This window comes from Chenopodium album, chromosome 1, assembly GCF_948465745.1.
Source record: "Chenopodium album chromosome 1, dcCheAlbu1.1, whole genome shotgun sequence".
NCBI lineage: Eukaryota > Viridiplantae > Streptophyta > Magnoliopsida > Caryophyllales > Amaranthaceae > Chenopodium > Chenopodium album.
Genome location: NC_137834.1, coordinates 86,021,511 through 86,161,890, shown reverse-complemented (window position 1 = coordinate 86,161,890; position 140,380 = coordinate 86,021,511). Strand labels below are relative to the sequence as shown.

The 140,380-nt window shown below is 34.9% G+C and overlaps 13 protein-coding genes, 2 long non-coding RNA genes and 2 pseudogenes across 21 annotated transcripts; 10 read left to right on the top strand and 7 right to left on the bottom strand.

Annotated features, from left to right (window-relative positions):
* Positions 1 to 1,985: 1,985 nt before the first annotated feature.
* Positions 1,986 to 15,872, top strand: LOC145560155 (E3 ubiquitin-protein ligase RKP-like). 2 transcript variants are annotated; one of them, XM_081621425.1, is made up of 11 exons: positions 1,986 to 2,172; positions 2,410 to 4,055; positions 4,281 to 5,108; positions 6,646 to 6,806; positions 7,992 to 8,130; positions 9,959 to 10,042; positions 12,890 to 13,171; positions 13,290 to 13,421; positions 13,726 to 13,925; positions 14,450 to 14,654; positions 15,115 to 15,872. In XM_081621425.1, exons 2-11 carry the CDS (start codon positions 2,559 to 2,561, stop codon positions 15,415 to 15,417), a joined length of 3,831 nt encoding a protein of 1,276 aa, XP_081477551.1. In that variant the 5' UTR covers positions 1,986 to 2,172; positions 2,410 to 2,558; the 3' UTR covers positions 15,418 to 15,872. The 2 variants fall into 2 exon arrangements, with proteins under 2 accessions (XP_081477551.1, XP_081477547.1); XM_081621421.1 differs by having other exon boundaries at positions 2,403 to 4,055.
* A 646-nt stretch (positions 15,873 to 16,518) lies between these two features.
* Positions 16,519 to 20,068, top strand: LOC145560135 (uncharacterized). Of its 2 annotated transcripts, none has more exons than XM_081621399.1 (5): positions 16,519 to 16,945; positions 17,492 to 17,542; positions 18,954 to 19,087; positions 19,636 to 19,727; positions 19,826 to 20,068. In XM_081621399.1, the coding sequence occupies exons 1-5, from the start codon at positions 16,670 to 16,672 to the stop codon at positions 20,017 to 20,019; spliced, it is 747 nt and encodes a 248-aa protein (XP_081477525.1). In that variant the 5' UTR covers positions 16,519 to 16,669; the 3' UTR covers positions 20,020 to 20,068. The 2 variants fall into 2 exon arrangements, with proteins under 2 accessions (XP_081477525.1, XP_081477531.1); XM_081621405.1 differs by having other exon boundaries at positions 16,522 to 16,945; positions 19,837 to 20,068.
* Positions 20,069 to 21,069: 1,001 nt separating this feature from the next.
* Positions 21,070 to 21,691, bottom strand: LOC145560149 (uncharacterized). The gene is made up of 2 exons (XR_014093099.1): positions 21,470 to 21,691; positions 21,070 to 21,366 (listed from the first exon to the last, which is right to left on the bottom strand). It is a non-coding gene; the product is annotated as an uncharacterized LOC145560149 (long non-coding RNA).
* A 7,288-nt stretch (positions 21,692 to 28,979) lies between these two features.
* Positions 28,980 to 31,248, bottom strand: LOC145624477 (uncharacterized). The gene is made up of 3 exons (XM_081677524.1): positions 31,120 to 31,248; positions 30,858 to 31,013; positions 28,980 to 30,738 (listed from the first exon to the last, which is right to left on the bottom strand). The coding sequence occupies exons 1-3, from the start codon at positions 31,120 to 31,122 to the stop codon at positions 30,403 to 30,405; spliced, it is 495 nt and encodes a 164-aa protein (XP_081533650.1). The 5' UTR covers positions 31,123 to 31,248; the 3' UTR covers positions 28,980 to 30,402.
* An 8,365-nt stretch (positions 31,249 to 39,613) lies between these two features.
* Positions 39,614 to 40,372, top strand: LOC145637857 (protein MIZU-KUSSEI 1-like). Its single transcript, XM_081688873.1, has one exon. It carries the CDS (start codon positions 39,614 to 39,616, stop codon positions 40,370 to 40,372), a length of 759 nt encoding a protein of 252 aa, XP_081544999.1.
* A 2,934-nt stretch (positions 40,373 to 43,306) lies between these two features.
* Positions 43,307 to 46,652, top strand: LOC145624466 (stress enhanced protein 2, chloroplastic-like). Its single transcript, XM_081677511.1, has 2 exons — positions 43,307 to 43,795; positions 46,022 to 46,652. Exons 1-2 carry the CDS (start codon positions 43,457 to 43,459, stop codon positions 46,292 to 46,294), a joined length of 612 nt encoding a protein of 203 aa, XP_081533637.1. The 5' UTR covers positions 43,307 to 43,456; the 3' UTR covers positions 46,295 to 46,652.
* Positions 46,653 to 47,431: 779 nt separating this feature from the next.
* Positions 47,432 to 55,165, top strand: LOC145560113 (4-alpha-glucanotransferase, chloroplastic/amyloplastic-like). Its single transcript, XM_081621378.1, has 16 exons — positions 47,432 to 47,952; positions 48,049 to 48,111; positions 49,305 to 49,393; positions 49,500 to 49,560; positions 50,827 to 50,905; positions 51,142 to 51,278; positions 51,366 to 51,524; positions 51,616 to 51,692; positions 53,101 to 53,240; positions 53,334 to 53,365; positions 53,457 to 53,531; positions 53,759 to 53,831; positions 53,996 to 54,084; positions 54,274 to 54,318; positions 54,452 to 54,604; positions 54,862 to 55,165. Exons 1-16 carry the CDS (start codon positions 47,590 to 47,592, stop codon positions 54,964 to 54,966), a joined length of 1,740 nt encoding a protein of 579 aa, XP_081477504.1. The 5' UTR covers positions 47,432 to 47,589; the 3' UTR covers positions 54,967 to 55,165.
* Positions 55,166 to 55,456: 291 nt separating this feature from the next.
* LOC145560125 (uncharacterized) lies at positions 55,457 to 59,831 on the bottom strand. Its single transcript, XM_081621389.1, has 10 exons — positions 59,521 to 59,831; positions 58,443 to 58,538; positions 58,262 to 58,336; positions 57,890 to 57,958; positions 57,204 to 57,280; positions 56,963 to 57,051; positions 56,447 to 56,576; positions 55,987 to 56,077; positions 55,838 to 55,903; positions 55,457 to 55,760 (listed from the first exon to the last, which is right to left on the bottom strand). Exons 1-10 carry the CDS (start codon positions 59,719 to 59,721, stop codon positions 55,641 to 55,643), a joined length of 1,014 nt encoding a protein of 337 aa, XP_081477515.1. The 5' UTR covers positions 59,722 to 59,831; the 3' UTR covers positions 55,457 to 55,640.
* Positions 59,832 to 60,382: 551 nt separating this feature from the next.
* Positions 60,383 to 65,370, top strand: LOC145560100 (F-box/kelch-repeat protein SKIP6 pseudogene; annotated as a pseudogene). 3 transcript variants are annotated; one of them, XR_014093084.1, is made up of 3 exons: positions 60,383 to 61,744; positions 64,644 to 64,764; positions 65,031 to 65,370. The product of XR_014093084.1 is annotated as an F-box/kelch-repeat protein SKIP6 pseudogene, transcript variant X2 (transcript). The 3 variants fall into 3 exon arrangements; XR_014093085.1 differs by having other exon boundaries at positions 65,028 to 65,370; XR_014093082.1 differs by having other exon boundaries at positions 64,644 to 65,370.
* Positions 65,371 to 66,703: 1,333 nt separating this feature from the next.
* Positions 66,704 to 70,598, bottom strand: LOC145624460 (shikimate kinase, chloroplastic-like). The gene is made up of 11 exons (XM_081677502.1): positions 70,443 to 70,598; positions 69,989 to 70,250; positions 69,305 to 69,363; positions 69,092 to 69,146; positions 68,939 to 69,011; positions 68,555 to 68,642; positions 67,710 to 67,792; positions 67,481 to 67,610; positions 67,315 to 67,393; positions 67,034 to 67,098; positions 66,704 to 66,878 (listed from the first exon to the last, which is right to left on the bottom strand). Exons 2-11 carry the CDS (start codon positions 70,203 to 70,205, stop codon positions 66,843 to 66,845), a joined length of 885 nt encoding a protein of 294 aa, XP_081533628.1. The 5' UTR covers positions 70,206 to 70,250; positions 70,443 to 70,598; the 3' UTR covers positions 66,704 to 66,842.
* A 1,543-nt stretch (positions 70,599 to 72,141) lies between these two features.
* On the top strand, positions 72,142 to 77,898 carry LOC145624455 (uncharacterized). Its single transcript, XM_081677489.1, has 3 exons — positions 72,142 to 74,529; positions 75,916 to 76,149; positions 77,492 to 77,898. The coding sequence occupies exon 1, from the start codon at positions 72,395 to 72,397 to the stop codon at positions 74,120 to 74,122; it is 1,728 nt and encodes a 575-aa protein (XP_081533615.1). The 5' UTR covers positions 72,142 to 72,394; the 3' UTR covers positions 74,123 to 74,529; positions 75,916 to 76,149; positions 77,492 to 77,898.
* A 1,544-nt stretch (positions 77,899 to 79,442) lies between these two features.
* LOC145624445 (mitochondrial import inner membrane translocase subunit PAM16 like 2-like) lies at positions 79,443 to 84,898 on the top strand. The gene is made up of 4 exons (XM_081677478.1): positions 79,443 to 79,630; positions 79,728 to 79,815; positions 84,135 to 84,268; positions 84,355 to 84,898. Exons 1-4 carry the CDS (start codon positions 79,628 to 79,630, stop codon positions 84,481 to 84,483), a joined length of 354 nt encoding a protein of 117 aa, XP_081533604.1. The 5' UTR covers positions 79,443 to 79,627; the 3' UTR covers positions 84,484 to 84,898.
* A 1,576-nt stretch (positions 84,899 to 86,474) lies between these two features.
* Positions 86,475 to 90,817, bottom strand: LOC145560090 (uncharacterized). Its single transcript, XM_081621350.1, has 3 exons — positions 90,650 to 90,817; positions 88,469 to 88,702; positions 86,475 to 87,080 (listed from the first exon to the last, which is right to left on the bottom strand). The coding sequence occupies exons 1-3, from the start codon at positions 90,671 to 90,673 to the stop codon at positions 87,033 to 87,035; spliced, it is 306 nt and encodes a 101-aa protein (XP_081477476.1). The 5' UTR covers positions 90,674 to 90,817; the 3' UTR covers positions 86,475 to 87,032.
* Positions 90,818 to 100,386: 9,569 nt separating this feature from the next.
* On the top strand, positions 100,387 to 102,984 carry LOC145624438 (uncharacterized). Its single transcript, XR_014110427.1, has 2 exons — positions 100,387 to 100,725; positions 102,786 to 102,984. It is a non-coding gene; the product is annotated as an uncharacterized LOC145624438 (long non-coding RNA).
* A 5,626-nt stretch (positions 102,985 to 108,610) lies between these two features.
* Positions 108,611 to 117,693, top strand: LOC145560074 (putative uS5 assembly chaperone tsr401). 2 transcript variants are annotated; one of them, XM_081621335.1, is made up of 9 exons: positions 108,611 to 109,429; positions 109,520 to 109,599; positions 109,816 to 109,916; positions 110,022 to 110,105; positions 110,187 to 110,272; positions 110,362 to 110,633; positions 112,341 to 112,581; positions 113,044 to 113,248; positions 117,270 to 117,693. In XM_081621335.1, the coding sequence occupies exons 3-9, from the start codon at positions 109,824 to 109,826 to the stop codon at positions 117,393 to 117,395; spliced, it is 1,107 nt and encodes a 368-aa protein (XP_081477461.1). In that variant the 5' UTR covers positions 108,611 to 109,429; positions 109,520 to 109,599; positions 109,816 to 109,823; the 3' UTR covers positions 117,396 to 117,693. The 2 variants fall into 2 exon arrangements, with proteins under 2 accessions (XP_081477461.1, XP_081477466.1); XM_081621340.1 differs by having other exon boundaries at positions 109,332 to 109,429; positions 109,523 to 109,599.
* A 2,827-nt stretch (positions 117,694 to 120,520) lies between these two features.
* LOC145560065 (alkane hydroxylase MAH1 pseudogene) lies at positions 120,521 to 122,180 on the bottom strand (annotated as a pseudogene).
* An 11,936-nt stretch (positions 122,181 to 134,116) lies between these two features.
* LOC145560054 (prolycopene isomerase, chloroplastic-like) lies at positions 134,117 to 140,332 on the bottom strand. The gene is made up of 9 exons (XM_081621314.1): positions 140,104 to 140,332; positions 138,922 to 139,145; positions 138,514 to 138,624; positions 137,638 to 137,691; positions 136,562 to 136,849; positions 135,681 to 135,872; positions 135,443 to 135,601; positions 134,982 to 135,218; positions 134,117 to 134,606 (listed from the first exon to the last, which is right to left on the bottom strand). Exons 1-9 carry the CDS (start codon positions 140,270 to 140,272, stop codon positions 134,292 to 134,294), a joined length of 1,749 nt encoding a protein of 582 aa, XP_081477440.1. The 5' UTR covers positions 140,273 to 140,332; the 3' UTR covers positions 134,117 to 134,291.
* Positions 140,333 to 140,380: the final 48 nt, after the last annotated feature.

Below are 140,380 nucleotides of genomic sequence, written 5' to 3'. Positions count from 1 at the left end.
GCTTTGTGCACCTCACTTCTTAGTCCTATTCTAGTGATGAAATACTTGAAGAAGTAGTAGCAATAAAAACTAAAGGATGAAGTACGGGCTATTAAAGTGTTAATACCATATTTATAATAAGAATGTCAAAATCTAATATTATCATATCTAAATTTAATATGATATGAAAAAAAAAAAACTAAAAAAATTATATAAAAAAAAAACACACACACACACACACACTCAAAACCTTTTGTATCAAAATATCATTGATATAATTGATAATTTTTACCAATTCTTTTTTCTTTTTTTTTCCCCTCTCTCTCTCTATCCCCTTGATATACAAGGAACTAAGGAAGAACAAGTAAAAGTTACCAGCAAATAAAACTATATTGTCGGCATATAATATTTTTAAACGGATGTTAAATAAAGAATTAATCTTCTTAATTAGTAAAATATATTTTTAATCTTAAGAGTAATCCCCACAAACTTAATTAATAACCTCTGATAGTTGCTGCTAGCTAGCACCATAGTCGCTAGCAACAACTCACAATATTACCTAACATAGTTTGCCATCAAATAACAAATTCCACAAACAATAAAAAGAAAAAAACTATACATCAAATTATGACAGTGTTCGTGAATTATTTCGTAATTGATTGTGCAGTGATCGATAATAAGACGATAAAGGGTTTAACCTAAATTAACAAGAATTCGCTTATCCTTTGATGAATACCTTAACCAAACGACCGTAAAAGCCTTAGGTAGTGTTTGGATTCAATCATTTCATTTCAAATATGGAATTTGGAATCTATAATTTTAATTACAAATTATCTGTTTGGGAGAATACGAATTTCAAATTTATCACTTCAAAATTATCTGACATACACCATCACCACTTACCAATACTAGCCATTCTCTCTCCTCTTACATTGCTTCTTCCTCTCAGCTTTCTCTCCACCTCAAATGTTCATCCAAAATTCCCAAATTGGTGAAAGTATGACTCAAATAGTCAAATTAACTTAGTTCTGCGTATCTTTTTACTTATCCTTTTCTAAAACTGATATTAGGTTTATGAATTTCAAGACGATGTTGTCGTTGAAGGACTGAATAACATATTCTTGCAATGGAGGTGAATGTAGTGAGATTGCAACGATAAAGGAGGTGGTTCACGAAGGTGAAGGCAACGATTATGCTGGTTGTCGACGTGAAGACAAATGAGGTCGTTTAGAGTGGGTACGAGATAATGTTAGCCACAATTAAAGTGATAAAGATCGCGTAACTGGAAAATGTTTTGCAATTGGGGAAAATAAAAAAGGAAAGAGAACAAATGGTTCGAAGGATTTGAATAACTATTAATTAATACTAGATTTTAAGAGTATGTTCTCATAGACTGAACTGAGCTGAGCTGAACTGAACTGAAAAATAAACGTATGAAAACAGGCCCTAAATTCTACAAACTGAACCTTAATAATGAAAGACTAGAATTTGAATCAAATCCAAATGCAAAATCTATTAATTTTCAAATTGGCTCTTTGAGGCAATTCCATCATTTGAAATGAAATGACAGTTTCCAAATAAAATATAAGGGAATTTTACATGGACTATACATTTCAATTTTTTTTTTTGACGAGTAAATCAAAGAATAAAAAATAACAAAGCATCCTACTAAGAATTATTCACATATGCTACAAGTTCCGTACCCAAATTTTATTCTTAGAATTATTTCAATTATTAATTAAACAAATATTTCGAAACTTCCCTTAAAAAAAAAAAAAAAAAATCCCAAAAGTTACTGTACCCTTAAAATCGACCTCGTTAACAGCATGACCGGCAAAAACCGGTACCCTTCCCAAACTCACCGGCAGCTGATTCTCACATGTAAGAGTTTTTTAGTCAACGTCACTCACTTGCTTGTAACGGCCACGTGTCGGTTGATCAACCCCCAATTTGTAGGGTTCTTCCTAGTCAGCATTTCTTCGTATTCCCCCAAACTTTTGGCAAACTATTGGAAATTTCTGTTCTACGACCTTTTCCTTTTTCCCCCAATTGTATTTTCTCTCTCTTCTTTTTTCTTCAGACTTCATTAATGGCGTCGTCTTCTTAGCCCTAATTTCTCCAATCAGCCGACTTTTCTGTCTAATTGATCGTTGTTTTCAAGCTTATTTCTTGGAGATTTTGATTGTATAACTTGTAAGTTGTTGAATTTTTTACTTAATTTTCCGTTTGATTGAAGAAGAACAAATTGTTTTTGATGCATTTTTGTGCTGGTGTTTATTCGTTAGTTTAATGAAATGGAAGTCTGAGGAACTATGAATTTCTGGAAATAATATTACTTTTGTTTGAATTGTTGAAATTTGATGATTATTGCTTGATTTTTTTGGCGGCAGTTATGTGTAGATGCTTATGTTAGTGATTTTTAGCTTGTAGGGGAAGCTGCTGTTTGTGCTCTTTGTATATACAATTAATTGGAGGATTTCGAGACGATTTTTGGGTGAATTTTTAGTTGATTCGAGGTTTTCTGTGGGTTGTAATCATATGTAGGGTAAATTGGGGAGGTGGAAAATCCCTCCTCTTTAATGGCAGAAGATGGTGTATGGGGTAGTGGATTATCGTCAGGGTTAGCGCTAATACTTAATGGTGAGGATAAGAAAGCGAATTGTCAAAAGAATCGTCTAGTTTCATATCATGATGATTTCGGGCACCAGTCATTGGAACGAACACTGGAATATATTTTCGATCTTCCTTCTCGATCAATAGGACCAGTGAGCGGTTCATTGGATGTTACTATAGTCCATTCTATTGTCAAACGTTTTCTTCTAAAGTTTCCGTCATCTCTGAGCTCTCAACTTCAGGATAGGGATGGTATCTCTATATTTGACCGTGGACATGGGCATGTTGTTTCTATTGATGAATCCAGTACATGTGGGGATTTGCGGAAAGTTAGTCCTCCTTTGCTCTTGGAAAGTCTAGCTATTTTTAGCAGTGCCAGAGCAAATGCATGTGTGTGGGAAGGCAAATGGATGTATGAAGTGATGCTAGAAACTGCTGGGATACAGCAGCTTGGTTGGGCAACAATCTATTGCCCTTTCACTGATCGTATGGGTGTGGGTGATGCTGAGGATTCTTATGCATTTGATGGTAAAAGGGTTAAAAAATGGAACGAGGAGGATGAGGGATATGGTCAGCCATGGGTCGTCGGTGATGTTATAGGATGTTGCATAGACTTGGATGAGGATAGGATACTTTTTTACAGGAATGGTATTTCACTCGGGGTTGCATTTGCCGGCATTCGGAAGATGAATCCTGGTCTAGGTTACTTTCCTGCAGTCTCCTTATCGCAGGGTGAAAGGTGTGATCTGAATTTTGGCGCGCGGCCCTTTAAGTACCCAATTGAAGGTTTCCTTCCCCTACAAAATCCTCCACCTGCAACTTCACGTGCCTCCCAGCTGTTGCAATGCTTATCAAGGTTGTTGGAAATAGAACGCATGGAAAGGGCCAAGTTCACTTCCGTTGATAAATTGAGAAGGTTGCAGAGGTTTGTTCCACTGGATGACATCTTTCACCCTGTTGCTGATGCAATATGTGATGAATTCTTCTCTATACTGGACGGAGATGATAGGAGCTTGGAGTATATAGCATGGGGTCCATTATTGTCATTTCTATTGGATATATACGGTCTTCATTTACCACATGATCATCGGAGCTTAGACAAAGTCGTTGACGTGTTTCTAAAATTTAGAAGCTCAAGCTTGCTGTTTCAGCATGTAATTGGTGCCCTTTCTTACAGTTGCAAAACAGCTTCATTAGTTTTAACTGAGTGCCCATATTCAGGACCATATCCATATCTTGCCCTGGCTTGCCATTTGTTGAGAAGAGAGGAGTTGATGGTGCTCTGGTGGAAGTCATCTGAGTTCGAGTTTCTCCTTGAAGGTTTTTTGTCATGGAAAAGTCCTAACAAGCATGATCTTCAATTGATGATGCCTTCTGTTTGGTGGCCTAATTCATGCGAGGATGTTTCTCATGAAAGCAGTATGATGCTAACCACTACAGCTCTGTCAGATGCAATATGCAAGGTATTGTAATTATATTAGATGCCCCCCACAATGCGTTCACTCCTTATTGCTACTTTTCTCTACCCCTTTATATTTGTCATGTGTTGGATTTTCCTGCAAAGCTGTAATTTGAGATTTTTCCACATGAAGAGTAGCTGTGAACTTTCAAGAAGTAATGGATGTATTATTGCTCATTAATTGTCGGGGATGGCTAATTTATATATGTTGTGTTTATGCTGCTTGCAGATTGAGGAGAAGCACCGAGATCTCTGTTGCCTGGTTATCCAGTTCATTCCACCTGTGACACCTCCTCAGTTTCCTGGTTCAGTTTTTAGGAAGTTCCTGCAGAACCTTTTATTGAAAATTGGAGGAGCAGACCGTAACATGACCCCTCCTGGGGTTCTTGGAAACACCGTCCTTGTTTCCTTGTATGCTGTTATCCTTCATTATCTTTCAGAAGGTTTTCCTATGGCAGAAATTTGTGGATGGTCTAAGGGCCACAGAGATGATGCTAAAGAGGTAGTTGGTTTTCTACATAGGGGTGGTCAGCTCAGTTTTCCAATTGAGTTGTTTGTGAAAAATGATCCTATGAGGATTGACATTCCCAGAATTGGAGGATCTTTTAACAATTTGTTAGAACTGCATTCCGTTCTTGACCGGGAGTCTGAAGTAATTTCTTGGGAAGAAGGTTGCATGGATGATAAAGACACTAGAGTAACACATTTTACAAGGCAGAAGCCATGTTGCTGTTCTAGCTATGATGTTGATTTCACAAGAATCTACCGTGATCCAATTAGATTTAGAGCCAAAGGTTCTCGTGGCCATAGCTCTTCAATTCCTGAGCGATCTGCTCATGTTGCTGCTGAATGCAGTACTGGAAGTTTAAATGAGGAAATTGAAGACAAGTCTAGTTCAAGTGAGCATCCTCACTCTCAGTTTGGGTATCGATCAGTGCAACCATCAAGAACAGTACCTGAAGGAAGTAACATCTCTTCAGCCACATTGAGAGAGGAGGAACTTCTTGATGTTATGCTATTTTTGTACCATGTAGGGGTCTCTCCAAATTTGAGGCAGGTGAGTCCAGTGGTTGTTTTTTTAATTGGTAGTGTATTTTGGTTTTCAAATTACTCCTCGAATTTTTTTTTTTTTTTTTAGCAATAGATCTACAGAAGTGTAGCATTTTAGATCATGGGATCCTTTTATTTATTTATTTTTTTATATTGATCTTTATTTTTCTTAAAAGAAAGCTATATGTGTGAGGAAAAAACTAATAGTTGCTTTTGGAAACTGCCAAAAGCCTTTAGCCTATATGCTGGCTTCTGAACCTCAAGTACAGTATGTTGCCAATGCCAATCCATTTTTTTTTTCTTTCTTTCTGGAGGCTAGCAACATAGCATCCGTTTTTCCCATATGTGCATAGTGTGTTAATTTGGAAAGTCATTGTTGCTTGTGGTGCTTGAGATGTGGGATTTTGGATCATCCAAAATTCATCTTAGTTAAGGAAGGTATAAAATATGGAGTAATTGATATTGTGATTTCAGGATACAGAAAAAAAAAAATTTTAGACATGGATATGTTGATTGTAGACTCTCAACTTTGGCTCAAAGGAATGATATGCATACTATTATTTTTTCCTTAGATGTGGGTGGAGTGATGTGCACCTGTGATGATGTGTACTGAATTCTTCCCTTTTTCTTTCCTTTAAATTATATATATATATATATATATATATATTTTTTTTTTTTTTTCCTCTGTTCTCTTATTCCTTCCTGCCTCTTATCACACATTTTCATATATCTGATGAACACTATTACATCGATTATTTATTTGAGTGTCTTGATCTGATGGGCATGGGTTCTTGGCTATTATCCTAAACGTATGTTTTGAAAATATGTTTGATGCATCCATGTTGAACTCTTGAAATGAGCTACACAAGTAACATAGGTGGCTTAAGCATGACGGATATATGCGACTTATTCATTTGGAAGTATCTAAGATGTTTGTATATTAGAAAAGGTGGGTCTTTTGTTGGCTATAATCTGCAGTAGACACTTCTGTGTTAACCTGCATAGTTTAGTACAGGGATATTTTGTAGTACGTACACATTTGGCCGTTGGTGGAAGTCAAAGAGTACAATTTGGAAGACAAATGAGGCTAGAAATTATCTAGACATATACTTTGATTCATTTTTTTTTTTTCCTAGAAGAATGTGGGTATGAGATGTACAACTGTTCTTATGCCCCTTCGCTTGATATGCATGTGAATTTGACATGCCTTATATGGTTAAGCTTACACTCTGAGTCTTCCTGAAGTAGATTGATGTGTTTCTTCTGGTATACACCCTATACCGCTATACGTCTATAGACTATTGTTAAGTTTGATTTTTGACTTTGGGCTGGATTACTGTTGGCCTGATGATTGTTTTTATTCTTGAGTACAGGAGTTGAAAATCATGTATCCATGAATATATTTCAAGTTTGAGCTTTATATTCGAATTTTTCCAACCATGCACTGGCTGTGCTTTCAGATGTTATTTTACTTAGTTGCATTTGTGGCACATTTGTCTATCCATCTTTCATTACTTAGGATGACAATTCTTTCTTTTGTGTAGGCATCATACTACATGTCACATCAATCACAGTCGATATCACTGTTGGAAGAAACAGATAGGCAAATAAAAGAAAGACCATGCCATGAGCAACAAAAACGGCTAAAAGAGGCGCGGAATATTTACAGGGAGGAAGTTATTGACTGCGTAAGGCACTCTACATGGTAAGAATTTTTTGATGTGACTTCTACTATTGCTTGTCTTGACAAATCAATCTTATTTTAGCAAGATGTGATGATGTCATAATACGTGGTATAACCTTACTGAACAGTTTAAACTAAAACTCTGTAATCTATTTATAAGTTTTCCAGGTCTTGTATTATTACTGCCAGGAGAGTTGTTGATCAAACTAGTAGAAAACATTGCTAAGAACAAAAACAGTAACTGCAGTGCTTTGCTAGGATGGTTAATCCAATAATGACAATGAAAATGGTTAGCTGAAGTAAACCATAATATGTGGGTAAGATTGAAGAACTGTGAAGACTTTGTAAAGTTAATAGTAACATTAAAAATCTTGAATTGAAGGCATGATTAAACATTCACGAGGCAGGGTTGGAATTAACTAGAACATCAAAAGCTCTAGGGCATATATGTAATATGCTAAAATTTTAAGTTGATAACTACGTAGTGGTAATTCTAACGATGATTACTTCCTCAACCTTTCATTTGTTTTTTTTGCAATTTGTTGAGGTGATCCCTTACAAGTTACATCTGATTATTCCCATTACAGGATGGTTGCTTCCTATTATTATGTGAGATTTGCATCTTATCTTCAATAGATGTTATTAGGGCGCCTTTCTATCTTTCACCTAGTTACTATATTCTTGATTACTTCTGATGAACTCATGTACTTGTATGAGTTGTATTGTATCCGCTTAATGGCCAAAAGCTGACCATTGAAGTACAATTAGTCAGGGATTCATGTCTGAATATCTTCCAGATGTTCTAGACTTATTATTGGTGTCTGACGTGATCTCATTGAACTTATTAAAACTGTTGTTACTTCATACCTATCCGACATAGGTAATACAGGGTAAATTGGCCTGGTAATTTGGATTGATGGTTGAATTGAACTGGTTTTATCTTCTTTGGACTTGCAATTTATTTTATATATGGGGGTTTTATTGTTAAAATAAATATCAATTTCATGATTAATTATTTGAATCCTGTTTACTTTTTCTTGAAAGTATTATCATAGGTGTGAAAAGTAGATTAGCTTTTCTTTTGTTGAATATGCTTGGAAGCTTATCCTAGTGATTTTTCTTTTGTTGGTAGATTTGTCAGTTAAAGTGAGAGCTTTTTTGTGGCCCTTTTGCTTGATGCACTGTATTATGTGATTATGCCAACAGGTATCGTATCTCTCTATTATCTCGATGGAAACAAAGAGGAATGTATGCTGCTTGTATGTGGATTGTGCAATTGCTTCTTGTGGTCAGCAAAGATGACACCTTGTTCAGTTTTGTTCCTGAATTCTATCTAGAAGCTCTGGTAAATTGCCTCCTTTATCTTTTCTTGCATTATTATTGGGCAAATGGTTTGCCACATTTAATAGTTGTACATGTTTCTCTCTCTCTCTTCCTTTTTTTTTTGGCTTTTTAAGATACAGAAATTGGGCCAATGATACTGTGTTCTGAGGTATAAAGTCCCTGAAAGTTCAATAATTTTTTAGTGTAAAACCTACTTGGTATATCTTTTAGCAGAAGCCCTGGAAAGTTTAAATTTAATTACCAAGTAAGGATATATTTTAGGTTCCTTTCCAGATTTCAGATCTTGTGAAAAGGATAAGCATATGTGCGAGTTATGTTAAGCTCATCTCAAACATTTATTGGATTTCAACAAACTATTGGAGGAGTGTGGTTGAAACTTGAGAGATGGTGGTCCTTGTCCCACATTTCTTTTCAGTTTGGTTGTGGATGTCTTGAGTTTTGATTTTGAGAATGAGTAATTAAATGGTTGTGTAAAGGTCTATGTGGGAGTTGATTGTTGTTTGTCATTTTAAATTTCCAGGCTCTATTTGATTCTTTCTGATGTTACGAGGAAGTTTAGGAGTGTATTGCCTTAATTGTAAATCTCTTAGTGTATATACTTTGATATGATTGGGCTAATGTAGATTCTGGTAGTAGAAGTGTTTTTGCCTTGGTCAGTTGTAGATGAAGAGAGTTCATTGGATGGATTGGGTTCTGTGATCTTAAGATTGAATGGGCTTAGATTTTGGCAATGGTAGCTGTTCCAATTACAGCCCAATTCTATCTTGCGTCTGTTGATTGAAAGCTGCTATTGACTGGAACAGAATGGATGGGTTTTATACCTACAATACTGGAGACACTATATTTGGATTATCTTGGAGATGGTTAACTTCAAATTTTGAAGCTTTATCTGTTGGTGTGTTTATACTGTGTTTTGGGAGTGGAGAGTTGGAGACTGGGGAGACTGTGTGCTATTACTTCCAAATTTTTGTCCAGGCTCAATTTTATGGCGTTAGCTTGTTGGGTTGTGCTGATGGAGTGGATATATAGTTCATTTGGAGGTTTCATATGTTCTATTTTGTAATAAAGAAGGAAGAAAATTCTCTGACATTCTCTCGTATGGTGCTTCATGAGTGTTGTGGTTGCAACTTAATAATATTCTTGGCATCTTCCTTTTTTGTCTTGTGCTTCAAGAGCTCTGGTGGATTGCCCTTGTCAGATCTTTGCTTGATTGGTGCACTTATAGATGGATGACTACTCGTCATCTTTGTTGATATTCTTTTTTCTTGTATAGTAATGACATAATCTCTTCAAAGAGGAGGATAAGAAGAGGTTTGTGTAATGGTGCAAAACCAACTAGAGAAAAGCAAGTTATGGGTCAACTATATAGTTGGCTGAGCCAATACAAGTGACTTTCATGCATAGATCACTCATATTCGATCTGAATGTTAAGGGACCAGAGTGAGGAAGTAGATTTTTGATAGGGCAACATTCTTTTAGGATTGTGAATGGTAATTGGAGAGCATCAATATTGTCATGGTCTGCCAGTCCCTCCACCCTCTTCGATGAAATAATCTTTCTTAAACTCTGGTTTTGTTTCATATATCTTATCGTATTAGTTATCTCATTAATTCAGATGTGGTCTACCTTTAAACTTTCTACAGAAATTATCCATACTCCCTTATTTGCAAGCTTGCATATGTTATGACCTGCAGATTGCAAGGCTTGCTAATGTTGCACATAGGGAGTATTGCATTTGGTTTGTTATCTGTAGTTTAAGTTTAATCTGGCAGGTATGTAGTAATCAGTTATCGATTTTTAACTACTCTTTTTTTTATGTTTCCTTGCAGGTTGATTGCTTTAACGTGTTACGAAAAAGTGATCCACCATTTGTCCCTTCTTCTATTTTTATCAAGCAAGGATTAACTTCATTTGTACGTCTCACCTTTTCCTCTTAAAATTTGGTTAAATTGGTGGTCCACGTTTTCTTTTGCAAGATTTTGAAATTATTGTCCCATCTCCTGTAATTGCCACTGTATACATAATTGACTGCATATTAATATTTTAGAGTCGTGTGGTATTTCAACTTAGCTACCTTCATCCCATAATAAATTTTACACTTGACATTTTGGAATGCCCTAACAATTTTTTTTTTTTTCTTTTCAACCGCCGTCCCATTAATAGGTTTTTTTTTTTTTTTTTTTTTTTTTTTTTTTTTTTTTTTTTTTTTCTCTCTAAGCTATGCTCTTGTGGCTGTTGAGCTTCTAAGGTGTGCACATGCTTTTTCAAAATTACAAGATGTGCCCTGCAACTTAAGGTGTTTATTCAATCGAACCCTCACGTTAATCCGACCTTAGTAGTTGTGTTAACCATTAAATACCCCACTTTGGAGAGAAATTTCACACCTAAATTGGGTAAGAATTATATAAGGGGATTAACATTAGCATTTTTTCCACATTATCTCATCCACCTTTTCTTCTTTCTTCTAAATGCAACCATTGATATTTCAAGCGCTTGTTGTACTTTTTTCTCATCTTTTTTTTTTTACTTCCTATTTTTTAAAAAAAATTACTTACGTCAGAGGGTACGGTTGATTAAACAACTTAAGTTGGAGGGCACAACTTTAAATTTTGAAAAAGCAAGGGTACACCTTAGTGACTTAACAAACTCAAGGGCATAGCTTAGAAAATACCTTTTTTAAAAAAAAATTCTCACTTGCATCCCAGCATCAGTTCTTCTTACCATCCAGTACTCAATATATATTTTACTTGTGGCAACTATTCTACGTCTCTTTGCTCAACCAAAGTGTAAAGAGACTGTGAGGGAGAATTGTTTTTGAAGTTGTATCTCCTCTGTCTATTTGTCATTGAATGAAGAGGGTGCAAATGCAACGAGTTGTTGAATGGAGGGAAATTTGGTGGACTATATTAACCAAAGCTTTCTTGGTTGGAAGGAGTTAGGAAGGATATGAAGCATATGGATTTGCATGAGAATGAGGTGTTTGATCATAAGAGATGGAGGAGGAAGATTTTTGTGGATGACTATACGGAATAATCATTTTTGGTTCATGTACCCGACCCCACTTATGGGATTAAGGCTTTGATTGATATTAACCGAAACTTTGATAAGGCTTGCTAATACCATGGTTCTATGTTAATTTACCAGACTTGGGAATAGGGCTTACATACCTGTGGTGACATGACACAACACTGAAACGGGTGCGAAATCTGGGCCTGATCCTCCATTGCCACTTGGACATGGCTGGCTGTGCAAGCCATAAGTAAGGTCAGAGATAGAGGCGGGGGAGGAAAAGAGTGTGGGGTGGGGGAGAAAGAGAGATCTCCCTGAGAAGGAGCTATCAGGCTTCATGAGAAGGAAATGATTGCTAATTTGGCTGCTTGTCCTTTTTGAATTTCTTTTTTTTTTCTTTGCTGCTTTTATTTCTCTTTCCTCTCCTTTTCATGCTGCTGCGCTGCTAAAAGTTTGTATGCTTTAGGTTTTGACCTCATCAAGACTAATAAATAATAGTTAGGCATTGGGTTGAGATCCATTGTAGTATTTCTGTCTGATTCCTTGTATTCTTTTCCGTTTTTTTGTTAATGTTGATCTAGCTGGTTGAAAGATTGGGGATGAGGCAACAGCATAGTTGGAAGGATCCCAGAACATCTAGACAAGAAAAGAATTAGAAGGGGCATGTTTGTTTAAGAATCTGTTAAAGGCTGTTCGTAAAACGTACTGTACAATAAGGTCATGTGGTATAACTTTAAATGAATTTTTGCATAGTTTCTCCTTTTATCTTAGAGAAGGGAGAAGAGAGCAAATTAGTTGTTAATGGATAAACTAGTGTTGGGGCTACTGGTCTAGTTAGGGGGATTCTTTGACTATGATTTGCCCGTCTTGCAGTGTGAAAGTGTCAGGTTTGTTGACTTTAGAACCACTGTTGATTTGGCAAATGCTTTAATAGAGTCTGAATTGGGATATGGTGCTGAGAAATGGGTGGTTTATTTATGGTTAAATGAAATCCTGAGAGTCCAATGTTTGAAGCTGCATTTTGCACCCTGATAGCATCCATTCTTTGTTTGCTTGAGAGGATTTTTTTTTTTTATATGTTGCAGATTATGGCCTTGTTTGGTAGTAAGCTTATTGGGGGTATATTAGCTTATTTGACTAACTTTAGCTGATTGACTAGTCAAACAAGCTAATACAAGTGTTTGGTAGTAAGCTTATTGAAAGAGCTTATTCCACTAAATAAGCTCTTTTTGAAAAAGCTCATTTTAGGAGCTTTTTCAATTAGCTTATTTATTAATTATTGTGAAATGACACTTATAACCTCATTTAATTTTAAATCCTATCTAAACTACCTACCCCACAATTAGCTTATTAGTCATTTCACATACTCAATCACCTTTAGGCTACCAGCTATTTACCAAACACTTTTATATAATCAGTTAATACAATAAGTTAGTCAAATCACTTAATAAAATCAGCTAGTCAAAATCAGTTAACTCAATCAGTTTCAGCTTTCAGCTTTCTCCCAAACAGGGCCTATATGTTGCTAATGATAAGTTTAATCATTGAAGAAAAGTGTGCTATTTGTGGGGCCACTTATCTCATAATTCTTGTAGCTTATGCCACCCTATATGTCTATCATTCCCTTTCTACCAAGTATAATGGAGATATAGAATTTGGTGCACATGTTGAATTGTCTCTCAATGCAGTTGCAATACATGTGCAGTATTTGAACATGTATCTGAAGTATGTGCTATTTGATCTTTGATCAGGTTACATTTGTCGTCACCCATTTTAATGATCCCCGTATATCGAGTGCTGATATAAAAGACGTGCTTCTCCAATCTATATCGGCATTAGTACAGTACAAAGAATATTTGGTTTCTTTTGAAACCAATCATGCAGCCACCCACAAGATGCCAAAAGCCTTGTTATCAGCTTTTGATAACAGGTCCTGGATTCCAGTGACTAACATTCTTTTAAGGTTGTGCAAGGGTTTTGGTTTTGGTTCTTCAAAACATGGGGAGACATCATCTTCTTCAGTAGTTTTCCAGGTAAAAAAAGTTAAACCCTTATTCAGTCTTGCTTATTTTACATCCCAAGCCCTCTTTGTTGTGCACAGTTCTTTTGACTGACCCATATATTCTCTATGGATACTTGAAACTTGTGAAGAGATTGTTGCGTGATGTGTGTGCTGAAGATGAAGAACTATTTGCTGCTTTCTTGAATCGCTTATTCAATACCTTGAGTTGGACAATGACTGAGTTTTCTATTTCTATTCGAGAAATGCAAGAAAAGAACCATGTAAGCCTTTTATTTTAAATTCTCAGTTTAAGTTTATACGGAGTAGTAAGCTGTTTCTTTTTGTGTTTTTTGATTATGCATACATTGCTAATTTGACAACCTATATATTTGAACTTTTTAACTTTTTATTTTAATTTTATTATTATACTAAAACAACAACAAATCCTTAGTCCCAAATGATTGGGGTCGGCTAACATGAATTGTTACAAGGAACCGCCGAACCGTCCGATATTGATTATTTATACTCTAATATTAATTTATTTTTTGATTTTCCGATTGGTTATTTTCTAAAAAATCTTTTTAGGTTTTGGAGTTCCGGGAGAGAAAATGCGGTGCAGTTTTTGATTTGTCTTGCAAACTTGCTCGTATCCTGGAGTTCTGTACGCATGAGATCCCTCAAGCATTTCTTTTAGGAAATGATATGCATCTCCAAAGGTTGACCGAGTTAGTCATCTTTACACTTAATCAGATGACATCAGCAACTGATTCTGAGTTTTTTGATTGGTAAGCTTCCAAATTCTTTTGCTGATGTGTGTCTGAAGACTTTCAACTGCTAGTATTAATGGCATTATTTTTAATTAATTTAACTGCTCATCAATCATCATTAGATATCTAGATGCACTCCTTTAATCTCTATCCTGTGTGATTGGCTGATTTGGCTCTGATAACGTGCATTAATTTTGTGATCACCTATTTTAACCTTGCTGTTGTATACTACGTATTAGGCTTATATACTAGTATGCTGTGATTGCTACCACTTTACAACGTAAAGGCCAATTAGAAAACAGCACAATCAATTTGTAACTTAGGAATCCTTGTACTAAGATGATCGAGGTCAATTTTTGGGCAGACTCTTGAGAATTTTTTAACCCAAGGGCTTCACTTAGGATCAATCTGTGAGCTTTGTCATTGAAACATCATTGTTGTTCAATTTAATGTGGTTTGTAATGGCCTATTTAAATGAGCATAATGATTTGCTTCTGTTAATTTATCAGCTTCTTATTATTTTTGGCATCTTTGTTCTCCAGGTCAGTTAAACGACATGGTCAGTCTCCGGAGAAAATAAATCGGGGTATGATATTGGCTCCCCTTGTTGGCATCATAGTGAATTTGGTTGAAGCCAGTACAGAAGTTGAATCTAGTGAGCAGAATGATATCATCGAAGTTTTGGCTAAGATGGACTGCCCAGCAACTGTTCTTTTTGGCCTTCAGTATATGTTGGGGTTCAACTGGGTTAGTTTTTGTCCTTCACTCTATCTAGCCTAGAAATCTTGTTGCATGTCATTAATCTTCACTTGGCCATTTTATCTCCTGATTGATCCAGCTTTGTTTAACTGTTAATACATAATGTTGTCTCTATATACGTGCATAATGTGCTAGAATCTTTTTGGATACAGTGCCCTCTTATGAGCAGCTCCAATTAGGTGCATGTGTGCTGATGGTATCATAAGCTCATAATACCGTTGAGACCTGTGAATGTTGACTTGCCAATTTCCATGCTTGTAATAATCTCGATTATTGAATTAAGGCTTTAAGAAAAGGTGTTGTCAGAAAGCCTGAATTACTGCTTAGGAATTAGGATCATTGTTTTGAGGTTGCAACATGATCTCATGTGTATCTCTTGGCTATCTTTTTATTGAAATCTCCTGATTTGTTGTGTTGTGATTTTCACTCTGCCCTTGTATATTGGCAGGCTGGTTTTTCAAAGGGGAATGTTCACTTTGCTAAGTTGAGGCAGCTTGAGGAGTTCTTAACCTGTCTTATTAGCCGTATGGGGTCCCGAGATTTGGAGACTTCTGCTTTCTTGCAAGAATCAGAATTCGATGACAGTATGTGCTGTATCTGCTATACTTATGTGGCTGATGCCCAGTTTGTTCCTTGTTTACACCAATCGTGCTATGGGTGCATTACTCGACATCTCTTGAATTGTCAAAGATGCTTCTTTTGTAATGCCATAGTCGTTGAAGTCATCAAGGATGAAACAAGAACTATTTAAATATCAAGTTTACAGTTCTAGTTTATTAATTTTTTTGTTCTTCGAGATTTGCACTGGTTCTATTATTGTCAGTTGATCTCAGCCTGGTGCCAGCCGCTTTTTTGCAACCTAAGTAGCCTCAACAACATTGAAGCTATTTTAAGCGCGCAAAAGCTGAAGACCTAAAATGTCCTAGGAAGGGGCAACACCAGAGAAGGAAGTATTAAAAGGGAGCAGGGAGGAAAATAATATATTCTTCGTAAGTAGTATAGAAATTTTAGTTCGGTTCTCAGTATGTAAATATGCATTTAGGGTCAAGGATGGCCATGGACAGTGAAGAAAACCATGGATATGGGAAATTTTTGTAGAGACTGTTGAGGGCATTATTATGTAAATACGAAATGGAATGGGAATAAAAATTCGGAGCTGTTTGTGACTCTGTCAATCTAATGGAAACAGTCCAACAGTGTAGTGCTTCGCCTATTGTTTCTTATTTTTTTGTTCACCTCATGGTTCAAAAATCAGAATGCGAGAGCTCCAAATGAGCAGAATATATAGCCTGGGTGTATCGAGAGCTGGATACGCCATGGTGTATAATGAAAACCAAGCAAGGGGACCTAAACAATTGTTTTGTTTTTGCAAAAAGATTTACTTGTATACTGTATACTTGATACAAGGGTAAGGGATATAAAACTGTAACGTAGTTGCATAGACATCCATTTTGTTTGCTCCTTTATTCACCTTTTGTATGTTCCATTTTTCTTTGGAAGTTCTACATAAAAAATGATCTTGAGGACTAAACAACTAAACTTCTACACCTACTCAATACTAGTTAAATTTCCCTAAAATTTTTAAAGCCTTATTCTATAGTGTTGTTGAGATTTGAGAATACCTTAAACAAGATATTAAAATTTGAAAGTAAATTCTTCAAACATTAATATTCGTGGTATTTTGGAAGTTTATACTTTACATAGATTGGAAAATCCTTGACACGAACCTGACCTGAAATCATTTCCAGAAATATGAACACATTAACAACATGAACATAAATCAACCATAACCCAATTTAATAAATTTGTTACTCAATACGATTTCACACTCTTACTATCAAATAATTATACTTCGTATTTAATTTGATACGTACTTCATCCATAATCGACACGAAACTAAACACAAACAATACAATACCCATACTCATTTTCCTAACTTATGTATAAACATAAACCCAAGTGCCGTGAGCAGTTGAGCTGATTGTTGAGTGAGTGAAGAAGTGATGTTCTCAGCATTAAATTTGCGGGCATCAACCCCTGCAATCCACCGTTTCAAAGTCGCCGGAAACCTAACTTTATCGCAACCTCCGCCGTCTTCTCTCCGTCTCCCGACTCGCCGCTTCACCGTACTTTCCGTTCAATCGCCGGAAAATGTGGCTTCCTCTGAACCGTCGATTTCTTCCGAATTCATCTCCTCCGTTGGATCCCCTTCTCTTCAACTCCCTCATTCTACTCTCACGCATCGTCACATTACCGTCTTGAACATCCTCGCTTGTGCGGTATCACTTTTTTCTTACTAACATTTTTTTTTTTTTAATTTTATTTATAAATTGAATGTTGATTTTTGCATAATCTTAATTGCTTGAGAAATATGAGTTCAATTGAATTTAGTTTAATGTTATTGAGTTCAACATCTTGAATTTTTTTATTTTAGCAAATTGCTGTGATAGAAAAAGAAAAGATAAAGTTCCTACTTTGTAATTTGTACTTGTATATATTAGCAATTAGGTCAATTGTTTTGGGTGTGTTTGACATCGTTGTGAGTTTTCAAGTAGACGGGATTCGATTCCAGGACTTGGGTATCGACTTTAACCAATTAAACTAGTTGACATTTACACGTAATTCAAGATTATGAAACTAGCAGTTGGTTGTTTAGTTGTTATTTTTTGGAAAATTGATAGGATTAGTATGAGTATGACTAATTTTATGTTCATTTTACAGCCTATATCATACTTAGGTACTGTAATGTTTAATGTCTAGAAACCAAGAGCTGAAACATTGAAACTTCTTAAGGTAATTTTAGATTTTTGTTTTTCTGTTTACAGGTTGCTATATCAACGACTTGGCTATTCTGCTCGGCAATTCCCACACTTTTGGTTTGTGCATTCTATCTACATTGGATTCTATTAGTTTCTGTTGGATTAATTGTCTTTGGTTTAATTCCCCGGCCCCCGGAATTGACTGATTTTACTGAAAAAAAGGAATTTTGAGGCGGTTTTGAATTGTGAATTACGTTCTTTTGTATCCATTAATTTTGATTGGGAGCGGATTTAGGAATTTGGATGGGATCATAATTTAGTGATTTGACATAAACACTCTGATTCTATATATCTATAGAAGGATAACATTGTGAAGAATGGGGATGATGCATTATGGGGATTTTGGGGGTATGGAACTGGGGGGATTAAGGAGATACGTGCTAATAGATATTGGCAGCAATGTTTCATGCTTAGAGACATTTCGTCTATGCCCTTGCACAAGAGGGTGTGTGGATAATGGTTATTAATTGAAGGATTGTTAGTTCATTGTCCAAATACAGGCACTAAAACCCTATGAGCTGTAAATTTTTAGTAATATCACATAGGGTATGGGGAACTTGAAGGGCTAAATTGATGCTTTCTTTGTTGTCGCCCTTTATTACATGTTTAAGGGTTTCAAGCAAATTGATTCTTATACAAATCAACTATGTATTTGGATGTCTAATTAGAGGAAAGGGGAGGAGAGGGAGAGTGATGGATCTAATTTCCTTTATTTGGATATGGAACAGAGGAAACAAAGGTAAATAGAAACTAAATAGTTATTATATTGTGAACACCAAATCCCTCAAAAGTTGAAAAAAATTATAATGTTTTTGGTTAGAAGAAAGAAGGTAATAGTTAGGGGGAAGGGAGTTGTAATCTTCTTTTAATTTTTTACCTAAATTGGAAAGAAAATGAATGCCTTTTATTCCTTTTCCTTCTCTTCCCCATTTCCATGACAAACAAGGGAATTTGAATATTCCTCATTTCCACTCATCCCTTACATATATTGTTAAGAGGAGAAGGCAGGAAAACTTTGCCTTTTCCTCACCCAAGCCTTTTCTTCCCTCCACCATTGCTATCCAAATGCATAATTCCTCCATAAAAATGTCATTTTGCAAGCACACTTATACGCCTTTTCCTTCGCACGTGATATAAATTGGAATTCAGAAGAGATGTGAATAGCAATATATTACTACAATGCGGAAACAAAAACTAAAACTTATAACTGGCACTATTTTTGAAAAATATTTTCTAGGATTGAACAATGTCCGGACAAGTGTAAGATTTTTCTTAAGTAAGTATGTGGGGCATTATCTTGTGCCCTTAAAATGGAGCTGAGGCCATAGTATAAGGAGATTTGTACCATTACTATTTTTATTCTATTATTAGATGCTTTAAGGCTTAGTTATGACATTTTGAGTTGGCATATTTCTCAAGGTTTTCACATATTTTCAAAAATGCTTGGTTTTGCTTTGTCATGTTCAAGGCCTTCAAGAGAGCAGCTGAATCGTTGGAGAAGCTATTAGATGTCACGAGAGAAGAGCTTCCAGACACAATGGCAGCAGTTCGCTTGTCTGGAATGGAGATCAGTGACTTAACTATGGAGCTAAGTGATTTGGGGTAAGATGTTTTTTAGCATGTGCTCTTTAAGTCTTTTTGAATAGTCTTTCAAAGTGTTTGAAGAACATTAGACCTTCCTTAATAGTAATTAGTGAGCTTAAATTTATTTATGATGCTTACTAATAGCTCTTCATGTCTAACTGTTTAAAATTTAGAAGAAAATTCAATTTCCATCAGAATTTAAGATTCTATTATTCTGTAGTTATAGGAGCTATCTTAATTGTTATAGTTGAATCTCTGAACTGGTGTTTGTTATAGTTTATCTGATAATTCAAATTAGAGAGTCAATATATCATTAAAGGAATTGTATTTAGCTAATTCCATGTTAAGATGTTAGCAAGTAGTTCCTAATAACATTGACCTAGTTAAGAACAAATAAAAGATTGATACCAACTCGAACTTATAGTTTGAGGCCGAAGATATATTGTGAAGCTGATATATAAAGCTTCATCATGATAATACATCTGAGACTTGATTGATTAGTTGGTTCTTTTCTTTTGGGAACTTTCTGTACATGCTGAAGGGTCATATGATATGATGTATTGCAGGCAGGAAATAACACAAGGTGTTAAACGGTCTACTCGTGCTGTACATGTCGCAGAGGAAAAAATGCGTCAATTTGCAAACATGACATCAACAGGTTAGCTATTATAATCTCAGGAATCATGCTGAACTAAAACACTGTGCCTTCCATATTATCCTGAACTTGGAATTTTCACTTCATCTTCACTTCATTAGCACCAATGCAGATAGTCAGCACCAGAGCAACATCAATAGTTGAGCCCGCGTTAGCTAAATCTGCAAGAGGCATGCGAGAGGGCATTGTAAAGGGTCGTTCAATGATCCAAATGTTATTTGCTCTCACTGGATTTTCTAGGTCGGTCGTCAAATTTCTTTCAAATAGATCTAGGCTTAGATCCTTGAATAAATAATTTTGATGATAAGAGCAGTAAGAATGTAAGATTCATTTTCACTTTTGTACATATGAATAGATTTCATTGATGCTAGGTAGCAAAGCATCACTTGCCAAAGATTCAGTGTTGTATCTTTTATGTTTATGGCAATCGCTCTTAACAAATGAAAAAAAAAAAAAAAAAAAAAAAATCTATTGGTAGCTAGTTGGGCAACTACTAGCGGGCCGAATGTCCTAAATACCCTTCACCTTGCTAACGACAACAAAACACCGTGTTAAATGCACCGTCCATATTTTTCTCATAATTAATCGAATCTTTACGAGAGTATACATTGTTAGATAGACAAATTTTCATAGTTAGGTCTATATAGTAAATGTACCTACTTTAGATGATTGTGGTCCTTGTGGACTGTGTGGTTGCTCACATTAGCAATAAAAGATACACGCTCAATGAAAGATGTACAATTATACATCGTGAGTTTTTTTTTTTTTTTTTCCTTAGAAAATTTACTATACATCGAGGGTCATTTTTTTTTAATCAAATTTAGGGTTATTTTTACAATTTTTTACAAAATTTTTATCAATAAAGTATACTTTGTAAGTAACTTTTATTTATATTAGGGTAACTTTTGCTCATTTTAAGAATAACTTTATAACGGATGTTCAATATTTATTGTACATCCGATTTATTTAGAAGTTTGTTTTCTTTCTTTCTTTTGGGCTTACAGATTTGTCGGTGTACATAAAAAAGGGAAAAATTATTTTGATTCAATCATGCTACTAAAATCTGTATTACACTAGTACGTTACTGATCAAAAACTATGCTCAAAGTTCAGGAAATTAAATGAAAGCTCCCTTTAATTTTTTCATACATAAATACATTCTTTGCTTTTTTTTTTTTTTTAATTTTTTTTTTTAAAAACATGTACTGTGTACCTCAGCCCCAAGGTGATACAGGATTACAGGGTGGGATTACATTTTTCAGAAGATTTTCTAAAAATTTATATTCAAAACTATAGGATTTTATGAGCCACATCTAAAAGATATAAATAGAAAATTTACAATAATGTCTAAAAACGAAAGTTTCTTATTAACTAGCTATCAAAAACTGCAAACAAAGTCCATCATTCCAACTTGAGATGGGAGAAAACTACTACCTCCGTCTTGATTTGATCGTCACCTTATTGGCTTAATGCTAGTTTAAATTACACCATCAACGTGACATCTAATTCCGAACATATGTACAATATGATTAAGCAGCAGCTGCGTGAACTTGTCCACCTCTTCCTGGATCAGGTCGTGGCTTTGGTGGCGTTCTAAAGCCACGTTTAAACTTTATTGCTCTGCTTCTAACCTCAATCTTTTCCTGTAAAACATCATTTAATTTAACAAAAAATTGTGAGTAAAAAAGCAACCTATAATCCAAAGACAAAGATGTTGAAATCATTTACGGATACAAAAACACTAACCGTAGTTTTTTTTGAAGTTGTAGTCGGAGATGAAAAACAACCAAAGTCAAGAAACCTAAGTAAAGGTTTCATGTTTGGTTTCATGTAGATTTTCATTCTTTTTAAGAAAGAAGGTTTTTTTTTTTTTTTTTTTTTTTTTTTTTTTTTTTTTTTGTGAACTAGAAGTTTGGTGCTATAACTTCAATTCTCTGTTGAGCTATATATATATATATATATATATATATATATATATATATATATATATATATATATAATATGCTCACATTTATGGTCCCTCAATTCATTGCCAACACACATAATTATGTCGAGGGCTAAAGCTAAAGTAATTGTAGTACTCATCAGTAGTTAATAGTGCATTACTTTATTTATTTGTAGGGTATGTAAGCTGGCTGGAGTTGACTGCCATTTTACAACATTAGGAATTTGTGTACATAAACTAAAAAGACATACTTGGAAATCCTAAAATAACTCGAATTTTTGGTGCGATTGCTCGGGTGCTTTTTCTAACTCACTTGTTTTTGTTTTTTTAAACAAACACGATCAAGATCCATTGTCAAATAAAAAAACTTTGAGGGAAAGATCCAATACATACATATTCATCACAACCCCTAGTATCCCACCTTGCAACTAGGTGACCTAAATCCCGCCCATTTAACGTGAGAACAAAGAAAAGACTCAAAACACAAATCAACATCTCTAATATAATTTAGTATTTATATTTGTTTGGACATGATGATCCACTACTATTAGACAACCACCTTGACATTATGAAGGTATATAGTTTTCCTACATAGTTCACACGTACTTTACAACATTGCATGAAGACATCTGCTTCTATAATCTTGATCGTTTCACTTTACTTTACTCCATTAATTAATTAGCTTTTCATCTTTTTGATTAAGATTATTAAATATAACTGTGTTTCAGCAGTAGCTGATGTCCATGCAAAAGATTGTAATCGTGTCTATCTTTCACATAAAGCAATGTACAAAAACCTTATCTACTCTTTGTAATAAAGTTGTTCATATCTTTAATTTGTGATGCACATGCTACTACATATGGCCGCCTTGGCCGTTAATTTCCATTGGCTACTCCTAAATCCTAATTGCTATAATCTCGTGATAAAGAATGTGAGAGGGTGTAAAATTAGTCCAAGATGAAAATATTCCTTTTTTTTTAGAGAGCCACAAGGATAGGGGAGCCGAGATAATAGACTTTACTAAAGAATGTGAGAGGGTGTAAAATTTTATATTACGTAATTAATATTAGACTTATACTACGTAATTAATATATGCTAAAGCATGTGAGGGGGTGTAAAATTAGTCCTAGTAAAGATGAAACTATGATAATTAATAGACTTTAATATTTTAATACTACATAATTAATATGAGATGATGTATAATAAGTTCCAGTAAAGATGAAACTATGATAATTAATAGACTTAAATATTTTATACTACGTAATTAATACTCCGTATTTGATAAAGAATGTGAGAGGGTGTAAAATAAGTCCCACTAAAGATGAAACTACAACAATTAATAGACTTTAACATTATTTACTACTACGTAATTAATATTTGATAAAGAAAATGAAGCAGTGTAAAGCAAGTCTCACACTCCCAGTAAATTAAGATGAAACTATGATAATTACTCTATCTGTTTTTAAATACTTGTTTGTTTTTTCTCTTTCGGCTGTTTTTAAATACTCGCTCCATTTTCTTATTTGGAAAACTTTTATAATATTATATATATTCATTTCTTTCAACTAGTGAGAACCAGTTTTATTACCTTTAGATTCTCTCTTCTCCAATTTACCTACCAGTCTACCACTAACCTCACTACATCTATATTTTATTATTTTCTCCAATTTCTCCTAAAACTGTGCACATGGAGAAATGGATTAAATATTTAAAAACGAAGGGAGTAATAGACTTTAATATTTTATACTACATAATAAATAATTATTTATTTTAGCAACGTATTAATTTTAGCAACGTAATTATTTATTGAGTTCAACCTAAAATATGTATTGTTTGTTTTCTATTCTAAAAAGGACATTAACTCAATTTTAAATTCATAAGATCTTATGAAACTAAAATTAGAGATAAGTACTCTAATTACCGTATGTAATCTATAATAATTTGATAACATAAATAGATACTTCTCAAACTTATAGTAATTTATATAAAAACAATTTGTTTTCTTGTGAATATCCGAGCATTGCTCGGGCAAAGAACTAGTATATTACTATATTGATGTGGTCTAATCTGTGCAGTGTACTAATGAAATAAATGGGAGAAAAACTTTAACCTATTAAAGTGGATTTTCACTTTCATCTTACTTTTGTGATGAATTTAAGGTGATTATTAACTCGCATAATCACATAATTATTACGAGTAAATTTTAACTGTAATTTTCTGTAGATAATAAGGTACTCGTAGTTGGATTTGATGGTACTTTGTGTCCCATCTTTTTGAACAATCTATATAGTGCCCCTTTATTTCCCAATCATGTATGTCATGCCACTGTTGTTTTTCTTTTCTCTTTATGTTTTTGTCTTTTTTTTTAGCTGATTGTGATCCACAAATATAATTATCCATTCTAGATTTTTCTTAATTTTTTTCATTGAAAAGTAATTTTCAATCATTAGTCTAGAATATTAAAGATACAAGAAATATGACAAAATGTAAGAGTAATTTTGCAAATTTGAAGAATTGAAAATGAGAACGTCTCCAAAGTATAAATTGTTCATTAATTCAACTAATAGACTAATAGATTAAAAATCAATCCTATGAATAAACCTAACTCGTAGAAAGTCAGACATTCTTATTCAAGACTTGAGAAATTCTCTGCTTTTAATTGAGTCATTGATGATTTAAATTTTGGTATATAGTTAGTTAGTTACATGTTGATGATATCATTAATACCAACAAAAAAAATCTATTAATACCAACAAAACTTAAAATTTTGGATTTGTTGATACCAGTGAATTAGTATTTTGGTATTAGGGTGATACTACGCACAATTTAATATTAAGCATAAATTCTCATCAAGAGTCAAGACCTATCTACCATAGAATTAGGAGAGAAAAAAAGAATTGGACTAAGCCTAACTCATGATGAAGTTGGACCCTTTATTGGCCTCTCAAGTCCATAATGATTGTTGCATGATTTTAAAAGACTTGTAGCACGCAAATTTTAACATGCACCATGGTGCATGTTAAACTGTGTGCACCACCAGTAATAAGATGCCACGTATTTAACAATTTGTCATCTCTACCAACATTATTATCTCTCAGTATTTTCTCTCTCCTCTCTTCTCCTCCCTCACACTTTCTTAATTTCTGATTTCTCCTCCTCCATCTTCTCTCTCCTCTATTTTTCTCTCTCTTAAATTCTTTCATTATTTTGTTTTTGATTTAATTTCTTCATCACTATTTTTCATCACCATAGATCGAGATCCTTTATATTTTCCTCTTACAATTCATAATTTCTAGCTAATTTCTCTCACCTCTAATTTTCTTTTTCTTAAATTCATTCATTATTGTTGATTTAATTCTTTCATCACCATTGTTGATGATTACCATATATTAATTTTAAAATTCGTTTTCTTCAACCTTCAATTTGAAGCTTTGTTAATGGAGTTTTTGCAAAGAAGTGATGTTTAAAATGGCGGATTTGACGAGGAGAAGGTGTATAAGACGACGAAGATGATTATTTTCCAATGAGATTCCATTGTCTAAATCACTATGGCTAGGTTTGAATTTCGAAATATGTAGATTTCATACTATTTTGATTTTTTTTTATTAGTGATATATGTGTATTCTATTATTAACAGATCTGTTTTTTGTTATATTTTGGTTTTTTTGAACATTTTAAGTTAAAATCTGAACGTAGGATACGTTTCCTATAAATATATATTTTTACTGACATATATTTTTGGATTTATGAACATCTTAACTATAATTTTGAACATGTGATACATTTCTTATGAACTTTTTTTAGATCTATGTATTTTGTAATCATTTAAAAAAAATAATTAAATTTTAAAAAAAATTGGTTTTCTATACTTTATAATATAATCTATATATCTGAACATTTGATTCTTTGCATATGATAATGTATTTTGTTTTCGATTTATGATTTAAAACCTTCTTATGTTTTGTAATTATGAACCTATTATGTTAGATATTTGGACATGTATATGTTTTTTGTATGAACAATTGAGTTAGATTGATTATTTCAAAGATATTCATATATTTAATGTTATGTAAGCTGTTGAAAGTGTGTTGAATTTAATTTTTGATTTTTTTTTTGATGATTTTCAATATCATTTATAATTTACTTGTTGAATTGATACTTTATTTTGTATTTTATGAATATAATTTGTTTATATCATGTTTTTGAACATTTTCTTAATTTGAGTAACACACTTTCCATTGTATTTATTATCAAAATTGTTTTTAGCGGTATCATATTATGAACACTGTTTCTATTTTTATGAACATTTTAGGTTATTTTAATGAATCTTTTCGTTTTACATTATTCTCTGAGATGTGTATATGCTGTTAAGAAAATAATTGTAAACGTAATTATGAACATTTTTTTCCAATATTTGAACTTTGTTGTTTTATTTTTGAACTCCAGTAATGATTATTATGAGCTGTGTTTGTTTATTCCAGTTAGAACGTATGAAGTTGTTTATAAGGAAAGTCTGAAGGCTGAGCAACATTCTGAGCAGTGTCTTCAAATCAAGAAATTTTTGAAGGGTGTTTAGTGGTTGGGATTCAGAAGTTTATGTAAGGTATTTAGTGGTTTGTGGTTAGGGTTCAAAAAATTTTGTAGGGGTTTCAGAGGTTTTATAGGGTGTTTAGTGGTTTGTGGTTAGGGTTCAAAAAATTTTGTAGGGGTTTCAGAGGTTTTGTAGGGTGTTCAGTGGTTTGTGGTTGGGGTTCTAAGTTTTTGTAAGGTGTTCATAAGTTTTGGTAGGGTGTTCAGTGGTTCGTGGTTGGGTTTCAAAACTTTTTGTTGGGTGTTTAGTGGTTTGTGGTTGGGGTTCAGAAGTTTTTTGTAGGGGGTTCAGAACTTTTTGTAGGGTGTTCATTGGTTTGTGGTTGGGGTTCAAAAGTTTTTGTAGGGTGTTTAGTGATTTGTGGTTGGGGTTTTTTAAAGTTTTTGTAGGGTGTTCAGAGGTTTTTGTAAGGTGTTCAGTGGTTTGTAGTTAGGGTTCAGAAGTTTTTGTAGAGGATTCAGAGGTTTTTGTAGGGTGTTTAGTGGTTTGTGGTTGGAGTTTAGAAGTTGTTTTAGGTTGTTCAAAGGTTTTTGCAGGTTGTTTAGTGGTTCGTGGTTGGGGTTAAGAAGTTTTTGTAGTGGGTTCAAAGGTTTTTGTAGGGTATTCAATGGTTTGTAATTGGGGTTCAAAAGTTTTTGTAGGGGTTCAGAAGTTTTTGTAAGAGGTTCATTCCTGAACCGTTGTTGATTCCTGAACTTCTAGTGCTTCTTCAAGCTAACATACTTTTTGGGAGCTTTTACTTTTTGTTACTCTGCTTGTTGTAGGAATTTTTTCCTTCAGCTTTTTTAAAAGGGCATTCAGCAGTGGTCTTTGAAGGGGGGTTCAGAGGTTTCTAGGTGCTTTTCACTTGTTTCTTGGGGCTTTTCATCGGTTTTTACTAGGTTATTTGGGTTTTGTGGTGGCTTTTCAATGGTTTTTGATGGCTTTCTAGTGGTTTCTGGAGGCTTTACAAAAGCTAATTGGGGCTGTTCAATATTTTGTGGGTGTAGTCCTGATGTTTATGGGGGCTGATCAGTGTTTTGTGGGGGGTAGTTCAAATGTCTGTAGGGGTTGTTCAATGTTTTGTGTGGCTGATTAGTGTTTTTGGGGCTGATCAGTATTTTATGGGGTAGATCAGATGTTTCAGGGAGCTAATTAGTGGTTTGTGGGGGCAAATAAGTGGTTTGTGAAGGCTGATTAGTGGCTATTGTGTGTTGTTCATAAGTTTCTGGTGGCTGTTCAGTACTTGGTTCATCAATCTGATAATTAAAAATCAAACAACAAAGTGAGCAAACAAATAATATCTAAACAAATTATTACATCATATGAACGTATTTAATTGAATTTCTAAACAAATTATTACTTCATAAAGCACATAATATATATATATATATATATATATGGACATAAAACACAACGTATATGAACATCAAACAAAAAATATATGAACATAAATATACCTGATAATTGGACTTCCTAATATTTCTTTGTCTAATTTTTCCAATAATTTTTGATGAACAATTGGACTTCCTTCAGGTATATCATCTAACTTCTTCTTTTTTGGTGTTCTGATATTGAACATTCGACTAATTGGATTATTAAAAAAATTTAGGGTTTAATTTAGTATTTAATTCCAAAAATCAACAATTTAAGATAAAATTGGGATTTTGAGCAATATATCAATTACACTTCTTCATCTTCATTAATAGGAGAACACAGTTGTGATTTTCTACAAAAATTAAATTGAAAGATAAAAATTAAAATGACAATTATATTTATGAATTTTGAAATTTTTTGAATAATATTAGCAAATTTAAAGAAATTTAAGTAATGTTCACCTTTTAGAAAGAGTAATCTTTTGTTATTTGTTTTTATCTATGGCGATAAAGCAGCTTTTTTGGGAGATTAAAATGGAGAGAGGAAAGAGAAAATTAAAGAGAGTAAATGAGGAAAGATTATGAAATTATGAGATGAAACATAATTTTTCAAACAAATTAAAAAATTGATCTGACGGTTGAGAGAGGAGGAAACAATTTTTTCTTAATAAAAATCTGAATAAATATTGGGCTAGTATGTAATGGGCATGTTTTTTGGGTAGGTATAGCTACTGGGCTGTTATTTGGGCCTGGTGCACCTATTTCTAGGTGCACCATGGTGTATGTAATACCAATTGCTTGTAGCAAACAAACAAGCCCATAAATATAAAATGTGGGTACCAATATTTATTTTTTAAGCATAGAAAAAGCGTGACGTGGGAGCAACGACTTCTAGCCGTAATATTAAGGCTACTTGAATGAGTTGGACTATCATTGAATTTGAACGAGCACTCAAACAACCTCATCATTAATCATATTTTCATTTTTTTAAACTAGTTTTTGGGCCGGGCGATGCCCCGGATTATTATATGAAATTAACTTATTACTAATATACATTATAATTTATGATTTAATTTTCTTGTAATTAAATTTGTTATTCATATTGTCATTTGCTACATATTAATATTTTGTATTCAAAAAATTACATAAAGAATCACATAGTTGGGTGATAAGATATTTAGTTCTTGAATTAAAAGTTGCGAGTTCAAATCTTGGGGAGGACTTTTTTTTTTTTTTAATTATATGTGCATGACGTGTAATGAAAATCAATGTAAGGGGGGAGAGCCACGTGGCGTTATGGGTACTTGAATGGATGACGTGGCGTAACGAGGGGAGCTTACGTGACACGTGTACGTTATTAGAAACGCCTTTTAATATATTAGTATAGATGATTTTATATCCGACTTTACAATCACATGAACATTTTCTGGTACACATTAATATTATATTATTATTGTTCTAATATACAAGTAGTATTGTAGATTTGGTGATTTTTTTTTTTAAACTACTATTAGAGTTACTTTAATGAATTAGACTTATTTTAATGGGATAAAATGAGGTTACTCTTATGAATAAATAGGGTTACTCATATCTATAAATAAGAATTATTCTTATAAATCAATATGGCCACATGTAAAACATAGTCACTCCTACTCACTATTTGGTACATGTGAGTTGACTCTTTTGCATTTTACATACTACGTATTAAACATTTAAACTTGATAATGTGACAAACTCAAAGAGACAAAGCATAAAGAAATGATATGGCACATAAAACTTGATAATGTGACAAACTCAAAGAGACAAAGCATAAAGAAATGATATGGCACATAATCAAAGAACTTGTTCTTAGGTCGTAATTTGCTCCTTGTTGATTGAACTTCTTGTCTAAAAATAAAAATAAAAAATAAAAAAAATAAAAATAAAAAATTAAAAAAATTAAAAAATAAAGAGAGAGAGAGAGAGAGAACCAGAATTGGAGATATGAAGCCGACTCTAGCAAATCCAGTTACACCATTGGTCTGACAAGTAGCATACAAGCCCATTGTTACTTATCAGCCCACTCCAATTACAATTCAACATTTGATGTTTTTTTTTTTTTTTTTTTTTTTTTAACAAGATTTTTTGGGTCTTCATCTTATGAAGCTACAATTTTCTATTTTAATCCCTAAATCTGTGCTCTTTTATCTTACATACTACCTTCGTTACATTTTATTTGCAACGATTAGACATTTTTTCTCTCTACTTTATGTCAAATCGTTGCAAATAATATGAAATGGAGGTAGTGTTTTAACGCAATCTATGGACTGTCGAGAGCTATATAACACACTTCTGATCCCTAAATCCAGAGCATAAAAATTTATCTTTTGAAAATATTTTCATGGGGGTTTAGAGGATACTTTGCACACGTATGAGACCTGAGATAGTGTCTTCAACTCCTTCACAAAGGTAGATGAGAAAAGTTCCCTTCAAAAACCATCTTGATTCTTATAGTTTATACCCATATGCCATATCATGCAAATGATGCTTCTAGGAACTGTCAATGAATCAGAACAAGATCAGAACGCTAATTTGACGAACATAAGAAATTTTTAATTGATGATTGATATCATCTAATTATATACATATGCCAACATTACAATAAATCGTGTATTCCTCTTCCTACTAAAAAAAAAAAAAAAATCCACTTTACAAGTTCAATTGGTTCGCCAAGGAAAAAAAAAAAGTATTGATCCAGTAAAACTATTGCTTCAGAGCACTGCGTACCTAACATAGTTGTGGTTTTTTCCTAACTGTTTGTAATGTTGTTGATGGATTCTTTCTCCCTCCAAACTGCATGTACTTCATCAGTTCGAAATCTTTGTGTAAATATTGATTCCTCGAGGGGGGTAGATAATCCATGAGCATAAGCAAGAAGACCAGTGTATGCAATCATGGCTCCATTGTCAATGCAATATCTATCGTCAGTAGAATATAACCGCCCACCTCTCTCAGAACACATTATCCTCATCATCTCTTGCAACCGCTCATTACAACCAACACCCCCAACAATGAGAACATCTTTTGCGTCACAATGAGCCATGGCTCTTTCTGTTATTTCAACAAGCATAGCGAAGAGAGTTTCCTAGGACACCAGCCACCAGATACAAAGAAATTAATTCACAGATTTCAAACTTTGCAGATATAACAAATTATAAATAAAAAATAATGACACATCACAGCAGACACTAAACAAGTACATACTTGCAGAGAGTAGCACAAGTCAGCAGGTGTGCATTCATTGCTTTGTAGTTTCTCCTCAGCTGTAGTTTCGATGTAGCTCAATATGCCACTAAATGAAACATCCATTCCCTTAACAGCATATGGTAAATATATGAATTTTTCACCTTTCTTAGCAAGCTGGGCATAAACAGAAAAAGGCCAATTAACAATTTACAGATACAAATTAAGATCGCGATGTAAAAGAGGAGCATGACAAGTTGATTACAGTATCTGAGTATCATACCATTATATCTAGATCACAACACCAAAGATGAGAATGCACGTCTTTTGTATATGCATGTAAAATTTTTCTTTGCTTCCAGCCTAAACTCCCCTATTTGATTTGGGGACACAAGTCCTTACACTTCATTGCTGCACACTGTAAGAATATCAACGATCGGTTTTGAAGCAAATGATAATAAACGTAATTGATCAACTTTTTGTTGTTCCCATGCCTATGATAATGATTGCGCTAATTTCTTGATAGGACGTCTCAACCTTTGTGGTGCCACATAAGGGTAGGCGGAGAAGGGTCGTTGTAGGTTGTGTCAAGAGGCGACAGGAGGCTTGTTCAGGTGCGTCGTCAACTTTGCATTCTCGGGACGGTTGACCAAAGGAGTGAGGAGTATGCCCTTTCTTTCATTGTACCCTTTTACGTTTTAATTATACATTGCATACTTGTACGTTTTTACTGGTTTGTAATTTGAGGGAAGCATGTTTGCATTGATAGGGAAGCCCATTAACAATAATATGGGCCCCGTTTGGTTTAATGTAAAACATTTTCAATGGAAAATTAGTTTTCATGAAAAACATATTTTCAAGGAAAAACACAATTGCAAATTAGTTTTCCTCTGTTTGGTTGCATACAAGAAAAGTCCAAGAAAAATAAAAAATAAGAGTGGAAATGTAAGGATGAATGAGAGGGAAGTAAAAAAAGAGGTAAGGAGGAGAGAGAAAAATGTGGCTTCCCTTGTTTTTGGAAGGAAAATGTTTTCCATCATTAAGGATGGAATTTTCCACCCTTGAAAAATTGTTTCCCACTCCTTAACAAACCAAACAAAGGAAAATGGAAAATTCATTTTCCATGAAAACCTTTTACATCAAACCAAACAGGGCCTTGATTTTAATTGTTTTTTCATTGGACACTTAATTGTACTGTTAATTATAGATGAACATGTGTAAACTAATCAACTGTGATTGTATCAGTAGTAATTTTATTTTTTTTTTTTTTTTTTTTTAACAATTTCTCTGTTGAGCTATATAAATATATATATACTCAGATTTGTTTTGGATTTTTGGGATTTTGTTAAAGTAAAATGTGATGCTTCTTATAACCTTGTTTCCAAAGAAGTTGGTGTGGGTGTTGTTTGTAGAAACCACCTAGGAGATTGGATTGAGGGGCTTTCGTGGAAAGGGTACTCCCCCTCTAGTCATGAAGCTGAACTTAAAGCATTAGAGTTAAGCATTCCTAACTTGATTCTAAAATGAATTGCAGGGACCTGTTAAGGGAGCTGCCTATCTGGAATTGCGCTTTGAGGATCGTGGAGGCAATGTTGTAGCAGACTTTATCGCCAAAGATGCTAGATGCCTAGATGTAACTTGGAGGCTATGCATCAAATTAGTCTTTTGTACCATCCCCCACCATGCTGTAATGTAGCTTTTGAAAGTGAGCGATGCTCAAACTTTATCAACTGTAGTCTTGATTATGCTGGTGATGTCCCAGCTTTTACTGATGGTCATGTACTTAACCTTGGTACTACTAATTAATCTATGCATCTTTCACTCCAAAAAAAAAAAAAAAAAAAAAAAAAACAAAACATTGCCAACACTGAAAATTTTACAGTATATGACTACCACAATGTTTTCATGGTTATAAAGTTTATAATTGATATATTTTTTTTCCAGATAATTAATTATTTTACTTAATTTTAGGTATAAAATAGTATTATCAACATTTTTTTGATTTATCAAATTTTTAGTAACATTTATGTAATTTTTATTCTTATTTTATAGTTTCTAAAAAAAAAAAATTATATATTGGATCAAAATTTTCAATAAATATGTATGCATAGTAGATATAATAAGACTAATTGTGACCATTTTATAAGGTAAAAAAAATAAACCAATCATATTTTATACTATTAAAATAATATAGTAGTCATTTTTCAAACGACTACTATAAAATCATCCTTGCCGACACACATAGTTATGTGGAGGGCTAAAGTAATTGTAATGCTTCGTAGTATAGATAAAGTGTATATCACTTTTTTCTTACTTTTGTTATGCTTTTAAGGTGATTATTAACTCACATAATCACATAATTATTTCAATTCATGTCAAGGTAAAGTAACAGTAATTTTCGGTAGATGATAATAAGGTACTCGTAGTTGGATTTGATGGTACTTTGTGTCCATCTTTTTGAACAATCTATATAGTGCCCCTTTATTTCCCAATCATGTATGACAATCCACTGTTGTGTTTTTTTTTTTTCTTTTTTCTTATGTCTTTTTTAAGCTGATTGTGAATTGTGATCCACAATTATGATTATCCATTCTAGATTTTTCTTAATATTTTTTTATCGAAAATTAATGTTCCATCATTAGTCTAGAATACTATAGATAACAAGAAGAAAATCAAAAATTATGATATATTTTTTTTGAAACAACAAATTATGATATTATATATACTGAAATGCTTTGAAATTTTGCATATTTGAAGAGTAGAAAATGAGAACGTCTCCGGAGTACAAGGATTTGTTCATTAATTTCAACTAATAGCTTGACATATTCACACAACTTTGATGTCTAAAGAGCGAGATAATATAAATTGTTAAATGCACTTGGTTGTATATAGAGGTAAGTACATTGAGTAATTTTTTTGGCTCATTAATAGATTCTAAAATGAGCCAAAATATCTAATAGGCTAAAAAGAGTAGTGAGATCTACATTAGCCAAATAGATTAAAAATCAAACCTATAGATAAACCTAACTCTTAGGAAGCACTTGTAATTTGTAATATTTTTTGTATAATTTTGACATTCTTGTTCAAGATCTAAGAATTTTTCGGCCTCTAGTAATTTGGGTCATTGGTGGATATAATTTTGGTATATAGTTGCATGTTGATGGTATCATCTTAATATACCAACAAAAATTTTATTACGACTTTACGAGTAATAATAACAAAACTTAAATATTCACATTTGTAAATACCAATGAATAAGTATTTTGGTATAGGATATGATAATACAACACATAACTTCTTTAGTCACATTTTCCAATGCATAAATTCAACCATTAATATCTTAATTGGGATAAGCAAAAATTATAAACTGTTGATAGTTAGAAAATATATATTGTGATGAATCTAACAAGATCCCACATAATTATATTTTTTTTATTATATATAAAGCACAAAACAAGGTCAAAGGGGAGTACGTAAATAGCGCTAAAGTTAAATTGTGTCAACTAATAACAGACGGAGGTAGCATTAAGCAGAATTTCTCCTCAAGATCTACCCAAAGAGAAAAAATAAGAACTGCATAACACTATTAACACATAATGAAGTTGGACCCTTATTGGCCTCACAAGCCCATAATAATTGTTGTATGATTAAATAAAACTAGTAGCAAACAAACAAAGCCCATAATTACAAATATAAAATGCACCAAATTTTAAGCATAAAAAAAGCGTGACGTGGGAGCAACGACTATGTAGGGAATTCTAGCCGTAATATTAAGGCTACTTGAATGAGTTGGACTATCATTGAATTTGAACAAGCACACTCAAACAACCCCATCATTATCATCCAGATTGCTACCCTAATTATTTTTTTGATTTTTAAAATATTATTTCGATATCCGACTATACGATCACATGAACAGTCATTTTAACTAATTGTTAAATACTTTCATCCTCTAATTATTTTAATTTTCAGTTTCATAACGATTATAAACATTTTGCTTATAACCCTATAACACATTTTTCAAAACTACTCATAACCTACCGAGTTCGAGACTCCTAGAACAATTAGGAGTTCTAGCGGTAATTTCAATTACAAGTACGTGATCAAGTAGGAGTGTTGCTACAATTGAACCATCTACAAGCTGTCAACATCATCACCACTTATCCTCTTTATCAACTCAATCAAATTGATTAACAACACCAATAATTTCTGGGTTTTGACTTGATAATCACATGAACTTTCTCCTTAAACAAAACAAAATTCCTCTAAAAAAACCCCACTAATTTACATTTTCTCTCTCCTCACCCACCACCCCACCAAGCACCAGCTAGTTAGTTGCCCACCCTTTTCCCACCTTTTGCTCTCTTATTTTTAATCTTCAATTCCCACCAAATTTTCCCCAATTTTTTCTGGGATTTGAAGTAAAAAATATGTTTGATTTTGGGGATGATTTTGTACTAGAAAACTTCAAAATCCCATGGCTTATTTGGATTCAAATATTGGTTATGTTTCTTCTAACCCTCACAATTTTGCTCTCTTACTTTGATATTTTTGTTCTTGATTCTTCATCTACAAGCAGTTCTTCGGATTTGAAGGTTTCTTCCAGCTGTTCTCCAAGTACCCAGGTGCGAATTTCATCTGCATTCTCTCTATTTTTTGTGTGATTATATTATGTATGGTTTAGTTCTTGAGATTAAAAAAAAAAAAGTTTGTGATCAATTTACATTTTTTTTTTGAGTTGAATTTGAGATGTTTATGTGCTGAAATAATCTAATTTACTGGGTATTTTGTTTTGGGTTGATTATAAGTTGTTGAGATGAGATTAGCTAATTTAATTAGGTGAGAATAATCAGGGTGTTAGGAATGTAGTGGAATGATTTGTGATTGAAAATAATCCAATGCTGATTGCTGACCCTTAATTTTTGAACTGAGTTTTTGTGGAAATGTTGGATTTTGTTGGGGGTATATTGGAGAAAGATGAAGATGTGGACTTGTAGAATTTGCAAATATACAATAACAATAATTTACTGCTGTATTGATATGGGCTTCATTTTCGTGATCTCGAAACAAAGATTAATATAAATTATTAAATTGGTAGAGAAGGCAGTTTAGAAAAGTTGTACTATTATGATTTGTTCTTGAGGATATGAATGGGATGAGACAGGAGCTTTCTTAATTGTTTAATGGTGTAGGTTAGAGGAAATCATATGGAAGACATAATCTCAGGTTGCACATTTGATACAGCTAAACCTAGAGTCTATAAGATTCAGTATGATTTCGTGATGATCCCGACATGCCAAATATGGATTATAGTCATCCGAATCCTTCGTTTGCCCCCCTGGGATATTAATAGTAGAAGGGGGAAAAAAGGAGATGATCAACCTGATAGCCATGGAAGTAATCCTCTTGGTTGCCTGTTCTTTCATCAAATTACTAGGATGGCTAATTGTCTATTTAATAATGTTCAAGTTTGTTAATGCAACTTCCCATGTATGCAAGAGTTCTGGACTGTGATTGCTAGGTTTATCTAGAATATTATGGTACGTGCAGTCGTGCACTTCTAGTCATCGAACTCCTCTGAATCAAAGCTAATGAGCGAAATTTTCCCTTTACATTTTATTTTGAATCATAGCTAGTAACTGAACCTTCCCTCTATGTTTCTAACTATATATTTTGAACCCAAGCTAGAGACCAAACTTCCCCCCTATGTTTTTAACTCCTTTTGGAAGAGGGGGGGGGGGGGGGGGTGGGTTAGTGGAGAAACTTGTAATTCAACTTTTGCTTTGCCGCCTACACCTATACTTTTTATGAAGGAATTTCGTATATAACCAGGGATGAACATATATGCAATTAGATATAGGTCCTCAAAAGAGCTTATCTATATGGATTTTGTTTTTGCTTGGTTGATATTGGTCATAATAGATTTTGTCACCAGGGTTGATTAAGTGTTTCGGTAGTATATGCATTTATCACCATCTGGATTTTAATCCTAAATGTCACATGCCCTCTAAAAAATGTGACTTATGAAATAGGCTGAATTGTTAGTTGTGATTGTGATAATTTTGATAAAGCACATTATTGTTTCCATTGTGCTCTTCCATGTGAATTCATGGACAGGCTTGCTGTGTGCTGCATGGAGACAAATTCTCCCACTTCGTCCTTGCTAGAATATACTAGTTGAAATTTCTTGGAAGTATCCTGAATGTAAACCTAGAAAGTTCAAAGTGAGCTGCTTTATGAATATCATGATTCACGCTCTGAATTCTCCTTTAATGTACTCCATATTTCTGTGGAAGTACTAAAGTACTAAGTCATTCAGTCACCTTCATACTGAGAGTCCTAGGAAATTCTTTTCACGAGTGTTAGATAGAGCCTCTTTGCTATCGAAGTGGTAAGACCATGTGCAATAAGACAACTATTCCTTTGGTTGGGAATTTCTCTCGTAGTAATTTCAATTTGACATTTGAAGATAATCAGGTAAGCTGTGACAAGTTTGAATAAAGGGTTACCAGTTTCTTTGACGGCAAAGATAAGTTCAGATTAGGTCTTATAAATTCAGATATGATGCAATTGTTCCTAAAAGAGGTTTTGAGGTGAAAGAACTTAGCCTACATCTCTTGTAAGATTTTATTATTATGAACAATGAAGTTGATACACGCTTCACCAAACAGATTTCTCCTGAGATGATAAATAAGACCTTTGGATGAAATTCACTGCAAAAGATTAATTTTGGGAAAAGTCTTATTGGTAAAGAGAGCTTAGTTCTAGTGCTTATCTTTGGTAAAGAGTAATTGGTCGACATGTTCTGGAAGTTGGTTGGGTGAATGATAATATATCCATGTGTGTTAGTTGTTCTGTTTACATTGATTCTATTTTCTTTTCTCCAATCTCTCCTTCAAGAGATGACATGAAGGAGAGCGTTGTTGGGGGGGGGGGGGGGGGGATTGACGGAGTGTGGTTTATCTCATAATTTTGGGGAGAAAAAGCTACGAACAGTCATACAGATATATTTAGTCTCTCTATATAAGGTTTCATAGAATTCCCAATTTCCTTGTTTGCTTTAGAATTCTGAATCTATGTAATAAATATTAAAAAAATTAGTTATATCAGCAGGTAGCTGGAAATCATGATTCCAGGAGGGAAATTACTACCATGCCTAGCAACAGAGTGAGGTGTGTCGGGGAAAGGGATTCTTCTGTGAAGGATTTACCTTCTGCCACAGTTTCAAAACGTTTCTTCCACCCATGCCGTTATTTTGATTTTGCAAAAGAAGCTTTCCTGAAATGTCTAGGTTTGGGTTCAGGATCTCACAAGTCTCTTGACGAAGAAGATGAACATGACGACTGATGCATGTAGATCTGTCACGATCACTTTTGATGTTCATGTAGTTGTAGTCTCTCATGAATGCTATAGATGTTCAAGATGAAAATCAGGAAAGTATCTTTTCACAACCGCAATTATTCTGGTGGGAATTGCTCCTTTGCATAGCAACTTAGCTGTACAGACCGGAGGGAGAGGACGAGTGCATAATCTGCATATGCTATTGACAAAATGTATAAAATTGGAGTCTTAACATCTATTTATAGAATTATAGTTGGAGTTTTGACAGGGTCACAGACTGACAGGATGTGTTAGAGAATTTATCGTCTGACCAAATTTCAGATGATTGATTTTGTAATTTCACAAAGAATTACTTCAGGCTTAGTTTTTTTTTTCTTTTTTTCCTGTGATAATAGGAGTGTAAAAATGTTGGAAACTGTGAATATCTAATTTCTTATAATGTTGTTTGCTGCAAATCTGAATTGTTCCCTGCTGGTTTCCCTTGTACAATATTTTGATTGAGGTTAATGTTGATTTGCATTCATCACCCTTTTTTTTTTTCTTTTTCTAGAAATGAATTCATCACTTTTGAACTTGATCTATACTGTTGTAGTAGTATTTTCCCTTGCCCTTGGATGGTAATAGAACTACTATAGACCTGTAGTCGTATCAACGTATCGTTCCCACCTTAAATCCGTTCATAATGGTCGTTATGTTCAAATTATTTCAGATATTTTTGACTAATATGTTCTAATACATACCCATATAGAAGTACTTTATCTATAATAGCACCCAAAAAAAAAATACACATCTATATTAGCAGAGCTATACCTTTGATGTTTAACATCATCTTCTATTATTAACCCATATCAACATATCATGATTATCAGCATCAAACGGTCAAACCCCTAATCCCCTAAATAGTCATTATTTTACATGAATAGCTGTAAATTGTGTATCAAACATCATATATAGACTTGTAATTTATCTCATTCGTACATAAGTCTAATACTTATCACTATATTGAAACAAAAAACAGATAAGAAAATCGACAAAAACTTCAAACAATTAGCTTTAACACTTTATACAAAACAATTTTTTTTCAAAAAAAAAAATAATAATAATATTGTAAATCAAAATTTTAATCTGAAGTTTATATAGCTAATGAAGCTAACAGTCAAAATTTGAATTCAAATCCTTATATTTCTGAAAAAAAAAAAAAATCGTTAGCTGTACATAATCCATTAATTCTTCAAATAATACAGCTTAGCGAAATCTCTTAATAATCTAAAATTAGCATACTTATCAAATCAACTAATACTTTCTTCCTACTACGAGAGCCTCTCCATTGCATTGTAATGCATGCAATCAATTTAATTTCTTCACCACACAAAAATAAGGAAGAAGAAAAACCCATTACAATTTAATAAAAATAACAAATAAAAATATACATATAAATGGGAAAACATAATAAACATCATATAGAAATAAAAACTTCTCAAGAAAATTTATTAGAAGAAGAATCAACAACAAAGACACCTCCTTTACAAGATTTGCAACCCTCCTTTTCCCTAGTAGAACCATCTCCTAGTAAGCACAAACAACGTAAAGAAGCGAAAACGGTTCGAGCTCTCCGGTCCATGATCCGATCATTCCCCATCATATCTCCCAAACATTGTAGATTACCTGATATAAACTTCCTTAGCAATGGTGGTACGAGTAATCGTGTCACGGGCACGTTGTTCGGGTATAAGAAAGGGAAGATGAGCTTTTCCTTACAACAATCTACCAAGTGTTTGCCAACGTTGGTGTTGGATCTACCTATACAAACGCACGTCCTTCAAAAGGATATGAGCATAGGGATGGTTAGGATCGCCCTTGAATGCGAAAAAAAGGATGAAAAGGGGAGGAAGGGTTTGTTAGAAGAGCCTATTTGGGACATGTTTTGCAATGGTAAGAAGTTTGGTTACGCGGTTAAGAGGGATGCTAATGAGATGGATTTGAGCATAATGGAGCTTCTTAAGGTGACTACAATGGGCGTGGGTGTGTTGCCCTTGTCGGAGTTTTGTGATGGTGATGATCCAGACGACGAATTGGCCTATATTCGCGCTAACTTTGATTATGTTGTAGGCTCCAAGGACTCGGAGACCTTGTATATGTTGTGTCCGGAAGGGAACATTGTTCTTGATCTTAGTATATTCTTTGTAAGGATTTGAGGTTGCATTGTATTTACATATGGTGTTGGTTATTAAGGAGGATCATGTTACAAATTCGAGGTCATTGAATTGGGGAGATATTAGATACAATTTCGAGCATTGATTGCAATGTGGGCTTGTGAATGAGGTCCTTAAGATCGTAACGTGCACTGACTAGGAACATTAACCATTTTTGTGCTCTCGAGTGCATATAGTAAGTAATGTTTCCCATTTAACCATTTAATTTGAGTGTAATTTAAGATGTATATGTACCTATATTACGTACAAGAAACCAACCAGATGTGGCAAATAAGTTGTTCCATCATCTAGTTTGGGTTTGGTTAGGTCAATTCAAGTAGGATTGTATATGAGTAAGGTTACTACGTTAAGGTTCATGTGTGGCAAAGCAATTCGAGTTGGGTACTCTATTGTCAATTAAATAAATCAAGTCATATTTCGAGGTGAGTTGAGTTGAGTTGGCTTGAGTTCGGGTCAATTTTAAGCTATCAAGTTTCAAAGACAAATTGGTTGCCAAAGGTTGTATTTGAGAGTGTGAGATGCCATCTAGCAAGTAAGAATTATGATTGAATAGCTTTGAAGTCTTGGCCTGACAAAATCTCTTGTAATATCATGAATGTTCATGATTGTATAATATTTATAATCAACTCATCCATGAAATACCAGATCATCTATTTGCCTATTGTCTGCTTCTTTCTGATCTGTCTCCTCAACTAAACCTTAAAAAACAAAATTTTAATTTTGTCTCCTTTCTATATGAATGTGACAATAATAGACCAATTAATATAATAGAGAAGTAGTATTTGGTTACCTTGCTTGATTTTAACTTGTTCATCTAGTTGTGGTTGGTGGATAATGGAAAAGATGAAATCCATGTTATTTACTTTTTACATTCACTACTCTAGTTAGTATTGTATGAGATTGGAAATACGGTGAGATAGATATAAGTTATTAGATATTTCATATAATTAAACTTCATTAGCAAAAGATTAGCTTGCATAACATCAATTTCTTGTATGAGATAGTTCACTTGGTAACTATATTATATTGGTATTGATGACTTTATTCTATATAGGGTCGTGTGACTTACAAAAATCATCTGAAGGTAAGTTTAATTAGCAGTTTTATCCAAAAAAAATTATTCTAATTACGAATTTGTGTAACCATTTTAGTGGACGCCTCTTGTACTATTTGTTATAGACCTACAATCATTAAACATCATTAAGACCATGTTTAGACAGAGAAAAATGGAGGGAAAGGAGGAGAAAAGAAAAAATGCATCATTTGTATGGCGGATACCTAATTCAAGGAGGGAAGGAGAGGGAATTATGAGGATCCACTTCCCTTCTCATTTTAATAAACCAAATCTCTCCATTATTAGAGCTGACTTGAAGAGATTTAGAACGAAAATGAAAGATCACTTTCTCCCTCTCACACCTCCCTTTCCCTCGCTCTCTTACCCTTCATTAATGTTATGCAAACATAGAGTTAATTTCTTGATTAATTATATATATCGAAGTTAAGGACTTTGAGGTAATGAGGTGCACATAATTTAAGTTACTACATGCATAATGCATGGATTTGAATAGTGTGGGACATTAAGTGGCGGAGCCACTATAGGTCCTGGTAGGGCACGTGCCCTACCAGATTTTTTTTTTCTTAAAAAAAAAAGTTACTAAAAATGTATTTAAAAAAGAATACAAAGTGTACAATGTCATTTAAACTTCCTGCAGCTTAGTGGTTGGAAACAGGGAACATAAAGCAGTACTTTGTTTACCCAAAGTCACGGGTTCTAATCCCTTACCCAGGCCAACATTTTTTTTTTTTTTTTTTTTTTTTAAAAAAAAAAATTTAAGAGCATGATAAAAGTGTTTTAGTATTAGGTGCCCTACCATTGTTAAAATCTTGGCTCCGCCACTGCATATAATGGGTGGCTTATCCAGTGATGAATTAGGAACGACTTGGTTGAAAGCTGACCTCATGAGTCATGACCTAGCTATTTGGATATAATCTTTGCTGGACCATTTAATAGTACTATCTCCTTTCCTACTACAAAGAATACCTCATGTTCATGTACTATGTACAAGCAAATAAAATCAATTAAATTGAAAAAATTATTAATTTTTTCCTTAAAAAAACTAAAATATAGAATTTGGAAGCTAGAAAAGTACTTTCCGATTTTCTATTTGCCAATGACATGTGAAAATGAGACAAAAACGATAAAATACAAAGTAACAAAAATTGAAAAGATAGTATGTAGTTGAAATTGATAAGATAGATGATTACAGATTACTTGAGTTGTGTGATAAAATCAGTTGCTTGAGATGACACATACAAAAATTTCAGGTTTTACAACTTTATTCATTTCAACACCTCAAATTCAATTGTTTATACAATGCTTGCTAAATAACTCTATAAATTTGATAAGGTGCTCAAAAGTCGAAATGTGTCATCAAACATAATCTTAGTTTCTATCATAAATACAATTGATTAATTATAAAATCGAGATTGAAAAATCAACCAATATATCCTATAAATTTTTTAAATAATTTAATAAGTTGAGAGGAGATGCATAATAAAGTTATGATCTTACACCAATTAAATTGAATTCTCATTTCAACCACCCTTCCTCCACATCAAATCATATTTTCTAACCTACCACACTCACATAACCTTCAAATTTGACCTTTTCCTCCTTTCAAATAAAATAAACCATCACATAAAATACTAATATTAGAAGAACATACTAAAGAGTTTTAGTACACAAATAAAAAAAAGCCTACCTTAATTACTTTTCTCTTGTCCTATGCCACCCCTTTTAATATCATTGTCCCACCACAATTATTCCACAACCTTTGAAAGCAACATTAGACCCCAATAATAGTAAGCACGTAGCCAATCTTAACCCCTCATACTTCTTACCCTTACGTGTATACTTTCTATTCCTCCCAAAATCCCTTCATATTACCCACTTAAAACAAACAAAATAATATAACCTAATACAATCTAGCTTCACTACCCTCTTCTAAACATAAAGATTCCTCTTTTTTGTTTTTGTTTTTGTTTTCTCAAGTTTTCTTCCAAAAGATGGCTTCTATGGTCTCGACGCGTGTAGTGCACTGCGAGCTGCAGACGTCTAGGCAGGCCCCAGTGAGATTGGGGCCTGACTCGACGAGCAGTCCTGACCAGGCTAAGATTATTCTACAACCAAGGTTGTGTACCCTTAGATCGTATGCTTCTGATCGTGGTAGCGGGGTGATCAAGACGATTGTCACTAAATCGAAGGACGGTAGTGGTGGTTTTGGTGTTGATGGGATTGACCAAGGAGAAGAGTTATTGTCTCCGTTTTTGGCGAATTTGTATGAGTATATTGAAAGTAGTAAGAAGAGTCAAGACTTTGAGATTATCACCGGTCGAATTGCTATGGTACATACTTATTTTGCTGTTCTTATAAACCTTCTCTTTTAACATGAATGTTTTGGATTTATTTCAGCTTAGCTTATAAATCAAGTATGAACTTTTAACAGAAACGAAACAGTAGAACATGAAAAAATCAAAGCAAGATGTAGTACGTAAAACTAATCAATTACGTAGTATATTTGTCACTTTTGTTAGGTTAGTAGGTTTTGGTATAATTAGACAAGGTTAAAAGTTTAAAACATTATTGTTTACGATCTTCCTGAGCAATCAGCAAGAATTTTACGAAATAACACTTTATGACTCCGTCCCAAAATATTATTCCTCATAGGCTCGTAATCTATTTGTCTTCCCATATACATATATTTCCAATAACATACCTTGACTAACAGTAGTCAATTATATTGACCATATACAAAGCGTATAGGAAAATTATTTTCGGACAAAAAGAGCACCGAATTAATATTTAATGTGGTGATTTTACGGATTAAGAAAAAAAAAATCAACTAATAGCCCTACTTTGATAACTTGATTGTTATCGGGTGTATAGAAGGAAAATAAGGAAGGATGATTCAAGGGATAAATTATTAAGGGGACCATTTGAGATGCTTACGCATTTGAAAGGATGACTTCCAATCGGATAGTTATCGTTTAAAAGTGATGAAAATTTAGACAAATCAACAAAAAAAAAAATAATGTCTAGCTATTTGTTAAATATTGGGGAAAATAGTTCTCTCTATATTTCCATTGTATTTTCCCATTCATAATATTTGGCCACATTACAATATATATAAACAATAGGAATAACTAACCCTAATATTCCTTATTATATTAACTTCCTAAATCTATTCACAATATATATTATATATATCTTTTCACAATAATATCTCATATGACATTATTCTCATAATATCATATCACAATATACATTCCTATGATCCTATCTCAATACCCTCCCTCAAGTCGGAGGTGTAGATCTCGAACATCCGACTTGGACAATAAAATAAAATCTGCATCATGTCATCATCAAGCCGCAATATGTAATCATCCTCCTTCGAATAATCACAAATATAATCCTCTTGAATTTGATCGAACACTTGATCATGCCACGTTCTTCATCTTCATTAAAATCATCAAATTTCACTATGATCAACATAGTCACAAAAACGATTTCTCATTAAAAAAAAATAATACTTTGAACTCTCACAATAATTCTCACACTATTATTATACGATAATTATGAAAATAACGTATAGTTAAAAAAAAAATTTGTGAACTCTCACAATCTCACCATATTGGACGCAAATAATGAATAATGCGTGCATTTGATCACTCATCTTACACGAATTCTCGTGTTTAAGGTTATTTTATTCTCTCAGTACTTGATGAGAACGCCATTCTTTTCGAACCCATCAATCAATCTAACGAGAACGTCTATCTTTTCGAGCCCGTCATATTTTTCTTCTCCTCTCACACGTTCTCGCGTGTTTAAGGTTTTTCTCATTCTTTCACACGAACTCTCGTGTTTTTCATCCTCTCCTGATTAAGGGTTTTTTCATTCTCTCCTCTCACACGAACTCTCGTGTTTAAGGTTCTCTCATTCTCCCACACGAACTCTCGTGTTTTCATCCCACGATCTCCCTAGGCTCTTGATACCATGTTAAATATTGGGGAAAATAGTTCTCTCTATATTTCCATTGTATTTTCCCATTCATAATATTTGGCCACATTACAATATATATAAACAATAGGAATAACTAACCCTAATATTCCTTATTATATTAACTTCCTAAATCTATTCACAATATATATTATATATATCTTTTCACAATAATATCTCATATGACATTATTCTCATAATATCATATCACAATATACATTCCTATGATCCTATCTCAATACTATTTGACAAAAAAGGTGTATATACTTGCATAAATGTGGTCCATTGAAGAGGAAATGTCATTCAAAGGAATCAAAGGTAAAGATAAAGATGGGACACTCATAGGAGAAATGTTTTTTACAGAAAGATGTGTTTGTTATTAGAAATAATTGAAGTATTAATGTAGGTAGTATTTCCAGTTTAAGTTCGAGTTTCTAATAATTCTTTAGTTGAGACGTATGAAATAATGTAATGTGACTTTTTATTAAGGAACAGTGAGGTACGACTTAAAACTTTTTTTACAAACAAAGTCAAAAGTGTGATGATACTAATTAAAGTCGTGTTTTTGTTTTTAGATAGTGTTTGCTGCAACAATTGGTGTGGAGTTAGCAACAGGCAACTCTGTCTTTAAGAAAATGGACGTGGAAGGGATAACTGAAGGCTTAGGGGCGTGTATGGCAGCAGTGGGTTGCGCCGCGGCTTTTGCTTATTCCTACAATGCGCGGAAGAGGGTAGGTCGTATCTTCAGTGTCAGCTGCAACGCCTTCATCGATGCTCTCATAGACAACATCGTTGATGGCTTGTTCTATGAGAATGATGAAGTTGAACAATCCAAAGACAACCTATGAACAAAGAATGTGCAATGAACCTCAATCAAGTTTTTTATAATTCAATCAATACTTTAAATATATGTATAGTCATATAGATTTATACAACTATATGTATAAGTAGCTAGTATGAATGTATATATAGGGTTCATATATAGCTAGTAAAGTTAGATATGATACAGTCTTATACGAAGTGGTATATATATGGATTATGATTGACCAAAATATAGAATTTACTAAGTTAGAAGCGTGATGTAAGTGTAACAAGAGTATGTTAGAAGTCTATAGTCATGTACTTCTATACTCTATTAATTACTTCGGTGTTGTATTCCTTTTGGCATTTACAAATAAATTTAAGGTAAATCTAATCGATTGCTCACTATTGTTAGAGTTATTTACACCCTAATAGTAGTAATAGGTAAGTGGGTAGAGCCCTTACTCCCTTAGAAGGGTGGTGCTAGCTAGTTAAGCCATAGCTTAGCTTGGACATTATATTTCATATTAAAAATAAGAGTTCGAGTGTTCAACTTATTAAATGTAGTACTTTGTAATGTTCAAGTAAACAAAAATATGAGATAAAACATTATGAAATTATGGTTATTGGCTATTGCTTTTGCTGGCCTTAAGGTAGAGTTCAGCTTGAGCAATTTGGATAAGAATTACCTATTTTAGGGTAAGGAAAAAAAATTCCAATAGCTACAACTCAACATATATGTATGGCACACTTGTAACTTTTTTTTTTTTTTTTTAATTTCATGTGCCAAAATGCTAAATTTAACTAATTTAAGTATGATTACATTAGTATAGAGTCATTATCAACTCGAAATATAACATAAAGTTCAAATTTTAGTCATCAAGACATCAACATAACAAATTGAATCAAATCAACCTTTTGCTCATTTAAATTCTAATCCGTCCACAAGTTAATAGCACTCTTCCCACCCCCTTCCCCCATTGAAGCATTCACCACACACATACGAAGCACAAGCTTACAGATTTTCAAGATACGAAGTAAGTTTTAAGAATAATACTCGAGATATAAGAATAAGTCTTGTTTAAATTATTTTCATACCTTTTGTGACTCTCTCTACACTATAATAGAAAAAACTTAATTTTTTGAACGAAGCAATTCCAATCTAGGTAGGGGTGCCATAGCGGGAAGATCCACCGCACAAACACTTCCTTTACGGTTACACTAACAAACAATTTACCGAGTTGTGACTCGATTGTGTGACTCACTACTGTGACTGATCAAGATATTCTGTAACACTTCCATTCATACAAATTCTCTCTCCTCCTCCAATTCCACCCTAACAATGGCGATTTCGATAACAATGGCGTCTCTCAACTCTCTCTCTTTCCTTCCATCTTCATTCATTCCTTCCAAACCTAACCTCATTTTCACCTCTTCACTTTCTCTCTCCTCCGCTGTCTCCTCCTCGCACATTACCTCCGTCGCCGCCGTATCTACCGCCTCCGTCACCGCTACCGCCGTCGGCGAGGATCTTCCGGTTGATTACGACGAGTTTTTTCCGGAGTCGTCTCCGTCGGACCGGCGAAGAGCTGGAATTCTACTGCATCCGACGTCGTTGCCTGGACCTCACGGCATTGGCGATCTCGGAGACGAAGCTTTTAGGTTCATCGATTGGCTTCATTCTGCTGGTTGTTCTCTTTGGCAGGTGGTTTTAATTTTGATAATTTTGTAGTTTTTTGAGATGAAATTGTGGTTTTAATTTGGTAGTTTTTTGAATTGATTGCTGGAAATTTGGTGGCAGGTTTTACCTCTGGTTCCTCCTGGTAGAAAGGCTAATGAAGAAGGCTCGCCGTATTCCGGCCAGGTCTATTTCTTTCCTTTTTGTTTCTCTGATTGATTTTGCAGAATGATATATGGCATTGTTGTGAAATGATTCAATTTTCATTAATCATAATCGCCAAATTATAATACATTGTTTTATCCTTTCGAAAGTTGGCTACATTGCTTAGGATGATATAAACTTGGACATGTTTCCCACCCGAATGACAAACTTTTGTATATAATAGTTGCCAAATGATACTTATTGATTTGGAGCCTTGGAGGCCAGATATTGTTAGGAATCAGATGTGTATTCTACCAGTATAATTAGCTTGTTTGGCATGTTTTCAGTTTCCTGTTTTTTTTTTTTAAAGAAAATGATGTTTTCACTTTTCTGCTGTCAGTTTTCAAAATTATTATGATTATAATAAATTTGATTAATTTTTGATTCATTATGTGACATATATCATATGATTTAAAAAAAAAAAAAACAAAAGACAGAATACCACGACGACACTAAATGAACCCGTAAGAGTCTTGGTTTTTAAAAATTAGAACCCAAAAACTTACAAGTTTTGACTTGGTATAAAGGACCAGTAAGGATAGATATTTGACTTTTGTCTAAACATCCTGAGGAGAGAATTTTAAGGCTGTTCCTCGGAAAGATAGATGTCAATGTTCAATTTCTGATTTGGTATTAAGGATCAAATTGCTGAATGCTATATTGTTGTAGTGAACTTGTCATACTTTCTCACCGACCAAAGTATATTCACATTGTTTCTTACTTTCATAATTTTTGTACATTGCCTAAGAAGACATAAACTTGGACATGTTTGTGTTTGTGACCATTGTTACAAACTTGATACTCTGCAACTCATAAAGCGAAATTTTGTTTTTGTGGTTGCCAAATAATTTATGTTGGAGCCTTGGAGGTTCAAGATTGTGGTCTAGTTCAAACTGCAAAATATAAAGTTTGATTATTTAATCATTATTCAATATAATGTCTATATTGTACTCTGTAATACATAAATTTATTAATCATTATTCATTAGTCAAACTGTGTGTGTCAATGTTTATTTGGGTGTAAATTACATTCAAAATTAGATTTTATTGTAGTCGCTGTGTAGAAGCATGAAAAAGTTGGGCATCACTTTTATATTCTTAAGGCTCATTTGGCCTTCCAAGCTTCTAGTCAAAATATAAAAGACATTGAATTAATGTTAGAATGCTCGAATTCAGGATGCCAATTGTGGAAATACTCTTCTGATTTCTCTTGAAGAGCTGGTTAAGGATGGTTTATTGCATAGCGAAGAGCTCCCTGAACCTGTGTAAGCCTCATTACACCACTCATAAATCACTGCTTCTTATCCTAGTTTATGTTAGCTGCACTTATATCCTGTATCTTTTTTAATTAAGTCATTTCTTAAATTGTAGAGATGCAGAGAGGGTAAATTATGATACTATTGCTCAGATAAAGGATCCTTTGGTGGCAAAGGTGAGTCTCTCCTCTTTGTAATTTGAACTTTGTTTCTACCTTTACTTTATTCACTTATGTTTTTTTAAAGAGAGACTGTTTTATATTGTCTTGGTGTGGTTAATTCTTTGTACCTGACATGAGGTTCAAGACTGTTAGTAACTCATAATCATAATGCTGTAGCCTTATATCTCAGCATACACCTTACTGTGTTTAAATTTCAAGCAACATCACTTTTACATCAGAATCAATTAATCTCTCTAGATTTGCTGGTGGTTCTTCTAATATGATGGCTACAAAATGCTGTTATGGTGGGTGCAAATTCAAGTTAGAAGATTCTTGTGAACCATTAAATCAAAAGGTGCATTTTGTGATGGTTTAGATTGTTTTTCAGATTGAAACATTTGACTGACCTCCTCCCCACTTTCTTTCCGATTTCAGCAAAGGTCATGCACCTTTCTATCAATCAAAGCCTCAATGCACCTTTAATTTCATAAAATATTCTTCTTCTATGTTTAATAATGCTCATCCATAGTAGTTTTCTACTTGTGGAGAACTTGAACATGTGAGGGTCGTTTTTTTTGGTAAGATTTAATGGCTTTCTCTAGTCTCCTATAAATAAGTTTCAGAGTTTTTATTTATTGAGTATTCATTCAAAGACCTGGGGGCTTAATATGGGAATTAGCTTGGTAGACCTCTTAATTAAGTGTGTATTATCGGTTCTCAACTTTCTTCATATAGATGCTGTAATTTTTTCTAGATTAGATGCTTTTTCTTTGGCTTTCTTCTGAAACACTTGTAATTGTTGGTAAGAGAATCAAATGACGTTTATACTTTTGAGAGTTGTTGCATAGGTTTGGGATTTTAACCTGTAAGCTTTGTCACTGGTTTTACAAGATTCTCACCTAGCCTTCTCACCATCTGATACATGGTACCTTCTCTGAAACCTGTAAGCTATGTCACTTTTCATGTATTCTTTTGTAAACAGAAGATCAAAGTGTACTAAATAATACGAAAAATAAAATTTGATTAAGAAAAGATTGAATCATGAACTAAGCGTAGATTGAGTCATGAATTAAACGTATAATGTTAATTCCATGTAATGCCCAGGTTCAAAGAGGGAAAGACTAGTTTAATACTTCATATTAGAACTTGTTCCAGCTGTCACTTTTTACATTAAATGCTTGAGCTTAACTGTTGCATATGTTATTTTACTTTGTTTTGAGGAGTAAATATTCTGGGTTTCAACTTTGGATTAATATCGGTTAATAGCACCTTCTTTGCTAGGCTGCGGAGCGACTTATTATGAGTGAAGGGGAACTCAAAAGGCAGCTTCTAAATTTTCGAAGGGATCCTGATATATCAAGTAAGTTACGCCCACAAATTTGCACATTTTTTTTTTATTTTTTTTTTATTCTTGCTGTGTTCTAAAATATGTAGGCTGACTGACTGAATCATGGTCTGTTGTATTTTCATTTCCGAGATAGAGTTGTGAATTAGCTAACAAATATATTCTTCATCCATGATCCTGGATACAGTGTGTGCAATGCTAATTTTGCTGAAATCTCTGTTGATAATGTTCACCTTTCCACTACTGCACAGGCTGGCTTGAGGATGCAGCATGTTTTGCTGCAATTGACCGAGTTTGTAACACATTTTCTTGGTATGATTGGCCTGAACCTTTAAAAAATCGCCATCTCTCTGCACTTGTGAAAATTTATGAGAGCGAAAAACACTTTGTAAGATTGATACAAGTTATGCTCTTTTGTTAAAATGTATTTGATGTATTATTTATTGATAAAGTACTCATACTCTCAGTTGGACAGATTGACTTATTCATCGCCCAGCAGTTTCTGTTTCAAAGACAATGGAAGAAAGTTCGTAATTATGCACAGCTGAAGGGCATCAAGATCATGGGGGATATGCCAATCTATGTTGGCTATCACAGTGCAGATGTTTGGGCTAACAAAAAACACTTTTTGCTGGTGAGCTTCAATTTGATTAAATGGTATGTTGATTCTGCATATTGTATGAAGTGTTTGTTTCAGCATTTGGTGTTATTTGTTTTTTCTGCAGAACAGGAAGGGCTTCCCTCTGTTAGTCAGTGGAGTTCCTCCTGATGCATTTAGTGAAACTGGTCAGTTATGGGACAGGTTGGTAACTCTACACCTGAGAATTTCGGGGTCTTAAATCCTTCATGTTTGATTTATTCACTTTTCACAATTTTGTATAAGTTATTTGAGTAAACTGATGTATCCCTCCTTCTGAAACTTGGGATGCTGCTGAGGATGGTCTGTTTTTACAGACTTCCTTTTTTTTTTTTTTTTTTTTTTTTGTGCTTTTTTGATTGGTTAGCTTAGGTGTGGTGAATTGGTGATGGATTCCTTGGCTTTGTATGGCAAAGCTGGGTATATTGAGAGAGTTTATGTGAATCAAGGATTAATATTATTGGTCTTTCCTTAAGGCCCTGTGTAACGATGTTCTCTGACTCGTCAAAATTAAAAATATAAAAAATAAAAAATAAATAAAAAAGGAAGGGGGGGAGGAGGTGGGGATTTTGTGTATCAAGCTATCAACGATCTGATGCAGTATAAAACCTATGTAGAGTCAGAATTTGGGAAGAAATATTTGGCGCTTATACTTCCGCCTTTATGCATCGTACCATCGCCAATTGGCTAAAAGTCTGTCAGTTTTAGCTCATTTTGGATATACATAGATCTGTAAATGGATGCATTAATTGATGAGGATCGATATTCCAGTGACCTGTTTGTTATGAGGCAGTAAAGTATTTGTAATGTATATGTAATTTTAAGATAAGTACCATGGAATTGAACCTCCCAAGCGTGTGTTTTACTTCTTAAATTTTCATTATCGCACTTTTCCAAGCATAGTAATGGAATTTCTGATGATTGAGAGCTTTGGGGGTGGAAACATTGACATATAGACATTGGCATGAGGATCTCCTCACCAAATAACGCTGTAATTTTATTATTAATATCATCATCTACCTCCTAACAAATGGGCTGTAAATCTGGAAGAGGTGTTACTCCTGATTTTGTCATTTCCGCTGACCCCCAGTCCTTGATGGTTGGAGAAAGAGACCGGGGTGGAGTGATAGAGAAGGTAAGATCTATGGGAGAAGGTGGGGGATCTCAGGCCTCTCACTGCCTACTGCCACCTTGTGAGAAGGATAGTGGCTTGGTGGGCCTTATTGGACAAGAAAGTTGAGGAAGAGATGAATAAAATTTATTTTTGGGTGATCATGCTCCACCCACCACCAAACATTGCCAACAGAGGAAAGGCCTACTTGGCCTTTGATGGAAAAAGGCTAAAAAAATGTTGTGGGTAATCTGGATTGTACAATTTTGTTTTACTGCATTCTAGTTCCCATGTTGTTTTATAGTTTGAAAGTGTTTATTCTGCCTAGTTACTGGTACTCTGTAGTTTCTTGTATTGATTTGAGCCTCTTATTTAAGTTACAAAATAGTTTTTTGGACTTCTGTAGTATCTTCCAGTTGTTTAACAATGTTAACCAGCTAATGCTCGTCAATTTGATTGAAGTCCCTTGTATGATTGGAATGCTATGGAGAAAGATGGATTTTCATGGTGGATATGTCGAATTCGACGAGCTATGGATTTGTATGATGAGTTCAGAATTGACCATTTTCGAGGTTTTGCTGGATTTTGGGCTGTTCCATCAGGTATGTAGTGTACGTAATCAGGCTCTGTAATGTTTGTTACCAGTAGTATTCTCCACCACCTGTGTCATTACTGTTGGCCATAATTCCTTGCAGAAGCAAAAATTGCAACGGTTGGGCGATGGAAGGTCAGTTTCTCTGGTTTAAATTACTTTGTAAAGCTCAAATTGTGGGTTCCTTACTTGTTCACCTATTTCTAATGCTGTTTGATGACATTAGGCTGGGCCTGGAAAGTCCTTGTTTGATGCAATATTTAAGACTGTTGGGGAGATTGACATTATTGCTGAAGATCTGGTAAGTCATTAGATTTTGTTCTCCCCCCCCCCTCCTATTTCCTTTTATTTGTTGTCTGTTTGCTTCAATAACGCCATTATTGCTGAATATCTGGTTCATGATGACATGTTTAATTGGAAAATATCATTAATGCCTTGTCCGTTTTCCATTGTTTTGGCAGAAAAGTAGAAGAATGTTGTTTATATTATTTATATTACCTTGATTATACTATAATTTTCTTGTAACAGGGTGTAATCACGGAGGACGTAGTTCAGCTGAGGAAATCTATTGGAGCACCTGGGATGGCTGTCCTGCAATTTGGTATTCACCTTTTTTTGCCTTCTGAATTCTGTCTGCCATCAAAACTCCCTCTCCTGCCCTATTTCCCTCCTTCATGATATGTTTTTCAAATTTTCTATTTGCTTAATGTGATGGAAAGGTTTGGGTGATTTATGAGTATGTTTGGTCAATAAATCTCGGTGTAGGTTTTGGAAGTGATGCAGAAAACCCTCATCTTCCTCATAATCATGAACGCAATCAAGTAGTATACACTGGCACTCATGATAATGACACGGTAAAGCTCCTGCTGCACTATTTTTCATGTTAAATCTGTTATCTAAGCATATGGCTTCCAACACTAAGGCTGATCCATTACATAATTTACATTCTTGTAATCTGCATGCTACTATCATGGTTATAGACTACACTTAGTACTTTCCTTAGTCTGAGTTACCTTTTCAATGTGTGTGTTCATATTTGATAGGTTCTGGGCTGGTGGGACAACTTGAAGCAAGAAGAGAGACATCATGTAAGTTTTCTATAGAGTAATCAGGCAACATAAAGTTAATTCGAATAACACTTTTGGATTGATTTTATATATTTCTAGAGTGATTTTTTTTTTTTTCTGGCCGTGATTTAGTTCCGTCTTATTATTGATACAGGTGCTAAGATACCTTTCCCTCAATGAAGGGAATGATATTTCGTGGGGACTCATCCAAGGTGCATTATCATCCGTAGCTAAAACTGCAATCATACCAATGCAAGATGTTCTTGGACTTGATAATTCTGCAAGGATGAATATTCCAGCTACTCAGGTAATTTGTGGCTACTGTAGCAATTATGCTAGTAATTACAGTGTAATACTACAATTAGGTTATGGTACTAATTCGGCTGGGACCTTGTTTCAACATGAGTGAGTGATGATCAATTTATCACCATGCTGATATTATAGTTTGTCATCATTCTTGCATGGTTATTTTTAACCTGTTGTGTGACTTGTGTCTGAAAGTTCTGTCTTTTATCTTTTTTATGCACCTTTGTGCTTTCTTCTAATTTATGGGATGTTATACAGTTTGGGAACTGGAGCTGGAGAATACCGTCTTCTGTGAGTTTTGAGAGCTTGGACACTGAGGCAAAAAAATTGCGAGACTTGCTGTCAATGTATGGCCGGTTGTAAATGTTGATGTGTGAACTGCGATGAGGCTTTGTATCTTTACCTAACTTCTGCAGTTTTTTACCAGTTGACGCAGAAGATACTACTGCAATTTACCTAAGCTCTTCTTCAGTAATATATCAGATTGTTACAATAGAACTTGTATCTCCATTGAGGATGTTTGAATCTCACGTAAATGCAAAATAAATCAATTTTTCACTATGCTTCCTTTGGGTTTTTTTTTTTAGTCTCTATCGTCCATAAGTTATATCCAATATCAATCTTTCATTAGCTGATCAGAACGACGAAGTAATTGGCTAAGTTAATGTAAAGCAAGTACCGGAGTGAGTCACGTTTTGGGAATTTGGGTCGATTGTAAGATAAAACATGTTCGCCCAGTCTCATATAGGGATCATTTGACACCAAATATATGCAAATTTGAGACTAATGTTGTATGGGGACGAGCACAAATTGCACCTTTTCTGTTACAAAATACAATTTAAAGTTGGAGCTTATCAGCAAATTTGAAGCAAGTGTAATTTGTAATCATCCAGTCTTTCTCAGATTCTCGTCAATATATAATACAGTATTACAATTATAGATTACTCTATATTATCATATTAGACTTGAGCTGTTTAAACTTTGTACCAAAAAATCTGTGAATTTTTTTTTTTTTTTTGTGACTGTTTTTCTTGAATTTATGAGGCTGTTTCAATTGCTTTGATGCAATCGATTACAGATGCTTTCTTTGACATTTCAGCCATCAGAGCTTCATGAGCCGCTTTATTGTTCTTCAAGAGAGATGCTGCAAACAAAACCTGAACAAACATAGTGCACAATATATAAGGCCCTGCCCTGCGTGTGAGAGGGAGAAGAAAGAAGAGGTTATCCTTACAGCCCATCTAGTGAGGTTCTGTTGCTGGTCCTTGCTGATTTGTGGTGTACTCCTATTTATAAATCTCTGTGTATGGGAAACAACAAAAAATTCTAAATCTTTTGCCCCAAATTCAAGCAACAAATGGCAAAAGAATAATTACTACAGACCTGTAGACTGAAAAGATCTGCAGATTGACCAATAACCTTGTCGTATGTTAGCCCTTCGGCAGCCAGCCCAGCCATTGACACAACAGCCAACCTGGAGTAACAAATAGTTTTTTTTAGCCATAACTACCAACAGATGCCTCAAAAACTTAATGTAAGATTAATCCATCTCTGATAGTGGATTCAGGAGTTCAATCTCAACCTATACTCCCAAGAAAGTGCCCCATACTCCAAAAGGCCTCTATAATTCAGTCACAGATATGTGTATCTGGTGTTTCAACAATCGTCAATTGACTATTGGACAAAATATGTTCAGACATGAAAGGAGAGAAAATAGAAATGTTAAAAGCAGAAGATAGACCTCTATGGGGTTTATAAGATGTCCAAAAACGTTATTTTAGGATAGCCTCTAGAAAATGTGTTTTCTGAACCATGAACCATAAAGGCCTAGTAAACGTATTACCTGTCAAGTTCCTTAGAATCAAGCTGTCCACTGTATATAAGCTTCTCCAACTTGTCATTGACGAGGTTCACATGCTCTTTACCAATATCCAGGGAATAACTCAAAATTGGTAGGCCAAGCAAATATGCAACTGTGAGAAATAGCAACAGTGTCAAGCCATGTTTGAAAAAGTAATACTACGTAACTAGAACAGAGCTGATAGCCAGTGGAGACTAGACTTTGGGCAAGATTTAAATGATGCTGATCATTGATAATGATAAGTGAGGTAATTGTAGATAATTAGCTTATCTATGACATATCATTTCAATATAACATGATACAACTATGTAATATAATGCTCCTGAAGTTCAACCACTCCCCCTCCACCAATACACCCCCCCCCCCCCCAAAAGCAGCTGTATGCCTAAATTGTTGCAATTCTGGCTACTGCTGATAATAGTATCAGCTGAGTGCTTATGATAAAATGAACATATATGTTGACTAAAGAGAAACCCTATTGCTGACATACTGTATTACCTAGAAAATGAGCCGCTTCATGCCTAGAAATCCGCTCTTGATAATCAGGGAAAACCACAGAGAATCCACCAATGGCTGCCTGGAGAAGCCTGCATAGACAGATATTATAGTACGTCAATTTGGAATGCTTTCAGTTCCCTGGAGTAAAAGGTATATCCCCCTCTAGAAAAGAATAAGATGAGGATAGGAAAGAAAAATACTTCATATCTGTAAGGAAATGTAGAAGTCCTTAGTTCCTTACCCAGGTGCAACGCTACCCACAGCCAAAACCACTAAAGAGATGCTTCCAACCAAGTATGGCACGAAGAAGCCCCAGTCCTATAATACAAGCATAGTTATAAAAACAATCATAGAGCCACAGTTTCAGAAAACAATCAGAAGGAACTGCCCACAGAGCCACAACTGCCCACATTTATAATAATTTGTGATTAATTCCTAAATTTACAAACTGACATCTCCATAATATGTTACAGTAAATTATCACACTAGCCAAAGTGGAATTCAAGAGAGAATAAGCAGAATCGTTCAAATCCTTTTCAAACAGTTTTATGATACCAAAGTTGCCTGACTTTGTGAATAGTTGTGTGCAATTTTTCTTCAAAAACAAAAAATAAAACCAACATGTTGAAAGCAGAATCATTCTTCTATGTTGAAAGAACGGCAAGAATGTGTAATCACGTTAAAAGACCTTAGACCAAAGTTTTCATATTTTATGTCTACAAAACGTAGTCAACCTTGGTACTTTTGACTCACAAGACTGACTAGCTAGAAATAATCTGAGTGAAGATCAGAGGAATAGAAACATTTTGACATCAAAGAAGTTATTTACGTAGTATGTTCAATCTAGCATACAGTTCAGTCTTGCAATACATTTGACAGGAATATAAGCTGGCTTGTATATAATGGAGATCAGAGGATGCAATTTACCCCTGGAAGCTGGCCAGCAAGAACAGCCACAAATCCTGTTGTGCCAACCACCGTAGCTAGAAAAGCTGCCTGCATGACTGAAATTTATCATGACGCAGTATCCACAGTAAAGTTTTAAATCCCCCATCACTAGAGTTCATTCAATAACAGAATCATCTAACATAATGTGCAATTGTGCATACATAACAATGTGCCAATAAATATAAACTTTAAGCTAACAGCAGGAGCTAGCCAATGGAAGCAAGCAACACAAGTCATGATGCTGAAGTCCTCTACGATAGGAGGAGAACCTCAAAATACCCTCCTCAAGGCAATGGTGAAAGAACATTTGCTTATATATGTTCATCCTCTATGATGGAACTAGTTACTTACATCATTTCTGACGCTTGGTATAGCAAGATTCTCAGCATTCTTGATTCCAAGAGTTGTCAGCTCCCGAATTGATGTCTGTGCATTAGAAATGCAAATAATGACTTTTCTTCAGCAACCTTTCTTAGATTAGCCAATAATTAAGCTGAAAATATACAAGTACATGCTAAAAATGGACACGTACAGTACGACGAGAGATATATGGCTGTGAACTCCACCTTTTGGCCCAACCAACTTCGCTTAACTGATCAAGTGCGTCCTTGACAGCATCACTGTCATTCTGCACCATAAAATGCTTACATCAGAAATTTTCGTTTAGAATTATTAAGCATCACATTCTGACAAGCATAAAATCTTCACCATAAATACTTCACCATTACGAGAGGGTCTAAGGTCTTCATAAAATGTCATGAGTTGAAGAAATATCATGAAATGATTAATCACATTGATTTGGATATTACTTGAGCACATAAATTCAGTCTATACTTTGGAAAAGATTTGTTGTTAGGTACTCGATTGAGATTTAGTATATAACACCAGCCAAAAGTTCTTTCTTCAAAGCTCAACTAGATGCATTAGCTTTAGCTATTATCGATTAAATTTTCACTACCTATACTTGCAAAATCACACGCTTCATAAATCATGATGGCCTGAAACTCAGGAACTTGGTGACACCAATGACATTCCTTCTATTATATCTAGAAGCTCAACGTTCTCAGCCTTCAGCAACTTCCCAACAGCTAAATCACCCATTCACAACAACAATCCTTCAAAAACCAGCTTCCAACACTTAATTATCAAAGTCAGAAATTCTAGTACTGCAATGATCAATAGGCTTTGCTCATAGAACATCACAATTAAAGCTTAAAAACAATAAAACAGTCCATTTGGTAATTAAACGGCGGTAATGGGAATGAATTTAAGTGTAATATTGCATAAAAAGTATCATCCCAACATCCATGATAATGCAACACATTTAATAGATTTTCATCAAGTGTGAAAACCCAATTAACACAATTAAACAACTAGAATTGAGCTCAAGGCAAACTAAGCCCTAAAAAAGCATCCTTTAGTACCCAAACAAACTAGAATTGCAAACCCAGAAAGAAAATGTGACTATAAAATTAGGCAAATTTAGACAAATATAAAAGCACCCAGAAAAATCAGAAAATTACCCAGACATTATTCAACAAATTCAAATACTGGGTAATCCTAAAATCCATCCTATTCAATCATGAGGAGATAGAGAGATAAGGATGAACCTTTTCAAGAGCGGATTGAAGAGGGTTAAAATCAACAGAAGGAAGAGCATTAGCAGTAGAAGAGGAGCAAGTGATGATTATGCGGCGTTTGTTGGTGAAGGAGTTGTATTGATTGGTGTTAGCAGAACAACTGTTGCTGCGATGAAGGTGGTTGCTGCTGAGAAATAATGCAGCAACGCCGTTTACTGTAACTGCTGACATCCCTTTTCACAGTAAAGTTCCAACACCCTCAGATTTTCAGATAAGGTTCTGTTTTCGCGCCACCAACTCAGTACAGGTAGTTTAGTTATATTCTTATTCATTGTTGATGATGTTTATGATGAAATTGAAAAGGTGTAAGTTTATCACCCACTAATGTATTAAGTCATTTTTTTAAGAAAAGTGTCTTAGAGCCTATGGTGGATACTTTTTTAAAACATAAAATTTTTTGATTTGTTTTGCACAATTCTCAAAAGATGGCTTTGGGTAAGGCTATTATTTGTGTCGCCCTCGCGTATTTGACTAGATTTTAGAATTGTCTCACAATTCACAATGAGACATATAGCTAACAGCTCACTAGCTATGTGTCGTGTGAACCATGAAAGGTTTTTCAGCGCGATCATTATGATGTATCAAGTCGTGCATAAGTCAAAATTTGCTACTTTTGTCGTGTTGGGTTAAGCCGAGACACATCTTTCTCTTTTTTCACTAATGAAATTGCACACTCATAGCCTGAAATGACACATTAAATCACCAATGTGTTATGTTATGTCCAACCTTACTGATATGCTCCCCTTTTCGTAGACTATTTCTTACTTTATATTATGTTAAGATATAATGTGACGTTCTAAATTAGAGACCTTATTACGTTGCCGAGTGGTCGATAAAAGTTTGTAAGAGTGGTATCCACCTTAAAAGATAAACTTGGAGCATTCCAATTAATCAATGATCCAACAAAAATGAGATAGCCAAAGCACAGTTCAAATGACCCCCCAAATTGCCAACTCTCCTTCTCCATCCCTCTCACCTGAACTCTCAAAACTCCGACAACCATGGCCGATCAACCTCCACCTTCACCTTCATCCTCGGATCCCACTGAAATCCACCATGAACAACCCCTGATTCCAGCTCTCTCAAACGACGTCGCACTGCTATGCTTAGCTCGAGTTCCTCGCTCCCACCACCCTTTCCTCTCTCTTGTCAGCAAATCATGGCGGTCCATTCTCCGTTCTCCTCTCTTCCACGCCACTCGCTGTGCACTCAACACCATCCAATCATTCCTCTTCATCAACCTTCGCATCTTCAACTCTAAAGACTCTTCCTTCTCTTTCAAATGGTACTCTCTAGACCCTTCTGCATTTTTCCCCAAAAATCCCCAAATTAATCACATCCCAAGAACCCTAATCCCGTTTAACCCCTCCCCATCTCACTTAATTGGGGCTTCTTTCGTTTCATTAGGTCGCCATTTGTATGTAATTGGTGGGTCTGTCAATGATATCCCTTCCCCAAACTTGTGGGTTCTTGATTGTTTGTCTAATAAATGGGAAATGGGTCCTAAAATGAGGGTTGGGAGGGAATTTGCTGCTTCTGGGGTGATTGATGGGAAAATTTATGTGTTGGGGGGTTGTGTTGTGGATAATTGGGCTAGGTCTATGAACTGGGCTGAGGTTTTTGATCCGATTAGCCGGTTGTGGAGGCCTGTTCGGAGTCCGATTGAGGTGAAGGAGAAGTGGATGCACGCTAGTGCTGTAGTGGATGGGAGATTGTATGCAATGGCTGACAGGAGTGGGGTAATTTTCGACCCGGGGATGGAGGAGTGGGGGTTGGTGTCAACGGAGCTCGATTTGGGGTGGAGGGGGCGGGCCGCTGTGGTGGATGGAGTGTTGTATTGTTATGATTATTTGGGGAAGATTAGAGGGTTTGATGTTGGGGAGAATGAGTGGAAGGAGTTGAAAGGGGTAGATAACAGTTTGCCTAAGTTCTTGTGTGGTGCTACTATGGCTAATGTGGGTGGGAGGTTGTTTGTGGTGTGGGAAGGGAAAGCGAACCAGAAGGCGAATGAGAACGGGGGCTGGAGTGGGCAGGAAATGGAGGTGCTTTGTGCTGAGATTTTGGTGAGGAAGAATGAATTAGGGGAATTGTGGGGATCAATTGTATGGTCGGATGTGATCATTGTTATTCCCAAAGGGTCCTCTGTTGTGCATTGCTTGGATGTTCATTTGTGAGTTTCTCAGGAATAACATCAGTATGTATTCAATCATCCTTTAGCTCTTTGATTTTACTTTTATTGATTTTTTTTATTTTTATGTCATGTCATATTATTTTGTCATAAGCTTCAATAGGTTCCGGTATGATAGCAAAATGGTATAAGAAATTCTCTAAAAAGAAGAATGGCATGCTTTGAATTATGCAATACTTCTGCATACAGTAGAATTACAGTTTAAATTCATGGAATTCATAATGCTTAAAACTTCTACTGTATAGGTGAAGTATAATCCCAAAACTTTTTTGTAGTTTGCAGTAGGCGTGAGTGAACTTTTTTATGTTTGGAGATGTAATTTTGAGCTAAATGTGATTGATACTGCTGGAATGATAGTCGGTGAAGGAAAAGTTATGGAAATGTTTTGACCATATATGGGCTTAGGTAGTCTGCTTAGCTAACATCACAAACCTAGTGTTCTAATTGCTTATTCATGGTAGTGAATATTGATGTGATCTAAGTTAAGCCAAACCAATTAATACAAGAAAGTACTTCCAAGTAAAAGCTCTCTACCTTTGTCATCATTTCATAATCAATTATCACTTAATAGATCAAAATATTTCTTGACACAAAACTACCCTCTTATGCCATCTGCCTAAATACTAACAAAATCTAAGAGCTTTTACAAATATAGGCTAGGGGTGAAGATAATTGAACAAGTTATAAAGTAAATATGATTGCTCACAAACACAGGCAAATTTGAAAGTAGCGCCATTGGTTATGAATCTTATGTTCATCTTGTGCAATCATTTAGAGGTTGTTTGTTATGGTGATAATGTGAAGGAACAGTAACAAGTTTGTGTGCTATACTGCTGCTTGACATGGATGGTCCAAGAATGCATCTCCACTCACAGACATTTGTATACTTTGATCAATTTATGTCTGTTACCTTTCGTCCATACCTAAAGAGGTGATAATGTTTGGGTGATAAAAATTTTGATGAAGAAAAATAATGTGTTTGCTAATGGATATGCATTATCTTGAACATCTGTGTTGAACATTTCAAATTAAACTCACAATATAAATACAAATTCTATTATTATTCTCTCTAATTGGGACCTAATAACAAAGTAACTTTTGGGGGCATTCTTTTGGTAAATGAAATTATATGTTGGCTTCTTTTGTGTATAAAAAATGAGATGATTAAGATAATTTGAATGTCGCTGATGGTGATTTATGCTTTTGTTTGACCATAACCTATTGCTTCTGAGGAAGGCAACACAATAATTTAATTTAATTGATCTCTTTTTTTTTTTTTTTTTTTTTTTTTTTTTTTTTTTTTTTGTGTGTGTGTGTGTGTGTGTGTGTGTGTGTGTGTGTGGAGGGTGGTTTCTATCCTGATCAATTTTGAAAAGTTGTTTACTGATTATTTTTAATTGGCTATATAGCTGTTAATAAGCTAGTTGCATTGTCCTAAATGGTTGTTTGGTGATTGTAAGTAAAGTAGTAAACCATTAAATCAAATGCTTTTTGATGAAGCTATGTCGGATATCGAGCTAATGGATATTGGTAATGGATCCTGCTCATCTATAGAATACACTTTCATCTAAGCAGATAGATTAATATGATTGTCACTTGTTTCCTGGACAATTTCCTTACTAAACCTAAATTTGTGCCTGTAATAGAGCATATTGAAACAAGTAACTCATGGAAGAATGCATGCTCATGTCTCAACACGACCTTTTATCTTCAACTAGTACCCTCTTTCTGCAAATAATCCTCTAACACACATTTCAAATTGTACCCGTTGTTTAGTTCAATGTTGGGAAAGCGCAATTTTATATTTTCCTTTGCCTGGACTGGGATGAAGCATTGGATAAGAATAGATCTTTCTCCTATAATCTACAGCTTGACTATCAAGAATTTATCTCAGGAATCACTTTTAAAAAATGTAAACCAGGCATACCACTAAACGAGTAAGGTATTTGACAACATGAAATGTCTATAATCTCATCTTGAGGAGTTCATACTATTATAAACATTTATGCTTGTTTGTGTGTCACCAAAATAGGCTCAAGGAGATTCCTTACTAAAACCAATTGGTGATAGTTGGATTAACTCCTCTCCCTTATAAAGTGGAATCATCTCTCCTCTTTCTCCAATGCGGGACACTCACAAATGGGTTTAAAATGGGTTTCAACAGTGTGCATGTAAATTATCACATACATTCTTCTGGGCTTATTTTCCTTGCAAAAGTTCTGAAATCATTAATGGTTGACATTCTTTATATTTATATCTATGCATCATGCAGTCACGCTTTCTTAGATAAGACTGCTCGAAAAAACATTTTTGGATAAATTATTAGTCCATGTTCCTTTCCATCGGTTTCTGATGTACGCTCAGATTTTTCTACGAGTGTTAGCAGTTTGCACATTGATAGCCATGATAGGTGCTGCTCCTACTTGATTCCTAAGGGCCAGGACCCCTTATTGGTATATACGGTTTAATGTCACTCACCATATCCGCAACTGCTTTTCTTACTGTTCACCATATTCAGCTTTTCTCAGGCTATTTCCATTTACTAGAGTAATAGTAGTCTCTGTTGTATTATCTTGACTAAAATGGAACTTATTGCTGTATCATGCATATGTTGTTTTTGGACTAATTTTGGCATCTTGCTACAATGTTGTACAAGTAGATTAGAGAAGCTAATGGTGTATTGTTATAATATGGTCTTGATGGCCCATTATCTGACAAGAAGAGTGCATTGTGTCGTATAATGAAGAGAGTGATGAATGGTGTCTTTGTCTATAAGCTTAAGTTGTGATGTCCTCTTTCAAGCTTTTGTGAATTGATCTGCTGGAGTTTCCATGTAGAATTTGTTAACTGGCACAATTCTTAGTTTTATGTATTGATCTGTATCTGATAACTTTCTTTTCTACAGTACGTATGTTCCTGCATAGGCTTTGTCATTGATAATGGTATCAGTGAAGGTCAAATGAGGTTGAAGCATAAGCATTTAGCCATGCCTTCATTCACATCTGAAGCAAAATTTCCAGACCTGCGTAAGTCTCTACATTTTCCTGCTCTTGGTGTCTTCGAACTTTGTATTAAGACTTAAGACCTCATAGAGTTCACCCTCAAATAAAGCTGTCTTCTGAATAATATGAAGACAGTCTGCATTGCAATTGTACAATAGTGTAATTTGTATGTTCGGCAATTAATGCCATTCTGTTAATTACTCAATTTGCTTGACCCTGAAAAATACAGTTGTTCAATGATCATTATCATATGTGCTAGCCATTTTTTTCTTTTTCACTTTTCCAAGCAGGGTTGCAATTGGCTAAAGGAGACTCCCTTCTAGGCTTTATGGCTTGTAAAATGGTCATTCTGTCTCACTGGTTGTTCCCAATGATCGCTGTTGTTCAAGGCAAAGAGTCGTAATCAGCAGTGTTCATTATGCAAACTTGTCCAAGCACCGACTGCTCCTCAAAGAAATTTGGTTTCCTCCTTTATTCCTACTATGAAGCATGGTGCGTATGTACACAGTCTCAGCAATTAGAATAAGTTGCAAACTGCACGAAAAACGCTTAGCTGGGGTATCAATTACCCAGATTTTGTATTGAAGAAAATGTGAATAATGCATACTATTAAGTGACAACTTTTTCAAACATCTTATTTAGTCGTCATTCTATAATTTAATTGTTATCTTGATTAAAGCATTGATGATGAATTGATGAGGGTGGCTAAAGAGACCCCTTGGCAGTTGGCACTGTGGCAGTAGCTTATAAATGATATATACTTCCAGTTCTGAATAAAGAAAATAAAAAAACAAAAAATGTCATCGCACTAAAAGCGAAAAAGATTCACAATTGTTTTCCACAGGCTTTGGTACTGAAAAATTATGAAGAAAATTTATATTTAATCCGAGAAAGTGGCACATTTAATCAATAAATCATATAAAAGTATACTCTGCATTACTCCCTCCATCCCATGTCTAATGGTTGCAAGTAATATGAAACAGAGATAGTATAAAAGATTTTCTTTTGTATTTTTATATTGTAAGAAAAAAATAGGTGGGGTGAAAGTGAGATAGGTGAGAAGAGAGAAAATGTGGGAAATTTTTTTTTTTTTTTTTTTTAACTACATTAGTGATTCCATTCCTTATTTAGTAATGTATCAAGTATTGTATGACAGACGAAAATGAAAAATGTATCAAGTATTATGGGAGGGAGGGAGTAATATTTATCGGAAAATTTGTTACTATGTATCTTTACATGACATAAATTTTGACAAAAATAACAATTAGGTCCATTACCATACAAAAGCTTAGCTCACTTGGTAGGGTTTGAATCTTGCCAATTGATGGTGCTTGGAGTTGGGAATCACCCTGTCTTTCTCTCACTGCACTCTAGTGTTTGACACACAAATACTAGATATTATAGGAATATCACTAAACAAACGACTTCACATTGATACTTACTTACCCAACATCTTCGCACCAAATCAATACTAATGAATAATGATAGCATTAATGGGGGAACAGGAATACAACACCACAAGGTTGTAATTTTTCATATCAAATCAATACTAACGATAGCATTAAAGGAAGAAAGGAGCAACAACATCAGCCCATAAGGTTCACATTCTTGTCGTACCAAATCAAAAGTCAAAACTAACGATAGCATTAAAGGGAGAAAACGCGTATAATGCCTGTAGCATCTATCTGCAAGACTGTAAGGTCACAATTTTTCGTACCAAATCAATACTTATGATAGCATTAAAGCAAGAATAGGAGTACAATAACATCGACCAATGAGGTCACGAGGTCATAATTTTCGTACCAATTCAACACTAATTATAGCATTATTCCATAACTAATGTTGCTCTCACAAGAGAACAATTCACAACTCCAGAAATTACCGATACACTAATACAGTAAGCCTATTCTACTAAATATCCACAACGCTTGAATAGTTTGTGCATCTCACGGAACCAATAAATAGTACTACACTCGGAAAAATGCCACAGTTGAAACATGCCATAGCTATATTGGCTATGCAATGAACGGATAGATACAACACTAAAAAGACATATACAATCGTACAGAAACATATTATGTTGGTTTGATATGGCAAAATCATCATTGTTTTAGGAAGCTCTCGATTTGTTCAAGCACCTGCAAATTGTAGATGTGTCAGGTCAAAGGTGAATGAAAAAGGACATTGATTCACCAACATACAGATTAACAGGAAGGCATGAACTTTGTAAGAGGACTTTCTTAAAACTAGTTTCTACTTTCTTTCTTGTCATAGTAGAGAACAGAGAGCCTACCTCAATTGCAATAGCAACTGGACTAAGATTATCTACTTTTACATTCCCTAGCTTCGATGCGATAGCTGCAAACAAATTAGTATGGATGTTAAAATAAGGATATAATACCACAGCAGAAATAGGTTATCATATAGAAAAAAGGAGCATATTAATGCTCAGATTAATATAAGTTCAATATAAGTTCCATCCAGAATATACAATGATATCAAGACCACCCCATATTCGATTAAGGAAGGGAGAAAATGTAAAAAGAAGAGATAAAAGCATTAATGAGGCCATACATTCCAAAGAAACCCGGGCATTAGCATTAGCATATGCTTCACCTCTCTCTTCTAATAGGGTGGACAAGCGTGTCAAAGCCTGCAGGGAGGTAAACAATAATATTAACTGGCTTTCTTAAAAGTATGTGTTAGATTTTCCATTAACTAAGGCAGGCAAGCAACAAACCTTAGAGTAAGCATCCCCTGATTCACCATGCAATAGAGGACGAGAGCCGGTCCCAACAGCTGAAATTCTCCGTGCTAAGCAATCCACTGGTACATCTAACCAAACACTGACACCGCTTCGCATATGTTTCCTGGAAGATAAATCATACAATAAAATTAACATACAACAGCCTTGTAAAAATCGAAAAGATAACCCTCAATGTCAGTAATGAAATATGCATAACACATACCAATTGATGGGCCTTATAACAACCCCTCCACCAGTGGAAATGACACGCCGATGCATCATAGATAGTTCCTTTAAAACCTCGGTCTGCAATAAAAAGTGAAATCAGCATTGTTCCCAGCACCCCAAGACAGAAGAACAACAAAGCTACTTGAGCAGAGCTATTGTACTAGGATACATCTTCACTTAATACTGATGTACTGTGATCATCCCTACCATGAGTAATTGATACCAAATGCTCAACTCATCACGATATCCATATGTAATAAGACATCAATCTACAGGACAGTTGAAATAGCCTGCTAACATCTTTTGTGTATTACTTCTTGCAATTAATAAGAATGCCTGAAATTTTTTATTATTATTATTTTTTAATCCTAAATACTTGGGAGAGAACTGTTTCAAATTTTATAATTCAGTATTTACTGACTTCCATCATTCTAAATCCAACTACCCATAAATTCTTAGTAAATTTTGAATTTTCAAATTCAGTGTCTTCAACTCTTTTTTACATTTCTTTCAAAAAAAAAAAAAAACTCTTTTTTACATGGGTTTTTATTTCCTTAGAACACTTCTTGAAACAAATTGTATCGAATATAACCAGATTTAACCAAAGATACAACATTGAAATTTATAGAGAGAATCGAGGCGGAGGCAGAAAGTTGTTTGAAGAGTGACGGTGTAAACTTTGCAGCATTACACCTTAAATTAATTAGGCCAACAAACCCCATTTTATATAAGGTTACATTGACCCCAAGAACTAATTTCAAGCATTCCACTCATCCACATTTTTTATTTTTTTTGTTACAATATCATTCAGGCTTAGCAGAAAAACCAGCTTTTACTCACCTCTTTGTCTCTAAAGAAGCCTTCTCCATGTTGCTTGAAGATTTCTGCAACAGACATTCCCCCAACTTTCTCCTCCAGCAATAAGTCACTGAATCATGCAGAACCAGAATTCAAACAAAATTATTCTTCGTACATTATAACAAATAATTAATCCGAACGAATTCATATCTCAAATGGGTTTATGCAAGAAAAATAATTAATCTGAACGAGTTCATATCTCAATTGGGTTTAAAACATTTAACATGTACTTGAGGGTAACAAAGACAGTCTGTTAATAGCAACTTAGCAAGTGATGCAGATTACATAGGCAGACCTATCAGAAGTTGCAACTACAGTACGACATCTTAAATACATATACTTCGTATAAACTAACAAATGACAGACCTGTCGGAAAACGAATAATTAAGTGCTTCTGACAAAACTCTGCCAATAGTTGTTTTTCCAGAGCCCATCATACCTGCATGTAACTTTAGTGAATTAAAACTAGAGTAAGTTTAAATTCTGTAACCAAAGATGGAGAGCAAGTTAAGAACTAACCAACAAGGTAAATACAACGTCCATCTAAAATTGGTTCTACCTCTGCTGATTTTTTCTGCAATTAAGAATGAATTTCCACTTAGATTAATTGAGGCCCATCTACCAAAATTTATCTTCACTAATTTATTAAAATTAACAAGCAAGCTGAGGAAAAGGTCTAGTCTTAACATCCTGTGAAACGAATTTTAGCAATGACAAATAAGGCAAGATTACCTTTAAAACGAAAGATTCATCAAGCAAAGCAGAAATACCACCAGACTCCAGCAAAGAACCTGAATAGGAACATAAATTCATAACCGAAAGCAAGAGGTTATACATCCATGAATCCATGATAAGATGACTATTAAAGAGACAACTAATGGTGGCAAAGAGTAATGAATTTATAATCATTGGCTCATCAAATATTGAAACTATAGACAAGGAGGAGGATGAAGGCACAGTCTTGGTTTTTGCCTTGAGATTTACAAAATTCGACTAAAGGGTGAAAAGTCACTAACTTCTCAATCTTACTTCAAAAATTAAGAGCAAATGATATATTTTTCAGGCAAGATCCTAACTTAATTCAATGATAAAGTAAAGGGTCACTAACTTTTCTACATTACTCTCAAATAACGAGGGAAGAATATCTCTTTCAGGCGCAATCCTAACCAAATTCGACTATACATTGGTTGAAGGGTCACTGAATTCTCAGTCCTACTCCTAAAATTAAGATACAATATATCTTTGCAATCCTAACTAATTTATGAATATAATTCCATCAATCATACGATCTCAAACTTGCAGTATCAAACAAAATGCAGGAATTAAAACAATCATAATGTATCATTTCCAAGCAGAATAAACTTCATTTTCCACACAATTTCATCAAACACTTAATAAACAAAGTCTTAAAATCACCTTGAGAATTCTTCAAAGAACTCGAAATCTGCCAACGAAGCGGTTTATGATGAACTGAAGTTCTCCAATTTGATTGCACATTCATGAACATCATCTGGACCCCAGAATCATCCATAGTTTTCTGAGAAACCCGGATAAACCCACCGGGTTTTCTCATCAATTTTTCGGTATCCATCCATTTACAAGGTTGAATACATTGCAAAAATTTAGCCTCCATAACACTAGTAATCTTAATTCAAACACCCAATTGCAAATTGATCACCTTCAAACAAACAAAGTGACAAGAAGAATTTCAATATAAAATTTGACAAATACCCAAGTAAATAACAGCTAATCTATCATCAAATTAAAACAATTGAAGCAAAATAAGCTATACCCAACAATTATTTTTGCAAACAAAGCGATAAAATTCAATGTTTAAATGCTAAAAAAACGTATAGAAAAGAGAGTTTACCAGAGATGAGGATTGATAGATGGTGTATGAAGGTTGGTGAAAGAAAGAGTTGGTGTGTTGTGGAGAGAGCTAAGAAAATTGGTATGAATGTAATTCACTAATTTGGTAGAGATGAGTTAGGTTCCATTGACCCATCATTTGTTCTTGGTTGGTGGAAATCTACATGGACTATGTTGTTGGTCTTTTTTTTAAACAAAAAATTCCAAAGTATTCTTAAATCCAATAATGGACCTACAAAATAGTAGTAGTCTTTTCTTAAATTTGGATGTTAAGGTTTTTTTTTATGGGGGTGTTTGGGGGTTGTTTATGGGGGGTGATTAGGGGTGTTGTTTATGGGGAGTTTTCGAGGCAATTGTGGTGGTATTTGAGGGTGTATATGGGCGGTTTTCGTGGCAATTTTGGTGGTTTTTGAGGGTGATGGGTGGTAAACGACTAAACGTGGTGGGTGTGGGGCTATTTACTAGGGGGGTTAGGTGGGTTCGATAGGATAGGGTTGCTTTGGGTGTGGGTGGAGTTTTTTTTCCGAATGATTCTCGGTAGTGATGTCGACTAGGTTGATGGTGGTGGTGGTGGCGATTAGACGGTGGTTTTGGACTTTTGGTTGCTAGAATGATTGAATTTGTCAAGCAAACGTTATTAAAGAGGGGTTCAAGGTATTTGGTTGTTTTTTCATTTCTTGAAAACCCTAATAAACCTCTTTTAAGGGTATTTTGATGTGGAGTTTCTAATGTTTACACTAATTTTTATTTATGGTTTTAACGTATCATAATCTTTACTCCGTTATAAATATCATTCGACATGGTTTGTTTTTTTTATTTGATCAAATCAGATCTCATCTAATTGTAATAAGGTTGAATAAAGGGGTGATTTTGTGTCTTTGGGCATTCACAATACAATAAAGAGGATGTCAAATCACAAGTCAAAACAAGGTAATAAAGACCAATCAAAATTCATAATATCAATGCTAAATAAGCTAAGCCAATCACTTAAATCGATTACTTTCTACTTATTTTTAATTGACACACATTGACTTTTGCACTATTTACAATCTACACTTTGACTGAGTTTTGTGATTTATATCAGTTAAAGTTATGCAATCCCCTCAATCTCATATCAGTTTGACACTTTTCATCTGTACTTATTCTAAAATAGTTTCACACTTCCCTTTTATTGTCACTCCTACCATATTATCCATCTTATCTCAACTTTCTTCTAGATTTATAGTCTTGTTTCACAGCGATCCTTCCATTAACATAACTATAAAAATACCTAGTCAGCTCATAGCAGATCTACTTTTCTATTAAAACAACTAATAGTCCAAACACAACTTATTCAGTAAAACCCTACGTAATACAAGTGTTAATATTTCGACAATACGATATCACAAAGTTTTATATGTAGCTAGTCACACCATGTGGTCAGGATTACTTATTTAGGGGTTACTCGGTCGTTCACGGGTTACTTAATCGGGGGACACTTAGTCAATTAAGGGTTACTCAGTCAATTAAGAGCTACCCAATCAGTGTTTTGATGTGTATCAAGCTATTAGCCGGCCACACGATGTGTCAGCCACACAGAAAAAACGTTGATACGAAATAGAGGAAAGCCTCACACAATTCTCCAATCTTAGCCCATTAGCACGTTTGGGTTAAGAAACCTACCCAAACTCATTCAAACCCGAATACAAACTTCACCTTCTTCGACTACCTCAGTTCTTCCCTTCCAAACTTCAACCAACACACTCTACGACTCTCTCTCTTTCTCTCTCCTCCCATCGCCGCCGGAGTCACTGCCATCTCCGGCACCTTCAAGCACCTCTAATGTCCCAACACAGATCGCAAGTATCTCAAACTACCCATTTTTAGATTCCCCAAAAATCGATGGAAAAACCCATCAAAAACCCTCAAATTTAACTCCATTGTTGAGCTCATTGACAAACTATTAAGCTTTTGATGCTTGGGTACAAATTTAGCAACGACAATCCAAATCCCATGATATTTGGGTACAAATTTCCGTTTCTCTCTCATCATAGGGTTCGAGCCTCGAAGCTTGCCTTCTTTCTTCCCCACTTTCACTCTTTATCTTCTTCTGTTGTTGCAGGATCTCGTGCTAATTTTCGCGAGGTAATTCAATACCCTTCTGAACGTTGGTTTGTTAAAGTGATCTGTACCCTTTTTTGTTTTCAATCGCATTGTTTGGATTTGCATTCGGATTATCTTGTTAAGGGTGTAACCCCATTGATTGCTTTTGAAGTTGTTAGAAGATTGGATGATTGTAATAATATTAGGAATACCGAATTGGCATTGCGATTTTTTGAGTTTAGTAGGGTGAATTTGAATTTAATTCATACTTTTGGGACTTATAATTACATTTTGAGGTCACTTTGTCAAATGGGTCATTATGATTCTGCTAATTTGGTTCTTGATTGGATGATGGTTGATGGGCATTCGTTGAATTCGTCGTTTTCGGGTTTTTTGGTGGGGTTGTTTTCGGATTCAGGAAGATTTGACATTGCCCAGAAATTGCTTGCTCAAGTAAATTGTGGAGAGAAAGATGGGGATCCTTTTGTGTGTAATAAGTTTTTGAATGGGCTGGTTAAACAAAATAGAGTAGACGAGGCTGTTAGTTTCTTTAGTGAGCAGATGATATCGAAATCGTGCTTAGATGTTTGTAGCTTTAATATAATGATTAGAGGCCTGTGCAAGGCGGGGCAAGTTGATAAAGCTTTTAAATTTTTCGAGGAGATGGTCAAATTTGAGTTGTCTCCAGATATTATTACCTATAACACTATGATAGATGGGTTGTGTAGGGTTAACAAGGTGGATAAAGCGCGAGAATTACTTTTGGAAGTTAGGTCTAGAGATGGTATATCTCCTGATGTTGTAACTTATACATCCACCATATCAGGTTATTGTAAGTTGAATATGATGGATGAGGCATCTTTTCTATTCCAAGAGATGACGAGTACTGGAATTAGACCTACCCTTGTTACTTTTAATATTCTTATTGATGGCTTTGGGAAGGTTGGCAACATGGCCTCTGTGTCAGCTATGTATGAGAAAATGCTTTATCTTGGTTGTCTCCCGGATGTTGTTACCTTTACTTCTCGCATTGATGGTTATTGTCGGATAGGGCAAGTGGATGAGGCCTTGAAGCTTTGGCAAGAAATGGTTGATAGGAAGCTGTTCCCAAATAAATATACGTTTTCTATTCTTATTATAGCTTTATGCAAGGAAAATAGAGTGAAAGAAGCTTGTAATCTTGTAAGGCAATTGAAGTTTAGAAATGATATTATTCCTCAACCCTTTATGTACAATCCAGTCATTGATGGACTCTGCAAAGCAGGGAAGGTTGATGAGGCAAATCAAGTTGTATCTGAGATGGAGGAGAGAAGGTGCAAGCATGATAAGTATACGTTTACCATTCTTATCATTGGCCACTGTATGAAGGGTAGATTGGTGGAAGCTATTAAGATTTTTAATAGGATGCTATCAGTTAAGTGTAATCCGGATGACATTACTGTAAAATCTTTGCTGTCGTGTCTGGTGAAAGCTGGAATGCCAGATGAAGCCTCGCAGATTAAAAAACAAATGGCATTAGGGAAGGTTGAAGTGAGTATATCACCTTCCAAAAGAAAGTTGCCAGCTAGTACAAATATGGATATTCAGGTGGCTGCTTAACTAGAATGAGGCATCTGAGTGCATCAATGCATAGCAGTTGGATGCATATCTTCAATATTTTGTATACTGCACAAGCCCAAGCAGTCAAGCACTCAGTTATGTGCTGTTTACGCTATAAAGTTTGAAGTTCTTGCAGATAAGTAGTTGGCCCTTTTATGAGTGCCTATCAGATGTTTGCTTGGACATCAATTACATCTAATGGATGATTAGCTGCTTCAGGTCTTTCACTTAGTTTCTGATGAGAAATATTGACAAGGCTCTTTGGCTTGTCTCCTGTCTTAAAGATGAGGTTCACATGTGAGTCAATCTGAAGCAGGGAGAACGTGCCTTGAATGTATGAAGCAGTGAAGTCAACTGCCCCCTTTTATATTGTAGCATCCCATGCATAAAAGAAACTCAAAGCAAAGGTCAGTATCACGATACTCTTTTCTGTATCAAAAGCTGTATTTGTATCATCCAGTGCTTCTAAATAGTTTATATAGCTTAACTGGTATTATGCAAGTTTATGTTGTTTCTTAATCTTATCGCTTTAATCAAATATTGTTTCTTGTATTAGCTGGGAAAAATAGTTTGTTTAATCAGGATTCAGGAGGTTAAGGTGGCAGCTTTAAGATGTATCATGGCCTTCATGGGGATATGTTATGGTTTTGATGTGTCTTGTTATCTTTTTCTGTTACTTCAACCGCTAATACAAGTATCGTAGCTGTGTTTGGCTATTAATTGTTGGCTATTTTAGCTATTTGTATTGGCTATCTATATTGAATTGGTTTCTTGAGTTACTTGCAGTGTTGGCTGTTTATATAGATATTTAGTGAAGTTAGTTGTTAGGTGTTATGGAGTACTAAACAAAATGACTTACTTTTTGGTTAAAAACTAGAATGCTGAAAGCCACTACAAAAAGTTATTTTCTCTCTATATTTCCGTATTTATTGAGCTGAAACTCACTGAAATCTATAATAACTGCTGGTTGTTTAACCACATGAAAAAGTTAAGGAAAAATTGCTAATAATAATAACCTTTGTCCCATTCTTTTCTAATAATACAACCTTTTGATTATTTTATAATAATACAACCTTTAGGGGGTGTTCATTCCAAACAAGATTAAATCGAATTTTCAGTGAGTTTTGAGGTGGGAGAAGGGTAGGGGATATTACACCCTTCCTCATCCCCACCACCAAAAACTCATCCCTCCCCTTTCTTAACCTCAAAGTCCAACGAAAATGTGATTTTATCTTGTTTAAAATGAACATCCCCTAAAGGTTGTGTTATTACAAAATAATCCAAAGGTTGTATTATTAAAAAAGAATGGGCCAAAGGTTGTATTATTTTTAGCAATTTTTCCAAAAGCTAATAGGCAAAAGCCATTTACGTAACAAGGTCATTGTATGTCATTTGTCACTCCTGAGTTTATTGCAACAATTAAAATGTTAATGAACTATGAAACATTGAAATTTGCTTTGATACTATGAAACAAAGTTAAATATCAGTGTATCATAGGGATATGTTTATTAATGCACCTCTCCAAGTTTTTTGTTTCATAATATCATTAAAATTTGTTGTGAGTCTTGTTTCTTCTCTCTCCCTTTGTATTTATTTATATGGAGCGCTGATGTTTGTGGGTTGTTAGGATATGTTGGCTAAATTGCTGATCTTTTTTTATGCTTTTAAGGTTTCTCGAGGATTTAAAAATGTAGAGTTCATCACTGTTAAAATTCCCTTAACTTTATTCATTGGAAGATGATTATAGTCTTGATCGTTGCAAATTTGACACCGGAAATTATTTTCTTGATCAGAGAAATGCACCATGGTTATCTGTGCCACAATTAGGAGACTGGGACCATAAGGGACTATTGCCAGATTACTCTCTTTATCTCTCAAAAATCAGAGAAATGGGGAATCAAAATAAAAGAGATCCTTCAAGGGCTAGTCTGGATAATAATGAAGATTTCACCAATCCAACTGCTCCTGCTAATAACAAAGTAAACGATGAAGAACAGCAGCAATTCAATCAAAACCACGCTCCTACTGTAAGATTTTGCTCAAATGGCATTATCTAGTTGCTTTAACTTGCAGCTGTCCTGGTTGTTTAGACTTGCTAGATCATACTTTTTGGCATTAATGTTTCGTTTAACTACTTTTATGTTACAAAAGGCTGCCTAATTGCTTTATCTAGTTGTTTTATGTTAAGAGGACAGTTCCATTATTAAAGAAACTAAGCATAAAAATGGCATTGATATAGTTGCATGCTTAATGGCCTTAATCAATAACTGTAAAACACTACAAGCATGTGGGCCTTGAGTTTGCAACTTGGAGCAATAACAAAGAAAATACTTGGGCAATAACATTGATTGTAACGATCCACATTTTGCAGCAAAAAAGCCAGTCATTAATTCATTATGCATGCATCTATTTGACAATAATGTTTCCCAATTTGGTGCTTCTTTGGTGTTTGATATGCTTCATTCTTGTTTACTGTGACAATTTGTAGTTTAACTGTACTTCTAATGTCAAGGTTAATATTATGTTTGTTTGGTATATGCCCATGAAACCGTAGGTGGCCTCCAATAATTAATGAAGGCAATGTACAAATAGTGGGTTTGGGCCGAGGGGAGTAGTGGTGTGCCTAAATCTAATCCTTTTTTTCTGAAACATTTTCTTGAGAACTGGTTGATGTAGACTACAAAAGTATGGTCCTTTTGGTCAGTGACCAGTTGTCATTTGAATGTAAGTGGCCAGTTGTCATAGTGGCCAGTTGTCATTTGAATGTACCCGTCTACCCGATGAATGAGGGAATTGCAGTTTTACTACACAAACATGTTACTTCATGTATTTTGTATTGGCAAGATGGAAACTATTTTGATTTATCTCACATGCTTTGTATTAGTTAATTGGATTCTTCCTCAGTATATGGGGATTCAGAAGTCTTATGCAGTCATGCTATGCATGAATTTGATCAAAGTATATCTGGCTCTTGCTTTTTATGATGTATTCACATTGCTTGAATGAGATGTTGCACCACCTGGGAAATCTTATGTTCAATTGGAATATGTTAATAATTAAGTCTATATCTAATTATCATTGCTAATGCTGCATGTAGATCAGCTATTTGTCATCAGTAATAAGATCAGATCTGGTACAAGATTTATCAAGGGTTCTTGCATTATAAAAATATGTGATAGAGTGGGAAACTGTGGCATCCATCGCAGATAAACCCAAATCTATGTTTGAATTCTGCTAGTATTAAACTCTAAACCTGGTATCCAGACAGCAGACCATATGTATTGATGCTTATAACAATGTTCATATATCAACTTTTACATCTTTTGCTTTATCAATCATTTATTTACATTTTTTTCTTGTTGATTGCAGCCGACAAAGATCTTCCTCAGCTACTTCAACTGCTGTGTAAGAGCCTAAGCCCTGGAGACAAAATCCAAGCGCTACACTGCTGATGTATTCAGACCCTGTACCTAAATCTTCTTAATTATCCAGATGCTTCCTGATCCTCAGAGCTCACTTCAAAGTAAGAAGTGGAATTTGCCCTTTCCTAGAAGTGATTGTTTTTGACAATATGAGAAGCACATACAAATACAGCCCCTTCAGTTGGTAGAGCATATTTGCCGCTCTTTGCCAGCATTTCTAATGAAGTTGCGTGCTTGCAACAAAAGAGGCGGGGTAACTTCCACTAAATAGCAGAAATTTTAACATTTACTGGAAAAAGATGTTATATTCTTTTTTTCTTGGGGATTTATTTATTTTTGGGGGGTTGGGGGGGGGGGGGGGGGGGGGGGTGTACACAGGAAGCACTTCTCATGTGGCGTATTGTTCGCATTCTTGATTCATGTTTGCTGTGATCGCCCTGTGCAGTGAGAAATATAATTTGTTGCCATTGCCAATGAGGTTGTATAGAAGGGAAAATTTTGAGTTAGCAGATTAATAAATACGAAGTACATCGCAAGGATTTTTTCCTTACCCCAAGTTTGAAGGCATCAACTGTGAATAGCATTAGGTTTGTTCTGTATAATGCGCTTTCCAGCCAGTTTTGGACCATGATAACAAATGATTTCAATCAAGATGGAGCAATTATTTTTGCTCCCTTTTTTTACTGGTATCATGTATTTGACCTAGCCTCTGAGTTTAAAGATTGTAGACTCTTCAGCACTACTATGGTGCCTGTTATGTTGTCTGTTTTGATAACCTATCAGTATTGTTTCCAAGGTGAAAGGCGTGCCTTGACGACTTTGATTCTAAGTGTAGCAGCAGATAACATACACATACATGATATAGGGCTATCAGGCTTTTCACAAGCTGAAAAGCCTTATAGTGTGTGTGGACGTTATTCCTACAAACCGGAAAACTTCAACTTATAATTTGAGGTATATTAAGGTCATCTTGTATCCATTTCATAAACGACTCACCATATAACCCTTGATATTAGGTAAATGATCCTCACCTCAAGCACCTGCAGTTTGAAGAATTTGACCTTGACCTTAAGGTTATAAAATCAAGCTTAACATGCTATGCTTTGATTATTTCCGATTTGTGTTATCTCTTATTAATTTTTAGGGTTTTCAATAAAGTTAAACATGCCCAACATTCCATGAAAATTTGTCTTTAAATCATACTTTGGACCCCCAACATTCCAAAAAAAAACATTGGTTGTAATTCAAACTTGTAATATAAAATAAAATAATTTAATACTCGTTTTGTCTATTAGTTAGGAAGGGTAATTTTGAACACTCTTGTGTAAAATTTGGCACATATCATGCTAGCATATTTTGTGCTCAAGTGAGTCACGTATGAATTGAGTCTAAAAAGAAGTTGTAAGTCTTGTAACAAATTAGTCTCATGTTGATCTTTCATAAATACAGGCATACAGCTAGTGCACGACTTGAGTTTACATGCCTAATTGAGTAATTGTGTCAGCTTGGCCCAACCTAACTCCGTCCTATTTAAAATGCAACTACTTGGGTGTGTCATGTGAGAGGTAAAAAAATAAAAAAATAAAAATATCACAAGCTTTGACGAGAGTGATGGATAGCTTAAGTGAAGCTTTCCTCCTGATTTCAAGTGATTTTAGATCGATTTTCATAACTTGCTTTTGTGGTTTTATACACACAAAAAACATAACACTCATTTTGACCCAAAAAATCCGCTTCTTTTTTATGGGTTTGAGCATGAGGTTTGATGTTAAGGTTTGGTCAAGCTAAATATTTATCGTCTCTAATCATGTGGTTCTGTCAAAACCGCCATTTAAATAAATAAATAAATAAATAAAAAAGTAAATAATAATAAGAAAGAAAAGAGAAAGAAAGAGTATCGAGAAGGTTCGATTGGTCAGTTCGTTGCGTCTGTGTCATTGCCATCTTTGTTCTCCGCCTCCTTTCTCTCTCCTAAAATCAGCTCACCTTTCCATTTTCCACTTTCTTCAATCTCCCTAACTCAATCAACCAGAATAATATTACAAGATAACAACTTTCAAGTATCTTTTACAGAAAACGTGCAATGGTAGGTTAATTTCCCAATTTAATTACTAATTTTATTTTGTGGGTTTTTTTTTTTTTTTTTAAATCTGATTACGATTAATTTGATTGTTTGAATGCAGGCTTCAAGAATTCTTGCCCAAATTCTTGTGATGGGTTCTGGGATATTAGTTAGGGCTGTTGCCCAAGCTTATCGACAAGCTATTGCTAGTATGTTTCTTCATTTTTGTAAAAAAATTAATTTATTTAGCATGTTTCCGATTATCATCAAATCCCAGCTGTTTGATCATATGTTAATTTTTTTATTTATTGGGGTTTTATTTGAATTGATGATATACAATTATGTGACAAATTTTGGGTGTTATTAGTTGGGACTCTTTGGGAGTTCTATAGCACAAATGGGTATTGATTTTTAAAGGGTGAATTAATTGGGGTTATGTTTGTATTAGTTATTTGGTGTTAATTGGGGTTATAATTAAATGATGATGTTTCTTGTAACTAGTTGTTTGGATCATGTAGTATTGTAGTTATGAATATTGATGGGATGATTATCTGAAGTCTAAAACTTTGGCTGTGGCAATCGAATGGGCCGAGCTTGGTGGGTTTCTTAGTTATTCTCTTGGTGATTTTTATAGATAAGTTCATTAAGAAGAGAAGGGGGAGGAGATAGTGAGGAATTTAATGATCTTAAGGAGTTTAAGATGAGTGAAGAAGGGTAATGTGAAGATGTTTCAATGTAAGTTTGGGTGGTAAACAGGAAAGGGGTGAAAAACAATTCTCGCAAATGTAGGAACCATTGTCCTTTCGTAACGAAGGGAAGTCATTCCTCCATACTTCTCACCTTCCTTTTCTCTACTCCCATCTATTATCCCCTTCCATTTCCAATTTCCTATTCTTTCAAGGGTTCAATTAGAGAAGAACAAATATTACAGTTGTGTTTTACCTTGAACAATGTTTTCCATCTAACCAAATGGAGCCTACGTGTAACAAACTGTAAGGCTTGTGCATTTCAGTCCATGGATTCTATAATTATTGTATTTACCCCCCCCCCCCCCTCTTTTTTTTCTTTTTTTTCCTTAAGCCCTCTTTGGAAAAGTGTGTATCTTTAAAAGTTATTTAGCATGACTAATCAAGCTTTTACATTCTAATTGAATCAGCTCTGAACCTTTTGGTTGATTGATATTTTTCAAGCCAACTCTACCATATTTGAGGACTTTTAGATAATCTCATATTTCTTATTTCACCCCTTTTTCCCTCTCCCTGATTGTGGTATGTAGCATAATAAAACAAAATGAAGTAAATGATGGGAGCTATGGATAGAGAAGTGCTCTGATCCACATAAATTGGAAGCGCAATGTTCATTACCCAAAATTTTCTATGACCTCCTGTTTAGATTTTTTCTAAAATTTTGATTGGTACTTTTACTGCCTCATGCAAATATGACAATTGATTTATATGCCGTTGAAACAATTTGGCAGTAGCTGCTGTTGTATAGTTTATGTATACAATATCATTAAGGTCATATGGAAATTTGTTTTGAACAACAATTCATGTTTGATTTTTGAAAAGATTTATGAATTGGCCATATAGCATTTGTCTTTAGTCCATGTTATGATTAATATATGTATACAAATTGGGAGGGCCTCATAGTACTACAGGAGTCATAGGATTTACCAAGACCATGTACGTATAGTATCATTACTTCTTAGATGTAAGTTCTACCTGAGTACCTGGGCACCTGTTCAGCTTTCCTCCCATTTTTGTTGACAATTTTTCACCTTGTTTTTTGGATGGGCTGATGTATATTCTAAAACAAGATTAAATGCCTCTTTGATGATGATAGACATTGGATACAAAATATGAACATAACTTATAATAATTGGGTCACATACTTTTTCATGAGTTTTTTTTTGTCAGTCTTCAAATGGGTTCCAATGCGTATGTTGCTAACTTGTAAAAGGGGTATGTTTTATTTGGCTAATAAGGAACCCTTACAATTTTCAGAAGAGATTTGAGTCTGCCAAGATCTATTATTTACTTCTAGCTGTGAGTTCCAAAAGTACATTTTTTTACTTTCCTCCACAGTTTGTTAACAAATTTTGCTTTGTGTTTAAAATGGGCTGATATAGTTTCCCAAACATGATTAATCGACTCTTAAGATGATAGATTTTGGGGTTAAAATATTGACAAATATTGTATTATTGAATAAAATCTTAATAATGCTTGAGTACTTAGGTTTTATGTGGAATCGGCTAATGGATGTGTCCGATTTGGTCAGAATTTATAATTTCAGATTATGTTATGTTGAGACGACCTTTGTACAATATTTTCTGACCTTACCTCAACCTACATTGAATAGCTAGTCATTTTATGCAGTCATTTATAGAGAAATTCAACCATATAAATGAGAGTCCAATAATACCCAAGGGATATCTAACAATAGTAATAGTTGAAGGCATATTGTCAAGATGAAATCTCATATTACTATTTTAATTTAATTGGTTTTGGTTCGGTCAGGTTGAGACAGATTTGGTCTAAAATTTATCAGTTTGTTCAGCAGACAAATCTGGGTCTCTCACAAAATTTGTAGTAACCCAGTTTTTGGTTCAGCTTTCAGGTTACCCTTATTCCTTGTGCATCTTTATAAACTACACTCAAATTTCATTAAACTTGATGTTTATTATCGTCTGAAGCCAGAGGGTCATTAGGGTCCTAGGTGGCTTTTGAAGACTTTTTAGATGTTATTAAAGCTCCAGATTCAGCAAACAATTTCCCATTACTGTCCCTGATGAAATAAAATGAACCTGTTAATTGTACTTTTTAGTGTAATAGCCTTTAATGCGTGTATGTATAACTCCTTTGATGACCCTGGGAGTCTCCCTGTTAATCCCCCCCCCCCCCCCCCCCCCCCCTCTTTTCTAGCTATTCTTGAACTTGAAAGGCCTTGGTAATTTGAGTCTCATTATTGGATATGGGTTTGTGAAGGCCATATGTGTTTGTTGTCATTTTTTATTCTAGTTCCAACGATAGATTTTAGAAGGTTGCTTTGTAGCATTTAAAGTTCACTAGAATTTTGGCTTGATTAGTCTTTTACATGTAATAGTGGCTTTTAATTGAGACAATAAATAATAGTTCTCGTGATTTTTTATTGTAAAAATTTACTTTTAGAACCATATGGCTTTACCAATTACCATTTTAAGTTGTTACTAATAAGATCCATGTAAGTTGTAACCTTTGAAATGGAATTGACTGAGTAAGATCCATCATCCATGTAAGTTGTTACCTTTGAAATGGAATTGTTTGATTAATATCCACATGCTCTGTGTATTTGTGGTTCATATTATATAGATAGACTTCAGGTAATATTGAAAGGTTGTGTAGGACCCCCATAAACTTTAATTTTATACTTTTCACTTATGTGTAAACTGTAAAATGAAAGAATTTCCTCTCATACATCACTTAAGCTCTGTTTTTTTTTTTTAAAGGAACATTAGGCAGTAACCTTGAGACCCCCCAAGTTTGATTTGAGGTATGTGAGCCTCATATTTTCTTTTTCTCAACCCTTGTTACTCTCCTTCTCTGCTGCTGCTGCTGCTTGAACACCTTAATCTTATAAGTTGGGTTGGCTACATGAAACAACATGAGGACTGCCTAGGAGGTCACCCATCCTAGTACTACTCTCTGTCATTACGGCTCATGGTGTTCTTGAAATCCTTAAATAAATTGAGTGGTGATATTTAGTGCTTCAATCTGTTTTTTTTTTCTTGATTTTGATATGTGCTAGGTTTACCCTCTTTTACCCCTTTTCATTTGATGAGATGGATTTTTTTTTGTCCTCTCTCTTTGAAGTTGCTGGGCTAGAAGCCTTGATCTTAACAATAAAATTTAGTGGGACCCAAGTTCTTTACTGATTTAGATGGGTTATTTGCTCTTTTTTATGTGTCTTTTGCCATCACCAAGTCAGCTTTTTTTTTTTCCTACTTATTTTGGTGCCCATATCAGCAATCATCCTATGAAATAAAAACTTTTGGTTCGATCTTGTGTTGCTGGCTTGGTGTTTTTTTTTATCACATAGGCTACTTTAGCTCTCTCTCCAAATTTTCTTATTAGTCTACTACACCATCCTTACTTTCATCGTTCTCTGGTTTCATTTGAATGTTAATTGTTCATCTTACCTTCTTTTTTTTGGCCCTTGACACTGCCAAGGTTTTGATACCACTTTTATTATATTCAATATACAAGGATGTACCTAGATTGGATGAAGAGTGTGTATGTTCGTTGCATTAGGGACTAACAATATGAAATTAACAAGATATGGTGTGGATGTAAGGCTTAAGGGCCTTAACTAGCTTTCAGAAGAAATAGAAAACTGTAATTTGGAACATTAAACATCAAACACTTGAATTTTTATTTGATAATTATGTGCTACAATGTCTTCTATTCTTGCATCATGTGTATGTATGCACAGGCCAATAAGGTAAAGATACTAGTTGCTTCTATTCTATCACTCACTAGCTCCTGTATTGCAGATGCCTCGAAAACTGGTGCTGCTCAAGAAGCAATGCAGAATACTGTACGTAAAGCAAGTAAAGCCATCACAGAGCAAGAAGCCAGGCAAATTCTTGGTGTTCCTGAGAATGCAGCCTGGGAAGATATTTTGAAAGTATGTCCACACCTCTTGGTTATAATTGTTTCATTTTCTTGTATCTTTTGTGATTCTATGTAAATGATTATCATTCATTTGTGCAGAAATATGATGTTTTGTTTGAGAGGAACGCCAAACAAGGGAGCTTTTACCTCCAATCGAAGGTTTACCGAGCAAAGGAGTGTCTAGAATCAGTATATCAAAACAAAGGTCAAGGCCCTGCCAGTGGATAGCTGGAATTTTTGTCCCATGGGTGGTTGTGCTCGTGTTTTTCTTTCTTACAATGCTGTATATAGAGTACTGCGATGATAATTAGACTAAGAACTTTTAACATAATCTTTGTTCATCTGGTTGTGATATTGTTTGTTCCTTATACGTTTTAGGAACGTCATGAGCGGTTAGAATTATGCACACTCTTAATCATATTTCTTACTCGATGTTATAGTATGAATTTTTTTTTTCTTCGTTTTGACAAGGCTGTAACCAATCTTCATATATTGCAGTATTTGGTGCTATTGCCTTGTAAACTTACCAGGGAGTAGTGCTTGTAATTTGTAATAACAGCAGCAATTTTACAAGACTAGCTGTTTTGTATTTGTTGATTTGGCCAAGTGTCAATACAAACTTCCTCTTCTTTTTCATTTTTTATTTTTACACGGATCTACTTAGTGATCAACTCCTTAATCCTTATACTACACTTCCTTTCTTTATAATTGGTTTGTTTTCTTCCCCTCTCCTGTTTAATTCACTTCATATTTAGGAAATGTGACAACTTTATCTAAATCAGTGAACAATTTGAACGTATCAAATTGGTATGAGTACGTTTATCAATTTTAGATGGATCGAGCATACCGTATGATAAGGTTTGATTTTGTTAAACCAAATGAGAAAGTGACTCAAGTAACACACTAATCACAGTCCACAAAACAATCACTATCGTTGTATTCTTTGTTATACGAAGTACAGCAATTACAAACTGTACTTAATTGTAATGTAGCTGGATTGATTGTGCTCCCACTAGCCATTTTACTACTTTATTTAAAATAAATAAAAATCAGTACTTTAATATTAGGGGGAATAACTATGATTTGGAGAATCGAGAATCCTAAGTTTTATAATAATTACTCGTGGATCACTTTCCTCTCTTTTTCTCTTTTCAATATCAAAACTCTACTCCATCCGTCCTTAAATTACATTCGTAGTCCTCTATATTAAATGCTAAAAGAATGAATGTAACTTAAGGACGGAGAGAGTACTATTTTTTAACTTTAAAATTTACACCATATTCTTTTGATTCATGCTTAACGAATTGAATAGTGAGTACAACTTATGAGATACGTTCTTTTATTTCGAATAGTATGTTCATTCAGGATCATGCTAGATTGCTTGTCATCATCCTTAGCCGTATTATATCTACAAGATAGCTTAAAAAATCTCCTTTGCCCAAGTTCAATGGGCGTAGAAGTAATATTCTTTTGAAGATTTGGAATCGCATCATAATGAATGCTAGAGCTGGCAAAAAGTCGTGTCATGTCGTGTTCGTGTTTGATCTTGTGTCAATTTCGTGTTATTCATAAAATTTATCAAAAACTATGTAAAATGTAAGATAATTGCATAATTTGACCACTTTATCTAAACGGGTCGTGTTCGAGTTGATTTCGTGTCGTGTTGACTTCATGTTTTCTCTCACTAACTTCGTGTTCGTGTCACGCCAGTTTAGACCATATTGTCGTGTCATGTCAGAGATTGACAACTCTAAATTGAATAACATCTCATAAAACTAGTTTCTAGCAATCAATTATTTTATATTGTTCACTTATATAAAATTTTGTGCTATAGACTCATAGTAAACCAAATCTTCGATTGAAATAATACCTTATATAATCGTATAGATTGTATACCGTGAATAGTTGAGAAGATTATACATCATCTACCCTCCATTCAATTTTTTTTTTCTTCTTTTTTTTTTTTGAATAAATCTACCCTCCATTCATTTCTAACGAGCAATGTGGTTTTTTTTAAATAAATTTTATTTTTATATCTTGTACAATTGACTAAACAAGGACCAGTTGTGAGTAGCGACTGATATTTCCTTGGCAAATAATGGACAAATTAAATGACATTAACTTTGGAGGTTGTATTGTTTAATGTTGCTACTTGATTTGTGGGAGCAAAGACTTAGCATCACAAGATAATTGCCAAAAATGTCAAGCCAACCAAAAAAGCCAGGAAAATATCATATTCATATAGGAAAGTCTTAGCATCACAAGATATGTGCCAAAATTGTCAAGCCAACTAAACTTGATCGACAGTAAATTCTTCGAACTTTAAACGCCTCACGCTCGGGTGTTACACAACAAGTTGAAGGTGACAACAGCAACTTACAAAAGGGCAAAAGACGACCCGTGATTTAATGAATTACTTGACAAATTTAACACATTATACAAGTTGAGCCAACAATCGCGTCTACACTCCATAATACATTCAGACTGATATTTGACAAATTGTTTCCGGTTTTTTGGCTGGAACAAATAAGATAAGACTACTTAAGGTCAGAAACAAACATTTATATGAAGGGCAAATTCCACTTCTTGCTTTGAAGTGAACTCTTGAAGACAGTTCATTTGGCCAAGAGGATAGTACAAAATACAACCGAAAAACAGGCCATTGCCGTGTGAAAAGCCAAAGAAAAGTAGAGGATCAGGAAGCAGCTGGATAATAAGATTTAGATACAGGGTCTGCATACATCAGCATAGTAGCACTTGGATTTCGTCTCCAGCACTTAGGCTCTTACACAGCAGTTGAAGTAGCTGAGGAAGCTCTTTCTCGGCTGAAATTAAAGAAAAAAAATGTAAATAAATTATTGATAAATTTATAGATGAAGAGGTTGATTTTTAAGAACCAAGTCCAGCACCACAAACATGAACATTATTATAAGCATCAAAACATATGGTCTGCGGTCTTGATCTTTCCTTTCTTGTTATCTTGTACATAAACGATTTAATACTAACAGAAATCAAATATAGATTTTAGTTCATCAACGACGGATACCACAGTTTCCCACTCTATCACAAATGAATTTTTAATGCAAAAACCCTTAAAAAATCTTGTACCAGATCCGATCTTATTGATGATGACAAAATAGCTGATCTACATGCAGCATTAACAATTGATAACTTGATATAGACACTTGTTAGCATAGTCCAAATGAACATAAGATTGCCAAGGTGATGCAAAATCTCATTTAAGCAATGCGAAAACATCATAACAAGCAAGAGCCACATATACTTGAATCAAATTTATGCATAGCACGACTGCATGAGACTTCTGAATCCACATATGCTGGGAAGAAATCCAATTAACTAGTACAAATCATGTGAGATAATAGTTGCCATCTTGCCAATACAAAACACATGAAGTAACATGTTTGTGTTTTAAAACTGTGATTCCCTCATTCATCGGGTACAGTCACATGACAATTGGGTCACTGATCATAACTCAACAAGGACCATGCTTTTGTAGTTAATATACCAACCAGCTCTCAAGAAAATCATTCACAAAAAAGGGTTAGATTTAGGCACACCACTAAACCCCACGGCCCAAACCCACTATTTACACATTGCCTTTAATTCTTTATTAATTATTGGAGGCCAGTCAGGCCACCATTATGGCATTACCTACGGGTTTCACGGTTATATACCAGAGCAAACAATAACCTTGACATTCAAAGTAAAGTTAAACTACAATTTGTCACGTAAAAAAGATTGAAGCATATCAAACACCAAAGAATCACCAAATCGGGACGCATTATTGTCAAATATATGCATGCATGATGAAATAATGGCGGGTTTTTTTGCTGCAAAATGTGAATCTCTACATTCAATATAATGCCAAAGTATTTTCTTTTTTATTGCTCCAAGTTGCATACTCAAGGCCCACATGCTTGTACTGTTTTACAGTTATTGATTAAGGTCATTAAGCATCCAACCATATGAATGCCATTTTCATGCTAAGTTTCTTTAATGATGGAACTGTCCTCTTAACTGATCACTCCCGTTCAAGAAGCCACATCAAAATATATTATAATTAGACACCTTTTTGTAATATAAAAGTAGATAAACGAACATTAATGCCAAAAAGTATGATCTAGCAAGTCTAAACAACTCGGACAGCTGCATGTTAAAACGACTAGATAAAGCCATTTGAGCAAAATCTTACAGTTGGAGAGTGGTTTTGATTGAAATGCTGCTGTTCGTCATCGTTTACTTTGTTGTTAGCAGGAGCAGTTGGATTGATGAAATCTTCTTCATTACCCAAACTAGCCCTTGAAGGATCTCTTTTATTTTGTTTCCTCATTTCCCTGATTTTTGAGAAATCAAGGGAGTAATCTGGCAATGGTCCCTTCTGGTCCCAATCTCCGAATTGTGGCACAGATAACCAGGGCGCATTTCTCTGATCAAGAAAATAATTTCTGATGTCAAATTTGCAACGATCAAGACTATAATCATATTCTAATGAATAATTAAATTTAAAGAATTTTTAACAATGATGAACCCTATGTTTTTAAATCCTCAAGAAACCTTAAAAGCATAAAAAGAAGTTTCAGCAATTTAGCCAACAGCAATTTAGCCAACATGTCCCAACAACCCACAAACATCAGTGCTCCATATAAATAAATACAAAGGGAGACAGAAGAAAAAAGAATCACAAGTTCAGTACAGATTTTAATGATATCAGGAGAAAAAAAAAAACTTGGAAAGGCACAATAATAACATATCCCTATGATACATTGATACATAACTTTGTTTCATAGTATCAAAGCAAATTCCAATGTTTCATAGTTCATCAACATTTTACTTGTTGCAATAGAATCACAGATTCACAGAGTGACAAATAGCATACAAATATACAATGATCATGTTAGGTAAATGGTTTTCGCTTTTCAGCTATTACATACATTTGGGCAAAAAACAAACAAATTTAAAATGGTTTGTTAGCAAGCTGACAAACTCGACAAAAATGAGTATAGAGAAAGAATAGCTTATTGTAGGGGCATTTGATCCAAAAAAGTTGGTCAATTTGCATTGTATTGTACTCCATATTACACTAACACCTAACAACTAAGTTTACCAAATATCTTTATAAACGGCCAACACTACAAGTTAACTTAAAGAACCAATATAGATAGACAAGATAGCCAATACAAATAGCTTAACTAGCCAACAATTAATTGCCAAAGTAAGCTGCAATACATAATATTATTCAAGTAGGAGCGGTTGAAGTAATGTATTCTCAATAGCCGAAAGAAAAACATAACACGACTCATCAAAACCATAACATAACCCCATGAATGCCATGATACATCTTTAAAAGCTGTCACCTTAACCTCCTAATTAAACAAACCATTTTTCCCAATATTCGATTAAAGCGATAAGATTAAGAAACAACATAAACTAGCATAATCTTCGAACCAGTCAAGCTATAAACTATTCAAAATCTATAAACTATTCAGAATCTAACACCCTATTACGGCGATCTTTTCTACAATAATCCACAAATTCATTTATTTATTTAATTAAGCAACATCAGCGCGTTTATTCTTAATGTTAGTGAAGTAATTTTACCGCGACTTATACATGCCTTCATAAATTATTTCTAGCATTTATTCCTCACACAACATGGGAGGTAGGAATATAATTAAAAGACGGAGGGAGTACTAACTCATATGAACTCATCGAGTTCGCCATTCTACACTTTGAATTTAAAAATTTAGAGACAACCACCCATTATAAGAGTTCAGATTTTTTATCCTTTAAAAAAGAAAAGTCAATTTTTTCGAACGAGTAGCACAGTCATGTATACTGTGACACAGCTAAGCTAATTTTGTTGGATTCCTCGAAACTTCATTGTCACAAAATCATCACCAACCAGAAAAATCCTTTTTTAATTTAGACGAAAAAAAATATGAATTAAATCGACATGCAAAATCAGCTCCAGTGTTTCAAAACAGTCAAAGCGTCCATATGATTGATGTTCAAATCACCAATTGAATGCTTATTAAAAAAAAAAATTAAAATAGTGAATGAAAAAAAATAATTAAAAAAATAATAATAATAATGAGTAAAAATCGAAAAAACTTGGAAAATCAGCTCGAGTGTGTCAAATTAAACGTCAGTAATAGGCACAATCAGCTCGAGTGTGTGAAAGCGTTGATGATTGTTTCGGCTCTAAAAGTTCTTCCTGTTTTGACTTTTCGTGGGAGAGATAGCCAAAACAAGTATTATCAACAAATTCATTCGGAAAATGAGGGAAAATACAATTAATTAAGTTAAATAATGATCAACCTAACTAAATAAAGCTGAAATTAGCTGAAAATGAAGAGAAATTAAAAATAGGTACCTCTTTATCTTTGCGATCTTCCATTAAAATGAAAAATTGAAGGAAATTAAGGAAAAAGTAAGATGGAAGTAGAAAGTAGAAAGGTGGAAGTAGGAAGAAGAAGAGAAGTTATGTTTTTAGAGGGGAGAGGAGAGGAGAGAGAAAGTAAGACAGCACTACAGGTCTACAGCAGTGACAGAAGGAAGATAAATAAAGGCGCTGGGATGTCTGACGTTATTAATCTACGGATATCGTCTGCTCATTGCTGCTTTTTTTTTAAAATTAAAATTTATATCTATAGACCTAATGTTGATGTTATTTACGTAACCGCCATTTCCTTCTTCGTGTTGTTAACGTGTTACACCATTCACGTACTTTACCTCTAGAGTTGTGAACTCGGATAAACGGGTCAGGTTTCGGTCGGGTAAGAGTGGGGTCGGGTCAATTCGGATTAATTGCATAACCTATGCGGGTCAGCTTTGGGTTGGGTCATGCTTGAGTCGGGTCACGTCGGGTCATACTTCTTGTCGGGTTTAGGTCGGGTTAATAACAGGTCGAGTTACATTCGGGTCGGGTGAATAATAGGTCGAGTTTAATTCGGGTTTAAATGGGTTAGGGTAATTTTGGGGTTCGAGTCGGATTCGGTTCAAGTCAATAATTTGCGGGTTAGAATCAGGTTGGGTCATTCTCGAGGTTGAGTCGGGTTTGGTTCAAATCAATAATTTGTGGGTTATAATCAGGTCAGGTCATTTTCAAGTCGGATCATTCTCGGTTTCAAGTCGGGTTTTGTTCAAGTTAATAATTTGCGGTTTATAATCAGGTTGGTCATTTCTAAGTCGGGTCATTCTCGGATTCAAGTCGGGTTATGTTCAAGTTAATAATTTGCAAGTTACAATCAGGTCGGGTCATTTCCAAGTCAAGTCATATTCGGGTTCAACTAATTATAAATAAATAATTATCATTTTTATCAAGCTAATTATTTCCTTTGACTATAATATACTCCCTCCGTTTCATAATGATATTCCTGTTTCGCAAATCGATGCAAAATTTTACCCATCTTTGACCGCAAATATCTTTAATCTCACACTAGCAAAAATTGTAAAAGTTAGATATTAATAATCTACTCACTAAGACGAATCAAACTAGATCCTACATGACTATATTTGCTCTTATAGATTAAGAGAAATTTAGAAGATTCTCTCTTTCTTAAAAAAGTCAAAGATTCAAAAGAGGAACATCATTGTGGAGCGGAGGGAGTATATGGCAATATACTAGGGAACTATAGTGTATAATTTAGGAAGATAATTATCTCATTTGACCATAAAACAAATATATACTATATATATTTAACTCTTGAATTTGAGGATGATGCTCCTTTCTTTTGCTGGCCTGGACTGACTTGGTCTTTTTAGACAAAATGCTTTGATCAACAATAATAAGGTGGTCTAAATTGCATTTAAGGTAATTTGAAAATCGGGTCAGGAATAATTTGGGTTGAATTTAGGTTGGGTCAATAATAAGTCATGTTGATTTAGAGTCGAGTTAGTAACAGATCGGGTTGAATTTTTTGGTCAGGTAAGTAATGGGCCTGGTAAAATTCGAGTCGAGTCAATAACAAGTCGTGTTTAATTTGGGTCAGGTCAATAACAAGTCGGGTTGATTTCAGTAGGGTTTGTAACAGGGTGAGTTAAATTCAGGTCGAGTTAGGAAAGGGTCGGGTTGAATTCAGGTCAGGTTAGTAACAAGTCGGGTTAAATTCGGGTTTTGGCAGGTTAAAACGGGTTTGGGTAAATTTCAGTTCAAGTCGGGTTCGGTGCAAGTTATTTAAATTGGTCGTTGTAAACCGGTAAATCATTGCAAGTTGTAAACCGGTAAATTGGTCATTTAAAGGCAAATTGGATGGTTCCACCTACCTAATTGGACTTCCGGAGGGTATTAGGGAAGTATTTCGGCAATTTTTATTCTGGGCGAAAAAAAGTTAAAATTTTCCAAAATTGAAGGCTAATGTCTACGTTTTTTGAGAAATTTTGGAGATTTCGGGGCCCGATGTCGCAAAGTCTTGGAACTTTAGGAAATACATCTGGGGGGTCATAAAATTCTGTTTGGAATAATATATGATCATTATATGTTGTAATAGATGTTCGTGGTAGGCTTAATGTTGCCCTTGATGTTTTGATGATAACACAAGTCAAACAAGTGGACTAATGTATTTTGTGAGTCGTGTAGTCTGTTTATAAGTTACAGGAATCATTCAAGGCAAAGGAACACAAGGAGATAAAAGTTAAAGAGATCAGTTAAAGAGTTCCTGCGAAGGAACTAGAGCTTCGGAGCAGAAGCTAAGGAAAGAAGACTTGAAGCAGAGACTTCTTAGAGAAGCATAAAGTCTGAAGTATTTTTCTATTTTAGATTTTATGTAAGTGAAAAATAATTAGGATTAATGCTAAGTGGAATGCGTTTGAAAAAAGGATAAGTATTGACTTGCTAAAAAAATAGGATAGTTTGTTTAAGAAAATCTTTTGTGATTTTATCTTTTAAACTGATACTTTATTTTTCGGAAAAAATATATTTTTTGCAAAACCAACTTCCTAAGCTTGCGCAACTGACTGTTGATTCAGTCTTCTCCACTCACGAACATGCTACTTCCTTAAGGCTCAACGTGCCCTGGTTTTTAGGACATGATTGAAAGTTTTGGAAGTGGTGTAGAGTAGTGGCGTTGATATGCAGCAGTGGTGGTGTGAGTAGTGGAAAGTGTGGCGTTTTCTCCAAGCAATATTTTCCTATAAATATCGAAGTTATTTTCTGGATAACTTCACCTTGCAAAAATACTTTTATCCTTCTTTCTTGTTCAAAAACGAGTTAAGAGTCGCATTCCATTTAAGTGTTTTTCTTAATTACTTTCACTAGGGTTTATCATTGACTTGTAATTTGGGAATTGGGAGTTTGAGTGAACTCTAAGAGAAGTTAGAAGAGAAAGAGAAAGAAGAGAATAGAGAAGAGAAGAGTAGAAAGTAGTGGGACTTGCTGCTGGGAACTTCAAGTTCATAGAGGAACTTGAAGATTGATTCTTTAGCTTGTAATAGGTTGTTTGCCCTATTATAGTGGAGAATCTTTCCTAAAATCCCAAGTGGTCGTGGTTTTTCCTCTTGTTAGGGCCAAGAGGTTTTCCACGTAAAATCTCTCTGTGTTCACTTTGAGTTCCTATAGCTTAGTATTTTTTCACTTCCGCAAAAAGTTAGCTCAATTCTCTTAAACTACAATTCACCCCCCCTCTTGTAGTATTCCTCTAAAGCAACACTTAAGTTGATGAAATCGGTGCAAGTTGTAAACTGGTAAATTGGTCATTTAAAGGCAAATTGGATGGTTCCACCCACCCAATTGGACTCCCAAAGGGTATTAGGAACCATGGTAAACATTTGGCATTTTCCGGGCGAAAAAAGTCAAAAAATACCAAAATTGAATGCTAATATCCACACTTTTTGAGAAATTTTGTAGGTTTCAGGTGTCGAAAAGACTTGAGATTTTAGGGGATACATCTCGAAGTCATACAATTCTGCTTGGAACCATATCTGATCATTAAATGTTATCACAAATGTTCGTGATAAGCTTGATTATTTGATGAAATCGGTGCAAGTATTAACCGGTAAATTGGTCGTTTAAATGCATATTGGATGGTTACACCCACCCAATTGAACTCCCGGAGGGTATTAGGGACCATGGTAAACATTTCAGCAATTTTTTATTTCCGAGCGAAAAAAAGTCAAAAAAATTCCAAAATTGAAGGCTAATATTAACACTTTTTTAGAAATTTTGGAGGTTTTAAGGTCCGGTGTCGAAAAGTCTTGACATTTTAGGGGATACATCTAGAGGTCATATAATACCATTTGGAACCATACAGGATCATCATATGTTGTCATAAATGTTCATGGTCATAGGCTTGATTTAATGAAATCGGAGCAACTTTTAAACCGGTAAATTGGTCGTTTAAAGGCAAGTTGGATGGTTTCACCCCTGGGCTCCTGTAGGATATTAGGGACCATGATAAACATGTCAGAAATTTTTATTCAGAGCGAAAATAAGTCAAAAATTAAAAAATTGAAGGCTAATATCCACTCTTTTTGATAAATTTTGGAGGTTTTGGAACCCGGTGTGAAAAATCCTTGAGATTTTATAGAATACATCTCGGGGTAATATAAAGCTATTTGGAACCATATATGATCATTATATGTTGTCATAAATGTTCGTGGTAGGCTTGAGTTAATGAAATCGGTGCAAGTTGTAAATCGTTAAATTGGCCGTTTAAAGGAAAATTGGATGGTTCCACCCACTTATCGGACTCCCGCAGGGTATTAGGGAACATGGTAAACTTATCGTCAATTTTTATTTTTGGGTGAAAAAAAGTTAAAAAAAATCCAAAATTGAAGGCTATTATCCACGCTTTTTGAGAAATTTTGGAGGTTTCGGGGCCCTGTGTCGAAAAGGCTTGAGATTTTAGGGGTTTAATCTCGGAGTCGTATAGTGTCGTTTGGAACCATATATGATCATTATATGTTGTCATAAATGTTCGTGGTAGGCTTAAATCAATGAAATCGGTGCAAGTTGTAAATCGGTAAATTGGCCATTTAATGGCAAATTGGATGGTTTCACCCACCCAATTGGACTCCCAGAGGATATTAGGGACCATGGTAAACATTTAGCCTATTTTTATTTCCGGGCGAAAAAAAGTTTAAAAATTCAAAAATTGATGTCTAATATCCATGTTTTTTGAGAAATTTTAGAGGTTCTAGGGCCTTATGTTGAAAAGTTTTGAAATGTTAGGGAATACATTTCGGGGTCATATAATGTCGTTTGGAACCATATAAGATCATTATTTGTTGTCATATATGTTCGTTGAAGGCTTGAGTTAATGAAATCGGTTTAAGTTGTAAACCGGTAACTCGGCTGTTTAAAGGCAAATTGGATGGTTTCACCTAGCCAGGTGGACTCCCGGAAGGTATTAGGGACCATTGTAAACATTACGGCAATTTTTATTTTTGGGCGAAAAAAAGTCAAAAAATTCCATAATTGAAGTATGATATCCACGCATTTTACGAAATTTTGAAGGTTTCGGGGCCAGTTGTCAAAAAATCTTGAAATTCTAGGGGATAAATCTCATGTTCATGTAATGCCGTTTGGAACCATATATGATCATTATATGTTGTCATAAATGTTCGTGGTAGGCTTGAGTTAATGAAATAAGTGCAAGTTGTAAATCGGTAAATTGGCCGTTTAAAGGCAAATAAATTGGATGGTTCAACCCACCTAATTGGACTCCCGGAGTGTATAAGGTACCATGGTAAACATTTTGGAAATTTTAATTTTCGGAAGAAAAAAAGTCAAAAAATTTCGAAATTGAAGTTTAATATCCACGCTTTTTGAGTAATTTTGGAGGTTTCGGGTCCCGATGTTGAAAAGTCTTGAAATTTTAGGGAATACATCTCGGGGTCATATAATGTCATTTGGAACCATATATGATCATTATTTTTTGTCATAAGTTTTCGTGGTAGTCTTGAGTTAATGAAGTCGGTGCAAGTTGTAAACCGGTAAATTGGTCGTTTAACGACAAATTGGACAGTTCAACCCACCCAATTGGACTCCCAGAGGGTATTAAGGACCATGTTAAACATTTCCGCAATTTTTATTTCTGGGCGAAAATAAGTCTAGAAATTAGAAAACTGAAGGCTAATATCCACGTTTTTTGAGAAATTTTGGAGGTTTCGGGGCCCGGTGTCGAAAAGCCTTGAGATTTTAAGAGATACATCTCAGGGTCATATAATGTTTTTTGGAACCATATATGATCATTATATGTTATCATAAATGTTCGTGGTAGGCTTGAGTTAATGAAATTGGTACAAGTTGTAATCCGATAAATTGGCTGTTTAAATACGAATTGGAAGGTTCCACCCACCCAATGGGAAACCCGAAGGCTATTAGGGACCATGGTAAATATTTCGGCAATTTTATTTCCGGGCGGAAAAAAAGTCCAAAATTTCCAACATTGAAGGCTAATATCCACGTTTTTTGAGAAATTTCGAAGGTTTCGGGGCCTGATGTCGAAAAGACTTAAGATATTAGAGAATACATCTCGGGGTCATATAATGTCGTTTGGAACTATATATGATAATTATTTTTCGTCATAAATGTTTGTGGTAGGATTGAGTTAATGAAATCGGTGCAAGTTGTAATCCAGTAAATTGACCTTTCAAAGGAAAATTGAATGGTTCCATCCACGCAATTGGACTCCCGGAGGTTATTAGAGATCATGATAAACATTTCGGCAATTTTTATTTCTGGGCGACAAAAAGTCAAAAAATTCAAAAATTAAACACTAATATCCACCTTTTTGAGAAATTTTGGAGTCTTCGAGGCCCGGTGTCAAAGTCTCGAATTTCTAGGGAATACATCTCGGGGTCATATAATGTTGTTTGGAACCATATGTGATCATTATTTTTGTCGTAAATGTTCGTGGTAGCCTGTAGTTAATGAAATCGGTGCAATTTGTAAACCGGTTAATTAGTCGTTTAAAGGCTGATTGGATGGTTCCACCCACCCAATTGGACTCCCGGAGGATAATAGGGTACATGGTATAAATTTTGGCAATTTTTTTTCGGACGAAAAAAAGTAAAAAAATTCCAAAATTGAAGGCTAATATTCACGCTTTTTGAGAAATTTCGAAGGTTTCGGGGCCCGATGTCAAAAAGACTTGAGATCTTAAGGAATACATCTCAGGGTCATATAATGTCGTTTGGAACCATATTATAGACACCCAAATGTGTCTCCCCAAAACCAAACCCAGTGATGAATACCTTTCACGTCATTTGATTATCGAACAAAGAGAAAGTGTGAAAAGCCTAGTGATGTGGTTGTTTTTATTAAAATATCTCTCTTTCTGTTTTTGAAAATTTTTCTTCTTACACTCTATTTATGAAAATAGATAGTCCAATTTAGTTTGGTCTATGATAAAGGTCCAATAAATAGTGTAGTAGGATTGGGCTCGAAAAAAACTTTCCAACGATATATTATAAGCCTAATTCCGATGAATAATGAGGAAGTTATGGATTAAATTAAATTGGCCCGAAATGAATTTTGATATGTGGCCCAATGATTTAGAGGAGGGTCTATTAATTATTATTCCTAAAGTTATTAGGATTGATTTAAATCTTCTAGAATATCTAGAAGGTCCTTTTTAATTCTAATAAGATTAGGATTAATAATTATATTTTAAAGAGTTTTATTTTGAATAAAATAAGTGATTTGTCACAAAAATGATTTTAATCTGATCAATGCGGAATTATCTGCTTAACCGTATTAAGAAGAGGGTTCCGCGTGGAAAGCGAGTTTGATTTCTGACTTAGCTTAACTTAAGACGACAAGGTTGTTGCCTGGCGCTAACAGTTGTCGCCTGGCGTTAAGCCTGTCGTCTGGCTAACTCCTGTCACTGACAAGAGGTATTTTATTCCGAGTAGGACTTGATTTGTTTCCGGCCTAGTTTTTTCTATAAATAGGGGTGGTATCTCCCCATTTTTCATTTACAATCATCATTCACAACCATCATCTATTTTCTTCCCTCTCTTAAGCTCTCTCTTTATACTATTTTCTAAATCTTCCCTCTCACAAAATTCCATATACATTAGTTCTAGACACACCTAGCCATGTTCGAAGTTGTCTTCACCCCTAGACGTGAAAGGTTGATAATTTCTGAGGGTTTGGTCCCAAATCCCTATTTCAATTATTTAATTTAATATTTTCCTTAAAGTTACTAACGCGTGTATTTTGTTAGTAGAAAGAGATACTAGGCATCCAAGTAAGTAATTTAATTACTTTAATTATTCTTTTGATATAGAAACATGCTTTGATTATTTTAATTCCTATTATCATATTAGGATGTCTTCATGATTCCTATTATAATGTTTAGGGTATTAACTAATTAATTTTTCTAATATCACGTATGTTTCTATGATGCTTCCTATTTCTTTCTTCTATCATGTTATTATCATGTTAGGAATAAAGATTTAATCTTTATTGTTTAGTGACATGTTATGATTTGTTATTAATATTGTTAGTATCATGCCTATGATCTTACTATTATTATTATGTTTTATTGAGATTATTATTATGATGATGATTGTTATTATGTTGCTTGATATTTATTATTATTATTGCTTGATCACGCCTTTTATGAATGTTTAAAGGGAATTTGTACTTGTAATCACGCTTAATAAGATAATTAATAATCTTGTTTAGGCTAATATGATTATAATTCAAGTGATAGCCAACAATAGTCTTGTTTGTATATTAATATTCAACCAACATAGATAAAAGGGTTTAAGGTTAACCTATTGATTGTATGTTAGTCAGAAAGCGCACATGAATATGAAAAGAATAAAGTAGAGGCCTATTTTTTAGGCAGGTTCAATATTTTTTAGGTTAGATTAGTTCCTTCATCCCCGAATATCCAGTCATGGTTCCAGACCACTAGGGAGTTAGCGATCTCATGGATCGTGAAGGGGTGTAACCTTCACCCTGTGAACGGTTTACAAGTTCCTAAAAGTTGTTGGCGACTCTTTTACTGTAACGCCCCGTATTTTCAAACCATTACTTTATGTGTGTTTCAACCCATAAAGCCTAATTTCTAATTTTAATCTCAATTTCTAAATTGAAATGTTAATTTAATTATTAAGACTGTTCTTTGTTTTAAAGGTCATCCCAACCTTCTTAGACCCTAATTATAGTATTTTGACAGAACGTTTGAAAGTTATTATTTAAAAAGGTTCTATATTTGAGTTTTAATCATTTCGAATTGTATTTGACTTGTCTGAATTGATATTAGCCTTAAAGGATGATTCCTTTAGCTTAAGCATTAATTCAGTAAATGATACTAAATTATATATAATTTTGATATTTAACCTATTGCGATTGATACGGGTCATCATGGGTGATTCCTTGACTGAAGTACCAATCTAATAGGTATAAAATGATTTTGGAGTTTTAAAAACGTTTTACGTGCAATCGTATCAATAAAGATAAATAAAGTTATATTGGGTGATTTCCGTCAACTCGTTTATCAAATTGGTATTGTTTATAAAGTATTCTTTAATTCTTTTATTTATAAAAATCATTATAATGTCTTTTTATTAATCAGGTCATTATAAATGAATAATATTACTGATTTCACATTTCGTCTTTTATGTCGCTTTTCAGTACTTATAAACTTTATATATATATATATATATATATATATATATATATATATATATATATATATATATATATATATATATATATATATATATATATATATATATATATATATATATATTGTATTGTGATTTAAGTTATTATTTTCATTATTATTATTGATATTATTATTGTGATATCGATGATATAATCTTTATTATCGTTTTCAAACGCGTTTCAAATCGCCTCATGTTACATTAGTTCCCTAGTCTAGTTTTGGGCCAACTAGGATTAGCTCGGAATAGAATTTGAACTAGTAATGAACCGTTCAATAGGGCTTGTATAGTTGTATACCCTTCTTTATTTTCCCTCCTTAAGCCCATTTTACTCCTTAGTTAACCCTCTTAAACTAATCCAATTAACATCCTTAATATAGGGCTTTGCTTTCTAATCACATGTGTTGCTTGAGCCCATCTTCTTCTATTTCTCACGGCTATACGAGGGCCTGTTACTGTCCATTATTTTCACCATAGTAACCACCCATTTACACCCACAATCAATCCCATTCAATCACCAATTAAATGCTGTCCAAAACCACTTGATATTCCCTACCATTCACATACAAAAACAACGCTTCTTGTGCGTGAGGTTGCTGCACCATCACAACACTTTTCTCCTCTCAATTTCCCTTATCTTCTGGTAATTATCAAGGGATAGTCGTGGGTCATTGATGCTGTATTTTACCCTCTTATTCAAGCACTCAAACACCATAGAACCTCATCGATCAAGGCTAGCAAGAGGCGTAACTTTGAAGCGGCTCGGGCGGATTCAAATTACGATCTTTTCCTCTATTCTAATCTGATTTTTCATGCTCTCCATTCAAGGTAACTAGCACTATTCCAATCTTTAGAACTCATGTCTAGTATAGGTTAAGGCTAGGTGCAAGTTAGAGTTAATTGGTTAGATTAAAAATTGTTGTAGTTCATCTTATGTTCGTTTGCTGTTTTATGCGTGAGGAATGGGTGTATTACATTCTTGTTTATTTCTGGTTTTTTATGCTAGATTATCATGAGTAGAAGTAGTCTATGTATTGAGGTTTGGTACCATTAATTATTGTTGTGTTTTCTAGGGGTTTTCAAGCATAATATGTACTCTAATGTTCACGAATATGCTGTTGTAATTGCTGTAGATGTGCAGTGGGTTTACATCCTTATTTTGCCTTGATTTAGTTTGTTTCTGTGCCTAAAATGGCATAGAATCATGTTAGGTATATCCCTAAATAAGTATGTCATCTTTTTGGCAAGTTTAGTGTGGTTTTTGTGCCTAATTTTCAGTGTACTGTGCTGCTGCCAGCTTGTGTATGTCGTGAGTTTAGTGACCAATTTTAGAAGGTTTTTGCTTTGCTTCCTTGCTTAACTCATGATGAAGAATAGTGGGTATCTCATGAACTTTATGTACTTGGGTTTACTTTGGCTATTGGCATGATTAAACAATCTCAAACATGAATTAGTATGTGTAAACACAAGTTGGAAGTATTTTTCTCATGCGTGTGGTCAGGGTGGTTTTACATGTTTGGTTTCCAGGTGATCATACTTAAATTCATGCCTATTATGTCCTAGTATGTCTTATGATGCTGTATGATAATGGGATAGGTTTAAATTTGAGTTTAGATGGCTTTTAAGTGGTCTAAACATGTGATTATGTTGCTGTAATTCTAATTAGGGGTTGTTGCATTGTCATCTTGTTTTTAACATGTTATAGTCATGAATTAAAGCTTATCTTGTATGTATATATTGACTAATATGTGGATTAATATGTCATAGTCTTAATTCATCATATTTTGACATGATTTGAGTGTGTTTATGAAGTGTTCGAAGTACTATAGTTGCTGCCATTTTATGTTATTAATAAAATGTCGACGTCGTTGTGCTTTAAAGTAGAATAACACTGTTTTTAGCACCACTTCGCCAAGGGTTGTGTACGGAGTGTATTGTGATATTTTACCATAATTAGCTTCGTACCCAAATCCAGACAATGAGAGTGACACCTTGTTGGCTATATAAATGATTTTTGTATATTTTGAAGAATTTCAAAGTTAAACTCTTTTGAAGGATTTATATTGAATTTTGGTCTTAGAAGTAAAGACCTGCAATATTTTTAAATTAGGGTTGATGATCCCTAAAATGTGTTTCGATGAATTTGAAGAATTATTTTTACCGTTTTATATGATTCGTGAGTGTAAGACAACCATTGGGCTGCGGAATTCAATGGTTGGAACATGCCAACATCTTGGGCTGTGGAATTCGAGATGTAATTTTCTAGGTTAATTGTTGTCGTCCGGAACTACTCGGGCTGCGGAATTCGAGTAGGAAAACTGGGAGTTTGGCCATTCTCAGACGTAGACGGAACTGCGGAATCGTCTGTAGGTTCGCCCTGACAAACCTTTGATGGTGGGCTGCGGAATTCACCAGCGTTCATATTTTATATGCTTACCTCACTATGGATCAGTTTTCGAAAAGTTAAAATTCTCTATTTTAATATTATTACGCTTTTGAGAAGGTCTTCTTAAGTCAAGTCAAGAATTTTCTAAATCTCTTTAAAGAACCTTTAGAAGTGTTAATTATTGTTTTTATGAGTTTATTGCTTATGCTTTGGGTGCTATTTATTCTTACTCTATAATCATGTGGTAATATATTCATTTTGTTTAATATACATGTTTGTGTTGTATTGTATTGTAATCATGTTGCATGTTTTGCCTATCTATGTATCTTATCATGTTTATCTTGAGTGTATTGTGAAGTAGTTGTTTATCTTGTCTATATGTTGTATTATTTTTTATGTATGCTTCTATGCTTTACTCTATGCTTAGCTTTGTGTTTCTACAAGTTTTGGGAGAACTGCTAGTTACTCCCCACTGATTGTGGAACCTAAATGTTATTTGCAGGTGAAAGGTAGCGTTGTTGAGTCTGGGCTGAGAGCAGAGTGTTTAGGTTGTCCCCAAGTACTTTTATCGATTATTCTTTGATGTCTTTAGCTCTCTTTATGAGGTAGTTGAATTTGAGGTTGTTCTGCCTCGTTAAAGGTTTTCTTTGATCATTTGAGATTTCTTTCTCTTCATAATTTTTGTTTCAGTTATTTATTTATTTTGTTTATTTTTTAGTAACCCTTAGAGTGACATTCCGTCTTGACGTTATTTCCGCTAACGTCTCACCTTCTATTTTAGACGGGATGTTACATTTACTCTAGCTTCCTTCCCTTTGGACGCCATCATGCTTAAGTGTATGATCCACAGTGGGGCTCAAGTGTGGAATGCTTAAAATATTCCCTACACATATATGATAATTATTTGTTGTCATAAATGTTCGTGGTAGGCTTGAGTTAATGAAATCGGTACAAGTTGTTAACCGGTAAGTTGGTCGTTTAAAGGCAAATTGGATGATTCCACCCACCCAATTGGACTATCGCAGGGTATTAGGGACTATGGTAAAAATTTCGGCAATTTTTATTTTTGGGCGAAAAAAGTAAAAAAAAAATCCAAAATTAAAGGCTAATATCCACGCTTTTTGAGAATTTTTTGAGGTTTCGGGGCCCGGTGTCGAAAAGGTTTGAGATTTTAGAGGATATATCTCAGGGTCATATAATATTGTTTTAAACCATAAATGATCATTATATGTTGTCATAAATGTTCACAGTAGGCTTGAGTTAATGAAATCAGTGCAAGTTGTAAATCGGTAAATTTGTCATTTAAAGGCAAATTGGATTGTTCCACCCACCTAATTGGACTCACGGAGGGTATTAGGGACCATGATAAACATTTCGCCAATTTTTAATTACGAGCGAAAAAAAAGACAAAAAAACCCAAAATTTAAGGTTAATATCCACGTTTTTTGAGAAATTTTGGAGGTTTCGAGACCCGGTGTCGAAAATACTTGAGATCTTAGGGAATACATCCCGGGGTCATAAAATGTCGTTTGGAACCATATATGATCATTATATGTTGTCATAAATGTTCGTGGTAGGCTTGAGATAATGAAAACGATGCAAGTTGTAAACTGGCAAATTGGGCGTTTAAAGGCAAATTGGATGGTTCCACCCAACCAATTGAACTCTCGGAGGGTATTAAGAACCATGGTAAACCTTTCGGTAATTTCTATTTACAGGCGAAAAAAATTAAAAAATTCCAAAATTGAAGGCTAATATCCACGTTTTTTGAGAAATTTTGAAGGTTTCGAAGCCCGTGTCGAAAAGGCTTGAGATACTAGGGGATAAACCTCAGGGTCATATAATGTCGTTTGGAACCATATATGATCATTATATGTTGTCATAAATGTTCGTGGTAAGCTTGAGTTAATGAAATCGGTGCTAGATGTAAACCGGTAAATTGGTCGTTTAAAAGCAAATTGGATGATTTCACCCACCCAATTGGACTCCCAGAAGGTATTGGGGCCATGGTAAATATTTCGGCAATTTTTATTTACGGGCAAAAATAAGTCAAAAAATTCCGAATTGAAGTCTAATATCCACACTTTTTGAGAAATTATGGATGTTTCGGGGCCCGGTGTCTAAAAGGCTTGAGATTTTAGGAGATACATCTCGGGGTCATATAATGTCGTTTGGAACTATACATGATCATTATATATATGTTGTCATAAATGTTCGTGGCAGGATTGAGTTAATGAAATCGATGAAAAATGTAAATCGGTAAAATAGCCGTTTAAAGGCAAATTAGATGGTTCCACCCACCCAATTGGACTCCTAGAGGGTATTAGGGACCATGATAAATATTTCGGCAATTTATATTTTTGGGCGAAAAAAAATTCAAAAAATTGCAAAATTGAAGACTAATATCCACACTTTTTGAGAAATTTCGGAGGTTTCGGGGTCCGGTGTCGAAAAGTCTTAAAATTTTAGGGGATATATCTCGAGGTCATATAATGCCGTTTTGAACCATATATGATCATTATTTGTTGTCATAAATGTTCGTGGTAGGATTGATTTAATCAAATCGGTGCAAGTTGTGAACCGGTAATTTGGTCGTTTAAAGGCAAATTGGATGGTTCCACCCACCCAATTGGACTTCCGGAGGGTATAAGGTACCATGGTAAACATTTCGACAATTTTTATTTCCGGGTGAAAAAAAAGTCAAAAAATTCAAAAATTGAAATCCATGCTTTTTGAGAAATTTTGGATGTTTCAAGGCCTGTTGTCAAAAAGTTTTGAGATTTTAGGGGATACATCTCGGGGTCATATATAATGCCATTTGGAACCATATATGATCATTATATGTTGTCATAAATGTTCGTAGTAGGCTTGAGTTGATTAAATCGGTGCAAGTTGTAAACCGGTAAATTGGCCGTTTAAAGGCAAATAGCAGGGTGGTTCCACCCACCCAATTGGACTCCCGAGGGTATTAGGGACCACGGTAAAAATTTCGGCAATTTTTATATCTGGGCAATAAAAAGTAAAAAAAATTCCAAAATTGAAGGCTAATATCTACGCTTTTTGAGAATTTTTGGAGGTTTCGGAGCCCGGTGTCGAAAAGCCTTTAGATTTTAGGGGATACATCTCGGGTTCAAATAATTTCGTTTGAAACCATATATGATTATTATATGTTGTTATAAATGTTTGTATGTGGTAGGCTTTAGTTAATGAAATTGGCGCAAGTTGTAAACCGGTAAATTGGTTGTTTAAAGGCAAATTGGATGGTTCCACCCACCTAATTGAACTCTCGGAGGGTATTAAAGACCATAGTTAATATTTCGGCAATTTTTTAATGGCAAAAAAGTCAAAAAATTCAAAAATTGAAGGCTATTTTCCACGCCTTTTGAGATTTTTTTGGAGTCTTCGGGGTCCGGTTGCGAAGAGTTTTGAAACTCTAGGGAATATATCTCGGGTTCATATAATGTCGTTTGGAACCATATATGATCATTATTTGTTGTCATAAATGTTCGTAGTAGGCTTGAATTAATGAAATCAGTGCAAGTTGTAAACCGGTAAATTGATCGTTTAAAGGCAAATTGGATGGTTCCACCCACCCAATTGGATTCCCGGAGGGCATCGGGTACCATGGTAAACATATCGGCAATTTTCATATATCCGGGCGAAAAAAAGTCAAAAAAATTCCAAAATTCAAGGCAAATATCCACTCTTTTTGAGAAATTTCGATTGTTTCGGGGCCCGGTGTCGAAAAGCATTGAGATTTTAGGGGATACATCTTGGGACATATAATGCCATTTGGAACCATATATGATCATTATATGTTGTCATAAATGTTCGTGGTGGGCTTGGGTAATGAAATCGGTGCAAGTTGTAAAATGGTAAATTGGTCGTTTAAAGGCAAATTGGATGGTTGCACCCAACCAATTGGAGTCTCGAAGGATATTAGGGACCACGGTAAACATTTCGGCAATTTTTATTTTCGAGTGAGAAAAAGTCAAAAAATTCCAAAATTGAAGGCTAATATCCACGTTTTTTGAGAAATTTTGGAGGTTTCGGATAGAGATGTCAACTCGGATAAACAGGTCGTCGGGTTTAGGTCGATAAGAGTGGGTCGGGTCAACTTGGGTTGGGTCAATTCGGATTAATTCCATAACCTATGCGGGTCGGGTTTGGGTTGGGTAATGCTTGAGTCTGGTCACGTCGGGTCATACTTCTTATCGGGTTTGGGTCGGGTTAATAACAGGTCAGGTTACATTTGGGTCGGGTGAACAATAGGTCGGGTTTAATTCGGGTTTTCACGGGTTAGGGTAGTTCTCGGGTTCGAATCGGGTTCGGTTCAAGTCAATAATTTACGGGTTAAAATCAAGTCGGGTCATTTTCAAGTTTGAGTCGGGTTCGGTTCAAGTCAATAATTTGCGGGTTATAATCAGGTTGGGTCATTTTGAAGTCGGGTCAGTCTCGGGTTCAATTCGGGTTCGATTCATGTCAATAATTTGCGGGTTATAATCAAATCGAGTCATTTTAAAGTCGAGTCAGTCTCGGGTTTAAGTCGGGTTCGATTCAAGTCAATAATTTGCGGGTTATAATCAGGTTGGGTCATTTTCAAGTGGGGCCCAATCCTCACAGCCCCCAATTTCAAACCCTAACGATAAGTCGCAAAGAGTTCGAGCAACAGGATCAGAAAGAGTTCGATACAGGCGTCGGCGGATTGCAAGGGAAATGATGACGCAAATGTGGGGAAACGCGATGGTCCGGCGAGGGAGGGGCGTTGGGCTGGGCAGTGGTGGTGGGGATTAAGGTATGTCGGTGGTAGAAGGAAAGGCTGGTTTGTTTTTCTATTTTATTTTATTTTTATTTTGGAGCAATCAAGACTTAACACGTGTCAAGTGACCTGATATATATAATAGGTCATTGACTTTTGTTGACCGGTTTGGAATTGAAAAAAGTAAACATACCCTAAAGTTGGGATTAATCCGGAATAATTCAAAGTTAGGAATATTAAAAGTTAATGGAGCAAAGTTGAAATTATTATTTACAATTTTTCCTAAATAAAACTACGCATATGTTAGATTATCAAGATTTTTATCATACAACTTTTTATCAATATATTTAAATAATTATTTGAAAAATAACAGAATTAAATATTATATAAATCACACCAATTTTTTATTTAATAGTTAGGCTGTGGAGGAGTGGACAATCTGGGCATTGTTGTTCTAATAGTGACAGAATAGTTTTGTAGTTTAGTACGAGCATTATTGTTGTATGACAAAATATGAAAGATATTAAAGTTTCTTTAAAAAAGAAAATGAAAGATATTAGATTGTGCAAGAATAAAATAGGTTTTAGGACGGCAAAACCCAACAATGAAAAGAGGAAAGAAAGGAATCAAGGAAAGCTTAAAAAGGAATTGGCATAATAAACCACTTAATTAAACTATGAAGCCAACTACCATGGGCGGCACCGAAAATCATCGATTATCACAGCCCTCATTGAGAGACTGTTTCACATTAAAAAAAAAATGTATACTGCCTTGTCACGTAATTCCTTACCCGACTTCTGTTAACCCACGAGTTTAATTCTCCCTTCGTCTTTTTAAGTGTCCCATTAAAGCTTTATATATGTGCCGATATAAAATTTTGACCAATAATATCTGTAGTGTTAATATAAAATCCTAACGGGGATTGGGCCACACCTGGAAATAATAAAAGTTGGGATTATTAAAAGAAAATGGAGCAAAGTTGGGATTATTATTTACCATTTTTCCTTTTATTTATACAGATAGACGCAGATATCTTTTGCTACCAAATCTATACTACTATGTATACATTAAAACTTAGAAGGTGTTCCTTTCAAAGGAACGGTGACACTCTTCAAGTATAGCTAGATTCGAACCCCCGTAACCTCCAACACATAAAGGTAATGCATTTACGATTTCCAACCAACTTTAATTTGTGTTTTAATTTCATGTAACACTATATATTTCTTTCATTTGTTAAGTAAATTAGTGGTTATACAAAATATAATTTATTTATCTCTAGGGTATCATACCCAAAACGATGCAAAATCAGGCCATTAAATTAGAAAATTTTGACTTTTAGTACCTTGAAAATGACCCATATTGATTTTTGGTATCCATCTAAAATTTTATCTTATTTTGGTACTCATTAAAGTTATAAAAAAAAAAAAAAAAGATTTTGGTATCACTTAACAAAATCCATCTAAAATTTTGTTACCTTGAAAATTTTGACTTTTGGTACCTTGAAAATGACCCATATTGATTTTTGGTATCCATCTAAAATTTTATCTTATTTTGGTACTCATCAAAGTTATAAAAAAAAAAAAAGATTTTGGTATCACTTAACAAAATCCGTTACGGTTTTGTTAAGTGGGGCCCATTATTTTATTATTTAATGATTTAATTTATTAAAAAATTTAAAAACTTAAAAAAAAAATCCCAACCGCTCCCCTCTCGCCGGCCACCGACCCCCTCCATGTCAGCCACCCCTCTTAGTGCCGGTTGTCGGTGCAAACAATCCCTCGGGCCTCAGCGCTAGCAACCCCAACCCCTCCCATTCCCCCACCAATTCTGCCCACCACCCTCTCCTTTCCTACTTTCGGTTGCCCCCACCTCGACATCACCCTCCCCTTTCCTCTAACCAGAAAACGACCCTCTCCCCTTCCCCCTTGAATCGACCCCTTTTCCCCACCCAAAAACCGACACCTCACCGGAAATAGGTAATCGAAACCCTAAAACCCGTTTAGGTTTAAGGGTGTTGGTTTTTTGGTGGGGAAAGGGATCGTTTTTCGATTGGGGGAAGGGTGGCTGACAGGCAAGGGGAGGTGTCTGACGAGGAGGGGGGTGGCCAGGATATAGGATTTTTTTTTTTTTTTTTAAATAATGAGATAATTGTCCCACTTAATAGAAGCCTAACAGATTTCGTTAAGTGTTGCTAAAATCTATAATTTTTAACTTTGATGAGTAACAAAATAAAAATTTAGACGATAAAAAGTAAAAAAAAAAAAAAAAGTCAAAATTTCCATCAAATTACAAGCTTGTATTTTTTTCCGAAAGAAATACACCCAAATTAAGGAAGAAGAAGAAGTCTGTATGTAGCCTAAAGGAGGAAACTTGAAAAGCAGCAGCAGGTAACTCAAATGTTAAACCCTAAACCCTCTTTTTTTTTTCATTCTCAACTTAAAATTATTTTCTCTAATTCTTCATCTCGAATCCAACAGCAGTAGCAAACGCAAACCAATCAATAAACAGATACAAAAAAAGGTTATTGCTTTGCAGATTTTTGCTTCAATCTTTAAAGGTTAGTATGGAAAGAATTGTTCTTCTACTGGGATTTGCCGTAATCAAGATTTTATTCATTTGTTTTTAATAAAATGAGATATTATTGTGAATTGAGTTTATGTGATAATTTATAATGTTTATAGTATAATCTTTTGGGAATTTAGTTTAATAGCTTTTATGCTAGTTTAAATTTTTAAAATTAAGTATTTGATTGCTATATTTACCTTTCTGATAGATTAAGCAATGAAGGAGGTGATACTTGGTTTACCTGGACCTTGGGCCGATGATAATCTAGAGATTGCTGATCATTATACTACAAAAATTGGAGGTTATCCTGTAAGAATTATTGCTTACACTAAAATTTCGATTGCTAGGCACCCTTTAATTTTGGATTTAATACGAATTACGGAGTATTAGTTAATCTTACTGCATCTGTTGTAGGACTGGCCTTTCCCTGAGTCATTGTTAGGAACGGATTTCCTCGAGTGTGGTTCGTGTAAAAGTAAATTGTGCCTAATTTCACAGGTATTGATCTAAGAGATGGATAATGTGTGTTCTTTTAAACATCTGAGATACCGAGATAATTGTTATTTTTGTAAATTTTAGGTATATGCACCAATTCATGATTCAGCTCTGAAGATTGAAGAGCGTGTGATATATGTATTTGGCTGCCTGAATTCACCGTGTGGAAGGTATTTCCGTGTTTGTAATTTTTTGAGTGTTTTTGGTTACAGTTGAGTGGTCTATTGCTTGTTTCCTCACGAGTTTGATGACCTTATAGCTGGCGTGCTATTCGTGTTCAGAAACCTAGCAGCTGTGGGGAACCAGAACTTGTTGGCTCAGAAGCAGGTCCTTCCATTGTGTCATCTTCAGCTTCTGAAAGTAAGGATTCAGATGATGATATGAGCCTGGAGGAATTGAGTAAGGCTCTTTTTGAAGCTGCAAGCCTAGCTTCAAAGCGTACTAAACAAAAAGGAAAGAGAAAAACCAAGACTAATTCAAAACCTCTTTCATTAAAGCCGGATCATAGAAAAGTTGACTCCGGTACTATTGGTAAGATTTTCACTTTTTTCGAGAACAACTCTATCAGGTCTTTAGAGTTTTGAATGCATAACTCAGAATTATGTTTAGGTAACATATTGTTTTACGACTTTAAGTAGCTGTAGAGTGATTTGAACTTAATGCTGAGAAACTTGAACTATATTTTTTTAGAGGGCACTTGAAGGCAGAAATAACTTCTTAACTCTGTCTACGAGCATCAAATAGTTGTTAGCATATAATCTTTCTTGCGTGACAGATAGCGACATATTGATTAGCACAACTAGGGTTTTACCTAATATTTGTACCTCCTCCTTTCCACCTGGATTAGCGTTGGTCTCATAACCGAGCAATAGGTTAAGCAATGGCTGTCACGTGTTCTTTGTTTAATTTCTTGCGTAGTTTGACATGTATATAAAATGAACTCGAGCCTGAGTTGGATTTTGTCGACTCATTTGGTGGTTCCTTAACCTTTCATATGCACTTGGGTAAAAAACTACAAGTTGTCAAATATTGGCTCACTATAAAGTGTGCAAATTCTTTAGAACTTGATGGTATATCTTGTCCTGTAACCACTCTGGAATACCTAATTTAGTCTATAATGCTACAGTTAGAACTTCATAAAAACAAAAGTTCAAAAAATGATAATCTAATTAAGTAATTGGTAGTATAAGGATGTTTAATTTCATTCCTAAAGAGGGTGATAGTTGCTTAAACGATGAACACATAAAAGCTGAACACTTTTTCAGTTTTTCGGCTAGGAGTTTAGGGACAAGGTTTTCATATTGTTTACAGTCTTAAGACTTTACTTTTACCCAAAAAAGCTATTGCCTGTAATAGGGGTGGAGCATGGATATAGCAGTGATGGTGGAAAAGGGGATGGAAGTTACAAAGTAATTGGCTGATAGCAATGACCCTAAAATTTCTATTCAGATTTCCTCTGGTTGCCTAATTTAGAAGGTCCTGTGGTTATGAATAAACATAATGGCAGCAATAGACTGCAGTTTCTATTACAAATGGAGTATCGTACCTAACGCGTATTATTTTTGCTACTCTTGTAGGTTTTTTTTTTTTTTTTTTTCCTTCTGTTTCCTGTTTATGACACATACTTCCCTACACTATGGAAAGATTGTCCTGTCCAGCTTCCCTTTTAGATCATTTTTGATAAGGTTTGTTAGTGGAGTTATAAGGAGTAGTAGACTCTTTCGTGATGCATTTTCTTTTTAGTTTCATGCATAGTGACTTGAGGGTAGTTAAAATCCATGAGTCCATGATAGAGGTACCAACGTATTTGTGGTGTGATTTGACCAAACTTTGACCTTTTGTCCTTTTATACTCCATTTACGCTAATCTATAAAGAAGTGGAGTCTTTTTATATTCGTAATAATGTGTATTTTATATATGTAGTTTTCATAATTTTTTTCATTGCAAAATTAAAAATATTTAGCGATAAAAATTGCACATAAAACGATAAAGTATGTTCCAAACTAATTTTTTCCTGATTTGATCTAAATTAAGTAATAAGGACTTGAAATAAGGTGAACTAAACATGGCCTAAGTCTTACTTTGTGATTACTTTTAACAGTTCTGTTATCTTTTCTACTTATTTCCTTGCTTTGTCATTTTTGATTTTGTGGACTCCTGTTTCCGACTCTTTCTGTACTTTTTTCTGCCATTACAAATTAATTTTGTTAGGATGAATAATTATTGGAATGATTGCAGTGCTGCCTTGCTTCTATATTTACAGTCAAGAGGATAAATCATCTCAGGATCCATCAGCTGTTAGTTCAAATTATTCTTCACTTTCAGTCAAGGAAGCACAAGATTATGAGGACAATACTGATCCAATACAGGAAGAAACCTGGGAAGAGGAAGGCTATGAGTATGACCGAGCTTTAAATGCAGATAGGATCTACCTGAAGTTCAAGAAAAGACTGGACAAATGCCCCGAGCAATGTTTCAGGTATTAATTTACAGAAAGAAGTGGAGAACTGATCTCATCTTGATAATAATAATGGCTCAATCTTACATTAATGTATATTATAGATGCCTATACTTAATTTCAATTTTCAGAAATTCCTGGCTGAGCTACTCTACAGAGGACAAAGGATAATGGAACATCATAAGCTATAGCTTCATAGTGCGTAGTTTGCTATACTATATGCACACCCATGTCCCCAAAGACAAGTGTGTGTATGTGGTGATTTTTTTTTTTTTTTTTTTTTTTTTGGGGGGGGGGGGGGGGGGGGTGGGGTGGGGGGGGGGGGTGTGGGAGGGAGTGTTGAGAAAGTTTGCTAGTGGCAGGATTTTATGTTCTAGATCTAGTGAAATTGTTATTTAGCTGACTACTTACATATTACTGCTCTTTTATTCTTCTTTCCTTTCTTTCTTGTAAATGTTGTTTTCTGACTGTGCTTTGTTGTAGGTATTCCTTTGGGGGAAAACCACTGTTGGCTAGTGGAGATGTGACTGAGCCTACTACATGTGGCCTTTGCGGTGAACCAAGACATCATGAGTTGCAGTTTATGTCTCCGTTAGTATATTTTCTACAAGGAGGAGCTACTGGGGGACAAAAAGATTTATTGGAGAATTGGAATTGGATGACGCTTATTGTATATACATGTTCAAAGGTAAGAATTTTAATACTGTAAATTTTGTTTTCTCTGTTCTTAGCATTGCTATATAATTGCTGCAGAAATACACCTTAAAAAACATTCCAATTTGAGTGGTGTAATAGATCAATCTGGAGGGGTAGTTTAGGTATTCTAGTATATGTTAATTTATTAGGGTTTATAGTCCTTAGTATAAATAGGTAGAGAGGAGTAGAATGAAGGCAGGCAGAAATTTGGTATGAACCCTTTAGAGAGTTATGGCCTAAAGCCATTTTGGAGAGTTGTGAGCTAAACTCACTTTCGAAGATTGATAGCCTTAAGCTATTAAATTATCGTTTGTAACCCTTTTACTATTATTAATCAATTTAAAGCTTTCACCTTTATTAATTTGCTGTTTAAAATCTGAAATCACTGGGTGACCGAACTCAGTCCATTACACTTGGTATTAGAGCGGTGTTCCTGGCTGTTCGGTGTCGGAAACCACCACTACGAAACTGAAAAAAAAAAAAAAAATGGTGCTTGTTATTGCTGAGAGAGAGGCATCACAACTTATGCAAAATTGGATCCAAGAGGGATACGCATATATTTCCAGAAAGAGAGAGCGTGGTGTTTCAGATCTGAATGACGAACGAAGAGTCCGATGTGAGCTTCAAATTTCTGAGTTTAATGGTAGTAATCTGGATAATTGGGTACTTCAACTAGAGGATACTTTCCAAATTTTCCAATTAGACGAGGAGGTGAAATTGAAGGCTGCCATTATAGGGCTTAGCGGCGAAGCGTTGGAGTGGTTTGAAAGTGAGCACAGGTGGCTACCAATACGGGAATGGCGAATTCTGAAGAAAGTGTTGGCGAGTCGTTTCGGCTCGTCATCTATAACGCCCTGGTACGAGCAACCAACTCCAGTTCCGACACCATCAATCGAAGAGGAAACAAAGGCGCCATCTCAAGAATTCTCAAAGGAGGTAGAGGACAAAATCACTACCAAAGTCAATTCCCCAATGGAGATGAAGGGAGAAGATCATCAAGCAAAATCAGAAGACGAAAATGTGGATGATATAGAGGAGGAGCAGGTACACTCTATGTCAGAAGAAGAAAATGGATTTTTTGTTGGGGGTGTAGCCCTTGGTGGTTTGACAAACCTTGGTGGTGAGTTAAATTGTGTAGATAAGGGTTTTAGAGGAGTCGTCAAATCTAGTGGAAGGCTTGGTGACATTGGAGATGGATTTACCGGTGGGGGTCAAGGTGGCTTCGCCGGCGAATTGGGTGCAGGAGTTTCAGCCGGAAAGGTAGAGAGTGGTGGCAAGACCACCGCTAGTGGTGGCCTGAAAAGAGAAAGCGATGGCTGGATGAAGGGCAGATGTGGTGCAAGCGAGTCTGGTGCTGTACCTCATGGGCGCGCTGGTGGGTTGACGGGTGGTCGGGGTGGTGGGGTTAGCGTTTTCGAAGGTGGCTTGGGTGGCGACTTCGGTGGTGGAACTCGTGAAATTGGGGGTGTTTTTGATAGTGTTAGAGTGAGCGAGGCTAGTATCTTTTGTGGTGGTTGGTCAGGAAGATTTCTTGGGAAGGGCAGTGCCGATGCTAGTGGATCCGGCGGTGGTCCAGGTAGGACTGCCAGAGAAGGATTTAGCGAAGCGAACAAGGCTGGTAACGGCATTAGCTGTTCAGGTGGGTTCATGAGTAAGCCGACCAGAGAAATTAACTCAGGTGTTGATTTCGGTAAGGGGCAACAAAATAATTTGGCCGGTAACTTTTACACTGTTGGAGGGATTTTCGAGAGAGGCGGCACCGAAGGAAGTGGATCAGGTGGTGGTTCGGGTTGTCTGCGTTGGGCGAGTAAACAAAGGGCTGCAGGTGGTCCGAACTTGCAAAGTAGAGTTACAGTGAAGAACGGTGATTTTTCTGGTGGTTTTACAGGTGGTGGTAGCTTGTTCGAAAGTGGGCTGGGGTCCCCTGCAGGTGGCGGGACAGAAGGTGGAGAATCCCAAGGGTGGTGGGTATTTGGTAAGTTCCAAAAATCTGACGAAGGAAAGTTGTTGGGAAATTTGGGTGAGTCATACTTTGGCTTGGAGAGGAAGCCAATAGTGGAAGGTACTAGTAAGGGTAGACTTGTAAATGTGGGAGCTGATTACATGGCAGGGGCTGATAAAAGTGTTGACCCTATAGGAGTAGTTGGACTTGGACCACATGATATCTTCTCAGCTTGGAAGATGAGTTCAAATTATGTTGTTAAGGGTATTATAGTCATTTGTGTATTGGGAGACAAAACAAATACAAGTGTCAGAGATAAGCTCAAGGGCAACGTGTTTACAATCTTCTTCCTATACCCTAATGAGTCTAGCAGCAATTTCTTTTATGAAGCCAGACCCTTGATTGGGCTCACCACAACAAGGCCCACTACCCCATTCCATGCTCCCAAGCCTAACATCTCTACCCCACAACCATTTTTAACATCCAACACCCTTTATAAACTAAACCCATCTTTAAAGCCAATCCTTTTTTATTTCCTAATCTTAGTTCAGGCACAAAAGTTTGGGCCCAAGATTTATGACTATATTTCTAAGTCCAATCTTACCATATTCTTTAACCCAGATTATCCCACCCTCCAACTCCCAACTTCTTCCATTCAAACAATTGTTGACCTGCTCCGAGTACAAGCCTACATACCAAGCTATACTTCATTTCTTCCCAGATTGCACACTTCTTGTTTTACCACTGACTTCATCCTAATTCCAATTACTTCCCTTGACAAGCTGCTGCGTTTTTCTGCTATGTTTAGGCTCCTAGAGGGAGTACTAACTCTCAACAAGGAACAACATTCCTCAATGCAGTCCGCTCTTAATTTTCGCCTATTCAAGAGCTGGAACAGTGGTCAGAGTTGCCAAGGCCGGAAATCGAATGCTGACTATTATCCACCTTGAGGACAAGGTGAAAGTTTAGGGGGCCGGTATTGTAATAGATCAATCTGGAGGGGTAGTTTAGGTATTCTAGTATATGTTAATTTATTAGGGTTTATAGTCCTTAGTATAAATAGGTAGAGAGGAGTAGAATGAAGGCAGGCAGAAATTTGGTATGAACCCTTTAGAGAGTTATGGCCTAAAGCCATTTTGGAGAGTTGTGAGCTAAACTCACTTTCGAAGATTGATAGCCTTAAGCTATTAAATTATCGTTTGTAACCCTTTTACTATTATTAATCAATTTAAAGCTTTCACCTTTATTAATTTGCTGTTTAAAATCTGAAATCACTGGGTGACCGAACTCAGTCCATTACAAGTGGGTCATCTGAAATGCATGAAGCCTTACCTCTATAAGAGCAGAGAGTTTGTTTCTTTGAGAATCTGGATTGAATGAATATGCATCGCCTTTATACTAATCCAAAACAAGTAAGATGTAGAGGGAAGTTTAAAGCAAACCATCGTTTGTCCACTCTAAGCCATAGCTGAGAAGTTATCCACCAGTCATTTTTTCTTCTGCTTTGATATGTACTTGGGTTTTCCTCACTCCAGCGAGATGCGGAGGAGCCATAGCATCTTGTTCATTATTTCAATCAGAATAGTGTCCAGTGCATTATAAGCCATGGTTGAGAAGCTTGTAACCCCATTTTAGGGATGGTGGGTATCGGGTAACAATAACCCTAAAATGGGGTTAAATTTCCCTCATTCCTCCCTCCTACTACAATCTCTCATGATTCTCAGCCCATGGACCTTCATCTCTACTCTATTTCATTTTCCTTTGTTTGTCTCCTGTTAGTACTGTTACCCTCTCAACTCATTTTCCCCAATCCAAGCATGCCCTTAGAGTAGTCACTGAGCTGTGTTTCTAACATCATCTTATGCTATCTAGTGACCTGTTGTGGCCGCTACTAGTTTATTTAGGATAGCTTGATTTGTTCATCAGCAAAACCTTCTCACCGTGTGTGCATACACAGTTCCAAGTTCTATGTTAATTCTATTATTGTTTTGCTAATTGCAAGATGCATTGCCAGCTTCGGAGTGTTTTATTCTAGTGATCTTATGGTGTGTATGCTGTATGGTATTCACAGAGCTGCTTTCAGAAGGTGGATTCTGCAACGCCCAATTGGGATGGGTGGACTGTGGCAGAGGAGACTGTTATAGCACAATTTGAGAAGCCTTTGACTGAATCGTCTCACCTAGGTTATCTCTCTTAATTTATAGTATACTTTATTTCTCATTTTTCCCTATTTCTTTATTTTCATAGTTTTGGAATCTGAACTTGTACATTTGTTATTGTTGTTTGTCAATCAACAGCGATCATAGTCCTTTTACCCCAAATGTCTTTCTTTATTGTCTCCTAGCAATATGCATATCAAGCAATGTCACAGCTGCACTAGTACTTGCTTGGAAGTTGATCTCTGAGGGATTTATCTTCTATTTTTCTTTTTTTTGAGGAAAATATCTTCTATTTTTCTACTTACTAGGATATGGGAAGAAACTATTTTAAACTAATTTGGCAATTCTTAGAAACTACTCTTTTTCAAATCTGTCAATGTTTTTCAACATTGTTATTCTTAAAAAAGAGTGATGAGAATAAGTATTTACATCATCATTTCCACCCTTGTGTCTTAATGATATACACATGAACTTGTGGTCTTGTGGAGGTTAGCAATTTGATGAAAGAGGGCGAAAATAATGGCACGAGTAGGAAACACTTGAAGTTAGCTCAGAATTTGATCGCATACCTTTTGCTTACTATTTGGCTAGTTATTTACTTTCCTCTCACTTTAGATCACATACAAAATATGACATAGCCATGTGCCTTTAGCCCTTCCAGCACCCATCTAGTCTTAAAACTTCCACTGGCATCATTTATCTCACTTGAAAATTACGTTGGTCGCGTTTGCAAACTTTGTTCCTTTTATAATTTGCTTTTGTAACTCTTCTTAAAGTATAATTTCTTTGCACCAAAGTGTGATATCAAGAGGTCAACACTACCTTCTTAGTTTGCTGAAGTTCATATTTTTATTTTGCTGCTTAGATCTTGTTACTTCGTAAAACCTTGATCATGGCCCGTAAAAACTAACAAGTATGCAGGTAGCTTCGAAACATGAACCTCGTACATACTCAGTAACGCATCTGACTGTATACTGTCTAGCCTTTGTTCCACCTTACCCCGTGTAGCCTCATTGTGGAAAGCACAATCATTAAACTTGTTATAAAATACTGAGTAGTCTGTGTTGTCTCCACAAATCTCCGTCACAGTTGAAGATCTATAACCCAAGATGTAGAATACGGAGTATCTTTCAAAGTTGAGATTTTTCTGGGGATTAAATGTTGGATGCCATGATGTAGTTAATTGGCAACCATCAAGGCTGACCATTATGTCCATATTAGCAAACCGAGGGCATTTAAGCTAGGGAAAATTTGAGCAAGGCATGATTTGGGCCTATGTTCACTATAATAGTTAGAAGTTATACAATTTGGACTGATGTTGTGATATCATTTTGTCTTTACTATTTTGATACAAATTGGCTGGACTAGGAGAGAAATTAAAAAGTATGAGTTTGAAGGCCTATCAACAAAAAAGCTTTAAAGTGTGGTCCTTATTGAGGGAAAGTAGGCTAAACTGAGGTTTAATGTAGCAGGCTGTCACAGGGCGGGTCAGCGTGCCTGTAGGGCGTCTGAAGCCCAAGACTTGATGGTCTTGATCTAGACTAACCTTTACAATATCCGGAACAACACATTAGATATAGCTATAAATGAGGATAATAATACACTTAGTTGCACCAAGTATAATTCTTAAGTATAAACGTAGCCACTCAGGCATAGGGAGTCGCGTCGCCTCATATGAAACTTCTTGTGCTGGGAATCTGGGAAATTGATTCATAACCTTTTTTTTTTTTTCTTTCCGAACTGTGATAATAATCTCCTTAATTACAATACTATGAGCTCCAAATCCAAAATGGAATAACACATTGAACTAAAGAAGTAAATATAATATACTCATTGATATACCCTTTTGATCGCCTTACCTCTGTTGCCTTACAAGTATTTTATTAACAATGATGTGTATTTTTTAAGTGGAGTGATTTTTTAAAGACGAAGGGGTTACATTCTTAAAAGATATCTGGACTCATTTTTTCATATACCCTCGCCTATTGACCGCCTTACCTCTATTGTCTTATTTTACTACATCCGTTACGAATTACTCGCAACAAAGGGGTATTATTTGTGAGACATAAAATATTCTTTTGTTGCGAGTAATATGTAACAGAGGGAGTATTTATAATGTGTCGTATTTTTTAAGTGGGTAATTTTTTTAAAGACATATGGAATACATTCTTAGATGATACCTGGACTCATTTTCTTTTTTCCATTTGCAATATTCTTGAATCTTGTGCGCAAGCACAGCCCCACATAACAAAGTGAGCTATGGAGTAATTACAAACTTTGAATGCTACTGGTACTTTAATTTGAAGAAGAAACATCACTTGAGTAGTAAATAATCTGACTACTAGAGTGACAGTTCACAGATTTATGCACCATTCTAGGAAGCCTAGAGGTTAGTTGAGCATTTTGCTGATGACCGTTGCTTGATTCAGAATTGGCCCTATCTTACACCTAGTGTTCCCTAATCAGATTATGACTCTAGCACAACAACCTTTCCTAACCTTCCATTCTAAGCTCTTTTAGGCACCTTACAAGTTAAGAGAAAACAAGTTTTTGATGAGGTTAATAAGGGTTATTCAACTTATAACTAAAATAAGTTCTAATAAGAACTAGTTCAGGTTTGACGAGTTAAGCTAGGTTTGGATAAGTTTATTCAACTTATAATATACTACCTCCGTTTCTTATTATGTGCAACAAATGGGTATTATTTGTGAGACATAAAATATTTCTTTGTTGCACATAATAAGAAACGGAGGTAGTAACTAAAATAAGTTGTAGTAGGTTCAGTTTTGAAGAGTTAAGCTAGGTTTGAATAAGTTTACATAAGTACGTCTACATAAGTGAAAAAGTGGTAGATAGATTCATAGAACACACCCTTGGTCAAAATTCCTTCCTCCGTATAAATCTAGACAGTTAGTAGTTGAGAAAAGAAGTGGAAGATTCATCATACTGTAGTAAATAAACATAATTTTTTGTCCGACGGTTTATATATAGTTGCAACTTAATTTCTGATACTACATTTCATACATATAGTACATTTTTTTTTTGGCAGCACTTTAGTACAATAGTACATGCTATATTACATAAAATCTTGATATTACATAATTTTAACATCTTTTGCATTAATTGTTTACTGAACTTTATAACATTGCTTCCCATATAATTTTCAACTCACAAAAAGATAAATAAAAATTATAATATATAATTATAAAAATAAAATAATATAAAAACATCCAAATTCTAAGACTAATTACAAGCAATACTCCATCTGTTACTAACATTAACCTTTAATCCATGCTTCATATGAAGAATAACTGATAAATCTGGTTCTGCATTGTGTCCATCAACAACATGAAACTTATAGTTATGTATCAAAGTTGCACCAACCATCTTCATTTGAGTAAGAGCCACTTCTTTCCCTAGACAAGTCCGTGGACCAGCATTGAACGATAAGAACTTATAAGGTGGCTCGTACTTAATCTTGCCTTCCTTAGTGATCCATCTCTCGGGCTTAAACTTGAAACAATCTTCGCCCCATATGCCCTTCATACGCGCCATGGCGTATAAAGAAAACAATATTTTCGTCTTTGGGGTTACGTGGTGGCCGCTTGGTAGGGTATCGGGTTGGATTGGAGATTTGTGTTGGAATGGTACAGGAGGGTATAATCGTAATGACTCGCATATTGCTGCATGAAGATAGGTTAGCTTGTTGGTTTCTTCTATTTGGAAAACATGCCATTGATTTGCTTGATCTTTTGGTATAATCATGCTTTTTAGTTCGTCTCTTACTTTTTTTTCGACTTTAGGGTTTTGTGTTATTAGCCAAAAGAACCACGTAAGAGCGGAACCAGTTGTGTCACGTCCGGCTAGCATAAGGTTTAGGATTGTATCTCTTAGGAACTTGTCGTCGGTTATATCGATTGCACTTGTTTCGACTTCTTCTCTTAGGAATGATGTTAAGAGATCGACGCCTTCTTCTTCGTTTCCTCCCTTGAAGGCTGATATTTTCCCACTCTTTTGTTCTTGGCGCTTCATTGATATAATGTAATCAATGAAGTGATCAAGGACTTTCCAAGCTCGGCTTAGTTTCTCCGCTTGCCCTAATCCAAGCCACTTTTGTAACTTCCAAAAGTTTTCGGGGAGGACATGTCGATGGACTATTGCTTCCTCCGCATCATCTAGGGCTTTCGAGAAGGGAACATCCGGGAATTCGAGTGATAAACAACCCGGGTCATGGCCCGTGACTAGCAAGCATGTAGAATCAAAGGTAAGCCTTTGAAACACATCTTGCAAGTCTACAACATGACCATCTTTATATGCATGTTGAAGTATAGGAACCAATCCATTTTGTACCTTATCATAAGTAACCTTAACTAAAAATCGAATAAACCTCCGATGATTAATTAAAGACCGCGTAATCTTCCTTTGAAACTTCCACAATTCCCCATCGGAATTAAAGATACCATCCCCTAGGATATCGAATATCTTTAGGAATTCTTCTCCTTTCGGATAATTCGTAAAGTTGGTGCTCATAATATATTGTATATTGGCGGGATCGGCGGTGATCAAGGCATCCATGTTGGTAAACCATGGACCTATGAGTAGAAAGTTGCAATTTGTTTGTTGCAAAAGATCAACACAACGGTGGTGAACCCTATTAAGGTGAATTAAAAGACTTGGTAACATTCCAACAATTGGCCAATTCCATGGAATACCATGTCTTGTCAAAAAACAAGTGACAAAAAAACATACAATTGCAAGAAAAATTTCAGGATATTGGATTGAACTCATTTGATGATTTTTTCTTTTAAGTAAAAAAAGACAATGTTTTGGTGATTGGATGCAAGTAATTGAGAAAATATGAACCCTATTTATAGAAGGACTTCATTAAATTAGAAATTTCAGGCTTTATTTAATGAAGTTGGTGGGTCCAAAATTTATTTGCTTGATGAAGGGGACTTTTCCTTGAACGTGCAAGTATTATTATTTAGGTGGAAAAATTTAATTGAATGTTTAAATGTTATTTACATTTGGTTAATTAGTATAATGGTGTGTTAGGATTGGATGACCTATCTACCATAAATGTACCAATGCTATGATTCAACAGATTCACCTAAAAGTGCTTATATAAGCATGAATAGTGGTGTATGTCTAGTGTTTGTATACAAATGAAAAAAGTGTTATTTTGCTGATAGTAGCAATTTTGGAATAATTTTGTTGTAATCAAAAGATATTTCATAAGGAATTAAGGATCCAATGTTAATAAGGGCACGAGTTAGCTTTGTTGCAAGATTTGAAGAGTGTTAAAGATATTTATCTTTTGCCTCTTTCCATGATTAGTAAGTTTAGATAATTGTTTTTTTCTTTTTTTGATAATCTATCTTAGCCTGAGCTTGCATTTTACTAAATCGAGATGGCAAACGGGAATCAAAATATATATGTTTGATTCAAAATTATTTTGATCATATTGATTCAAGTTAAACCAGTTGATCATATTCTAGTCTAGTGTCAAATTGCTTATAAATTAATCAATAATAGTCTTGTGGTCTTGTCCATTTTTGCATTTGATCAATATTGTTTCATGTCAAATTAGACCTTGTTTTACTCGAATAATATGAATGTCATTATCTAATTATATTCATAATTAAGAAGGTTGATGAAAATTAAGAAGTAATTTATATCCTTTTGTAATTGTACATAGTATAATTTGATATTTGGTTCCTTAAATGGGTAGATATTAAAAAGTGTGTAAAGCTATTTTTGTTCTTATTAAATGGACTGTTGCTAGTTAAAGTAGCTATTCAGAGAAAGTGAAATGACGCTGAGTTTCTCCCATATATCATTAAATTAAATCAATTCAAGCTTTTGGTTAGCAAGTGGAAATTATTGTTGATCTAAATAACTTTTAAGGTGTTGATAATTGTGGGACCAAATAAGTGGGTGCAACTTAATCTACTTCATTCAGCAGTTTAGCACCTACTGCTACAAGCATTACACACCAATTTGTTTTTTTTTTTTTTACTACTTGGACTTGGATATATTCTTGTTTAAAAGTCACAGGGTTAGTATGTTACTCCTTCCATCTCTAATGGCCCGTCTTTTATTTTTGGGTAGTTAAAATTAGCGGCCTATTTCTATTTAAAAATTATACTTTTTTTTTATGAGTTGTCATTATTTTTCTTTCATTTTTATGTACATTTTCTTTCTCTCTATTTCTCTCTAACCGCAAATACATATTTATATTCCTAATCATTAGTTTTAAGAAATTAACAACTTTTTTAAGTTCTCGTGAAAAAAATCTAAATATGTCACTATATAAGGGATGGAGGGAGTATTGTACTGTGGTACAGACGATAAGTAGATCTCAAATTCTCAACTCATAAGAAAATCCTTCTACTTACTCATATGAACAATGATTAAATATTATCATAACATTGAGTTTTGTGACTTGAAAGTTTAGATCAATGAAATTGAAGCATTTACTCATAAGACTAGGTTTGTTTTTTTTTTTTTCTTTTCTTTTTTTCTTTTTTTTTGGGACAAAGACAATACTTATAAGAACTATAGTTTTATTTATGTGTTTTCATAATACTGAGTACTGACATGTTTTATAGTGACATCCCATAATTTTAGGGTAAAGTAAAGAAGGGCCTCCCTATCATAGGGAGAGGAAAGGGAATAGTGAATACAATTCAAAGTATCAAACCTAGTAAGTACTGTAGGCCAACTACCACACTATCCACTGATTAATTCCCTCTCTTGATTATATACTAATTAATTTCTTAATCAAGTTTCTAACTTGTCGTGTTTAGATTACACTACCATTTATATGTAACTACTTCGCTAATAGTACATTTTGATGCCAAATGAAATGACAATTTTTGATGCCTTAATAGAGGGAGTAACGCCAATGTCAATATATACTTATCAATATTAATAATTAAGTTGTATTAGCATCGGCGTTATGGTTTAATCATAGGCATGATCTAACTCAAAAATAAGGATTTGATGTATCTAATAGCATGCTTGACAACAAAATTTGAATTTGGTGTTTAGGTTGTTACTAAGTTTGGAGGAAGTCACTATGAGGTATTAGTCGACTTGATGCATTTTTCTCTTAAAAATCTACCTGTATTAGTTGTATGAGTATTTCGAAATTTATAATATGTAACACCCACATCCTAAGGCAATTGTTAGGTTCTTCCCATCTACTCTTTTAGATTAAGACAAAAAAAAAGACCTTAATTTTCTCCCTAATCTTCACCATCTTCTACACGTTGAGCAAATTCTGCCCCCAGTTTTCTGAGCTTCAGTCTCATCTATTGATTTAACCGCCCATAAATGATGGAGAAATTAGAAGTGAATTAAAGTGCCTACTAAACAAGCACAGTCAGGTAAGTGGGAAAGTATTTTAGGTTCTTTTGGCTTACCTTTCCATAAAGGAACATAAAAGATCAAATTAAACCAACTTATATACAAGTACGTAGTACTACTTTTTTTTTTTTTTTTTTTTTTTTTTTAATGTAGAAATAGCTACAAAGACAAATAGTTTAGATGGAATTTGATATCAGATTTTGAGTTTTAGCCCTAATACTTTAACCAACTAAGTTAGATAATCATCCACAAACTAACTCATAGATAGTAGGACAAGTACTAAAGTACCAAAAAAAAAAAAAGAAAAAAAAAGGGTTGTTCATCCTGCTTTATAAGAGTTAAATACTCTGTAAAAGTTAATAAGTTCAAACAATTAAGACAAGTTACAAAACAATAAAGCCCGTCCCGTCAAAAAAAAAATATACAGAACCAAGAGGGATAGAGCTGCCAAAAGTTGACCCGATCCAAAATATCGACTCAAATCCGATTATTAACCGACCCATCTAAACCCGAAAAAATGGTGACCCAAACCCAACCTGAAACCAACCCTAGACCCGAGTTGACCCGAGTATGTGAGACCCGAATCCGAACATGAACTGACATGAAGATGACCTGACCCGAATGTAACCCGTAAATTATTGACCTGAACCGAACCCGACTTGAACCGAAATTGACCCAAACCTGTTTTAACCCTTCAAAACCCGAATTTAACCCGACTTGTTACTAACCTGACCTGAATTTAACCAGACTCGTTCCTAACCCGACCTGAAATTAACCCAACCTGTTATAAACCCAACCTGTTATAAACTCGACCTGAAATCAATCGGACTTGTTATTGACCTGACCCAAATTCAACCTGACTTGTTATTACCCTGACCCGAATTTTACTAGACCTATTACTAACCCGACCCAAAAATCCAACCCGATCTGTTACTAACCCAACTCGAAATCAACACGACTTGTTATTGACCCGACCTAAATTCAACCTAAATTGTTCCTGACCCGATTTCAAATCACCTTAAATGCAATTTAGACTACCTTATTATTATTGTTGATCAAAGCATTTTATCTAGGGAGATCAAGTCAGTCCAGGCTAGCAAAAGATAGGAGCATCATCCTCAAATTTAAGCGTTAAATATAGTATATATTTGTTGTATGGTCAAAGGAGATAGTTATCTTTCTAAATTATAGACTATAGTTCCCTTGTATATTGCCATATATATTATAATCAAAGAAAATAATTAGCTTGATAAAAATGATAATTATGTATTTATAGTTAGTTAAATCCGAATATGACCTTACTTGGACATGACCCGACCTGATTGTAACCTGCAAATTATTGACTTGAACATAACCCGACTTGAAAATGACCCGACTTGAAAATGACCCAACCTAATTATAACCCGCAAATTATTGACTTGAACCGAACCCGACTTGACCTCGAGAATGACCCGACCTGATTATAACCCGCAAATTATTGACTTGAACCGAATCTGACTCAAACCCGAGAATGGTCCGACCTAATTATAACCCGCAAATTATTGACTTGACTCGAACCCGAGAATTACCCTAACCCATTTTATACCTGTAAAAACCCGAATCAAACCCGACCTATTGTTCATCCGATCCAAATGTAACCCGACCTGTTATTAACCCGACCAAAACCCGATAAGAATGATGACCCGACGTGACCCGGTTAAGCATGACCCACTCCAAACCCAACCCGCATAGGTTATGGAATTAATCCAAAATTGACTGACCCGAGTTTACCCGACCCACTCTTACCGACCCAAACCCGATACGTTTACACGAATTGATAGCTCTACCCGAAACCTCAGCTCCAAAATTTATCAAAAAGCGTGGATATTAGTCTTCAATTTTGGAAAATTTCGACTTTTTTTCACCCAATAATAAAAATTGCCGAAATGTTTACCATGATCACTAATATCCTCCGGGAGTCCAATTGGCTGGGTGGAACCATCCAATTTGCCTTTAAATGACCAATTTACCGATTTACAACTTGCACCGATTTCATTAACTCAAGCCTACCATGAACATTTATGACAACAGATATGATCATATATGGTTCCAAATGTCATTATATGACCCCGAAATGTATCCCCTAAAATCTCAATGCTTTTCGACACCGGTCCCGGAAACATTCGAAATTTATCAAAAAGCGTGGATATTAGCCTTCAATTTTGGAATATTTTGACTTTTTTCGCCCGGATATAAAAATTACCGAAATTTTTACCATGGTCCCTAATACCCTCCGGGAGTCCAATTGGGTGGGTAGAACCATCCAATTTGCCTTTAAACGACCAATTTGCCTTTAAACGACCAATTTACCGATTTACAACTTCCGCCGATTTCGTTAATTCAAATATACCACGAACATTTATTACAACAAATAATGATCATATATGGTTCCAAACGACATTATATGACCCCGAGATGTATTCCCAACAATTTCAAGACTTTTCGACACCGGGCTCCGAAACCTCCAAAATTTCTCAAAAAGCGTGGATATAGCCTTCAATTTATGAATTTTTTAACTTTTTTTGGCCCGTAAATAATAATTACCGAAATGTTTACCATGGTCTCTAATACCCTCCGGGAGTCATATTGGGTGGGTGGAACCATCCAATTTGCCTTTAGACGATCAATTTATCGGTTTACAACTTGCGCCGATTTCATTAACTCTAGTCTACCCTAAACATTTATGACAATATATAATGATCATATATGGTTCCAAATGGCATTATATGACCCCGATATGTATCTCCTATAATCTAAAGACTTTTTGACACCGAGCCCCGAAACCTCCAAAATATCTCAAAAAGCGTGGATATTAGCCTTTAATTTTGGAATTTTTCGACTTGTTTTCGCCTAGAAATAAAAATTGCCGAAATTTTTATCATGGTCCCTTATACCCTCTGGGAGGCCAATTGGGTGGGTGGAACCATCCAATTTGCCTTTAAACGGCTAATTTATCGAATTACAACTTGCACCGATTTCATTAATTCAAGCCTACCATGAACATTTATGACAACATATAATGATCATATATGGTTCCAAACGCCATTATATGACCCTGAGATGTACCCCTAAAATCTCAATCCTTTTCAACACCGGGTCCCGAAACTTCAAAAATTTGTCAAAAAGCGTGGATATTAGCCTTTAATTTTGGAATTTTTTGACTTTTATTTGCTCGAAAATAATAATTTTTGAAATGTTTATCATGGTCCCAAATACTCTCCGGGAGTCCAATTGGGTGGGTGGAAATTGGAATCATCCAATTTGCCTTTAAACGACCAATTAACCAGTTTACAACTTGCACCGATTTCATTCACTAAAGCCTGTCACGAACATTTATGAGTTATGACAACATATAATGATCATTTATAGTTCCAAACGTCATTATATGACACCGAGACGTATGTCTAAAACTTTATTTCTTTTCGACACCGGAACCCGAAACCTTCGAAATTTCTAAAAAAGCATGGATATTAAACTTCAATTTGGAATTAAAAGTTGCCGAAATGTTTACTATGGTCCATAATACCCCTCGGGAGTCCAATTGGGTGGGTGGAACCATCCAATTTTCCTTTAAATGATCAATTTACCGGTTTACAACGTGCATTGATTTCATTAAAACAAGCCTACCACGAACATTTATGACAACAAATAATAATCATAAATGGGTCCAAACAACATTATATGACCACGAGATGTATTCCCTACAATTTCTAGACTTTCAGACCCCGACCCCGAATACTCTAATATTTCTTTAAAAGCGATGATATTAGCATTCAATTTTTGAATTATTTGACTTTTTTTTGCCCGAAAATAAAAATTGCCAAAATGTTTACCATGGTCCCTAATACCCTCCGGAAGTCCAATTAGGTAGGTGAAACCAACAAATTTGCCTTTAAACAGCCAATTTACCGATTTACAACTTGCACTGATTTCATTAATTCACGCCTACCACGAACATTTATGACAACATACAATGATTATATATGGTTTCAAACGGCATTATATGACCCCAAGATGTATTCCCTAAAATCTCAAAGCTTTTCGACACCATGACCAGAAACCTCCAAAATTTCTCAAAAAACGTAGATATAAGTCTTCGATTTTCGAACTTTTTGACTTTTTTTGTCCCGCAAATAAAAATTGCCGAAATTTTTACCATGCTTCTTGATACTCTCTGGGTGTCCAATTGGGTGGGTTGAAATATCCAATTTGCCTTTAAACGGCCAATTACCAGTTTACAAATTGCACAGATTTCATTAAATCAAGCCTACCACGAACATTTATGACAACTTATAATGATCATAAATGGTTCCAAACGGCATTATATGACCACGAGATGTATTCCCTAAAATCTCAAGGCTTTTCGACACCATGAGTTGAAACCTTTAAAATATCTCAAAAAGCGTAGATTTTTGAACTTTTTGACTTTTTTTCGCCCACAAATAAAAATTACCGAAATTTTACCATGGTTCTCGATACCCTCCGGGTGTCCAATTGGGTTGGTTGAAATATCCAATTTGTCTTTAAAAACGGCCAATTTACCAGTTTACAACTTGCACCGATTTCATTAAATCAAGCCTACCACGAACATTTATGACAACTTATAATGATCATAAATGGTTCCAAACGGCATTATATGACCCCGAGTTGTATTCCCTAAAATCTCAAGGCTTTTCGACACCATGAGTTGAAACCTCCAAAATATCTCAGAAAGCGTAGATTTTTGAACTTTTTGACTTTTTTTCGCCCTCAAATAAAAATTGCCGAAATTTTTACCATGATTCTCGATACCCTCCGGGTGTCCAATTGGGTGGGTTGAAATATCCAATTTGCCTTTAAAAACGACCAATTTACCAGTTTACAACTTGCATCGATTTCATTAAATCAAGCCTACCACGAACATTTATGACAACATATAATGATCATAAATGGTTCCAAAGGCTTTATATGACCCCGAGATGTATCCCATAAAATTTAAAAGCTATTCGACAACGGGTCTCGAACCTGCAAAATTTCTCAAAAACGTGGACCTTAACCTTCAATTTTGGATTTTTTTTTGAATTTTTTAGCACGAAAACAAAAACTCTTGTAATGTTTATCATGGTCCCTAATACTCTCCGTGAGTCCAATTGGGTGGGTGGAACCATCCAATTTGTCTTTAAATAGCCAATTTATCGGGTTACAACTTGCACCAATTTGATTAACTCAAGCCAAATTTGTGACAATATATAATGATTATATATGATTCAAACGACATTATATGAACTCGAGATGTATCCCTTAATTTTTTGAAGCTTTTTGACACCAGTTCTCAAAATCTCCAAAATTTCTCAAAAAGCGTGGATTTTAGCCTTCAATTTTGGAATTTTCGACTTTTTTCGCCTGAAAATAAAAATTTCCGAAATGTTTACCATGGTCACTAATACCCTCCGGGAGTCCAACTGGGTGGATGGAACCATCCAATTTGCCTTTAAACAGCCAATTTACCGGTTTACAACTTGCATCGATTTTATTAACTCAAGCATACCACGAACACCTATGACAACATATAATGATTATATATGGTTCCAAATGGCATTATATGACCCCATATGTATTCCCCTAAATTTCAAAACCTTTCGACACCGGGCCCCAAACCTGCAAAATTTCTAAAAAAGCGTGGACATTAATCTTCAATTTTGGAAAATTTTGACTTTTTTTCGCCCAAAAATAAAAATTTTCGAAATTTTTACTATGGTCCTTAATACCCTGCGGTAGTCCAATTGGTGGGTAGAACCATCCAATTTGCCTTTAAACGGCCAATTTACCGGTTTACAACTTGCACCGATTTCATTAAATCAAGCCTACCGCGAACATTTATGACAACATATAATGATCATATATGGTTCTAAACGTTATTATATGACCCGGGGATGTATTCCCTAAAATCTCAATTCTTTTCGTCACCGTGCCCCAAAACCTCTAAAATTTCTCAAAAAGCGTGTATATAAAGACTTCAATTTAGAATTTTTTGACTTTTTTTTTCGTCCGGAAATAAAAATTGCCGAAAATTTTACCATGGTCCCTAATACCCTATGGGAGTCCAATTGGCTGGGTGGAACCATCCAATTTGTCTTTAAACGGCCAATTTACCAGTTTACAACTTGCACTGATTTCATTAAATCAAGCCTACCACGAACATTTATGACAACATATAATGATCATAAATGGCTCCAAACGGCATTATATGACCCCAAGAAGTATCCGCTTGAATTTCAAGACTTTTCGACACCGGGCCCCGAATCCTCCAAAATTTCTCAAAAAGCATGGATATTAGCATTCAATTTTGTAATTTTTGACTTTTTTCGCCCGGAAATAAAAATTGCCGAAATTTTTACCATTATCCCTAATACCGTCCGGGAGTCCCATTGGGTGGGTGGAACCATCCAATTTGCCTTTAAACGACCAATTTACCGGTTTACAACTTGCACCGATTTCATTAACTCAAGCCTACCATGAACATTTATGACAACAAATAATGATTATATATGGTTCCAAACGGAATTATATGACCCTGAGATGTATCCCCTAAAATTTCAAGACTTTTCGACACCGGGCCCCGAAACCTTCAAAATTTCTTAAAAAAACATGGATATTAGTCTTTATAATTTTGGAATTTTTTGACTTTTTTTCGTTCGAAAATAAAAATCGCCAAAATTTTTACCATGGTCATTAATACCCTACATTAGTCCAATTGAGTGTGTGGAACCATCCAATTTGCTGTTAAACGGCCAATTTACCAGTTTACAACTTGCACCGATTTACCGATTTACAGCGGCCAATTTAATTAACTTGCACCAAACCCGAATTGAACCGAAATTGACCCTAACCCGTTTTAACCCGACTTGTTACTAACCTGACCTGAATTCAGCCTGCCCCGTTCCTAACTCGACCCGAATTTAACACAACCTGTTACAAACCTGACCCGAAATCAACCCGACTTGTTATTGACCCGACCCAAATTCAACCCGACTTGTTATTGATCCGACCCAAATTTTACCAGACCTATTACTTACCTGATCCAAAAATTCAACCCGATTTGTTACTAACCCGACTCGAAATTAACGCGACTTGTTATTGACCCGACCTAAATTCAACCCAAATTGTTCTTGACCCGATTTCAAATCACCTTAAATGCAATTTAGACCACCTTATTATTGTTGATCAAAGCATTTTGTCAAGGGAGACCAAGACGGTCCAGGCCAGCAAAAGAAAGGAGCATCATCCTCAAATTTAAGAGTTAAATATAGTATATATTTGTTGTATGGTCAAAGGAGATAATAATTTTCCTAAATTATAGACTATAGTTCCCTAGTATATTGTCATATATATTATAGTCAAAGGAAATAATTAGCTTGATAAAAATGATAATTATCTATTTATAGTTAGTTGAACCCGAATATGACTTGACTTAGAAATGACCCGACATGATTGTAACCTGCAAATTATTGACTTGAACATAACTCGAATTAATCCGAGAATGACCCGACTTGGAAATGTCCCAACCTGATTGATTATAACGCGCAAATTATTGACTTGAACCGAACCCGACTTGAAAATGACCCGACCTGATTATAATCCGCAAATTATTGACTTGAACCGAACCCGACTCAAACCTGAGAATGACCCAACCTGATTCTAACCCGCAATTTATTGACTTGACTCAAACCCGAGAATTACCCTAACCCGTTTTAACCTGTGAAAACCCGAATCAAACCCGACCTATTGTTCACCCGACCCGAATGTAACCCGACCTGTTATTAACCCGGCCTAAACCCGATAAGAAGTATGATCCGACGTGACCCGACTCAAGCATGACCCAACCCAAATCCAACCCGCATAAGTTATGGAATTAATCCGAATTGACCCGACCCGAGTTGACCCGACCCACTTTTACCTGACCCAAACCCGACCCACTTTTACATGACCCAAACCCGACCCGTTTATCCGTATTGACAACTCTAAAGAGGGATATGGAAATTCATAACTTTTATAAGTCTAGATTAAGTAGATTAAGGGTGTGTTTTCTTCAGCTTAATTTTTGTTCAGTTCAGCTCAGCTCCAATTAGTTCAGTTCATTTCCTAATTTCCCTTTTCTCATAAAATATTCATTTCAGCTCTATTCAGTTAAGTTCAACTCCAATCAGTTCAGCTCACCTTAGTAAATCAGAACCTTAGTAAATCAGAACATACCCTAAGTTGATGAAAAATAATAAGCTAAACGAAATTTAAAATCCGAAGTCAATGTATATAGTTCAAGTAAATAGTATTCAGAGAGATAATTATTAATGATGCACCTTACGGATTGTGCCTGAAACCTGAACATGTATGTTTATAGATCTACTATTTTTTTTGAAGTAAATAATGTAAATATCATTGCTTATAATTGTTTAGGTTACTTTTGTGAAATTTAATTTTGACCATTATTTTTTTAAGAAAACATATTTTACATGCAAAAGTTATAAAAAAAACACCCTTATAATTGTGCATGTACTCGTATATTCCTAATAAATATCATACGTGTCGAGTAGGTCAAATCAGCTTTAAACGATAAGAGTAGTTCATTTTAGATTAAGTGCATGTTAATATATTAATACTAGATATTTATTGAAGTCACCTGGATCAAAACTCTTCTTCATTTACCATAATCAAGTCATCTTACAATTTTTTCTAATTTAGGGGAATTCATAATTAATTTTGGTAAGTGGCCTACTCTAAAAGAAGGTTCCAACTGATGAAAGTGTTGGTTCAAATTTCCAAATAAACAACAAAGTGAATTGATTGTTTCAAATTCAATGTCATTGGTTTAGTCCCAACTACTGCTTTAACTTTAAGTCTAGCTCGTTCTCTCTTCAAGAACTCTTGCTATATTCAAGATGAAAATGAAATTGATGACAAAGTTAATTCAACAACTTTCATATTAAATTATTTCTGGTTGAAATATGAACATCGTTACCTCAAATACACATTGAGGTAAAAATCATCATATCTAAGATATGGAAATCGAATTTAAATTCTTGTTCTTTTTGTCAAGGATGGTGCATAAATGTAAATGTTGATGTAGCTTACGTACTTTGTAGGTTATTTAGAATTTTGAACCTCCAACATCTTATTCGGACGAGCTTATATGTTAAAAAGTTACCATTTTGTCATAGATATATGTTCTAGTTGTATGCTATGGTAAAAAATTTGACCAATGTGATACAATCAATTTCAAAATTCATTTTTGCTGTATTTTTTTATTTTTAAAATGTATGAGTTATGAGTCTTATGAATGAACTTGTTTGTGTTGCACTAGATCATTTGCTGATTATGTAGGATGAAGTTTTTCAAAAGAAGCTGATCATTTACATCTCAATTCAGAGTAAAAAATAGGGGTATACAGGATTTGTTAAATCAATCCAGAATGCTGAAAATTTTAGTATGCAATGAGGAATAGATTTATACACCAGCTAAAACAGTATACACGTATTCGATTAATAATATTAGATGCCAATCGCATCAAGAAGCTGAGAGTGTTGAGATACAGAAACGAGGGAATTAGCAACAATGGCTCCACTTGCAGCAACAGCAGGAACACCAATGCCTGGAAATGTTGAATCTCCACAGCAGTATAGTTGTGGAATAGAAGTTGCATGCCCAGGAAAAGTGCCTTTGCCAGCTTCAATTGCTGGACCATACGTTCCCCTATTTCTTCGGAGAAACCTTTGATGTGTTAATGGTGTACCAATCATCTTTACTTCACATTTATCCCTGTTGAAACCTGGACCAAGTGCTCGCTCTACTGCTCTCCACATTACCTGTGTGTGTTCACAAGTGATCTTTTTCATCAAGTGCCAAGTAAATGTAGGAAAATTTTAAACATGACTATAACTAGGCAGTGAATACCATTTGCTTGCCTGTCAACCAAATCCGCACATACCATATCAACCTCAAAATATCAGGGTGCTATAGGATAGAGACGAGAGAGTGGCTGCATAATTTTCTTTCCGGATTGAGAGGGGAGGGTGGGGGATTTGCAAACTAGTGCATGAACAAGAAAAGCAACTTATAATGGGTTGTTGAATTCTATAGTTATTCATAACCTAGTGAGGGAAACACAGCCAAGACAACAAAATATTTTGTGACCAAAAAAAAAAAAAAGAAAGATGAACAACGAGAATTAGGAGATTCACCTCGGCTCTTTCTGCTTTGAGTTTTTTGTATTCATCACTTCTACGATCAAGCCCTTTCCATATTTCAAAAGGTTCTGTTCCTGGTGTGTATGCATGTAGTACATGCTTACCAGGAGGTGCTAAATCTGGACTCAAAACACTGGGAACTGATATCAAAACAACATTCTGATCTGCATCAACTCCTCTCTTCCAATCATTCACAACAATATGATGAATACCAAGGTCTTCACGTAAACCCTGAAAGCTCAAGCCTTAAGTAATGGTACAAACATTCTGTAAAAATCATGCTAAGAGACAAGTATGATGGAAGATGACAGGATCACAGGAAGAGAAAATTGCAGAAACATGCATATTCAACATAACAATATCACAAAAACAGAAGAGCAACAACGTGAACAGAATTTTGGCACAACATAAAGCCAACCAGAAATAAGCAGACTAGAAAACTGAAGATAACTCACCTCTGCATCAAAACCCAAATGAAGATGCATAAAAGATTCACATTGTGGGGTTGAATTAACTCTCTCTTGAAATGTCTTAGGTACAGATTCTTCCGGTAACAGATTCACGGTGTCCCACATTGATGCATTACTGACAACTGCCTTCTTTGCGCGTATAAACTGTGGGAGAGCAGAATAAACATAAGATTCTACACAGCAGATGTATCTATCTGCCATCTCGTTCTCTTTATCCACTTACTTGACCACTTCTGAGTTTAACACCAACTGCTCTTCCATTTTCAACAACAATTTTCTCAACATGAGATCGAAGGGAGATCCTTCCACCAAACTTTTGAATTCCTCTAACCAAGGCCTCAACAATTGCTCCACTTCCATGTAAGGGGTACTCAAGAACACATCCTGGCTTGTACCACTCAGCAAACATGTAAATCTGCAGAAAAGGAACAGATAAAGTGACTGATTATTTGTCACAACATCTTCACAATGCAAGCACTTATTTATTAAAGGATTTAAATAGGTGAGCATGCAAGCACTTAATTATTAAAGGATTATTTGTCACAACATCTTCACAATGTAAGCACTTAATTATCAAAGGACTATTTGTCACAAAATCTTCACAATGCAAGCACTTAATCAGCCTAAGAAGAACAAAATACTTCATATTATACAATTCCAATGTAAAAATTGTTATAGAGTTGTATCTCTAAGACTATAAGCAATTCAGTACTCAATCCACAGGAATTAGATATCTTACTAGGCAAGTCATCTTCGACTGTAAATTAGAAACACAGGAGACTATGCTCTTGGCACTTTCCAGACTGTAATTGCTCATTTTTTTGGTTCAGTAATTGTCTCTAAATACAAGAAAAGGCAGAATATAACTTTTCCAGTACCTTACTGAGTTAATCTCAAGTTCTCAGCACATCAAATTTGCTGTTATTCAGAAAAGTAGTACAAAGACAGATTTTTGGTCTTCATTTTTTATACTGCCAATGCCAAATTTAAAAAATGCAACCAAAGTATTCTACTAACATCCATTATATTGTGAGAAATGAGAATAATTTTATAATATTTCATGCAATTAAAGATGTGAGCTGGTCACAAAGGGGTAATAGTTACCATCTCCGCTGAGAGAATACCATTAGATTTGACACCAGCCAGAAGGAAAGCCAGAAGATCCACCCAGTTCCGTACAAAAGGATCTTTTAGTCCCAGTGAATCAACTATTTCAGAAAAAGGTCGGAGAAGCTTTGTTGCACCTAAAGCTCCTTGAGGTCCCATTGCAGCAAAAGACTTCAATAAAGAAGGAGCATATCTAGCTCCAGCAGTTGAAATGACACCCAGATCACCTCTTATAGACAAAGGAGGGAGAGCCATTGCTGCTGTAGATAGAGGCATTATGGCATCCTGTTATAAGAAGCAGTTTGTTAAAACGTCAATACGATTAAATCATCTATTCCCCAACTATAGACTTCCATGTCACATTACGCTACAGTTCCCCATAGCCATGAGTTATAAAAGAAGCCTGCTATAATTTTATAGATGACTTTGCAAACAGTGCTCACAAAAATTAGCATGCCTCCATGACTTACCAGTTCTCGTTTCCCAAGCTTGTGGTAATAAGGAGCTGAGCTTAGCTGAGAATGGCAAGCTCAAAATTCACATCTCGATTTGGACCCAAACAAAATGCTTAGTTTAGGCCAGATTTTAAAGCTAATTATTTTTCTACTTGAAACACTTACAAGACTTTTGTGAAATTCATGCGATTGCAAAAAGAAATTGTCCTTATAAGTTGTACTCGTATATAAAAGTTGAATAACCCTACCTTTTTTATTTAATTCACCCATTTTGACTATTTGCATGAAACAAAACTGCTATCTGTTATATATGACTTTCATCAAAATTGAGCTCAAATTGTTAAGGACTGTACTAGGCTTAATTAGCTCATGTGGTGGGATCATCATCACTCCTATATCACTATATGAAGCATAAGTGATCGTTTATTATGACAGCCATAAATACCAGATAGCAGTTTTAACATGAGTGAGAACTTCTTCAGTATCAATTTACCACGATAAGTTTGGGACACAAAATCTGAGAAAAATAGCATACTTCAAGACACAACAGAGACCCTTTGGATCTTGACGCCCCCCTAAATATTCAAACATAAGAAAAGAGAGGATAGTGGTACTCACAAGAAGCTTCTTCCACTCTTGCACTGCATTGGCACTTGCATACTTCTCAAGATCCTGTAAATCTACTTTGTTGGGTTAGAACTGGAATAAGTGCACTTGATAAAATTAAAGCTAAAATATAATCACACCTAAATGTCAAACAATATGTGCCAAGAGATACTTTTTAGACTATAGGATGAATGTCTAACTATTTATCTGAAGAATGGAAGTGCGGCCAAAGTCATTTGTCTAACTAGCTAACAAATAGTAATTTGCTGATTCTCCTATCGTTTCATTTCACTTTAGTTTCTTCTCCTCCCTCTTTTTTCATTTGATGTACCCAACTAATTTTTCTCACTTTTGGATGCTCTTCTTTAATCGTTAATATTTTTAATTCCGTATTATCAAAAATAACAAAAGGTTACTTATTGGAAACTAAGTATAAAGAAGATTTCAACAAGACCTGAAATGACTATATATATATTTTTTCCTTGCATATTGGTTAGAATCCGTGGTCAAATTTTGAGCTCTTTAACCAACACACCAGTAAATAGGTACATATTTTGTAAACTAAGGGAATGCCATACTTCTTTACTGGTCAAACCAAATTAGTACAATTCTTAGGATATAACACTACGCCTTTATGAGTTAATTTGGCAGAGAAAGGCTTTGTAGATATAGCTTGGCTACAATATTTATAGAGTAAGTGCACCAAACAGAGCAGATTCACTCTTCCTCCCCATAAATAACACTCAAATTTCTGTTTCATGATATATTCTAATACCCTCCCTCACAACATAATTAAATCTATAACAGAGTACAATATTAGAATACAAATATATTCTAAAAAAAGTAAAGCAAGAAAATCAAAGAACAAACTAGCAATTATGGAATCACCTTCAAAAATTCTGTGGGTCCAATTCGTGACAAAAATTCTGCTTCAGGTAAATAAACCATCCATGAATCATACTTTGCACAGGGTATTGTTTCACCAAGGGCATCCAACACCTGCAAGAAGGAAATTAGTAGAGTTCAAGGAAGCTATAAGATATTCTGCATATAATTTCAAATTTTTTCTTGATATGAAGGTATGTTAGTAAATATCCTTGACAAATATGTATTGCTCATTCACTTCTCGTGGTTCTAGATTAAGTATAGTTGTTACTTAATAAATCAATTTAGTGATTCACTTGGATCTATCAAGCTAGTTTCATCTTCCCAAACAGAGTATAATGCTAAGATCAAGGATCTAGAAACATTTAAACAAAACACAAGAGTAAAGTTAAAGGGACTGAAGAAAATTACTTGTGCAAGTGGATTTGCCTGAAGACCTCTTGATTGAAATCCAGAAAACAGAGAAGGTCCAGAGTCAAATTTATAGTCTTTAACTTCAAATGCATGAGCAGCACCCCCAGGTTGGTCATGACTTTCTAACACGAGAACATCTTGCTCATATCTTGCTAAAAGTCCAGCACAACATAGTCCTCCGATGCCACTCCCAATGACTACTACATCAGCCTCAGGTCTGCCTGCAAGATGTGCAAGTAGGAAAATATTATTCAGATTGCCTCTACATTGAATTGCAATCCTAAAGCATGTCTTTTAGAAGGAGGTCATGATTTCTTTTGTTTGAGAAATGACACAACCCCCTCATCACAAATATAGTTGTAAACATAGGGATGAATGAAGGGAACATTTAAGGTGTTTCCACTAAAATCATTGTGCCCTTACCACGTAAGACAAGAAACAATGCAAGGAAAAGCAATGACTATTGTTAATCCGACGGTTTACTCCTTAGTCATGTAAGTCTTACATGAAATCTAATTGGATGCCTTTCTCGACATCCCATCATTAGGATTTTAACTCATGTCCTATACTTTTATATGAAAGCGTATGTGAAAACATAGGAGAAACAAAAAGGCTACCTTCTCGAGTGTCAAAAATCTTCCCACAACACTTAATGCCCAAGCATTCTAGTATAGTGGCATAGTCCATACTCCATAGAGCAAAGAAAAGGTTGCCTAAGATGACAAGCTCGAATGACAACGCTAAGACCTATTTAACCTCTTAGGATCCAGCATACCTTTGCCAAAACAACCCTCATAATTTACATGTTATCCCTAAGAATTGCCTCGGATACCATATTGCAAGACCTAATCTGATACCAAATTACTAACAATTTTATACCACATTCACAATTTAACATCCCTAATTTCATCATGTCAACACAATTCTACTAGAAAATCCAACATTTGAAAAAGCAATATAATCGAAACCCTAATCCCAAATTTCTATCGAAATCAAGGGTTACTACTTTGGAACTGGAAATAATTTATCAAATAAACGCAAACCATAATTTGGCCGGAATATAGTATCACAACTATAATTAACAAGTCTAATGCATAAATTATGATGAATTAAACCAAAATCAAGAAATTGCAAATGAAAATTTTCGAATTGAATCAACTAAAAGAGATTGAGAAAAACCTGAAATGGAAGGAGGGAGACCGTTGGTGGAAGAAGGTGGCTGACCGTTGGAAATTCGCGCCAAAATTGAAGATTTATTTGAATTCGATTGAGAATTTTGAGGGAAAAACTTAGTTGAAGATGGGAGATGATGGAATTTGGGGAGGATTGAGAAACCAGAAAACGCCATTAAAGCTGAAATAGTAGAAATGAGGAGTGAGAGATAGGAATTTGAGTAGAATTTGATCCATTTTTGTTTCCTTTTGGCCTTTTGATTTCTATAGCTCTTAACTAACCA

Coding starts and splice junctions, on each gene's coding strand:
- LOC145560125 (XM_081621389.1), bottom strand. CDS start 59,721: ATGTCAGCAGTTACAGTAAACGGCGTTGCTGCATTATTTCTCAGCAGC. Junction 58,337..58,442: donor CATATATCTCTCGTCGTACT/GTACGTGTCCAT, acceptor TCTAATGCACAG/ACATCAATTCGGGAGCTGAC. Junction 57,281..57,889: donor TTGCTGGCCAGCTTCCAGGG/GTAAATTGCATC, acceptor CTTGTATTATAG/GACTGGGGCTTCTTCGTGCC.
- LOC145560090 (XM_081621350.1), bottom strand. CDS start 90,673: ATGGAAGATCGCAAAGATAAAGAG. Junction 88,703..90,649: donor AAGATCGCAAAGATAAAGAG/GTACCTATTTTT, acceptor TTTCTTGATCAG/AGAAATGCGCCCTGGTTATC. Junction 87,081..88,468: donor ATCAAAACCACTCTCCAACT/GTAAGATTTTGC, acceptor CTTTAATTTCAG/CCGAGAAAGAGCTTCCTCAG.
- LOC145624466 (XM_081677511.1), top strand. CDS start 43,457: ATGGCTTCTATGGTCTCGACGCGTGTAGTGCACTGCGAGCTGCAGACG. Junction 43,796..46,021: donor TCACCGGTCGAATTGCTATG/GTACATACTTAT, acceptor TTTTGTTTTTAG/ATAGTGTTTGCTGCAACAAT.
- LOC145560054 (XM_081621314.1), bottom strand. CDS start 140,272: ATGGCGTTTTCTGGTTTCTCAATCCTCCCCAAATTCCATCATCTCCCA. Junction 137,692..138,513: donor GACCCACAGAATTTTTGAAG/GTGATTCCATAA, acceptor GTAGATTTACAG/GATCTTGAGAAGTATGCAAG. Junction 135,219..135,442: donor ATTTGGGTTTTGATGCAGAG/GTGAGTTATCTT, acceptor TTGAGCTTTCAG/GGTTTACGTGAAGACCTTGG.
- LOC145560155 (XM_081621425.1), top strand. CDS start 2,559: ATGGCAGAAGATGGTGTATGGGGTAGTGGATTATCGTCAGGGTTAGCG. Junction 5,109..6,645: donor TCTCTCCAAATTTGAGGCAG/GTGAGTCCAGTG, acceptor TCTTTTGTGTAG/GCATCATACTACATGTCACA. Junction 8,131..9,958: donor AATTCTATCTAGAAGCTCTG/GTAAATTGCCTC, acceptor GTTTCCTTGCAG/GTTGATTGCTTTAACGTGTT.
- LOC145560074 (XM_081621335.1), top strand. CDS start 109,824: ATGAAGGAGGTGATACTTGGTTTACCTGGACCTTGGGCCGATGATAAT. Junction 110,106..110,186: donor AATTGTGCCTAATTTCACAG/GTATTGATCTAA, acceptor TGTAAATTTTAG/GTATATGCACCAATTCATGA. Junction 110,273..110,361: donor CTGAATTCACCGTGTGGAAG/GTATTTCCGTGT, acceptor ATGACCTTATAG/CTGGCGTGCTATTCGTGTTC.
- LOC145560113 (XM_081621378.1), top strand. CDS start 47,590: ATGGCGATTTCGATAACAATGGCGTCTCTCAACTCTCTCTCTTTCCTT. Junction 53,241..53,333: donor ATTTTGGGCTGTTCCATCAG/GTATGTAGTGTA, acceptor AATTCCTTGCAG/AAGCAAAAATTGCAACGGTT. Junction 53,366..53,456: donor CAACGGTTGGGCGATGGAAG/GTCAGTTTCTCT, acceptor TGATGACATTAG/GCTGGGCCTGGAAAGTCCTT.
- LOC145624455 (XM_081677489.1), top strand. CDS start 72,395: ATGCTTGGGTACAAATTTAGCAACGACAATCCAAATCCCATGATATTT.
- LOC145637857 (XM_081688873.1), top strand. CDS start 39,614: ATGGGAAAACATAATAAACATCATATAGAAATAAAAACTTCTCAAGAA.
- LOC145624445 (XM_081677478.1), top strand. Junction 79,816..84,134: donor TTATCGACAAGCTATTGCTA/GTATGTTTCTTC, acceptor CCTGTATTGCAG/ATGCCTCGAAAACTGGTGCT. Junction 84,269..84,354: donor CCTGGGAAGATATTTTGAAA/GTATGTCCACAC, acceptor TCATTTGTGCAG/AAATATGATGTTTTGTTTGA.
- LOC145624477 (XM_081677524.1), bottom strand. Junction 30,739..30,857: donor ACTTGTGCTACTCTCTGCAA/GTATGTACTTGT, acceptor CTGGTGTCCTAG/GAAACTCTCTTCGCTATGCT.
- LOC145560135 (XM_081621399.1), top strand. CDS start 16,670: ATGTTCTCAGCATTAAATTTGCGGGCATCAACCCCTGCAATCCACCGT. Junction 19,088..19,635: donor ATGGAGCTAAGTGATTTGGG/GTAAGATGTTTT, acceptor GATGTATTGCAG/GCAGGAAATAACACAAGGTG. Junction 19,728..19,825: donor TGCAAACATGACATCAACAG/GTTAGCTATTAT, acceptor TCACTTCATTAG/CACCAATGCAGATAGTCAGC.
- LOC145624460 (XM_081677502.1), bottom strand. CDS start 70,205: ATGGAGGCTAAATTTTTGCAATGTATTCAACCTTGTAAATGGATGGAT. Junction 69,364..69,988: donor TTCTTTGAAGAATTCTCAAG/GTGATTTTAAGA, acceptor GTTCCTATTCAG/GTTCTTTGCTGGAGTCTGGT. Junction 67,611..67,709: donor GTTATAAGGCCCATCAATTG/GTATGTGTTATG, acceptor TTTATCTTCCAG/GAAACATATGCGAAGCGGTG.